General features: G+C 43.3%; 2 protein-coding genes across 4 annotated transcripts; both read right to left on the bottom strand.

The window, feature by feature from the left end:
- Positions 1-66,282: 66,282 nt before the first annotated feature.
- F11 (coagulation factor XI) lies at positions 66,283-89,338 on the bottom strand. Of its 3 annotated transcripts, XR_010601447.1 has the most exons (16): positions 89,207-89,331; positions 88,519-88,577; positions 85,510-85,672; positions 84,524-84,630; positions 82,658-82,817; positions 79,705-79,814; positions 76,552-76,711; positions 75,306-75,415; positions 75,005-75,164; positions 74,785-74,900; positions 74,177-74,351; positions 70,982-71,157; positions 70,421-70,516; positions 69,419-69,487; positions 67,469-67,608; positions 66,283-66,657 (listed from the first exon to the last, which is right to left on the bottom strand). XR_010601447.1 is itself a non-coding variant. In XM_024105400.3 (15 exons), exons 1-15 carry the CDS (start codon positions 89,227-89,229, stop codon positions 66,502-66,504), a joined length of 1,911 nt encoding a protein of 636 aa, XP_023961168.2. In that variant the 5' UTR covers positions 89,230-89,338; the 3' UTR covers positions 66,283-66,501. The 3 variants fall into 3 exon arrangements, 2 of the variants coding, with proteins under 2 accessions (XP_023961168.2, XP_065452866.1); XM_024105400.3 differs by lacking the exon at positions 69,419-69,487 and having other exon boundaries at positions 89,207-89,338; XM_065596794.1 differs by lacking the exons at positions 69,419-69,487; positions 76,552-76,711; positions 79,705-79,814.
- Positions 89,339-92,030: 2,692 nt separating this feature from the next.
- Positions 92,031-134,709, bottom strand: LOC101941514 (cytochrome P450 4V2-like). The gene is made up of 11 exons (XM_065596798.1): positions 134,580-134,709; positions 127,503-127,615; positions 118,375-118,460; positions 110,050-110,240; positions 109,518-109,587; positions 106,079-106,205; positions 103,830-104,021; positions 102,244-102,346; positions 98,811-98,945; positions 98,138-98,317; positions 92,031-94,652 (listed from the first exon to the last, which is right to left on the bottom strand). Exons 2-11 carry the CDS (start codon positions 127,599-127,601, stop codon positions 94,480-94,482), a joined length of 1,356 nt encoding a protein of 451 aa, XP_065452870.1. The 5' UTR covers positions 127,602-127,615; positions 134,580-134,709; the 3' UTR covers positions 92,031-94,479.
- Between the last annotated feature and the right edge of the window lie 9,470 nt (positions 134,710-144,179).

The following is a 144,179-nucleotide window of genomic DNA, read 5'->3' as shown; positions in this document are numbered from 1 at the left end:
TGATCATCACTATTTTTTCTGGGTATCAGTTTCATTAATACTGAAAGTAAAATTATAGTCTCAAAAATTAGAATCAAGACCTTTACCCACCCCTGCCCTGACCAATTAAGCTCATTAACATACATAGGAAGAATCAGCACTAGGCGGCATATAGAGTCACAGCCAGAATGTGCCAACATCTTACAAGAAGGCCAACAGGAAGAGCTAAATCTTTTGTGTTTTATCCAGGATGGTCTCATTCTGATTTCTGATCCTAGTGAGAATGCCCTGTCCCTGACTCAAGCACATTCTAACCCCCTTCTATCAACCTGACTATTTATTTGAATACAACTTGACTGAAGGGTTGAATGGTGAAAGGAGGTAGGCCCAAGCCCATTTAAAGTTTTGAAGGTGAGGACCAGGACCATGTAATGTACCAGTCCAGATACTGGAAAAAAATAGCCAGTGCAGAATACACAGCATTTGACGTGATATGATCCTGATTGTCTTGCTCCCTTAGCAAATGGACCACTGCATATTGAATTTTCTGGAATTAGCTTATACTATTCAGTCAGCCCACTAATCCAGGCTTCAGGTGACCAAAGTATGGATAATATGCCCAGGTGCCAATTTGAGAAGTAGTGGCATGATCTTTTGACTACCTAATGATGTGGGAGGGAAAGCAGCTCTTGCATCAAGGAGTAGTTTTAAAAGGCTCATAAGACAGTACCCCACCGTGGTAATCAAAGAACATAGTCCCTAGATTGAGGGTGAGGCTATGACTTCTTAAACTGTTTCTCACTTTCAGCGTCATGACGATCTCTCCTGAATTGAGTGTGAGCCTGCTGTTTCTCAGGCAGGGCCCTATGTCCCTAAGACACACTAGAGTGAAAGTATCAGAGGGGTAGCCGTGTTAGTCTGAATCTGTAAAAAGCAACAGAGGGTCCTGTGGCACCTTTGAGACTAACAGAAGTACTGGGAGCATAAGCTTTCGTGGGTAAGAACCTCACTTCTTCAGATGCAAGTCAAAGCAAAGTGAAAAGCAAAGTCTACACTAGGCGAGAAGAGGTAAAGTTCAATGTCATTTGCATATTGCTGATATGATATAGTCCATGGCATTTCATGATTTCTCCCACTGACCTCACATAAGTGCTGGACAGGACTGAGCCCTGTCAGACTCCAAAGGACTAAAGACCTGATCCTGCACTACTGAAGTCAGAGGGAGTTTTACCATTGATTTTATTAGGCACAGGATCAAGCCCAGAGTCATCAGCAGCGGCTGCCCACTATAGTCCAGTGGGATTTATTTCAGATCTATTGGGAGGAAATTACATCATTAGTGTCACAGGATACTGTCCTCTGTTCGACCCAACAGGCCCATCAAAGAACCTCATGATATTTGTATGTCTGTCTGCCCTCAGCCCATAGCCCTTATGAGACTGTCCATCAGCATGACCAGCATTGCCTCTGCCAGCTCTTGTTCTGTGGCCAGACTGAAAGATGTTGTAGGAGACAAGATGCATGACAGTTGTTTTAGGTGATAGTTTGATTCCAGTAATTAAAGGGGAAGTTTTGTTATGATGCTAATTTAAGAATAATACCTTTAAAACTATTCAGATGAGGAAGTTATGGCCTTGACCTGGAAAAGGGATAATCTCTGACACCCATGTGGATCTTGAATGTATTTCAGGCCCTTGAATGTATTTTTTTTTTTAATTAAAAACAGATGGATCAAGTCTGCAATTCATGGGTAAATAATAATTGGGAATTAAACAGACACTAACTACAAAATGCTAACTTTTTTTCCATTGGTTTATCCAAGTCAATCAGTTGAGTGAAATAGTTATAGGGATTTTTAACTGATCTCAACAGTTTCTATTGGAATAGGCGCTAACAATGATAAGTGTACATTGGCAGGTCCTAATAAATTAGTTGGCCTAGAGGGCAATACATAATACTAGGAAATATTTTTGTCATTGGGGAACTTGACGGTGTTTGATATTTCTTCCTTTTTGCCATTGTTCTATTTAGTGAACTGTTTTAATACTATTACCTTCTCCCCTAAGGGCAGGTCCACACCTAAAATGCTGCAGTGGCACAGCCATTGTAGCACTTCAGTCAAGATGCTACTACGCTAACAGGAGGGGTTTTCTCCTCAGTGTTGTTAGTCCACCTCCCCGAGAGGTGGGAAGTTCTCCCATTGACTTAGTGCTGTCTACAGCGGGGGTTAGGTTAGTATAACGGCGTCATTCCTGGATGTGGATTTTTCATATTGTAAACTTTGCATCTGTTTGTGTTTCTGGACCCTCTGTGCATGGATCTCATTTTTCCCCTATGTAGACAGGAGGGTCAGCTGCTGATGCTGCTTCTGCAGCATCATACTCCACATTTTCTTCCAGACTTCTTTCTGAGTCCAAGGATATGAGTGGGAAGTAGGGGTTGGGAGCAGATGAGAGGGACAGAGGACTGGGTAAACAGTGTCCCCTCTGTACCCAGTGTGAACACAAGAGAAGAGTCAATACAGAGGCAATAGTATTCACTTTCCTGTGAAGCCCCATCCATGCTGAGTAATCCTGCTAAAGGAAATCTAAAGGGCAGACACTGGTTGGGAAGGTCCTAGCAGCAGAAATATTGGGCAGAGTCATAAGAGGCCCAGAACCAATGGAGAAGAAGAGGGAGCTGCAGGGTTTGTGAACCAAACTCTCAATTTCTTCTGCAGGAGGGGCACAACCCCCACGCTCCCAATAGAGGGATACCAAAATAAATCCAGCAAGTTGCTCTGGTAATTTCTCTAGCTGTTAGACAAGTATTTCCACATAAAGATTATATATATTACTCTATACACTACAGCAGAAGAATGACATCAATGTCTCAATGTAACCTGTTCATCAACCCATCATTCTCTGGGGAGTACCATAAATCCACATAACATCTCTGACTGATTAATTTTATATTTGATTTCTAATTACACTGAAGGGTGTGTTAAAACTTGTGTAACCAGTAGCACTGTCGACATATTTGAAGAGGCTCAACCCTTGCAACAAAGAGTCTGGACTAAATCAGAGTCAATAAATAAGCTCCTGCTATACCTGTTTCAGGAACAGGGTATAAAACACGTGTGCATTTTGTTAAATACTCCTCCTTGTGGATGATCCATGCCTCTTTTGAGAGCTGGGGGGTTTGATTTAATTTGTGTAGATCCAAGAATAAAGCCCTCCACTATATCATCTCAAGAACTATGGTTTCAAAAATAAGAATCTATGAAGAAAATGGTTTTATTTCATATTCAGATTTTTTTTTAGGTAGAAATGGCATTAGAAACCATGATTGCTTACTTCTCGCTTCCCACATGCTCCCTTTGCACAAACAATATTTACATTTAATATACATTTATTAAAAAAACATATTAAATTTAAATTTGAGCTAGAGAGTTTTTTCTTCAACAGCTTTTCCCTGAGTGGAATGAATAGCCAAGAAGAGTAGGAGATGAGTAATGGAATATGGGCTTATCACCTTTAGGTTACTAGGGTGAGTATACCCCAGCTTGTTAGTGACCAAATCACCTTTATGCACTGAAGTCAAATGGGAGTTTGCCTGAGTTTAGACTTTGTAACAAAACCTACAACCAGGAAAGTTTCATGTGGTCATGTGTTTCATTGGAAACATTCCTGAAAGTGAATACTTTTCTCTCAATACAAATTCATTGACTTTACAGAAGTTAAATCACAGTTGGGCATCAGAAGATCTGTCTGTCATTGTCCACCCACCATAAATTGGGGTCCACCTAAATGTCAAGCTACACTACCCCTTACACTGTTGCTAGGCTGCTTAGTATGCTTTACATGGGTCTCCTGTTAGTAATGATATAACATATGTCACAATTTCACTCAGACAGCGTAATGGTCAGGGCCATCCTTAGGCATACACAGCATTGTGGCTGCATAGGGCACCTGAAAATTTGGGGCACCACTGAGTCTAAATGTCCACCCTCCCGGCTCTTCCTACCCTCATTCTGAATCTTCCTACAGGCTCCCACAGCTAGCTGCTGTAGCCTGGTGACTCTTACTCCAGAGGGGATCTAGTAACTTAAAAGTGAAAAAGCCTGCCAGACCTATTAGCACACCTGTTAAAGAGCCATTCAAATGGTAATTAAGCCATTTAACAGGCATTTGCCAATCCCTAGGTATATACTGTCAGTTTCTGAATTTACTGACAAAAACAGTTGTGCATTACTGTAATATTTACTCAGAGCATGTTAGTCTATAGGACCTTAGTTTAAAATTTGCTTTAAAAATATTTCATTAGAAGATTTCTGAAGATTATAAAATCACATCTCTAAAAAATCCTTGCATAGATTTTTAGATGCATGATCTGAGGCTAGGTCTACACTACCCGCCTGAATTGGCGGGTAGAAATCGATCTCCCGGGGATCGAATTATCGCGTCTCGCCGGGACGCAACAATCGATCCCTGAATCGACGCTCTTACTCCACCAGTGGAGGTGGGAGTAAGCACCGTTGACGGGGAGCCACGTTTGTTAGAGAACCCTCTAACAAAATCAGTACCTTAGTAAGATATAAAATCCTTTGTTATGCCTAAAAGCTTTGGAAACATATTTTTTAAAGTTGGTGAAATTTCATAAACATGTTTATTTTTATGGAGATCACACAAAGTAAATTAGTGTTCCCGTTTGTTACGAACACACTAAACCTCTGTGACTGATTAATTTAAAATAATGTCTTTGTTTCAGTGAGTTAAATATGTAGTAATCTGGAATGATTACTTTATGAAGGCTTAAGAGTACATTTAAAATATAAAATCAGTTTAGAAATATTGATTAAAAAAAATGTAAAACAGAAGAGCTGCATCATGTATTCCATAACATTTAATGTTGTGTTCAGCAGGACAGCTGAATTGCCCTTACTACAAAGTTTTTGCGAATAAATCTCTGACAGACTTCAGGGTATATCAAAATACCTGTGACTGACATTTTTTATTCCCAAGTTTAGTGCTTTTAATTAGGTATCTTCTGCATGTCCAGTCTTCACCATCTGGCAAGCAGTGGAAAACATGCTCCATTTTCTTTTTTGGAAAAAAAAAAAAAAAGAACTCTTCTGCAATTTCTTTCTAATGTCATTTGCTTCATTTGGGTTCAGGGATTTGGCTGGAAGGGGATGAGCAGGGAGACAGTGGGGAGAGAGCAGGGCCTGGGCAGAGTGGCGGTAGGACCTGGGGCAGAGCAGGGGTAGAGTATGGGCAGGGCTACAGGTAGAAGAGGTGAGCTGGGAAGCTAGCCTCCCGAAGCAGCAGCTTCACCCCTTGCCCATGACAGCAGGTAAGAGCAGGTCGGCTCCCGCACACCCAGCACGCGCTGCAGTCTCCTTAAGCAGGGGCCGTATTCACAGAGCCGAAAGCGCCGGCACCACGCAATCTGCGTGAGGGAGAGGGTATGGGGGGTATCTGTGGGGAACCGTGACTCTCCACCACCGTGAGACAGGCTGGGCAGCCGCGGCTCGTCCCTTCCCCGCAAGGTTGCGAGCCCAGGCTGTCTTCGGGCATAGGGTTACCAGTTTAATAATACTATGAGGGCCCCATAAATCTTAAGAATGGCCCGGGTAATGGTATAGAGAGAGACAAAGAGTTAGCTCCACTAGTGAATGAAAAAATGGCAGCAGCAGATATAAGCTTTTTAAAACCAAGACAGTTATTTTTAAATACTAAAACAGATCGAGAGGGAATTCAGCCAATGTTCATTTTAGCAAGTTGTTTTGACAATGCACGAGCAAAATCACTCTTTCTCAGCTTAATGGTTTGATCAGTATCCTTTCACTGAATACTTGATGATGCTGTATTTTGCTATCCCAGTATGGATTTTTAGTATGTTTCAGAATATGATAATAGTTTTACAGAAAGAGGTGTGAGACTGGAACAAGATCTTTGAGAAACTGAATAAGTATGTCAGGTACAGTATATGAAAAGTGGCGAGATTACCAAGCAGCTAGTAAATTGGCCTCAGTTTGATCTTGTTTCTAATTCTCACAAGATCACTGTTCAGGTAAACAGAATATGCAAGAAACATTACTGATTTGCTATGTTACCTTTCACACCAAAGACTGGCTCTTTGGAGCAGCAATGCAAAACAACCATCAGAAGAAAATTAAAAGGGTAATTTTCTGGAGCTGTGTTCTCTTTTTATGAAATATGATGAACAATTTGAATGAAACTGCATGGTACATTTAACTTAACAAGCCATGACATTCAAAATAAGTTGCTGTAAGTCGCAGCTGACCTGGTGAAGAAACATGTAACTGAGGAAATGCAGATGATCGGATTTTCTTGTCTCCTTGCTAATGAAGGGTGGTCTTTTAAACAAGGACCTCTCAATCTGTGTTCATTATGTAGGTGCTGATTTAAACATTCATGCATGATTGCTCCTGTTTAATGACTGCTGTAGATCACAAAATGCAGAGGGAATTTACAATAGTCTCAAAGAAGGAATAGAAACAGTTGGAATAAGTGTCATTCCTAGAGTGGCTCAGATTTATGATAGGGAAAGTATTGTATCAGGCAACATTAATAGGGTACAGCAAAAATTAGAAGTGACTACCTCACAGTTATTTACATTGTATGGCTCACAAGCTTAACAGTGTCACTGTAGAGGCTTATAAAATAAAACCATGTAGGGATTTTTCAGCTTTTTGGAATCTCTCTAATGCTCTCTAATTGGCTTTTTTGCAATAGACAGCATGCACTAGGAATCAAGCCCATTGAATTGACTAGTTTGAGTGATACACATAGGGCACACAGGTGGAGAAGTGTCACTGCATGCAAATCCACTTTGAAAGCAATCATCCAATGACTGAATAAGCTCAGCCATCCTGGAAGTAATCAAGGCTTTGTTGGAGCAAGTGGTTCACTGCAAAAGATTGAGACATATAATAAAATCTATTTTTGACCCTCTATTGTCATTAATTTGAGTTGCTCACAAGGCACTGCGAGTCAAAAAGGCCATGCTTTCCTCAGCAGCAACTTCAGAAAATATGAAAAACCATGGAACCATGCCTGGACCAATGTCACGCATTATGCCAAAAATATTGGCATTTTGATTGAGGAAGACAAAAAGTGTTTGTGACCTAGTAAGAACTTAAAAGTGAGCAACTTCATTGTTTATTCCAGCTGTGCGCAAGAGAGGGAGTACATGTTCTAGCTGACCCATAGATTCCTAAGCAAAAGTAGTGCTAACAACTTTTCCCCCAGTTATTAATGAAGAAATTAAAAGAAGATTTTTCTGAGGAAATGTTTGGCATCCTTATGGCATGCACTTTCTGTCTAGCGAGCCTCTTGCATTTGACAAGGTGCTGGAAATCCATGAGAAGATTATAGGAATCAATGCCAATTTAGCAAAATCTGAAATGCAGATTTCTCATACTGACATTGCATATCATGGACATGTCATAACATTAGAAAATCTGAGTTCCATGCTGACAGCCTCAGAATACCCCAATTTCTTTAAACTGGGTTAGTTAGCACTTGTGCTGCCTGCTGGTGCAATGAAGTCTGAAACGTCCTTGTCAGTGATGTGTCAAATTAAAACATACTTGACAACCATGAGCCAGAAAAGGTTTTTGGCTTTGGGTATCCTGAACATTGTATCTGACACCACCAAAGACATTGAGCCTGCAGAAATTGTCAAAATTTATGCTTCCGAGGGAAAAAGACAAACTTCTTCTAGAAGAAGATAAGAGCAAGATTTTCATTATTGTGTTTTCATGCAAACGGAATGCATTTTACTACAGATTTAAGTGGACTAACACAAGCTAAATAGATTCACTGCTAAGATGTGGCCAAATGTTGTATAGAGCAAACAGGAAACATTATTTAGTAATGATCCCTTGGTTTAACGTGCAGCTGTATAGCTCCATGCTTGGGTCTCATAATAGCCTTGTGTCTGGCTGTTCACATTCAGCAGACAAGCTGGTCCTCCTCACCCCTCCATCCTGTCCCAGCCTTTCCCCCGTTGCCTCAGATATTATGCAGTACACAACATGCAGCTATAATGATTGGATCTCAGTGAGGCCAACTGTCAAGGCCAATTCTCCACTCCGGCACTTTGAGTGCAGAAAGTTGGGGCCTGCAAGGATTCTAAAAATTAATACTGGTCACTCCAGGCTTGTATTAAACTCCCAAGGTTACAGCTTTTCTCTGACCTTGAATTGGTAGATGCTGCCACCACCCAAGTGCAGAACCCCTATGAGAGCCCAGGAAGGCGCACTTGGGAATTCCTTCCTTTGGGGTACCCTCAAGCCCTTTCACCACCACCACCACCACCTGCCCCCGGGGAAGAGCTGAGAAAGAAAAAAAGGAAATCAGCTGTTGCCACCAGCTAATTAAACAATATGTGCACAAACCTCTTAGGACACAAAAATCCAATTCTGTTCTTAAAAAAGGTAAATTTTATTTTAAAATAAGAAAATACACCTGGGAACTCAGGCTATTGCTAGATTTTAAGAGAGCAACTACAAGAATTAAGCACCAAGAATAGCTTTCTTGAGGTCCAGCTTAAAGGTTACAGGCAAAACAAAAGCACCTGGGGTTAGCACAGAGGAATCCACAAGCCATAATGAAATAAAAGGGATAAACCTAATTGCACCTTCCTAGACATTTCCTGATCTACTTACATATCTGGGGTTTTAAATTAGTAGTTTCTAGGTACGATACTAATAATTTTTCATACCTGGCCCAAAGCTTCTTATAGGATAGCTGCTGCCCTGTCCGCCTCTCCCCGAGAGAACAGACAGACAAAAGGGGAGTCTTGTTTCAATTTTAAAAAGTTCTAGCCTTCCCATTGGCTCTTTTGGCCAGGTGCCCACTCACTTCCTTTTACCTATGCATAGCAGTGAGATTTTTTAACCCTTTACAGGTAGAGCAATTAGAGAACAGCTACTAAGAGGGATTTTATAGCTACTGGCTAGCTAGGTGTCCATAAAAGGGAGCTATCCCCCTCCCTTCATTTATCTCACCAACATTCCCACCTAGCCAGTAAATATCAGTGACCTTTTAATCTAGCAAAAGCAAATTCAACTGTCATCCTGTACCTGCTCAGCCAGTAGTGAAATCTTTCCTTGTCTCTGTCAAGGTGGACAGTGGATAGCTTAATGAACCAGGGGAGTAATAGGTATACTGGGTCCCCCATAATCTCTATAGGCATTTCAGCATAGAGTCAGAGTCTAGAATGTCTGGAACTGTCCTCTGTTCTTAGAGATGTGAACATCACGCACCTTCCTTTACCAGCTCACACTGATGTCACTGAAGCATCCCTGGTGATCCACCAGCACTTACATAACTATTGAAAAGCAACCGTTTTTGTTTATGTACTTGCTGGCATGGTGAGAGGGTACCCGAATAGGGATGAGTGTCCCACCTATCACTCCACTGCAGTTTGGGAGCCCCATTGCTTCAAATCCATCTACTATTTCCTGCACACTGCCAAAAGTCATAGTCCTGTGTAACAGGATATGCTTAATGGCTTTCCACAGTGGGGGCTATTGTCATCCAAGTGTTCATATTCCAACTGCAAACAGATTGCCCACTGACCAATAGCAATCTGGCATTGCAAGTTTCCAGTGCATGGTCATCACCTGCTTCTCCACTGTTGATGCAGCTCTCATTCTGGTGGGCTGGGGTGAGCTCAGCACATACCTTCAAGTATGTGGCCTTTCACATCCAAAAGTTCTGCAGCTACTTTTTATCACCCCGAACTGCATCACAATATGATACCATCAATCAGTGCTAGTTCTTAGCCCAGAAGAGTCAATCCATCATATGAAGCTGCTCCATGAATGCCAACCAAAACATTTTTATTTTCCATGTCAGTCAGTATCTAGTCATCAAACATCTCTTCTTCTTCCTCCTCACACCACCAGTTGTAGTAGTACTCACGGAAGTGCACAAATGCAGTAGAATCATGTGATCTGCGTTAGCAATGGTCATTAGAACTGCGCTGAGCTCGGCAGGGTCCGCCCTTCTGGCAAGGGATGGTGAAGACTGAAAGGCAGTGTGCATGACTATAGGAATTTTTAAAATGGCTCAAATATTATGGGATGGAATTAGTACTATAGATGGAAAAGTGGCATTTTAGCAACTTGAGCCCCTAGTTCCCAAAAATCACTGGGCGAACTGCTGGTATCCTACAAAGCACTGTGAAAATGTCCCACAAAGCATTGCGTTGGACAGTGGCATGGAACACACTGGGATATCTACCTGTAAAGCACTGCATTTTCCATCAGTGCAACCACTCATGGTGAAGATGCACAGCACCTAAGCAAGCAGGCAATTTTGATATATTGCTTGCAAAGTAAATTACATTAACCAAACTCTGTAGTATAGTCATACCCTAACGGTGCAGGCTCTTGTCAGCCCCTCTAATACATAAATTATTCCAATTTTTGATCTGCGTTTCTGTGTCTGGCTCAGCCAAGATTTTTAGTCTTTCACTTTCATTAGTACTGCATTCACCCCACACTTAAAAAAAAAAAATCACAGAAGGTACACTTGACTAGATATTTTTAGAAAGCAAGGACTGTTAATTTCCTCTTTTTAAAATCTATTGGCAGGTTTATATTTAAATAAGTGAAAGGGAAGCCATTTAAGCTGGTGTAACAAAATGGTAATTTTAATGAACAACTCATGATATCTATGGAAATACTATTTTAGTAACTGTTCATTAAATGACTAGTGTTCCTTTAGATTAATCAGGTAAACTCCATTTCATACAGTACACCATATATTGCATATCAAAGATGAAAGCAAGAACATGTTTTGTATTCAGTTTCCCTATTTGTTTTAAATTTTGATTAAGTAGCAGGTAGAGAAAGATTTCATAATTAGTCATGTATATATTCATCCTTTAGTTAAAATGGGGGATTACCTAGAAGACAGAGCTTCACAAAACTTATGCAGAGTGATGCTCACTGCTCAATATTCAGCATGCTAAAATCTTTACAAAGTGTTTTTGAGATCTATTGATGTAGGTGCTTCACAGCCTTGAAACCCACTTGCTCATTTCCTTCAAAATAAAGCTACTTAAGTAAAAAATAATTGCATGTGTCTCTTAATCCATAACATTCTCCTACGAGTGCTTTCTAAGATATTTTACCATGTCCAAAGAGTGTGTGGAGCTCTGGGAAATCAGTGAGTGAACAGATGTGTAATTGTGAGCTCTCAGAATTTACATCTTCATGTTAGCTATCTGGATAATGGCTGAAGAGAATGGTGATGAATGAGTCCTGTAAGCTTTCACAGCTTTTACTCATTTAAAATAAATGATCCAATAGACCCAGAATCATTCAGGCCAATTCTGTATTATTATAAGTGCTGAACATTCTCAATTCCCATTGACTTCAGTTACAAGCACTCTGTACAGAGCAGGATTAGACCCATAGAAGCTAGAGATGGAAAAGAGCCTTTAGGTCACTAATCCTACTCCTGGGGGAATTCCGTGCCAATTTTCCCCCCTAAATTCTGCATACTTTATTTGTCAAAATAATGCAATATAATCACACCAGTTTCACTTATTTTGGTAATTTATTTAAATTACCATGCGGGGGGGGAAAAATCACAACAACTGGGGGGAAAAAAATCACAACAACTGTTCAGCATTTCCTAAACACATGAACATTAAGTTACAAATACTTGGTAACCAAGACCCTGCATTCCAGTTATAATCCTGGATTTTCATTTAAATTACACTACTTTTATTTTGATGTTCTGTAAAGTAGAATGTCCCTTTAAATTGCTCAGACTTTCACAAATGAAAGTCATACAGTTTTGCTAATCACTGTCCTGCATTTTTTTTAATGGATAAGTAAAATAGCTCCTGAGTTGTAATCTAACCCCATTGTGCCTCTCTGGCACAGGAAAAAAAGCGAGTAAGCACATAGGCCTTCCTAGCTGAGGATTCCGTTACTGTCATTTGCAATAAGGCTCCTTTACACCACTCCTGCAAGGTAAAGGAGCCTTAATTGACTAAGAATGGGAACATTAGCAGCCTGCCTTTTTAAGTTGTTACATTTCTGCTCTGCCTCAGGGCCAGAGCCTGCTTTACACCTCCCTATGCCTCAAAGCCCAGTATGCAGCAACAGGGAGGAGAAGAACAGAGTGAGTCACATGCAGCCAGGTGCCCAGCCCCAGCCTGTTAAGGTCTCTCCACAGGTGCACACGGGCATGCCCAGCCTCCCTCCCACCCACACAGTGATCTACGCTCTGCTGCCAGCTGCTCCCAGCAGATGCGCCCAGGCTGCCACAGAAGGGGCGTGTGTTCCCCACAGATTTCTTTACTCCCCCATTTTTCTGTGGGGGAGCCAAGAAATCATAGAATATCAGGGTTGGAAGGGACCTCAGGAGGTCATCTAATCCAACCCCCTGCTCAAAGCAGAACCAATCCCCAACTAAATCATCCCAGCCAGAAGGTATGAATTCTGTGCCTTCTGCAGGGTACAGAGTTCCCCCAGGAGTATAATCCATTTTCCTGACAATGCAAGATTGTTCCCTATTGTACATTTAATAGTGTTTTGCCACATTTAGTTTGAAATGTGGCAAGTGATGGAGCTTCCAGCACATCCTTTGGGATTCTATTCTGTTCTAAATCCTAATAGATTTCACTCTTGGGGAGATTTTCTTGGAATACATTTTAAATAATCCCTTTCTTTATATCATACCACACTCTTAGCTGATCTTCAGGGCACGCTGATCTTCAGGAAACTCTGCAAGGGGGATCATCTGTTTTGCCCAGATAGCTGAAGAGTTTAGGGCCTGATGGGAGTGATTGCTTATGAGTGGGATGGAGGTTTGGGGCAGGGGCAAGTCCCACCTATTAATATTAGAGATAGAATTGTGCTGGAAACATTCTGGGTGTCTTGATGATTTTGTTTTTTGTGGTATTGTTATTTTAAACATCAGAAAGGTGCAGATTAGCAGATGGGTTCCTCTTAGGGGCCTCAGACTGGCTGTAGTCATGTAAGCAAGCGCTGTACTCAGCCACATTCCTTCAGAGGACCTGAGCTCCATTCTCCTCACAGAGATGCCACTAACTAAGCTGGGTTTCTTCACTATTAAGGCCTTTCCTCTAGACCTGAGATGTCTTACAGGGTGGGTCTACTTAAGTCTATAGCAGGTCCTTAACACAGTCCTGTTTGGTCCAGGCTTTGTACAACCCAGCACATGCCCTCCCACTCAAAATAGGACCCGGAGTATTGTTAGCCAATCTTCCCTCATAACCTTCACAAGAGAAGTTATCAGCATTGTGGTGCACCTTTCCAGCCCAATGTTATACATAGAAGTCATAAAGCTGGAGGGATAGGTACCAGTGCATTATACAGTGGTTCGCATCATTCATGGTCGTCAGCCACCAAAGGGGACATAGATATTACTTATTAAGGAATCCCTTGTTGTAGACTAAGAGCATCCATGGCCCACTTCACTTCCAAGGCTTCCTTTTCAATCACTCAATATATCTTCTCTAGGGAACATTTTCTTGCTAATGTAAACATAGGTGCTGGAACTAGAGCTGCTGCTGCACCCTCAGCTTGAAGCTGTTTCCATTATATACAGTGTTTACAGTTTGATTCAATGGCTCTCAGCACCCCCACTATACAAATTGTTCTAGCACCCCTGAACATAGAGGACTGGATGTTCTTCATCTTTCACTTGGGAAAGGACAGTCCCTAGCCCTACATCTAAGGGATCTGTTTGAAGAATAAATTTCAGTGTGAAGTCCGGATGTAACAGCATGGCACTCACTTCTCAAAAGCACCCCTTCTGGCCAGGTGTGTCTGCAGTCTTTAAGTAGTCCTTACATCTTGCCATACCCCCAGGACTTCCATCCTGCAGGCAATGGTTTCACTCTGTTGGTCTATTCTGGTCCCAGCTCTCTAGCTGGGCCACTATGTAAGTTTAGTTCCCCTTCTGAGGGTGTTGCACTGTCCAATTATAGCCCAGTTCCCCAGTGACCTATAGGGGGACCCAGACCCACCCACTGCTCTAGGTCCCAGCCCAGGGACCCTAAGAATAGTAGCCACATGCCACCATGTCCCTTTAACTATACTGCTTTCAGTTCCCTGGGTCACTTCCCCTTGGTCCCAGCCTTTACCAAAGCTTTGCCCTTACCACAGGGCTTATCTAAGTTCAGGCCCAGCAGCCAGTCAGGGGCTCTTCCTCATGGTCCCGGTCCCAGTCCCTGCCAGCACTAAGTTATCGCTCCATGGTACTGCAGCTCCCTTTAGCCAACGAGGAGCACCCTCTAGTCTCCTCTAACTGCAGCAAGAACCTGACTGTTTAGCACTGCAGCTCCTTTTTATAGGCCCTCCTGGGCCCTGATTGGCTGCTGCCTGCAGCCGCTCTGATTGACTGCAGCCACTCTAGGCTGCTTGGAGGACTCCTCTACTGCTCCTTTCCTGGGATGAGTATGGCAGGACACTGAGGTCTTCAGCAGGGGGCCTCTGTGTCTAGTCCACCCCATCATACCAGGCTAAAAAGGATCAGTTCACAACATAAACAGCCTTATATTGTATTAAAGGCTGTTTCCCAGGCCTCAGACCACTTGACTTTCTTTGGTTCATGAGGTTTGTGACAGTAGCTGTAATGGTAGCAAATGCTGGCACAAACCATCAATAGTACCCCACCAATCCCAGCAAATAGCTCATTTGCCTTTTTCGTGTTGTGAATAGAACAGGCTATTATCCAGACCCTTACCTTGTTGCCAAGTGATTGGAGTTGGCCTCTTCCTCCCATATAGATGAGATATGTGATCTCCCAGTTCCCCACATTACACTTAGTTGGGTGAACTGTTAGACCTGCATCTGCTGGGGACTGAAGAACAGCCATGACCTGTCTCAGATAGGTAAGATATGGCATATTTTCCATCAGGTCAGAGGACTCTGACCCTCAGCTACTGAAAAGTCATACCCACCAAGTAATCACAAGAAGATATTACTGAGCAATAAATCACACACAAGGAACTTGTCAATAGCAAGGTACAGAGAGCGAAGCCAGTGTGCCACCTGAAACAGATCAACAATTAAAGTCCCAATAACACAGAGATATAAAGCAAAAGCTGAACTTGACTAATACAAAATGACCTGTGCTGCAGCATCTTGAGAAAATTTCAATAAAAAATGATTGGGACTATAGAGATAAAATTACTGCATATCATGAGGTTTTGTACAGTGGATATAGGCCCAGATTTTTTTTAAAAAAAGAAGTTATTTAGGTTCTGCTGTGCTCAACATTGCAATGCCAAACTGATTAAAGAGCCCAAATCTCATGTTCAAAAAATATTAGGCACTTAGGAACTGACGGGATTTAGGGTCCTAGGTATCTAAATCACACTTGAAAATGAGATTTGGGCTCCTAAATCTGTTAGGCATTGCAGTGCTGAGCCGAGCACTGCCTGAATACCTTTAAAAATTCTTGGCTTTAGTGTCATAGTTCCACACAGTCTGAGGTAAAAAATATTAAGCATTATTCATGGTGTCTATCTGGATATTAAGAAATGTAAAATCAGAGTCCATGTTGTATTCTGACTAGACAGAAATGCTGTCATGGTGAAATCCCTGATCACCTTTGCAGATCTATTTGAATTAAATTGGAAAATTACCTCTTATTAGTAAGCTGCTACTTACATCTTTCTGAAATTGAATTGTTGCAGAACACATCAAATAACAATTATAGCATATTGCATATCACAACTCACTCATATAATTTTGTTGTTTGGGGGGGGGGGGGGAAATTGGGACAAAAAATGTTTTTTTTCTACATGCCTCCAGCTCTTTAAATCTGGAACGCTGCTCCTAGGTCTTCTCAGCTCCGTGGAATCAGAAGTGCTTGGCTCCTGGGGTCTGAGATCCCTTTACACTTCCTTGACCCAGAAATCAATGGGAAGTCTTCCAACTGACTTCATTTGGCATTGGATCAGGCCCATAAAGAGCCATATCTTCTTGAAGTTGCAGATGTATTAATCAGGTGTATCTTGTCTACACAACACCATGGTATTTGAGTAACAACGTCATGCCAAGATCTGTTTGGACTTTGCAAGGTTTGGTCACAAAGGAGTTCACCTTACTGGATCCACTTGAAGATCTGAATTAAGAGACATGTAAAGTTATGGGTCCAAATGCTACCTCCCACTTTGTGATGCAAAGAGAAGGAAAAGAGTGAGCAAAATGAGCAGAAAGGCTATGTAAACAACTACATGACAATATATAGCTGTGTGTCAAGTGAGTTGGCTGTCCAGCTAGTGAGGCAGTAGCCAAGAAGCAACAGCAGCATGGTCACCTTAGCAATTAGCACTGTGATTGGGTGTCCACCCCACACAAGACTGGAAGGAGTGAAGGTGGCCAAGTAGGTCTATTAACTCCACAAGCAGCATCTGCAGGAAGATCCAGGGAACAGGGAATTGATTGCAAGCAAGTTCAGCTGTGCAGGAACAGGTGGGGCCTATAAAGCCAGGAAGCTGGCAACAGACAGGGGCAGTTGCTGGGGAAGGGTAGTCATTTCCTGGGAAGAGGGAGAAGGGTCTGGAGCTGGTATTCCCAAAGAAGAGGGGAACTAGAAGTGGTGGGAAGGAGCAGTGAGGTCTGGGAGAATAAATCCCAGAACTGTTGGGTTGAGGGTCCCTGGACTGGAACTCAGTGTAGAGGTTGGGCCTGGGTTCCCCTGCCAGCCACTGAGAAAGTGGTACCTGAGGCAGTGGATGGGAAGACTGCGCAGGACTGCTGAAGGAATACTTTGATATACTTCCAGAAGAGGAAAACACTGAGTGACCTGGGATGAGTCATGAAAAGGACTCTTCAGTTCCTGGAGTGAGAGAGGGGCTGCAGATCTGAGAAAGAGATGAGTGAATACATGCAACTATGGGAAGGGGCATCTGACGAGTGGCAAGCTAATCCCTAGAATGGCCAGGAGGAGGCACAGACTAGCAGTCAGTGAACCACCCTGTGACAGGCATATTTCCCAGTATAAATCTTCATGAAAGTTTAAGGCTGCTACAAGCTGCTTAGCTCCCATTCCCTTAGAAAAGAGAATAGTGCCCAGTCTTTGTGCAGGAAAAAAGTAGCAGCATGGCTCTTGAGTGAGCTATGCTGCCAGAGAGAGGTATGGCAAGGAATAATGTGGTGGGATGCTCAAAATAGGCTGCTCTTTTAGGATCTGGAGGGACGCAATTTCCCCTATTGTCCAAAATTGTTTGACTACACTTGCGGTTCATTCTTAAAAATGTTTGAGAGATCAAATAACCAAACTTAGCCACATTCTTTGTCTAAAGACAAAAATAGTAAAATACAAAAGAGACATATGTATTCATCTTCCAAGAAGCAAATTCTTGCTGTGTGTTCACCTTATAGAGAAGGTATGCTCCTAAAATAAGCATTTCAGCGGGTAGTATTTACAGGATGATTTCATAAGTTAAACTCTTTAAACACACTAAAATTCAACCCTCCAGTTTGTTCCTGTTCTCTAACTTGTTCTGTACCTATTTTATCTTTATTTTGGATTCTAGCATTCCAGGAACAGGTCTGTGAAGGTACCTCCCCAGCTTATACCAGGCAGAACAGTAATGTATTTTGCCTTTGACAAGTTTCCTAATTTCTGTTGCAAAAGCTGACTTTAGCTTTGTAAACCTTTGTGAGATACTTGACATGAGTGAACAGAATGATCAGGAAAGCATAATATATTCAGTTTACATATGTGTTGGGAAGTTATGTTATGTATATTAGTATCATGCACATAATACTTAATGAGGTATATTCTATGCCTAACATTTATGTATTGCCTAACATGCCATGGACCTTTAGAGTCCATAGGGTGTCAATGATATGACCTCTTTTCTGTGCATAACCACAATGCTAAAGGGCTTTCCATATTAGAGGAAGCATTTGGCTTGTGATTCCCATTTACCAATTATAGTATGCAAAAGGAGCCAATTTTTAAACAAATGATTTCTAATAGAGTGAAATTCATCAAAACTTTAATTATTAAAATCATTTATTATGTTCAGCTTGTTCAGAGCCCACAGATGATGTGGCCACTATATTTATCACAATTTTTCTGCCAGTGTGACCTGCACTAATAAAAATGTGTGAAATTAAAAAGAATAAGCATTATATGCAAAATGAGATCTTAATTGAAGTGTTCTCTTGCTTTTTAAGAAACTCTGTAAAAGTTGCACACTATGCAAATATTTTTATTATACTAAGATTCAATAGTACTTCAGAAATAGTTCCACTTTTCCTTTGATGAAAACACAAGAGAATTCACTTTTTTAGGTCTTTATGAAGGAAAATAGATTATTTTTTTTTTTTTGCATGCAGATGTTGACTTCCTTTTTATGTCAAACTCTTATGTGTTTCCTTACAGGGCTATCTTTCATCAATTTACATTAGGTGTCCTTCCAACAAGGCAGAATTTTCAGATCTTAGCCTTTGCATCAGAATTTCAGTGCTACACAGTCAAAAAGCAGGTATTAAGAATATTTGTAGTACATATGAATACTTTCCATTTAAAAGGTATTTATTGTAGTTTAATTATTCCCTCAGTTATATTTAATTATGTTTGTGTGCTGCCACTGGAAATAAACAACAAAAAATAAATACGAGCTTGCTTTTCATATCCAGACAAGAAATTTAGTTTCTTCCCTGGCAGATTATCAAATAATTAATAGTTAGCTTTCCCACCTACATGAATGGAAAATGACTGTCGTTGTGGCACTGTGACAGAAGAAAGGCAAAAATGACAGATGAGGTTTCTGTCTTCTAGAGCAGTGATTTTCAACCTATGGTCTGCAGACCTCTCGGGGTCCATAGACTGTCTGAATCCACGAAAGGTAACTATGAAAATAAAGTTTCAGATCCCAGAAAAGGCATTCTGTTTTTCTGATCAATCAAAGGTACGTGAATAACCCCACCTACAGGTCAAAAGTGAGAGGTGTTGTCCTTACCATAGAAGCCCACAATTTAATGCCCTTTCTTATGCTGCACATGCTTGGCCCTGCATTTGATGCAGCATTTATAGTTTAATTCTGTTCAGTTTTTGGTCTAAGACTACTATGGTAGGGGTCTGTAGACCACAAGTTGAATTTCCAAAGGGGTCTGCACCTCCATTTGAAAATGTTTAGGGATCCACAACGAAAAAAGGTTAAACCAGTATTCTAGAGGAGTAAGTAATCACTCTGAGGATTGTTCCCTTATGAGTTAGTTTCTGATTCCTAATTACCAGTCCTATGTACTGTGTAACATAAGGTGACAGACTCAAATGATAGACTGTTCCTGCTGCAGTGAAATGTGGGATAGAAAACTTCACTATGCAGTATAGATGCCAATGTGTAAGTGCTCACTGGCACATCACCACCTCTATTTAAATGATCCATAAAGTAGGACAAGCTTTGCAGTACTGCTGATTGATTTATGCCACTAATTCTTCCAGGAAGCACTTTAATCGGCATTAAGACAGTGTGAAGTGTTTGCTTGTAACTATAAAATGGACATTAAAAATACCATGTCTAGTGTTTAGATTAAGTTAATTGTTTCATAATAGAAAATCATTCATCATAATTAGAATGGTTCCTAATAAGAATTCATCTATGGAACTACTGTATAGCCCTTCCTGGGTTTCTTTTAAATGCAAACTGGAACACAGTCTGTTGAAGAAACACCAGGGAAGCCTCTGCCTGGCAGAGCACTGAAGAAAAACAATCTATCTTCAAATTTCAAAGTCTGAAGGTTTCCCAAGCACTTTCCCCATAGCCCAACCAGATGGTATATTTCAGTTTGTATTTAAAAAAAACAAACAAACAAAAACTCAGTCAAGAACATTAAGCACCTTGATGCAGAACATAATAAAATGTTAATTGTTTCATTTTATATTACAATCAATTCAGGCCATATAAAAAATGCTGAGGAAATGCTCAGCCATGTCTAGAGCAGTAAAGGAGGGGAGGGACTGTGACAGTCTACTGTTATGCTCATCATTTTTACAAGACTATGACACATTTTCTACAAAGTATGCCTTGTGAGATCATTTGAAAACTCAATCTGCTGAATATTGTTCTCCTTGTAAATTATGTGTATCAACATCGTATGAGAAGTTATTAGATTCTACTATGTATCATTGTTATAACATGCTCTAAGGCAGGGGTTCCCAAACTTGGTTCGCAGCTTGTTCAGGGTAAGTCCCTGGTGGGCCACGAGATGCTTTGTTTACCTGAGCGTCCGCAGGTATGGCTGCTCGCAACTCCCAGCGTCACAGCTCCCGCACCACTTCCTGCAGCTCCCATTGGCCGGGAACAGTGAACCGAGTGGGAGCTGCAAGTGGCCATACCTGCGGATGCTCAGGTAAACAAAGCATCTCATGGCCTACCAGGGGCTTACCCTGAACAAGCTGTGAACCAAGTTTGGGAACCCCTGCTCTAAGATTAAGACAAGCAGACACAAACCAGTTTTTTCAGAGACAAAGACACACTAGTACCCCAGCCAGGTGTTAGAGCTATCCCTGACTTAAGCAGCCATTATTCAGCAATGGGAAGGTGTAAATAATAAATTTAGATTTCATCATTGAGACAGTTCAACCCACATGTCCACAAGAGACTACTTGTCCCCTGCACCCCAGTTGGGGGTAATCCTCAAAGAGGCAATGGTAGTATCAGAGGGGGAGAGACAGTGGCCTCCATTTCACCTCTTCTCCTCCCATTGCTCTGCTCCATGACAAGAACTCGCAAAGAACTGAACTAAGGTGGAGTGGTCCTAGGCTGAAAGGAGACCTATCCTGTGAATTTTACAACAGTGTATGGTGAGACAAAATGTTTGCTTTTACATTCACTTAGCTAGTTAAATTAGGTAATAGCTTGTGTATTACTCTATTTTCTTTTTTGTAACCAATACTGACTTTGATGTATCATCACTTAAGTTTATTAACTATAAAAAGGTAGATTTTTATTGTATTCTATCTTAACCAGTGTTTTTGGATTAAGTTGTGTGGGGATAAAGCTGGTGCATATATCATTTTCCCTTGATGAAATGATGGACTTTCTATGAGCTTGCATTGTTCAGTAGTGTGCTGGACAGTACAAGGTGCTCATTTCTGGGGGAACAAGTCTGGGACTTGAATTTGTGGATGTAACCCTGTATGTAATTCATGAGTGATTGGTCAGAGTGCTCATGTATTTAGCTTGGGTGAATTTGCATGCTGAAGGCTGTGAGCAGATCAGGAGTGGCTGTTCTGAGAGCAAAGCAGTGTAAAAGGCACCCCGGGCTAGAGAATTTAGGGCACACAGCTGTTCAACCGACCAGATTGTACCATAGGTAATCTCACAGAGACACGCAGGAGTAAAGCAGAAGTAAGATGCAGGGTGAATAATAGAAAAAGCCTGATCCAAAGCCCACTGAAGTCAATGGAGAAAATCCTATTGGTTTCTTTAGACCATAGATCAGACCCTGGTGAGCCCAGCTATAAACTGCCCAAAAAAATCAGTTCTCACATGCTTAGAATCTGACAGCAAAATTCTGTGGATTCTATCTGCACTGAGAATGCTCCCTCCCTACAGAAGAACTGAGTATGCTCTAGCTCAGGGCTGCAGGAGGTGAGGAGGCCCTCCCCTGCAAGTGCTCCACTCAGCACCTGTGAAATGGGAGAAATAATACCCAGATGTCATAGTGATCAGGGCCAGCTCCAGGTTTTCCGCCACCCCAAGCGGCCAAAAAAAAAAAAAAGCCGCAGCAGCACGATCGCACCACTCCACTCTTCAGCGACAGGTCCTTCGCTGAGGACTGAGGGACCCACCGCCGAAGCAGACATGCCACCCCAGTAGTGGCCGGAGTGCCGCCCCTTGGTATTGGCCTCCTCAAGCACCTGCTTCTCTAGCTGGTGCCTGGAGCCGGCCCTGATAGTGATAAGCACCATAGAAAAGCCCATGAGGTAATTAAGAATTCTGTATTAGAGTAGGGTTTTGATGGTGTACAATAAATAAGGCCCAGGGCTACACGTTGAAAGATAAGGATAAAGCAAAAGATTTAATGAATGCTTGTTCAGTGAGCACTGTCCACCTGTGCACTCAGTAAGGCTGGGATCCTGTGGGAAAAAATAGTATGTGATCATGTAATTAAAGACCGTCACATAATGCAGATGCACAAGTGGAGTATTTGAGATTTCACAGGCAACCTTAATTTTGGCACTTCCTAACTTTTGAGTGCTTGATTTTGGAACCTTAATGTGCTTTTAATGGAGTTGTTAATGTTATATATTTATTACTGATCACAAAAGTCTTACATTTAAAAAATGTTCCTGAGTGCTTCATTATTCCACTTTGAAAGCTAGCAAGTGCCAGAATTAAGGTGGTTCATAGTACCTTAATTTTGCCCCTTTGTTCATACATATTGCTATATATAGTCTTTAGTTATAATTACATTATATCAGTGGTTGTTTAACTATCTAGTGTAAATAATTCTAAATGGTATTCTATGTATGTTTATTCCTGATTATTGTAAGTCAAGTTTTTTTTTTTTTGTGCTATTAGCTTTGATTATGTATCCCTTCTGGGTGCTGTACAGGGAGACTTTGGCAAACCAGTAAAGTGCCTGAAAGCACTCTGGCTTATTGTTAAAGGCAGCCTAGTCAGCAAGCTATAAATTGGCCATTCAGCAATCTCAGCTTGACCAAGGTGGTGGGGGGGGGAATTTTGCGGTGCCACAGAAAGCGCTGCTTGACCCTGCGTCCTTCCTGATAAGAATTGTGTTGAAGTTGCTGATACCTGCATTTTAAAAGAGCAGGATGTGCCCCAGGAATGTCTCAAGACACAGTTGACATAGTTGGACTTGTCTGGGGACTCTTTTGGACTCTCCCTCTTTATACATCTTGTGGTCCCCACCGGCAGACGGAAGATTTGGCCACTGGAAGCCTGCTGCAGTGTCACTCGAGAGCCACACTCAGCTTTGGTAATTATTAAGGGTTGGGGGTGTTTTATTAACCTGTTGTGGACGTGTGTAAGTGCTTGAGATTAAGTAAAGTTTAGCTTTAAGTGAAAGCACTCTTGCATTGTCCTGTTTGTGCCAGCCATCTATCAGTCGGATGGCCATGTCTCCCCTGATTTATTTCCTGACACCACCTCGCACAGAGTAAAAGTTACCAAGAGCTTTGGGTTGAAAGAACCCTGGGTAACAGGTGCCCAGTATAAAAAAAATAAAAGATCAAGTTATCCTGTGCCAGCAATTCCTTGGAACAGGGACTACTTTTTCTGTGGTGCTTAACAAATAACAACCACCTGCTAGGAGCCGAAGAGCTGTATTTACCATGAATTGCACATATTTGTATTAAAAATAAATGTACCCAAACAGAATATTTGAAATGTTTCGCTGCACTTGTACCTCTCAGACTGATTGAATAAAAAATACGTGTGGTTTGAATTGACTAATGCTGAAACCCTGAAGTTGATCAGCTTTGCTCATATTCTAGTTCTATCAAGATGGCTGTCTCAAGACACATTTTAGGAATTGCCTCTGATCCAGAGGGGAGCTTTTTTCAGTCTTCATAGAAGAAGAAATAGTTATTTCAGCTGTGACAAAGTCCTAAGCAGCTGTCATCTTGATTCTCCTATCTTTTGGCAAGGAGATGGAGACAAACATAAATCAGCAATAGTGAGTGAGTAACTTCTGAAACTAGACAGCTTTACTGACAGCTGAACATAAAAGTTAAATACTGTATCTGATGTGAGACTTCAACCCTAGGGGGGAGAGAACTTTCAAACTTGTCATTCTATTTATGGTCAAACTCCAGCTTGTTGTACAAATTTAAGCCAAGAAATCTATGTATCCACATTTTCATTTCACAGAAACAGTAAAACAAATTTAAAACCTAGTCTGGTCACATTTTATATTAAGGCTCCATTTATAAAATGATTTAAAAGTAATTAAAAGATGTTAGAAGTGTGTTACAGACATGAGTAGTATGTGTTTGGATGGTTAACTTTAAACACATTCTATTGATGTGTTCATATGAGACTTAGGCTGATAAGCATCTGAAATTAGACTTAAGTGCCTAAGTCATTTAGGCACAAATCCTCAATGATATTTAGGTGCCTAAATCCCCCTGATTACAATGGGAGTTAGGTACCTTTGAGCATCTGGGTGTTGGGTGCTTTTCAGAAATGTTACCTTGTGTAATAATTTATTTCAAATTCAAGTTAAAATTCAAATGCCAGTATCATATTAAGGATAATGTCTGTCTGAATTAAAATATAGATCTGACAAATTACATTAGTCTAGTCCTCCACTAGCGCTGCCTGCTGTTGCATGTTCTCTGTCTCTGTGTCCACAAATATATTTTGTTCTCAGTCCCCCTGGCCTGATGGGGCTGGAAGGCATATACACTTTCATGACTGCACCAAGTCCTAAAGTATACTTTGCTTCATATATGGGCATCGGCTTGATTTGATTATGCTTGTTCAGGAAAACAAATCATATGCTATCCCACAATGCTATAAGACAATAAGAAAAATATTCTTATCCAAAACACCTTTCCTTGAATGGCAGATTGCCCAGTGGGTAAAAGTTACATTAAACATTTAGGTTTCAGAGTAGCAGCCGTGTTAGTCTGTATCCGCAAAAAGAAGAACAGGAGGACTTGTGGCACCTTAGAGACTAACAAATTTATTAGAGCATAAGCTTTCGTGGACTACAGCCCACTTCTTCGGATGCATATAGAATGGAACATATATTGAGGAGATATATATACACACATACAGAGAGCATAAACAGGTGGGAGTTGTCTTACCACCTCTGAGAGGCCAATTAATTAAGAGAAAAAAAAACTTTTGAAGTGATAATCAAGCTAGCATTTAAGCACACTGTTCTTTGAGAATTTGATGGTATTTAACTGTAATCTAAACCAACTACTTCCCTCAGGGCTAATACCACAAAGTGTTAAACACTCTCACTCCCCCTTGACTTCAGGGCTCAAAACCTGTGGAAAACGGTCTAATAGATTTTAGGTTTGTATGTCCATTGTCCTTGCAGCATAGAAAAGAATAAAGGACAGAAGAGAAAAAAGGAATGAAGTTAAATTTCTGGTACTCCTATTCTCTCCCTCTTTCCAGGAATACAGAGAAAACTCAGGTCTACTTGGGATCACTCATACAATTATGGAACATGCTCAGATACCATAATGATGGGTGCTGTATGTATGAATGGCAAATGGACAGACAGATCAAGAGGGAGATACTTGTAGTTTAAAATAGTTATAATTAGTAATGATCAGTAGGCTATAGGAAAATTATGGAAAGCATGAAAAGTAAATGCATATTGTGCACCACATTTTCAACTTATCATAATCTTTAAGAATTAACTGATAAAGACAAATGAAAGACCCAAAAGCAAGTAAAACAAGCATGTAATAGCTGCTCTTCTGTATGCTTTTTTAAATAAAGAGATACATCCTCTTCCTAAAAATGTTCTTCAATATTTTCTTCACCTTCCATCAAGGAAGAGTTAAACTCCTTGTAAAGGTAACTGTTCACCCAGAGTAAATGATGAGTAACAGATTTTAATTTGAAAAGAGAATATTTTTCACGTGTCCCTAATAATTGCTTTCTGACCAGGCAAGCTGACTTTGACAAATGCATTTTCTGACAGGTGGTGAAACAATGCTTAAGCTTACATTGGAACAAAGTTGTTATTTATCTTACACAAGATAGGGGAAAATAATTCTTTAACACTTTTTTCCTAGTGCATAACCAGAATTCATTTAATGTTTATATATTTATTTAATGGCCCATTATGGGATTTACCTCTGACTACCAGGTGAAAAGTATTTGCTAATATATTCTAAAGGAGTGAGGAGACTGATTCAAATTTCTCCCCTTTGGACCCTGAAGAATACACAATAAGCTTAAAAGCCTTGATACATTTATGGAGTACAAACTAGCCTTATTTTACGGACCATTGTCCCCAAAAAGCTCCCTTCAGTATTGATGTCCTCAGAGACAGGTATTCCCAAGCAAAACAACTGGTCCTACAACTATTCTGGCAACATACAATAGCCAAGATTGGGGTTGTGAGCTAAATAACAACAACAAAAACAACTATTTGTAGAAAAAAAGGGGGAAAGGAGTAGCATAAAAATTTCATCTATTTTAATCTCTCTGAGATCTTAGATTTTTAATACAGCAATATTCAGCTCTTGAGTCCCAAATGAGCCTCTCTACTTACCACAACCTCCCTCCCCCATTTACTGTAAATGTTAATTTCACTTTCCACTATTCTAAAAGGATTTTAATATAACAATGTAGGTTTTCCATTAAACATGAAGGAAATACCATAGTCATTACAGCAGAAACCCACAATGAACAAATGGGATATTTTGTTGTAGAATAAAATATTGAGGCAGAGTATCATTAAAATGTCACAGGTGATTGGTAAGTAAAACTGGGTTTTGCCAACATCTCACACTGCATGAGTGATTTCCACTATAGGACCAGTTCCTTGGCAGGTGTAGAGCATCATATCAAAATGATGTATTTAGGCCCGTATCCAGTCTCTGACAGTGGCCATTACCAGATGTTGAGAGGAAAGAGCAAGAAACCCTCTTGTAGTGAATTATGGAATAAATTGAAAAAGTCAGAGATTGGTTCATGACCTGAAGCATGATGGTTTATATTTCATATAAAAAAAGGGAATAGCCTATCCTAGTGTAACTGAAGATGTTCCCATAACTCTCATACTATGAGTAATCCTTCTCCAGGGTGGCCTCTCCTGCATTCCCAGAATACTGGACATTCCAGTACCTCCAGGAACAGTGTGGACCTGCTCCTGCGAACATGGTGCAAGCAAGGTCATGCCGATGGGGGCGGGGCAGCATGCTCTTCAAAATCACATCCCCATTCAGTACTGGACAAAAGAACATCTGTTTTTGTCTAAATATGAGACAGACGAACCTTAGAAAAGCAGGAATGTCCAGTATAAAACCAGACGAATGGCCTGCCTATATTGTGGCACTGAGTTCTACTGATTAAGTATGTGTAAAATATATTTCATTGCATTATTTTAAATTGTTGCCTTTTGATTTAATTGATTATCCCCTTGTTCTTGCATTGTGATAAAGGGTAAATAGAACCATCTGATTTATCTTGTTTTACTATTAGTTCTTCCATCAATATGTAATTTGTCCTGTATAGACATTTAAAGACCACATGGCACTTTTTGTAAAAATAGGATTTTGCCTTAGTGTCTTGGGTCAAAAATATCCATAGTGTCATACACTGTGTTGTGTACCAGTTTGTTGATACCCTCTACCTCCAATGAGCCAAATTTCAATGGCTCTGGATGAACCAGACGTCTGGACCCTGCAGTCCTTTCTGAATGTCAATGAATATTTTTATTTTTAAAATCACAGAAAATATATATGCTGCATATTTGAAAGTTACATTGGTACAGTACATTCAAAATTGTATATGATACAAATACACTGCTGTCCATGATATGCAATTTGTCATCTAACAGCATTGAAAGACAAAGCATTTATTAGTAAACTCTGGCGTGCATGGATGTATTGGGACAAAATTTGCTGCATAACAGTTTCCCACAAGATACATGTATCAGCTATTTAAAGTTCAATACTGTACTGGAGCTTTCCAGTTCAAAATGTGGGGGGCTCTACTGAGAGCTTGGGTGATGGCTCAGGAGGCCACATTTGGGTGTTGAGTTTGTAATACTTGTTCCAGGCAGGTTTTGCAAAACCAAAACCCAAGAACAGGTCAGAATCAAGGTTCGGCTTTATCTGAAATGAAGTGATTAAAAGCTTTTGGTTTCTTCACTCACACAGCAACAATACAATCTTTTGTCCCCTGGACAAAAAGTGTCAACTATAGGAATCACAACATTAATCATCATTTTGTATTGCACTGGCACCTACAGGCCCCAATCAGAGATCAGAGAGACCAGGCACTTTAGCCACATGTAATTAAAATACAGTCCCTGCCTTTTTATTCTCTTTGTGTGACCACTGATAACAGGAAGAATCCTGCTGAACTTTTCTCCATTAAAGATAATGGAGACTCATTCAGTATCCCTTGTATCAGCTAAAACAACCTCATTTGGAAAAGTTCATGAATCAAAAGGTGGAACTCTCTACATCAGATCAGAGACAGGATGGGCCTGTTGTTGGCCAATCCTCACCTTGCAAGACATTGGTACAGCTGGTTAAATGCAGTCTACATCACTCTTCTTGTTGCTCATCAGGATTTAAAAAGGCCATTGAATTTAATGTCATTCTTTCTGTCTCATTGACTTTACCATCTCATGCAAAATAAGACCTTCACCAAACATTGGCAAGCTGCAAGTCTTTACTCAGACAAACTAGCTCATTTTGCTGATTATTGTGTAGGCACCATATTCCAGCCATGCTCACTTATTGTCTTACCTTGGAATTAAGTGTCTTCTTTTTGGGGGAAGAGCTATGCAATCTTTTTTTCTTGGCCCTAAAGTGTCCTGTATCATACTTGTTCCTAACCATCCAGAAAGCAACATTGATCTGTCACTTCTTCAAAAAAAAAGAAAAAAAAAACACCCCTTGTAGAATCCAAAGTCTCTTGGTAGCACTGAATCTGAGACGGAGCTAACTGCTGTCCTCGTCACTTAGCAAATCAGTGGCCAAAAACAGCTTGGACCAATTTTATTTCACCTGAGATATTTTACAAGATTTTATAGCTGCTTGGCGCTCTATTTTTATGTCTTTTCTCTCCCTTTTCCTTTACCTTCTTTTATTCTAACTTTTGGGATATATTCTATTGGCCAGAGTCTGCTGTGACTTAAATCTTGTGAGACCCCACTGATTTTAATGATACAGACCTGGAATATTAAAATCCCAGTAGTCATGCATGGAATAGCCTGCCCTGCAAACTGAATCACATGGTTTCTGACAGAAAGAAGATAGTTTCATTTTTAGGCTCCACAGCTGTAAACTAGGGCAAAATTTGCCCCAGGTCTTGAATCAGAAAAAACATTTAACTACATGCTTAACCTTAAGAATATGCTTAAATCCATCCCTATTCAGCATGTACTTAAGGTGCTGAATTGGGGCCCTACCAGTAATCTTACATATAGACACTTAGATAGAGCTGAGTTACATGTGTGTACTGTTTGGAGCTGGGTGGGAATTCCACATAGTTTAGCTGTTATACAAAGTTATTTTTTAATCAAAATTCATTCCATCAAAAATTAGGAAATGATGTGCTAAATAAAGCCACTGTGTAAGGCTGTCTATGAATGATTAAACTTTAATTAAAGTTGCCTTAAATTATTTTAAATCATTAAAATACCTATCTGGAAAAACACATAGCTGGAATTGAAAACTCTGCATATATTGGAGAGATTTTCTACTTCCCAGAGTATGCTATGGCAAAAACACAGTGCTTCAAAGCTAAAGATTAAGTAATGGAAGCAACATTTATGTCTGGTATCTCTCTGCTGACTTTTAAGCAGTTACACCAAAAATGAATTTGACATGAAGAACCCTATTTTGCCCTATGCTAAATCCTCTTACCACCACTCCTGCAGCACAAAAAGGCTTGAAAGCCCACCTTAAAGGGGCAGCTTAGGACTTTGCTTGTGTAGGGGAATCTCCAGGTGGAGTAGAGCTGGCATAGGAGTACAGGTTATACCAGGGGAGGAGAAGGCGTAGCTGGAATGTGCTGCACTGACAATCCTTGCTGACATGACAGTGTGTGCTGAACCAGCGCCTGTCTGCTCCAGAGATAGAGAGGCAGAAAAGTGGCAAAATAATACCCTTGCTTCCCTCCTCAGATGCATCAAACAGCTCTGGTTACCTGAGAATTAAGTCCAGAATTCTTCAGTTCACTAGCATTTGATAACCTTTTAACAAATGAGGCCTCATCCTTTCCCAACAAAGTCAATGGAAGGCGAATTTGGACCATAATAGGCTTACCAAAAAAAAGAAATCATACTTTAATATTAGTTAGAAAGATGCATCAAGAGGCTGACATAACCCTACTACCATCTGTGCAATAAAATGCTCATGCTGAATCCACCATAACACACTACTTTTTTCCCCCCGGAAGAGAAATGCTGCTGTATCATTTCTATAACAGTTTTGTCATTTAACATAATGATTCCACTGTAGAGAAAATATTTTGTTTTTTGATATTTATGACTACATTTAAAACACAATTTTAATCTAGTCTGAATGTTGCACCTTCAGTTAGGACAACATTTAGCTATCACTTTATTTGTTAAATTTCTCAATGTTAATATTCATTATTTTGTAAACCCGGCTTGGTCCCCCAGTTCTTCTTCCATTAACCTTTCTAGGAGCAGAAACAGTCCTCTGCGTATTATATAGATTGTCTGCCACTTAAACACTAGGTGAAATCCTTCCCCGCAGAAGTCAATGGGTTTTTTGCCATGGACTTCAAAGGGTGCTAAGATTTCACCTTCTATCAAATTCATCCTTTAATTCTTTTAAAGTCACACTGAGGAAGAATTTGTCTCTGTATTTCATCTATAATCTGAGAAATCGTGTTATATGCCACAGCAAAAAGAAAGTCTTTTACATTTATACAGCATTTTGAATTCCAGAATTTCTTTTTTCCTAATAAGATATTGTAATGATTCAAAATAATTTAAATCTATTTTTATTTCATTAAAGTTCTATCACTTATATGCAGCTTTATCAAGGCATTGCATTTTCTAGTTTTGGATTGAGTGGATTTTGAAAAAGAAACTGTTTATAAGCAGATGAAGTTCCCACCCTGCACCAAGTACTTGGTGTACATTGCATAAGTTCCACATTTACCAGTTTCCCAGGCTTTGCCTTTATTGTTAAATAACAAAGGGTAAACATAGGGAGGCAATGCAGCCTCTGATAGGGCACTAGAATGGGATTGAGGATACCAAGGTTCACTTCCCAGCTCTTCCATTGGCCTCCTGGGTGACCTTGGGCAAGTCACTTCTCTCCCTCTGCCTCAGTTTTCCAATATGTAAGACAGGGATAATGATACTAACTTCCTTGGTAAAGTGCTTTGAGATCCATGGATAAGAGTGAGGCATTATAACAAACATCAGCCCAAGCTTCCTTCTGAGCTTGGCTGTACCTAGAGTTTGTCTGCAGGACACTTTCTCTCTCTATCCTTACCCTTAATTCCCTATGTCTCAGAGCAATACTCCAACCCCGCTCATATTTCTGGATTGGAGTTAATAGGACCCACCTGACCTGATAGGCATGAACAACTACAACACCATCACCAGCACAAAATTCCAGGGTGAAATACCTGGCCCCAGGTATTGAAGTCAATTCGCCTCTAGAACCTACCATCCTCTTCATAGGAACTCCTGAAATGTAATATATTCTCACTCTAGTGCAATAACTGATAATGGGAAAAGATTAAAACAGCTAATTAAATTAAAATTTCTGAATTAGTAATGCTTACATGTTAATAATTCAGTGGCCTCAAATTAGCATGATCTCCATCACAATTTAATTTCTTTACAATAGTTAAATTCATATTCTTTGCTGAATTTCACTATTTTTAAATAGTAAATAATTAGTAATTTAACCATATCAAGTATGCTATTCTTGCAGTACTTAAAACTCAGTGTGTTATAACTAGCATATAGTAGCACAGATCAACAAAAAGGAGTAAAAAGGAAAAGAAAGGCTCCTGGACCAGGTCTGGACCCACAACATGGGGGATCAGTGCAACATAGAATATCTGGTACTCTTGGTTATTGGTGGAGGATATGTCACTATCAAAGGTATATAGTATGCTACCCTCACAACCAGACTGTGCAGTTAATACTGTTCCTGAAACCACGAGACTGACGGGGTCTTTATGAAAGACACAAGGTGGATGAGGTAATATCTTTTACTGCACTAACTTCTGTTAGTGAAACAAAAGGTGTTTTTATCCACAGTGAGCCAGAGTGATTGAGAGTGAGAATGTCTCTGTAGCCTGGTATCTAGGACCCCTGGGAGGTGGGAGACCCAGGGTCCAGTCCTCCTGCTGTAATCACTCTTTCATTGTTTATCCACAGTAGAACAGCTTCAGCAGGAGAGACTTAGGTAGCCCCACATCAGACTATCCCATAGTTAGTGGTTAAAGCACTCTCCTAAAAGGCAACAGACCCCTATCCAAATCCCTGCTACCCATTGGGGGAGGGGGGGAATTGAACTTTGGTCTCCCACATTTCAGAGCAGTGCACTAGCCATAGAGGTAAAGGTTGTAAGGTGAGCACTGCTAGCAGTGACAGTCAGCTTTTGAATGGGACTCTATCCAGTAGGTGACCTCTAACCACACATACTGGAACTGGCTTTCCTGTGATTTATGCAGAAATGTCTGTTTCCCAGGTTCATGGATCACTCTGAGACTTAGGTGGGAGTTAGTTATCCAGACACCTAGAATAAGACAGCAACATGCATGCCTAGAGGCAGAAACTTAGGTGTCAAGTGACATCCACAGTTTTTGGTAGGAGTATTCTGGATCCCAGTGGAGCCTAGACCTGGAGCTTAGGTACCTGCGTACCTTTGAGGATCAGGGCCCTTATTTTTAAGAAGTCCATCTTTGTCTTGAACAGAATTATATGCAAATAATTTTGTTCAAATTGCAGCAAACAGTTTTGGTTTTAGTACATCCCTATTCCAAGAGCACATAGTTTATAGTACATTGACTTATAATCTATACCTGAGCTTCGATTTCTTCTTTCAAGGTTCAGCATATTTCTCAGACGAGAGAGAAAAAAAAACAATTAAAAATATTATGGGGTTTGGATTTGTTAAGTGGTTACTGAAAAAAAAATGATGAATAAATTTAAGTTTGTTACTGAGAAATACTAGGAATCTGTTTACTACAATTTACTGTAAAGATATTACTGTTTATAGATTTTAAAGTTGGCATGTATTGAATTCCCTTCTTTCAGTAGCTATAGCTGCAATGCTTTAACACAGCACAGAAAAGTACTGAGACGAATACTTCCCTAATATGATAGGCCGTTAGTCCTTCATTTGACTTTGAAGTTTCTACACAGTTCAACTGCATTTGTTTGTATAAATTTTTCTACCTTAATTAAAAATTCTGTTATACAGCACAGAAATCAGATTCTGTTTAATGTTAAGCATAGGCAATTCTGTTTATTTGGGATGCATAATGGTATGATTCTTCTCTTTTGAAACATTAATTGTTGACTTTAGTGGAATGATCCCTATTTGCACAATTGTAAATGAGATGAGAATGAAAATCTATGACCATGCCTTCACAGATACATAGTAGAGCCCTCAGAGAGCCTGGTGGCCTAGTGATTAGCACACCCAGTTTTCAGTCTTCTTGCCTTCAGAAAGGCCCTTCAGTCAAGTTCCTCACCATTGTATGCAGAAGTCACCTCCTACAAGACAGGCCCAACAAAGAAAATAACAGAACACCACTAGCTGTCACCTTCAGCCCCCAACTAAAACCTCTCCAGCGCATCATCAGAGATCTACAACCTATCCTGAAAGATGATCCTTTACTCTCACAGATCTTGGGAGACAGACCTGTCCTCGCTTACAGACAACCCCCCAACCTAAAGCAAATACTCACCAGCAACCACACATCACTGAACAAAAACACTGACCCAGGAACCTATCCTTGTAACAAAGCCCGATGCCAACTCTGTCCACATATCTATTCAAGTGACATCATCACAGGACCTAATCACATACCATCAGGGGCTCATTCACCTGCACATCTACCAATGTGATATATGCCATCATATGCCAGCAATGCCCCTCTGCCATGTACATTGGCCAAACCAGACAGTCTCTACGCAAAAGAATTAATGGACACAAATCTGACATCAGGAATCATAATACTCAAAAACCAGTGGGAGAACACTTTAACCTGCCTGGCCATTCAATGACAGACCTGTGGGTGGCTATCTTACAACAGAAAAACTTCAAAAACAGACTCCAATGAGAGACTGCTGAGCTGGAATTGATATGCAAACTAGATACAATCAACTCAGGATTGAATAAGGACTGGGAATGGCTGAGCCATTACAAACATTGAATCTATCTCCCCTTGTAAGTATTCTCACACTTCTTATCAAACTGTCTGTACTGGGCTATCTTGATTATCACTTCAAAAGTTTTTTTCTCTTACTTAATTAGCCTCTCAGAGTTGGTAAGACAACTCCCACCTGTTCATGCTCTCTGTATGTGTGTATATATATCTCCTCAATATATGTTCCACTCTATATGCACCCGAAGAAGTGGGCTGTAGTCCACGAAAGCTTATGCTCTAATAAATTTGTTAGTCTCTAAGGTGCCACAAGTACTCCTGTTCTTTTTGCGGATACAGACTAACACGGCTGCTACTCTGAAACCTGTCACCATTGTATGTAGCTTATCCTCACTTCAAGGTTTTTCAGTGCATTACCCATTCCTTACTAGCAGGGAAGGTGGGGCAAAAATAAGGTTTATGCCCCTTCTGCAACAAGGGAAGTTGGTAAGGGAGCCCTGGCCCTTCCACTCCACCAGGCCCTGACCTAGGGCCCTGTGAGGGACAACAATGTCCAGCACTCTGGAGTACCCCAGAGCTGCCTCTTTGGGTCACTTCCTACCATGCATCTTCCCCAAAATCTCCAAGTCCAATATAAAATAGTCAAATAAAAGGGGGAGGGGAGACAACTAATCCTTCAGCCCCTACTGGTCTCAGCAGGTGGTCTTCTTCCTCACAGTGAGGCTTCCTCAGCATCCTTGTTCAGGGGCCCTTATAGCAGTGGTGCCTTCCTCCCTGGCTTTCCCTCTTCTGGGCAGAGTTGCTTTTAAGCTTTTTCCTCAGCTGGAGCATGTTCTGCAGGCCCGGCTGGGCGGGGCTACCTGGGCCCAATGTGGGGTTTGTACACCCCATCACAAGGGTTTGTTTATCGGCTATGTTAGTTCAGTCAAACACCTAAAAACCCTATTGAAATGTAGGCTAACATCTTTGAAGCAAAAACCAACGAGTAGTCCTTGTGGCACCTTAGAGACTAACAAATTTATTTGGGCATAAGCTTTTGTGGGCTAGAACCCACTTCATCAGATGCATGAAGTGGAAAATACTGGGGCCCTGCAGGCATCTGATGAAGTGGGTTCTAGCCAACAAAAGCTTATGCCCAAATAAATTTGTTAGTCTAAGGTGCCACAAGGACTCCTTGTTGTTTTTGCTAATACAGACTAACACGGCTACCACTCAGATCTTTGAAGCAGTGTTAACTGATCACGTCTTATCCATGACTAGAAGCTGGCATACCAAGAACTTCAGTACGGATAAAACTGAAACTGTACATTGCAATACTATCTATCAAGTGCTGTGGCTAGTGAAAGTGTTCTCCATAATTTAAAATATTAATGTATATTGACAGAAAAAACACTATAAACAAGATGTGTTGGGAGGCACTAAGGAAAAAGGTTGAGTGTCCTAACAATATCACATATGCATGAAGTGGAAAATACTGGGGCCCTGCAGGCATCTGATGAAGTGGGTTCTAGCCAACAAAAGCTTATGCCCAAATAAATTTGTTAGTCTAAGGTGCCACAAGGACTCCTTGTTGTTTTTGCTAATACAGACTAACACGGCTACCACTCAGATCTTTGAAGCAGTGTTAACTGATCACGTCTTATCCATGACTAGAAGCTGGCATACCAAGAACTTCAGTACGGATAAAACTGAAACTGTACATTGCAATACTATCTATCAAGTGCTGTGGCTAGTGAAAGTGTTCTCCATAATTTAAAATATTAATGTATATTGACAGAAAAAACACTATAAACAAGATGTGTTGGGAGGCACTAAGGAAAAAGGTTGAGTGTCCTAACAATATCACATATGCAGCTATGTCTTGCTACTCCAATAACAAAATGATCATCCTGACTTTTTGCAATGATTCTACTCATTAGCCAACACCTCTAGCAAGACAGTAAATAGGTGAAGAAGAAGTGTGTATGTTTTATTGCTAGAGATTTCCCACATACCAAACAAATGATGGGTCCCAAATTATGATAGTGCTGGAAATGCCAGCCCATTTTCAAGGAAGCACTTTAAGAAAGTCTATCGTCTCTTTGTCACTATATGTTCCTTAACATCTCAGTTTAAAAGGATGGAACTCTAGAAACCATCTTCTGCTAATAGTTCTTCTAACTTTAAAGTTCAGCAACTGTGAACTATCAGGAATGAGGATCTTGTTTCTCTGCCCAATCCATTGATTGAGCTTTTCCAACATATGTAGAGTACATCTGAAAAGGGTGGTGTAAAGAAAACTTAATTTTTGTACATTTCCAAAAAGAATAGTCTGCTTTCCTGCTCCAACCTTTGGTGCAGTAAAGCCATAGGTGAAATTCATTCTTAAAATGAAAAATATTGATTTTTACCCTCCATTCTTTAGATATGTTTTCCATTACATGCCTGAAGGCTTCATCTACCCCTATTGGTAATACCTTGGATAATGTTCAGACAATGAGCACACCTGCAAAGACATGAAGTCATGGTTCCTTTTAAGTATGCATAAAAAACCTAGCTGGGATTCTAACTTAGATGCATAAAGTATATTTTCTGAACTTTGAATTAATACTGGCAGTGTATTTAATATGTTTTCTTAGCACCCACTTCTAAAGCCTACTCTATTTTTATACAAAACAGTTTTGTGAATCCACCATTTGTGAAATAAAAGCTGCTGGCTGATTGTAACTAAGTACCCTGCTACTAATGTAAGCTTTCTATTTTCAAAAGACAAATTAGGCTGTGAAAATGCAGAAATTTTTTTAAAAACTTGCATCTGGGGAGACCCGCAGTTTCATAAGTGGGAACAGATTTAATTCACAACTTTTTTAAGTCTTTGAAATATTGCTTGCATTTAAATGTACTGTACCATCTCACAAATACTTATTCAGCTAAAGGAGCATCCTTTAAATCCCAGCCAACACATACAAGGTCAAAGGAAAAGCAGAAGCTCTGCTAACTAATTAAACACTGAAAGTTCATGAGAAGAGAAAGACAATTGGTAAAATCATGGACAAATAAAAATGGTCATGTATATAGGGCCTCCTATACATATGCATCTCCAAACACTTAAAAGACAAGGGATATGATTCTGTGCCATACTCTTTAGTCCCTGGCAGTATAAAGGAGCCTTAGTGTGAATGTCACTTCTACATTGCTGGAGCAATATAAAAGAGACAATGTACAAGTGAATCAGGTCCCGTGTGTCAAATCTTGCCACATTTGAAGTTAATGGGACTGGGATTTGTCCCTAAGTGTGCATGGACCACTTCACCTGCATCTGAAATGCAGCTAACGGTTGGGTGGAAAGCCACCAGCAACCATTCTCTAATAATGCTTCACAGCCACCTTTAAGATGGAAAGGCGAGAAAAGCTTCTCTAAATGAAACTGCTAGAAAAATGTAGATGGGGATAATGTGTAATCAGAGCCCAACGTTGAAATGAAACCAGGATACTAGCATTAAACACCCCTACTCTGGCAAAAAGCAAGACAGTAGTTGTAAGTAGTCAGGTCCTGGATCTTGCCTCATCTGAAGTTGTCACACAGTGCCCACTAGCACCATTATCTGTTCATTTCCCTCAATTACAGACCAATTCTGTGCAGTGTTCAGGACCTGATGGAACTGGGCCCTTGGTATCCTCTCTCTTCTCCTGATTGTATTTATGGAACAAATTAACTCCAGATGCTAGCATGTCATTTTCCTTTCTTCCCTGCCTTATTTGATTCCTGCACTCTTACTGTTAGAATATGTTTAGTCCTTTCAGTTTCCTCCCTTTCTTATCAATATTTTGTCTGTGTAGGTAAGCTCTTTCATCAATCTTCCTTTCAGCCACATATTTTCATCTTGTGTGTATATTTAAAGTTCATTGGAATGACTAGTCTTTCTATTTGCAGTAGTGAGACTTTTCATTTCCACTATACAGTCTCTATCTTCTTTCCTTTTGGGTCAAATTAAACTCTGATCTTCCCAGGTACTCATAAAAGTAGCAGAACCCTTATTCAGTCCTCCCTCACCAGTACCTCTGTGCTGCTGTACTTTGCTTGTAAATTCATCTAGTAGATAAAGTGGCTTAGCCTGTGTTTATAAAGCACCTTGTAAATTTATGGCACTATGAAAATGATCTCTGAAGTTAGAGGGCAACTATCCAGAAATCAAGGGAAACTTTTATATATAGGACAAGCCAAAAGACTGAAAGGTTTTTAGTTTAAGCATCAAAATTTGGGTATTCATATTCTTGTAACTGTTTACAATACACAGTGGGAAAGTGTGTGCTCTCTGTGGAATTTCAACCCAGGAATGTAATTGTCCTAGGACAAGAGTTCAACATTTAGCACCTGACTGTCAGATGTGCTGAGCACCTGCACCTTCCGCTGAACTGTTTTGGTGGTTTTTTTGCTAACACACACATGCCAATAGCAACTCTATCTGCACTTTGTGCCTTGTCTACACTCAGGCTACGTGCCCTCACTAGAGAGGGCCCCCTATGACAGGTGGTGAGTGGTTCCAGTATTTAGTCAGCCTACAATTTATACTCCATTCTGGAACTGTGACTTCAGTAACACTTTACTCCTCAGCACAGTGATGCTCATAGTACTGGAAGCTTTCAACTTCATCCATTTGTTAAACAAACCGTAGTCACCAGATGCCTGATCCTCCACTCTCCAGCTATACTAGTATAGCTCTATTGACCTTGGTGGAGTTATTCCTGATTTAAACTAAAGATCAAACATCAGGATCTATGACTTTTAAAGGAACCTAGTCATATCTCTGAAAAGTGAGAAGCTATTTCATTAGTCACATATTGCTCCATGTCTTGAGACGTTGGGTATGTCTCACCAAAGACAATGGCTTTAGAGGCCCTTATGCACAGTACCAATAGTGCTTAGCATGCCTCCTTGGGTGGCAGCAGGAAAGGTATATTCCAGAATCATTTCTACCAAACAGCACCAGAACTAGAAACACGTAGAGCAGATGTTACAGACAAATACTTTTGGTTTGAGCTTCCAGGAAAAGCTTCCTGCCCTTCATAGTTTGGTCTGATAGAAATCATCAGTCAGCTAATAACTTTTTAAAGCCCTTCTCATCTTCAGCCTTTTCCTGAATCCTTGACTGGTAAACAGGTCAACTACTTAAACTGATACTTCTGCCCATTTTACACTTCCTTCTATTTTTCTCGTTTTAGAAAAATTTCTGCTCATCTTCTACAAGGGAGAAAGACTATTCCCATCTAGTCTTAGGTTTCTGGTCTATATTCCCCATATAGCATTTTGTACAAAAGACCAATTTTATTTTAAGGGGCTGAATTTCACTTCCTACATTGATACATGTAGGCTTTCTTTAGCCAACAATCTAAAATTAATTCAGGAAATCTATATTAATTATTCATTCAAATCCCACAAGGAAAGCATTTTTTGCTAAGCTAATGGGCTAACTAGAACTGGATTCAACTGCTGAGTAACAATCCAACCCTTTAAAGCAAGAAACAGGCTTTTCTGGAGGAAAAACAGAAAATATAGACTTTGGGACCAATTCATCCCAGATCTAACTCCATTGGCTACAAAGCTGTTACACCAAGTATGAATTTGGCTACCTTTTTCAGCCTTCCCATCCTGCTTAATCTTTTCTACTTGGCTTCATCTGGTATCCTCAGAAATATCATACTCTCCTCAATTCTTGTCCACCTTTATCTGTGGGTACTGTGTTTCTACTTAGATACTGTTAATAAGTACAGCATAAGCTAAAATTCACTGAACCCCTAACTGCAAATGAGACTAAGAGAGTGCTTGCATAGTACATATTAGTCAGGTTCCTGCAGACTTGTGGATCTGTGGAAATAGAGAATAGTCAGAATTCAAAATTTTTGGCACTTATCAGAACCATAAAAGGTTTTGTAGATAACTATAGAGGATACATTTGCAGTTCATGGTTCTTGTCACCTTATTTAAGAATGTATGTATATGCCAAGGCAGCTCACTTGGCTGCAGAAAAAAAAAGTATTCATAAATGTTCATACAAATAAAAGCTGTAGGTCTGCTAAGGCAGTATACAAAAGCCCTCTGTTCACTTTCCATAAACATTGGTATGAGTGAATGTATTGACAAATAATGTTTGTGAAAAGCAAGTGCACCACAAATACCTGTGTGAATTCACCCGAGTATTCTTGCTGAAAGTATCCATACAGACCTCTTGAAAGCTTTTTGTGGAGAGTGTTTTGTTATTTCTATTTTTAAACCATTGTAATGTGGATGCAATCTATGTTAATCAGAGAAAACAGCTTTTTAAAACCATAGGCCAAAACTTTCAAACTTGCATGCTTAAAGCTAAGCAATTTAAGTCCACATTTAGGTACATAAATAAGTTGCTGCATTTTCAGAAGTGCTGAGATCCTGTACTTCTCATGGAAGTCCCTGGTACTGTAATGGAGGGTGCTTCGCACTTCTGAAACTCTGAGCATGTATTTAGGTGCCTAACTTTAAAAACTCAAGTTTGCCAACATTATCACAACAATATTTTAACAAATATACAAAGCCTACTAAGGCAGTCTCAAGCATGCCTTATGGTTTCTGAATGATCAAAGAATCACTTAGTTTTCAAAATATGGCTTATCCGTTGTGCAAACAGGTTTAGATTGTTAAAGCACATTAACTCAGACAACAAAACTAAATGAATGAATTTTTTCCTGAATATTCGTTTAACAAGAGACTGAAGCAATTGAAACATGCCAAATTTAAAAAACAAAAACAAAAAAAAAACGTTTAAACATTCATAAATAATGCAGTGTACAAATGCTAAGCACACCAACTTCATCATAAATGATGAAAAACTTGAATATTTTAAAAATATTCCCTGATTTTGTTAGATATGTTTACAACGTATTTTTAAAGGGGGGGAAAAACCTCCATTTTCTTTCATGTCCTCTAACTTCCTCTAGCAGGCTGTCAAGTACACTAATATGACTAACATCTATCTGGGTGTTTATGCATTAGATACAGAATTTATATATTTTTTCATTTGTATTTAGTAATATCCAGGTGAACTTAACTATTCTTTTGAAGTAAAACTACAAGTAAACCTTCAGAACTGTGCATTCATTCTACAAATTGCTTTAGTACATCTGTTTACTTGGCTTGATTAGCGTTTGATTCCTTTTAAACATTTCATACTCTAAATGTAGGGCTTCTGTTTTTCAGGGCTTATTTTATTTTTAGCCATTTGAGTTCTATATAAATGTCAAAAAATGTTTTCAGGACTCTGATACTGTAATGAGAAGACTTTCTGGTACTTCCCAAATTATATATAGGATCTATTTTTATTATAGATCACCTAACCTCATTTATTGTAAGCTCCATTTAGTTAGTAAACCCCTGGTTTAGTGTTTGTTTCCTAGTGCACTTCAACATAGTACTGTTTCAAACACCACTACATGAAAGTGCCCTAGGGAACCTTAGTGCACAGCATCAGGGTCTATAGGGCCAGTTAATGTGCAACACATTAGTGCACTTTAGAAGTCACACCCCTATAATCTGCATTACTGCTCTGTGTAGACAAGCCCTTAGATACAAGGAGGGAGCAAGGACATTGCCTGACTAGACAACCTGCACTAGGAAAAGAGTGAAGTTATCATGAATTGAATAACCATTTCTGGTGCTTATTGGGTAAACACATTTTTATGTATTTAATTATTTTAATTTTTAATCTGGGGTGTTTTATCAGTGTTTATTGGTTAAAACCTAAAATCAGAAGTCCTAATTACATGCCAACAAAATATAAAAATTGAATGATCCCAACAACTCAGAAATTGTTGTTGGCCACACCTGAAGAAGAGTGTGCAACAACATGTAACAAATAAAGCCATTACTTAGCAATGGATTTCATCTTTTCACTGAAGTCCAGAATTCAAGGATTTTGCTCTTGTACTTCAACAAAGTTGAAATTGTGAATGTTAACGTGGTTGTATCCTTGAAGACTGTCATTCTATTTTCTGAAAAATAAAGTTGCAATGAACCCGTGATATTAGTGTATAAAATCTATTTCAGCCTGTTTAGCATTTGTCCATTATTTCCATTTCATATGTTGTAACAAATTAATCTATAAATATCTGTACAAGAAAGATTGTAGTTGCCAAAGAAATACTTTACAGAATATAACTACATCACTACCTAGAACACCCTGATTCTAATTTACATTAAGGCCTATTTATACTACTCTGAGAGTATAGAGGTGCTTTAGTAAATGGAGCTCTAAGCCAGAAAATTAGTATCTGGATTTCAAAAACCCCAGTGCAATGGAGGAATAAATTTCCAGAGCACACCCTTAATTGAAGAGATTGTGTTACACCCTCTCTTGTCTACCATTCTGGTTCTGCAGCAACCTGCAGCTTCCATGGCCCAGTCCTCTAGCCAGGTCACCTTTCAGCTTCAGTCCCCTTCCAGCATAATCCAAATATAAAAACACAAGGTCTCATGGCCTTTATGCCAAACCTTAAGTCCCCATCTGGGTCTCAGTCTTTACCTCTTTTAGTCTTCTTCCCCTCTTCCTTCCTCAAAATTTATAGTATGTGATCTGGGATATTGGTTGGAGCCAACTGTAATGGTACATGGTAGGCGTGTTATGAATCTACCTTTTTGACTTCATCAGATACTGTACCAAATAAGCTGATTGGATGTCAAGTGCACCTCCAGGTAATAAGACTCTGGAAACAATTGGTTGAAAATTAAAAAAAATCTCATTTACAAAGCATTTGAGACCCACCCTGGGATGTGTATCCTTTGCATTCACATGGGGCATTTAATGGGCCTAGTTTTCTGTCTGGAACCTTGTCTGCAATAGATCATATCACATGGCCAGAACCATTACAACCACATAGCATAAGACACCACAATCTAGAGACTGTCAGAAGCCATTTGTCCATCAATACCAGTGGCATAGACATCAGCAGTGAAGCTTTGCCATACTTTACTAATTATTGATTTTTATGTTATAGTAGCATATGGAGGCCCATGCAAACTCATAGTAAGAGATAGTCCTTGAAGCACTGAAAGATTGTTTCTTGCATGAGGAAAACCAGGAAGTCTGTAACAGCTGGGAATTGAACCCAGATCCCCTGGATCCCATTCTAAGATCAGCCTGCCTCTCACATCTTCCAGTAAGTTTCTACCCTGTCCTATTTAATCTATTTATCTAGGTATTTCTAATGTTGAACTGGAAGGACTGCTTCATTCTGGAATGAAAGTATAATTATATCTCACTGCCCTTTCACCTATTGCCTCTGCTGGGACTGCCAAAGGCTCCCAATGGTGGTGGTAAGTTTTGTGATGCGAACATTTGTCTATGGAGAATTGGACAAACCACTAACTGAAGTCTGTTTTGGTAGGGGGAAGAACTTTTTCAAACTTGCAAAGGGTTCAGGTTAGATTTGGTTTAGGTTTAGTTTCGGTGGAATGTCTAGTTTGTATTTTATCTAAACTGACTTCCTCTCCCTCTGGTCATCAGGTATACAAAGTATTACCAACCCCAAGCATGCAAAAATCATGAGTCAGGCCTCAAAAATTATGATTTATTATTTAAATAATAAATTTGGGGCTCCTTTCTCAGCCTTTATGCTGCACTTGAGTAACATTTTCTCCACAAACATGAGGGCTGCAAACTTACTTTAAAAATTCATGAATAACCTGAAAGCTGAAATTCTCACCTAATCCCATGAATCCAGGAGCTTGGGGTTTAAGCAAAAAATCAAAATACTATGATTTTATCATGAGACTTGCTATGAGAGTTACCATCATGGTATACATACACTGTAAAACGCAATATAAAACATTTGTTACATTACCTACTTGCTAAGATATGTCATTGCAGCACACAGCTGTGTATAAAACATAACAGGATATAGATTTATAGGTTAATTATCCTATAGTTTATTATTTGTATTATAGTAGTTCTTGGTTAGCCTCTTGGCACAAGGTCCCATTGTGCTAGGCACTCTACAAGTAGAATAGTAGACGGTACCTGCCCTGAAGAGCTTACAGTCTAAACAGACAAAACACAAATGCCAGGGGAAGAGAATATTTAGAGAAAAATAAACGATATAGAAAATTTGAAGCGTTAGTTATTGGTCATTGGGGGTAACATACAGAGTATAGGGGTATGTTGGTGTTTTGGGGCTGGGCAGCACACATAGTATATACAGACTGCAATGTCCCCAATGAGGGGTGGGTAATCGGTGGGCGGGATCAGGAAACAGTCGATAAGCGGTGAGGGTCTAGCACCCATACGGGAAGTAGAGACAGTCATGAGTATAAGTAAGCGGACTAGGTAATGGGGATGGGGTGACCCTCACGTGGCGGGATTCAGCTAGGTTTGGTGGGTTTAGGGCTCAGGGGATAGGGTCCAGCAGGGGGTGTGTGTGGGTGCACGAGGTCTCCCCGGCTCACTCCCGGTATTGGCGGTCTCCGGTGATGTGCTCGATGTAGATGTCCCGGGACCAACGGATAGTGTCCGAAACCATTAGGCGTCTCATGAGCCGTGCGTAATGACGGCCCACCCCACAGGTCCTCAGCACGCGTTCGTTACACGGGTCCCAGGCACCCAGGGCCCCAACGAGCAGAGCGTCGACGTGCACCTCGTAGCCCTTAGTCCGCAGGGTGTCAGCCAGGGGGCGTATTTTTCGAGCTTGCGGGCTCGAGCTTCGCAGAAGGCCGGGGTCCTGTTCTCGAACGGAATCGTTACGTCGACCAGGATGATCTTCTTCCCCACCTCGTCCATGACGATGATGTCCGGGCGCAGCGGGCTGTCGGTGCCGGGGACGGCGCGGTTGACAGTGATCTCTCCCAGACGCGGGTTGATGGCCTTCACTAGACGGTCCTGGACGGCGTTGTGGCGTAGCTGCCAGGCTCTGGCATGGGGCTTGCAGCAGCATAGGACGTGGGGCAGGGTTTCGTTGACGTACCCGCACTTCCTGCAGCATTTGTCCCGGTTCCCGTGGCGGATGGCACCGTTGAGCGGGACGCAATTCAGCCGGGCGCGGTGAATGAACCGCCAGTCGGCGAACCGGGTGAAGCTGCCTGCGGGGAGGAAGTGGTTGCTGGAGTCCCACTTGCTGGTTACTTCGAAGACTTTACCCTGGTCCGGCTTTTTCTTCAGGGTGTCCACGTAGAGCGTGTGGACGGCGGCCTTCAGTGATCTCTCCAGCACGCCTCTGGCTCCGGGGGTGACGAAGATGTTGTCCTCCGTTCCGATCCGCGGTATCAGGACTCCCAGCTCCTGCCGTTCCTCGTTCCATTCCCAGCGGCAGTCCAGGCGCTTTCCCAGCCGGCGCGTGGCATTGCGGGCGCGGGTCCACAGCGAGGCGAAGTCGCCCCTGTCCCGGGCGAAGTCGCCATCCATCATGAAGGTGGCTACATCTCGGTCGGAGGGAGGTCTGCCGATTCGTTTCTCGGTGGCGGCGTGGAGGGCGGTCGTTGCAACGTTCTTCACTTTGGCGTCCGGGCACGTCAGGAGGCGGAAGGCGTGCGTGAGGACCGCGATGTCACAGAGGTCTCCCATGCGGGGGACGCCGGCACCACCGTGCCTGTGCTTGATGTATACGAGTTCGTTGCTGGCTTCCCGGGGCAGGGACAGCCAGTTTTTGACCAGCTTCCGGATGGCGTTGTCCGCCTTGTTGAGGGGCACCTTTGCCACGGCAGATCCCCTCAGGACGAAGGCGATGCGGGGGATCAGGAAGGTGTTGAGGGCGTTGATCTTCTGCCACGGCGCCAGCAGGGATGTGTCGATTTTGGCGGCGTCTTGCAGGATCTCCCCGATGGTGTCCTCGGGGGTCTGCCGGACGCGGAAGCCTGTCGGCGTGCCGAGGTGCTGGTACGCCTGCCCCTCCGCCAGGGGAACGACGGACTCGCCCTGGATGAGGAACTCCATCATCAGTACCGAGTCCCTCTTGCTCCCGTCAACGTGGAGGGACGCACACTTCTTGGCATTGAAGCGGAGTCCCGTCCAGTCCGTGGCTCTCCCGATGGTGTCGAGCATGCCCTGGAGCCTCTCGGGGTCGTCCGCGATCAGGACCAGGTCATCCGCGTAGGCCAAGACGCTCACCCTCTCGCCGTGCAGGTCGAAGCTGTCGATGCCGTCGGAGATCGCCCGCAGGAGCGGCTCCATGGCGAGGTTAAAGACGATGGGGCTGAGGGGGCAACCTTGCTTCACGCCGCTGTGGATCGGTATCTCTGCGGTCTCCCTTTCTACCGATCGGATGGTGGTGCTGCAGTCCTCGTATAGCTCCCGGATCAGGTGGAGAAAGGTCTCTGGCATCCCAAACTCCTGTAGGGTGTCGAAGATGTGATGGTGGGGGATGGACCCGAAGGCATTGGCCAGGTCGAGCCACGCTATTGAGCACTGCCTCCGCGTTCTCCTGGTCGTCTGGATGACGGTCTGGAGAAGGAAGTTGTGCTCGTAGCACCCCTCCGACGGCATGAAGCCCTTCTGGGCAGGGCTGATGGCTCCCCGGGTCGTCGCCCATTCCGTGATCCTGGCTGCCAGGCAGCTGGCGTACAGTTTGTACATGGTGGAGCAGAGGGAGATGGGTCTCCAGTTGCTGGGGTCATCCCGCTCGCCCTTCTTGTGAATCAAGACGGTCATGGCCTTCTTCCAGGAGGTGGGGGATCGGCCGAATCGCTTGCACAAGTTAAAGATGTTGGAGAGCAGGAGGCAGCCGGGGTCCCGCTTCTTGAGGAGGCTGTAGGGGATGCTGTCTTTTCCGGGTGCAGTGTTCTTGGTTCTGGAGAGCCTGGCCGTCACCTCTTTAGGGGTGAAGTCGGCCTCCAGACCATCCGCATCGGGAATGCGGGGCAGGGGGCGGAGGCACTCCGGGCGCTGCGCGTCGTTCCTGGGCACGCCGCCGAACACTCCGAGGAAGTAGTTGTAGAGGCGCTTGGGCGGGATCGTGCAGTACGACGGGGGCCCGTCGAGGATCTCTCTTACGGCCTTGAGGCGGTTCGTACAGTACAGCTTCTGGATCCTTGACGCCGCTGCCTGGTCGAAACGGCGGCCGGTGTTCCTCCTTCCAGCTCCCCTGGTGTTGTTGTCACGGTGTGGGGCGGGCCGTCTGGGGGCAGGCCAGGTGGTCTCCTGGTTCGGTGTCCTCCTGAAGGCAATCTCCGCAGACAGCTCGCGGGTGAGCCTGTCGACGAGCGAGTCGAATTCCGCGAAGGAAGCTGCCGCTTGGAGCTCCTCGATCCAGGCGGCCTGCCAAGGCGTGGCTGGCCTAGTCTTTGGCCGCTGGTCCTCGGGCTCCTCGGTCGGCGTGGGCCGCGAGTTTGTCGTGTGGTCGATGGGTTGTCTCACTTGTGGGTCGGGGGACTCCTCGGTTGGGTCCCGGGGCGTAGTCGCTGGTGGGGTAGGATCGCCACTGGTTGTTGGCGGAATCTGGACCGGGTCAAGGGGGGCGGGGGTGACGCCAGGTCTTCCGTGTGCGGCCGCTGTCTGAGGGGTTGTCGCAGAAGCGTGCGACCTTCTGGCAGCAGGGACCGGCCTGGTGGCCTCTGGGGCCATGCCGGTCCGCCGGACGATGGGGGTCTGGTGCTGCGGCCCGGTTGTGGCGTTGACTCCCCTGGCAGCAGTAGTGTGAGGAGCGGGCTGGGGGGTGGACCCCGTTCCCTCGGCAGGCGGGGTTCGCGGTGCAGGTTGAGGGGTCGCATTGGCTCTTCCTGCGGTTGGCGCCCGTAGGGTGGCCTGGGGACCGGGGTCGGTTCCGCGGGGGGCAGGATTTCGGGCGGCCACGCGTGGCGGTGCGCTGACCCTTCTTGGGATGGGGTTGCGCTGGTTGGGCGTTGGAAGGGCACTGAGACGCCTCAGCTCAGAGAGCTTACGGGCTACCTGGGTGGATGTGAAAGGTGTCCAGCTGGCAGGGGCTCGGTTGACGTTGCCTACTGTGGGAGGTGCCGTCTCGATGGTGGGGCCCTGGTCCAACGGCTCGGGGGTTGGAGTGGGTTTTAAGGTGGCGGTTGGCGGGGGTGCCCCGTTTCCACGCGGCGCGGGAGCAGCGGGCCGGGGCACAGGAGGGCGAGAGGCCGGGACCAGAGTTGTCGCTGAGCGGGCTCTCTTGCAGCTGGCCTGGTGTGCCTTGCATCTCTTCTGAGTTTCGAAGGGCAGGTTGCAGAGGGCGCAGCTGAAGGTGGTGGATTTGCCATGGCACCTCTTCAAGTGCCTGGTGACTCCTCCGAGGAGGCGGAAACGTCGGGGCGGCGAGCAGATGGGGCAGGTGAGCGCATCAGCGGCAAGGGGGTATGTGAGGTAGATGGTGCCATCGTCAGCGCCCTGTGGAGCGGGGGTCTCAGTGGTAGTAGAGGTTTCTCCAGGGAGGGTGTCCCGCTGGGGGTCGGGCGGGGACTGCTGGGGACCAGGGGGTGTGACTGGTGCCCGCCGGAGGACAGGGGAGCCGTCTCGTGGTGGCTGGAGCTGCTGGGGAGTGGGGGGCGTGTCCGGGTACCGCAGGAGAACCGGGGAGGCATCTCATGGTGGCTGGGGCGTGTGGCAGAGTTCCCTTGACAGCCGGGGGACGTGGGGTGGAGTGTTCAGTAGTTGCGGCTGCTGTGGGGCGGTGTGGGGGTCTCCCGTTGGCTGGAGCAGCAGGAGCGTGGAGGGGGTCCCCAGCGGTTGGGGCGGTAGGGGAGTGGTTGGGGGGGTCCCCCGGTGGCTGGAGCAGCTGGTGGACAGCGGGGGAGTCATTCTGCAGCTGGAGTGCCAGGTGATGGGGGGGCAGGTCTCCCAGGTTCTGCGGCAGTCAGCGGGTCGGGGTCCTGTCTGCCGGGGCGCGTCAGTGGGCTCCTCGGGCACTGTGAGCGGTGGCGGCTGGAGCGCAGGGTGGGAGGCCCCCTGTGGCTCGGGCAGTGGCGGCTGGGGCAGGTGGTGGGGATCTCCTGGCTGCATAGGCGGCAGCTGCGCGGGGCAGGAGACCCCCGGGGGCTCAGACAGCGGCAGCCGGGGCGGGTGGTGGGGATCCCCTGGCTGCATAGGCGGCAGCAGCGCGGAGCAGGAGATCCCCGGTGGCCAAGGCAGCGGTGACTGGGCCACGTGGTGGGGCTCCCCGTGTTGCCCGAGCAGTTGCAGCTGGGGAGCGGAGCAGGAGTCCCCTGGCGGTGGGACCAGCGGCGGCTGCGGGGTGCCGCGGGGCTCCCCGGGCTGCCTAGGCAGCGGCAGCCGGGGAGCGGGGCAGGAGTCTCCGGGCGGCAGCCAGGGCACGTGGCGGGAGTCCCCTAGCGGCGACGGCGAGGGTGCGCCGCGGGTCTCCCCGGGCCGCTCGGGCAGCGGCAGCCGGGGAGCGGGATAGGAGTCCCCCGGCAGCCCCGGCCGCGGCACGCCGCGGGGCTCCATGGACCGCGGCAGCCGGGGCGCGGGGCGCGAGTCCCCCGAGCGGCGGTGAGAGTGCGCCGCGGGGCTCCCCGGGCCGCCCAGGCAGCAGCAGCCGGGGAGCGGGGCAGGAGCCCCCCAGCGGCGGCGGCGGAGGCGCGCCCAGGCAAGTAGAGTGAACGGAGTGATGACTGGCAAACTTCATGTTAGTGCCATGATTATTTTGTTTTTAAACCCTTAAGGTAGGGGTTTAGTTCAGGATTAGCTAAATAAAAAGCCAAAGGGGGGCAAGGGCAGGAGGGAAGGGAGAACTGGAGGCACTTGGGGCAGGTGAAATGAAGTTGAGGTGAAGAGACTTTGAGAAAGGAGGCAAAAGGAAGTTGGCGCAAACAGCCAATCAACAGCATGGGGAGAACATCCAGCCAAAACTGCAACAAGAAGTCTGATGACATCCTTGCTGACTGAAGGAACTCTGGCTGCGTCTGGGGCTGCTCCTTGCAGGTTGAATTTGTCTGGCTCCTCCCTGCCATTTTTCTTCTTCAAGCCCACATGCCTACAGGGAAGGGGAGCCCAACATGGGTCCGAGTGCCCCCAGAGATGATGGGTTATCTCCCCAGCACCGTTCTGGGTCTGGGAGGTTTGTGGGGGGGGGGGGAGGGAAATGATCCTGGCTGAACACATATTAAACTGTGTGTTTGCACCAAGATATAAAGTTATTTTTTCCTCTGACTGTTATGTTTATGGTGAAGGGTACTCAAAACTCAGCTTTGTATCCTAGCCCTTGGGTTGGCTTTCTGCTTGGATGCCTCTGTTCCCACAGGTGAATCTTCAACTAGACTGCTAGCCCACGCCTGCATATTTGTCACATTTAAGCCTGGATCCTTTCTTCCTACCTTTCATTTCCTCCCCCTCCCTTCCTTTTCATTTGTTCTTGGTTACTTTCCTTTTCTAGTGTTTAAAAATTAATTGAATGTTTTTAAATAAACAAAGACAGAAATTAAAGTGGCCTAAAGGTAAAACACTGTTATTTAAAGTAAAATGAACTGAGTGACTAGGCAAAAAATGTCTAAAATTAAAACTGATGTTCTTTTCTACTGATGATAATTCAAGTTTGAAAAGTTTGCGTATATTGAAAGAAAAAGACCCATATCTTATTAATTTTGATTGTCTTGTTTGTTTACATGATAGAAAATTTATCCGCCTCATCCCACCAACACCTACTAAAACTCTTCTCCATTTGCAGTAAATGATGCCATCCTCACTAGGACCAGTAACTTTCTGAAACACTGAACTAACAATAAAATTGCAACATATTTACCTTCTCTTCCTGAGGAGGGAAATACTGTAAAGAACATCTTTCTTGAGGTATTTGAATTTTAAAAATTTCAAACGTAAATTGTTCTGACATTCAGATTTGTTTTTAATCTCTAAATTATGTAGAAACAGATTTTAAGACAGGTAAGTGTAAAAAATGTTACTAGCTAAAGAAGCTCTTGTTTTTGGTGTTGAGAACAAGAAATATATTACTTATGAATCTTCTAGATTAGATTTAAACATGATATACATTGTATTTGTTGTGCCTGCTGGCTTAGGAAATGTGTCTAATGTGCCCAATGTCCTCACCATCTAGCCAACCTGTCTTTCTAATCAGAAACACATACTCTAAGGGGACACTGGCACCCACTTGATGGAAGGTTTCAGTCACTCACTTCCATGGTACCTTCCCCACCTCCTCTATCAAACTTTCATCTGCATCCTACATTGGTGAAAGTTGGTGCAGATATAGACTGTAAAGTGAATTTGCTATGTTAACTTCTTTGCAAAAACAACTATAACTAATTCATAGTACTTAGTCTTAAGTCTACAGGTACATTGCAGCACAAGTGACCTTCACCCTTGTAATGTACAGCTAATAAAAAAGTGAAATATCATTCAGGCTAGTAGAAAGGCAGCTAAATTGGGTAGAGCACAGGATGGCCTGGATTCCAACAATGTCCTGACTCTCTATGTGACATTGAGCAAGTCTCTAAACTATTCTGTACCTCACTTGCACCATATGGAAAATGATGGCTAATGACACTGTAGCGAGGCAATGATTCACTGGCACAGAACCTCCTGCTGGCTGTCCTGGGAATTAGCTCTCCAGCTCCAGAGTGCCCTCTGCTGGCCAGTGGTTCACCAGTCACTGGCCCACGTGTCCCTCCAAGACCCCAGTGCCCTTTACCCAGGGGTTCTGCCCACTGCAGAAACCCCCAATCTGGGTCTCCCCACTCAGGGGAACCCTCAACCTCCTATCCCCACCTCACCTCAGCAGCTACTGCCAGTCACCATCTAGCCCCCACTCACTGGGGCAGACTGCAGTCTGTAATGGCCACTCATCATTGGCAAGGACAGTTTGGACCTGCTGCCTCTGCCTATGCCCGAGCTATACCCCTGTAGCCCCAGTACCTTTCGTAGCCCTTTAGCTAGGCCCACAGTCTCGGGGTTTTCTAGGCTGGAGCTCCCCAACTCCTCTAGCCTTCCCCCAGCCCTGCTCCACTCTCAGTACCTTGCTTAGCAACCAGACAGCCAGATCCTTCTCTCTCTGTCTAGCTCTTGCCTAGCAGTTCCTTTATAGGGCCAGCTGTGGCCTGATTGGGGCGTGGCCCCAGCTGAGGCTGCTTCCCCAATCAGCCTAGCAATTGGCTGCCCAGGGCAGTCTTTTTCCCTGGGCTGCTTTAAGCTCTTTCAGGGCTGGAGCAGGTAACCACCCCGCTACAAACACTAACCATACGACTGGCAGCTCCTTTATCTCGATCTGAGAGGTCTTCCGCGAGACCTCTCCAGGCTGCCAGTCTTCTACCAGGACCTCCTCTGGACCTGGAAATTGTTCTCAGTGACCAGGTCCATGGCGGCCACCAAGGGGGCAGATCTCCTTGCGGAGCCCCTGCTACACAACCCCCAGCTCTGTGTGCAGGTGGCGGAGTCCCCCTCGGTGCGCCAGAGGTTGGTCCTGGCAGAAGTCACCAGAGTCGGAGACCTACTGGATTACGACCGGGGAGACTGGCTGGATCCCCTGATGCTCACTCGGCGTATGGGGCTCTCCAGGCCTTGTACTCCCCTGTGCGTACTTCAGGAGGTGAGGGCTGCTTTGCCGCCCGCTGCTCGGGCCTACCTCGACCTGCACGAGGGCAAGCTCCGCCCACCCTCCACCCAGGGCCCTCCGGACCTTTTCATCGGGCCCCTGCCCTGTGGCCCCAACCAGCCCCCCCGCCCCTTCTCCGTGAGCCGGCTGCACGATCTGCAGCCGGTCCGTTTCCAAACCGCACGAAGGAAACACCTATACACGTTCGTGCTCAACACCTTTCATTTCCTCACCCTCCTGTCCCACCCCGACACAAAGTGGCGGGACCTCCTGCCACCTCTAGAGGGTGAGAAGCCCCGGTGGGCCAGCCTATACTCCACCCTGGTCCCAAGGCCCACCGGGGATATCAGCTGGCGGCTCCTTCATGGGGCCATGAGCATGGGCATGTATTTGGTGTGGTTTACCCATCCTAGACACCTGCCCTTTCTGCGGTGTAAGGGAGACCCTGGCACATGTTTACTTGGAGTGTGCCAGGTTGCAGCCTCTATTCCGGCTCCTCACGAATATTCTGTTACGTTTTTGGCTGCACTTTTCCCCTCACCTCCTTCTCTATGCACTCCCTATCTGTGGCCCCACAAAGTCACGGGACCTCCTGGTCAACCTCCTCCTGGCCCTGGCTAAAACGGCAATCTATAAAACCAGGGAGAGGAGGTTGGCTGTGGGGCCTGTTTCCGTTCACGTATCCGGGTAGAGTTCCTCTGGGCAGTGTCCAGTGGCTCCCTTGACGCCTTCGAGGAGCAGTGGGCGCTGTCCGGGGTTCTCTGTTCAGTGTCCCCGTCAGGTTCCCTTCTTTTGACCCTCTGACCGCACTCCTGTCCCTGTTCTTTCATTAGTTGTCCCCCGAAATCAGTTGGGTTTCAGGTCCTGTTGATCCTCCCCTTAGGCTGGTGGGGGATCCTTTAGCAGTGGGCAGGCTTCCAATAGGTACAAACACCAACCATCTTAGAGCCCTGTGAGCACTACAAATAAAAATGCTACATATTAACTGTCATTTCTCTATGGTAGATATAGGCAGGAAAATATCATCTTCTCAGATCTATGCCACTTTTACCAACTGCTATAACAAAGCTCTATAAAAATGTGAAAATAATGTACCTCTTTTCTCACCATTTGTTAAATGCAAGACAAATTAGAGCAAAAGTGCCACCTAGTGACGTATGGCCACAATGATTTCAAGTTATTTAGGAATATATGAAAAGCAATCTCCCTTTTCCTATAATTTAATTGAGCATCTAGTGGACGATGACAAAGAAACTAGACATTTTCAGATATCTATGGTAACCTGGACAAGGGCTCCTTTCTAGGGAAGAAATTCATGCCGCCTCTTCTCCTACCATTAAAGTGGTGTTTATAATTTTTAAATGCCTCCATCAGCCCATTCTGCATATGCTGACAAGTTCATTCTTCATTCTCTGACCACTTACTGGTGAACAGAATCAAAACTTTGTTAATCAAACTCAAGGTATTATTTCTAGAAATATAAATACAATGCAGTGAAAGGGATGCATGGATTAGGAGGGGCTGAGCATCATCAATGGAGCAGACCTTTCCTACCTTAAGGCTACTTTTACTGCTACAGAGGCACAAAGCAAACTTAAAACTGGCCTGAGCGGCCTACTGAAAAATCCACTAATGTGGAATAGCAGGCAATGACAGCTAGCTCCTGCCACCACCCCAGCTCCTGATGTCGGGCTATGTGGGATAGTTGCTGTGCTCCAGTGATTCCCTAGGGGTTGCTGCTGCAAGGCATCAGTTAGATCTGTTATTTAGCCTAGTCTAAGGAAACCATGAAGATCAGGGAAGTATAAAGGTGGCATATCTTTGCAACTCACCATGTGGCATGCAGCCACATTCACTCCCTCCTTACCCAATCACCTTGAGCCAATGGCTGGATCCCAGGTCTGGAGTCATCATGTTGATTGAGGCTTCAAAAGAACATTGTTTCAATTGGGTAGCAAGCCAGGTACCAAGCAGAAGCTTCTGTTTTCTCCTTTTCCCTACTGGTTTACAATATATCTTCATACTGCACATACACAAATGAGTCTGAAGTGGTGTGGCTGGCTGGTTTCACTCTCTTTTTAATGGGGTTCCCCCCAAACCCAGCTCAGCTCACAAAACAAATTTAATTTTATACTCATTACTTCTGACAAACAGTAATAGCTTTTTCAAGGAAACTACAACTTCATTCACAATAGGGTTACCATATTTCAGCAAGCAAAAAAGAGGACGGGAGGAGCCCCGCCCCCATACTGCCCTAGCCCCGCCCCCGCCCCTCCCACTTCCCGCCCCCCTCAGAACCCCCAACCCTCCCCCGTTCCTTGTCCCCTGACTGCCCCTCCTGGGACCCCTGCCCCTAACTGCCCCCCAGGACTCCACCCCCTACCTAAGCCTCCCTGCCTCTTGTCCCCTGACTGCCCCCTCCTGAGACCCTCCCCACATCCTAACTGGCCCCCTAGGAGCCTACTCCTACCTGTACCCTGATTGCCCCAACCCTTATCCACACCCCCACCCCCAGACAGACCCCTGGGACTTCCACGTCCCATCCAACCACTCCCCACCCCCTGACAGCCCCCCCCAGAACTCCCAACCCTCTCCCCCGCTCCTTGTCCCCTGACAGCCCCCCCCAGAACTACTGACCCATCTAAACCCCTCTGCTCCCTGTCCCCTGACTGCTCCGATCCCTCTCCCCACCCCTGCCCCCTGACAGCCCCCCCAGAACTCCCAAACACCCCCCCCCGCTCCTTGTCCCCTGACTGCCCCCTCATAGAATCATAGAATCATAGAATCATAGAATATCAGAGTTGGAAGGGACCTCAAGAGGTCATCTAGTCCAACCCCCTGCTCAAAGCAGGACCAATTCCCAGCTAAATCATCCCAGCCAGGGCTTTGTCAAGCCGGGCCTTAAAAACCTCCAAGGAAGGAGACTCCACCACCTCCCTAGGTAACGCATTCCAGTGTTTCACCACCCTCCTAGTGAAATAGTTTTTCCTGATATCCAACCTGGACCTCCCCCACCGCAACTTGAGACCATTGCTCCTTGTTCTGTCATCTGCCACCACTGAGAACAGCCGAGCTCCATCCTCTTTGGAACCCCCCTTCAGGTAGTTGAAGGCTGCTATCAAATCCCCCCTCATTCTTCTCTTCTGGAGACTAAACAATCCCAGTTCTCTCAGCCTCTCCTCATAAGTCATGTGCTCCAGACCCCTAATCATTTTTGTTGCCCTCTGCTGGACTCTTTCCAATTTTTCCACATCCTTCTTGTAGTGTGGGGCCCAAAACTGGACACAGTATTCCAGATGAGGCCTCACCAATGTCGAATAAAGGGGAACGATCACGTTCCTCGATCTGCTGGCAATGCCCCTACTTATACAGCCCAAAATGCCGTTAGCCTTCTTGGCAACAAGAGCACACTGTTGACTCATATCCAGCTTCTCGTCCACTGTGACCCCTAGGTCCTTTTCAGCAGAACTGCTACCTAGCCATTCGGTCCCTAGTCTGTAGCAGTGCATGGGATTCTTCCGTCCTAAGTGCAGGACTCTGCACTTGTCCTTGTTGAACCTCATCAGGTTTTTTTCTGCCCAATCCTCTAATTTGTCTAGGTCCCTCTGTATCCGATCCCTACCCTCTAGTGTATCTACCACGCCTCCTAGTTTAGTGTCATCTGCAAACTTGCTGAGAGTGCAGTCCACACCATCCTCCAGATCATTAATAAAGATATTAAACAAAACCGGCCCCAGGACCGACCCTTGGGGCACTCCACTTGAAACCGGCTGCCAACTAGACATGGAGCCATTGATCACTACCCGTTGAGCCCGACGATCTAGCCAGCTTTCTATCCACCTTACAGTCCATTCATCCAGCCCATACTTCTTTAACTTGGTGGCAAGAATACTGTGGGAGACAGTATCAAAAGCTTTGCTAAAGTCAAGAAATAACACATCCACTGCTTTCCCCTCCTGGGACCCCTGCTCCTAACTGCCCTCCAGAACCCCACCTCCTACCTAAGCCTCCCTGTTCCTTGTCCCCTGACTGCCCCCTCCTAAGACCCCCCCCCTAACTGCCCCCCAGGACCCTACCCCCTACCTGTATCCTGACTGCCCAAAACCTTCTCCTTCCCCCCCAAAAAGCCCCCCCGTCTCTTGACTGCCCCCTCCAAAATCTCCCTACCCCTTCTCCTGCCCCCTGGCCCCCTTACCCTGCCGCTCAGAACAGGGTGTTGGGCTCTGTGTGGAGCCGGACACGTGGCTGCGCTCCCCAGCGCAACACACAACCCGGTCCCTGACCCTGCACAGTGCTGCCGGAGCAGGGCGCTGGGCTGCAGGGGAGGAGGAGCTGCCGAGGCCGATGCAAATGGCCCGGTCGGCTCAGAATGCAGGGGGGTTGGAGGAGGAGCTCTACAGTTGCTCCGGAGTCCAGCCCAGCAAGCTGCAGGGGGAAGGGCTCTGGCTGCCAGAGCCCCATGTGAGCGTCTGACTTTCCTGCAGCCCTCCCAGCCGCTCGCTCTGCTCTGCCTTGGGGGGGAAATCCCGGACATTTTGAGTGATTTACAAATTCCCCCCCGGACGCTATTTTTAACACAAAAAGGAGGACATGTCCGGGTAAATCCCGACGAATGGTAACCCTAATTCACAACATCAAAATCACAGGAAAAATCTATCCGCTTATTATTCAAGTAGATGCTGGAGCATGAATATTTAATATCCTGTTTCTAGTATGTTATTATCCAAGAGAGCCAAACTCACATAGCCCTCCATTGGAAGGGAAGTGAACTTGAAATAGTGTATAATAAAGATTTTTTACAAATTAAATCAGCTAATGGATTCTCCCTACAGAGTGGAAACTAGGCAAGGATTGAGAATCCACATTTCAATTTAATTGGGCAAATCCTTCCACTGTAAAGAACTGCCTCACAAATAATTTTTGTTCTACCCAGTCCCGTGCTTTCAAACATTTGATGCACAGCATTCATCTCAACAGAATAGTCATTTTCTATTGTAAATCACAAACAGCATCTCAAAAAGATTTCCTTTAAAAACATTAAACCTTTAGCTTGTAAAATGAGAAAATCCTGATTATAATAATTTTAAACCACATTAAATCCCAAAGCATCATTCTTATTTCATTTCCACTTTTTAATATCTCCCTCTGTGTTCTCTCTGGGCAGAGGCAGTTGTTTAAGGCAAACTCAGCTATTAAACTGATGGAGGGCTATATATGAACCTAGCTAGCCAAAAGAACAAAAGAATTAAAAGAAAGCTGTAACTACAGCTTTCTATAGAAGCTGTTAGTTTCTGAACAAAAGAAAGCTATAGCTCACCAGCATATGAACTCACCATTCTTGAATAATGGCCAGATTTTTCAGCTGAATAAATAAGCAACCTTATCATTCCCTCCCCTCAATGAACTTCTGCAAAAGGAGAGAGAGAGAGAGAGTCAGGCAGTAAATTTCTTTTGATCTTTACTATAGATCATTTTCTTATAATGTCTCCAGGCATCAAAGCTCTGAGGGTGCACCTGTTTCCCTCCCCAATGTGGGTCAGCCTTCAGCAAGCTATAATAGAGCCCTGAATTAGATAAGGTACCAACAATGGTAGGGAAAGGCATTTAATATAACTGTGAAGGGAAGTAGGTTGTTTCTGTATGGTTCATATCTCTTGCTAAAATAATGTATCATTTACATTATTATGAAGGGTGGCCTGCAAGTAGAATAGGCTAGTGGAGGGTTAGCTAAAAGGAGTGCATTTTAGAAAGACCTTGGAGGATAATTAATTTGCTGGATGCACCAGAAGGGGAGAGTGGCAAAGAAAAATTGAGGCCCATCCCTGTCTGGAGGCACTAGGACTCATCACAATACAAATAGTAAGTAGTGATGATGGTAGTGCAACATAACTGGTGCTAAAGCAATTCTTTCACCTGGTTAAAATTGCTGGATCTTTACCAGTTGCACCCACTGAATTGCTTGTGTTTTCAGCATGACTAGAGGCCATTATGGATGTTCCTTTTTGAGAGCAATGTTATTTTAGAAGTGTCCACTACATAACATTGTTTACTGCCAGAAAGACATTTTTGTCATAACAAGGGTGCAGATCTACTGTAGTCAGAAAAATGTTAACTCTGGGAGATTTAGGAGGTGACACAAGTATCAATTTAATCACAGAACCTTAGTTTGGGAGTGGGGGTATTCTCCGATTAACGTACATAACTCCCACAAATGTAACTTGAGGTTGCGCTCATAAATCCTTCGCACATTAATAGAAGAATAAATTAGTCTCTTTGACTGTAACTTCTATTTTTCAGGTTTCATTTGGAAACCACTCAGCTCAGTCAATCCTCCACAAAGGTTCACCTGGGTTTTGATTTACAAAGAGTCTTTGCTAACATTCATCTTATTCACTCTGCTGTCTATATGAACTCTGCAACTGTGGCTAGGCACTCAGCAAGTTCTTCATTTTAAAAAGAAATTAGCATAGAAATCTCTGCATCTCTACAGCAAGAGCTTGCTGAGATATCTCAAATTGCTGATCTAAATTTGTCTGAGGCTTTTCATTTTCTGACAGAAGTTGTTGGAATTCTTGTTCCTTTAGTGTATTGACTTTTCTGTATTTCTGCCTCTTCCTCTGCCTGTACCACTACTAGTTATCTGCATGGAGAATTATTGTCTGAAAGCAGAGTTTCCAAAGATCCTCCTTTTGATTGAAGAGTTGTCTCCAATTCTGGCTCTTTCACACAAATGCCCCCAGAGAATGGAATTTGCTTCTTTTATGTGCTCATTTGAATGTTCAGCAAATTTTAGCCATAAATTAATTTTATTCCTAGTTTCTCAAGCTGAAAAAGCAAATGTTTTGTTATAGCTGGAGCAAAAACTGAGTGAAAATAAGCAGCAGCAGCAACAAGCAGCTTGCATTTCATGCTGTCTTAGGCCTCTATCTTCTGAAACTCCAAAGTGACAAGGCTAATCCTACCTTTGGTTATTTTATAAAGTAAGGTCGTTAAGCATGCTTAATTCCTATGGACTTGAACAAGATTCAGATCTGATTCCCAGTCAATGCTCTATACACTGGACCAAACTTCCACTCACAGGAGTATATTGTCACAGCCCTTCCATCCCAATTCAGGAAACCTTTCCTTTTTAGCACTTAAGCATATGCTTAAATACTGTTGAAGTCAACAGGCCACATTAAAAGTGCATGCTTAAGTGTTTTTCTGAATTTTTGCTGTAGTCAGCTGCACAGGGAAGTAAGGGGGAGTAGAGCCTTATTCCTCTCTTTGGCCCTGCTCAGATTGTGATTGGCTGTGGGGAAGAGACGAGGAGAGTAGAGGCTGCTCCCCACTGCAAGCAAATGGGCAGGACAGGAGGAGAAAGGATAAAGACAGGGAGTGGAAGCTATAGAGTGGAAGCAGCCGAATAGGAGGGTTGTGGATTGCAATAGTGCCTAGATCTGGGGTTTAGACGCCTACTGGTATGTCTGCACAGTGCTTTAAAGTTGTGGCTTGGGCTGGAGGTTGGTCTCTGAAGTCCACCCCAATCAGTGGGCTTCAGAACCCAAGTCACAATGTCTCCACAGCTATCTTTAGCATGGTAGCACGAGCCCTGTGAACCTGCCAGGGGGTGCATGCACATCCCTGTGCCCCTTTGTGGATCTGGTCATTACTTCTTCCCCTGCCTGCACCCTGAGAAAGGGGGAAGCAGAGGAGGAATTGTGACTTTTTATTGCTATATCAACAGCAGTTATGAAACTCCCCCCCACCACCATGTGGTTTCATACCACATTTGGATGATGTTTGCAGCAGGAGGGCAGATGCTGCCCCTCCTCCCACCACTGTACTGCCCCAGTGCCGTCTGAAGGCACAGCGCTGCCCCCACGCCACAATAGAGCTTGGGACCAGGAGCCTGCCTCCTGATTTGCTGTGCAGACTTAGGCAGGGGCTGATGTCGGGGTGTCCCTCTCCCCCTGCCCATGTCCTTCGCCCCCTGCCCATGCTGAGCTGGGGTCAGGGGACAGGGATCCTGTCTGTGCTGGTGACTCTGGCTCAGGAGTGGGAGCTGCCAGCTGCTGTACTGAGCAAGCATTCAGGCTCCTGAGTGCTCAGCTTCAAGAGACAGCGCGCTGACACACACACAAACAGTCTCCCGCACACACTCCCCCCAACACATACACAGTCCCCCAGTACACTGTCTCTCCCCCACACTGTCTCTCTCTCACACACATACACATGCACAGAGACAGCCCCGCCCCCCCCCCAAAAAAAACACACACACTTTCTCTTACACCCGTATTTTTATTTTTGTTGGTGGTGGTGTTGCTTCTTGGTACTTCCTGTCAAAATGCACATATATTCTCTGTAATTTTATTCTTTCAAAGTTTGTTAAGGATTGCAGTACAGTTATATTAGTTTTTTGACTGGTCTGTGTCTTTCCAAATTTTATTTCTCTCTTATGCTTAAATTTAATTCTTTGTGTAGTGAGTTCTAAAATGCCTAACCTGTCCTGGCTGCAGTAATTATCATTATTACTTTTATTACCATATTGTGCTTTGTCATTCATTAGTTAAAATGGTACAATCAAATAATAGTACACTTCTAGAGTGTAAATTTAGCTTGTACTCACCTTAGCAGTGCCAGTTTAAAAACAAAAACAAAAACATTGGCTAAACACACAACTTTAGTCACTGTGCAGATGAAGATCGCCCATTAACACAGAGAAAGTAGTGCTCCTGTCAGCTAATTTCTACGTTATCTGCACACAAAAAAAACTACCCTAGAGTTTTCTAAGTAGCACCTGAAATCACAGTTAAAGATGTGTCGTCCCTCTCACTACCAAAATCTGAAATGGTCCCCCTGCCATGCTGCCCAGCAAGTGGGGGATTAGCGCCACAGCTGTGGTCTTTCCTCAGTTCTGGCAAGGGAATAAGCATGCACATAGCCATGTCATTCAACGGTGTAAGGGAGGTTCTCACTTCCTCTTACTTCCTGCAACGGGGGTGTAGCCTAAGACACAATTTAACCCAAGACTTTGATTTTAAATTCATGGGTAAACTTGGATAGTCTAGCCCACACAGCTAAGCAAACTGTGGGCCAGACTATGACGGACTACGAGCATACCGAGCATGCACAGGAGAGTCCAAGGGAGTAAGAACCCGCCTTTGCACGGTTGTGCACTCTACGTCACAATCTACCACAAAGCTGAGGTAAAGCACTTAAACTGAGGATCTCAAGACACTATAAAGCATGAATTGAGAGCCAGATTTTGATACCTTTACTGGCTTTGATTAGCACCCTACTTCATGAGTAGTCTCATTGATTTCAGTAAGACTACTCTAAGAGTAAAGAAGATACCAAACATGAAAAAGGATACCAATCTCTTTACACGTAGGCAAATCAAGGACCAGAGAAGTTAAGTAACTTTAGGCCTGGTTTACATTACACAGTTAGTCGATGTAAGCTGCCTTTTATTGACCTAGTTGTGCATTTAAATTTGTCTCCTGCTGCTGTATGTGCCCTCTTATGGTGACACAGGAACACCACCTCCCCAAACACTGTTGAATAGTGATTGACGTATTGAGGTAATTTCATTACCTATGTCGGTTTTAACAGTCCTCCAGCAGCTGTCCCACAATGCCTGTCACTGTTCTTGTCACAGTTATGAATTCCACTACCCAGGGTTCAGGGAGACCAGAAGCCAACTCCCCACCTTAATAACTCTGCACATTTTAAATGCTTTTTTTCTGATTGCCCAGCTTGGCAAGTATACCTAGCAGTTCTCTCTTGTTGTGTGCAACTGCCCACTTCACCTCCACTTCCACCCCAGCAGCAGCTTTTCTCCCATTGGCTCACAGATTTTATGCAGGACACAGCAGGCAGCTATAACAATTGGGATTTTTTTTCTCACAGAGATCCAATCTTGTGAGTAAACAATGCCAGTATCCCTTACATCTTCCAAAAAGCACATTCAGTTGTCATTCTGCAACTATTAAGCCAGTAGTTTGAATCTTTCCATGGTGCTGTCAAGATGCTCTGTGTATGGCTTCATGAGCTAGCGACCAAGGAGTAGGCTGAGTCCCCCCAGGATCACTACTTGCATTTCAATATTGCCAGTAGTAATCTGCCAGTTGGGAAAGAATGACCCTGCTTGCAGTTTTCTGAACAGTCCTGTGTTCTTAAAGATACAAGCATCATGCATCTTCCCTGACCAGCCAACACTGATGTCAATGAAGCATCCCTAGTGATCCACCAATACTTGGATAACTATAGAAAAGTAGCCCTTTCTTTTGATGTACTCTGTGGTAAAGTGGGTTGGTGCTAAAATACAGGTATGCATGCAATCTATCACCCCACTGCAGTACAGGAACCTCATTACTGCAAATCCATCCAGTATGTCCTGCACATTGCCGAAAGTCACAATCCTGCATAGTAGAAAACAATTAATGACCCCACACACATGACAACAGCCCCAACTGTGGATTTTCCAACTCCAAAAGGATTTCCAGTAGCAATTCGGCGTTGCAAGCTTCCACAGTGGAATCACTTCTCAACTGTCAGTGCATCTCTCAGTCTGGTATCTCTGTGCTGGAGGGCTGGGGCAAGCTTGGCACACAGATCCAGAAAAGTGGCCTTTCGTATCTGAAAGTTCCACCACTACTGCTTGTTGTCTCAAACCTGCATTATGATGCAGTACCTACCAGTCAATGCTAATTTTTTGGGACCAGAAGCAGCTTTCCACCATCTGCAGCTGCTCCATAAACACCTCCTACAGCCTTGAATTGGTTTTTGCTATGTCTCACAGCAATCTGTCCTCCACAAAATCTTCATATTCCTCACTGCTGCAGTTCTTCTTGCAGCTCTACATGTACTGTAGGATCATACATCCTATGTTTGCAACACTCATTACAACAGGGAAGAGCTGTGCAGCCTCCATGCTTCTGTCAGACAGTGAAAAGTGCCATAAGGGTTTGTGGGATTATTTTAAAAGGTGCAAAAATTATGGGATGGAGAAAGTTACACAATGGGAACTTGACCCTTCACTCCCAGTCACCCCTGCACAATTTGTTTCTACCCTACCATGCATTGCCCAAATTTCCCAAAAGAGAGTGTGCTGGACAATGGCAAGTTGCACACTGGGATACCTACCCACGGTGCACCTCACTGTGCATGGACACAAGCACTCCTGGTGAGTACATGCAGTGCCAGTACAAGGAGCCAAGTATGCATGCGCACAAGTGATATACTAACTGCAGCAGCTTTATGCCAACATAACTTGCCTCAACCAAAGTTTGTAGAGTAGACATGGCCAAGACAAGTTATTTGCAGAATCTGTGAGAGAACCCAATAGCCTTGACTCCCAGTTCCCTATTCTAATTACTAAATGGTAGGATCAGTATAATAGCAGTGATTGTAATTTACAAGTGTTATCCAAAGAGCACTTTTCATGGTGTAATGATAATTTGTACAGCAATTTCCCTCTCATTAAGTGAGGGATATTTCACCTTACAACATTTAAAAATAATATTTTCTTGCTGCCTAGTCTCCTCACAGTAGTTTGCTGTGATACTGGCAGTGAAATACATCTGTTATCTGTCACACAAAATATATTTGTGAAAAGGAGAAAAGCAATCTCGATGTTTTAAAGATAAAGCAACCAGGATTCAAGCGATGATAAGCTAGAGATCTGCACAGTACAATATATTGTGCTAAGGATATAATAACGTAGGATGTCTCTGAATGGAGTGATACTTGACTCCTCCCTCAGACAGATCACCTATTTCCATCCCTTGCTACTCACACACCCTCCAAATCACAGACCATGATGGCCTTACCTCATGTAAATAGTACCATGTCAGCACTTGGTCATGTAAATTTAATTGCTATTGACTGAGCTTTAGCAGGTCTCCACAAACCATCCAGAAGTCCAATGGCATGAAGATAAATCACCAGGTCACCAGGTCCAGATGGTATTCAACCAAGAGTTCTGAAGGAATTCATAAATGAAATTGCAGAACTACTAACTATGGTATGTAACCGGTCACTTAAATCAGACTCTGTACCAGATAACTAGAAGATAACTAATGTGATACAGAATTTTTAAAAAGTCTCCAGAGACTATCCATGCAATTTCAGGCTGGTAAGCCTAACCAGTACCAGGCAAATTGGCTGAAACTATAGTAAAGAACAGAATTATCAGTCACATCGATGAATATGATTTGTTGAAGAAGAATCAACACAGCTTTTGTAACAGAAATAATGCCTCACCAATCTATTAGAATTCTTTGAGGGTGTCAGCAAGTATGTGGACAAGGGTGATCTGGTGGATATAGTGTACTTGGACTTTCAGAAAGCCTTTGACAAGGTCCCTCACCAAAAGCTGTTAAGCAAAGAAAGCTGTCATGGGATAAGAGGGAAGATCCTCTAATGGATCAGTAACTAGATTAAAAAACAGAAAACAAAGGGTAGGAAAAAACGGTCACTTTTCAGAATGGAGAGCAGCAAATAGTAAATAGTGAAAGTGAATAAGGAAGTGTTATTCACCCCTTCACATAACATAAGAACCAGGGGTCACCCAATTAAATTGATAGGTAGCTGTTTAAAACAAACAAAAGTCAGTACTTCTTCACAGCTTGTGGAACTCACTGTCAGGAGATGTTGTGAAGACCAAAAATATAACTGGGTTCAAAAAAGAATTAGATGAGTTAATGGAGGATAGGTCCATCAATGGCTACTAGCCAGGATGGTCAGGGATGCAATCCCATGCTCTGTGTCTCCCTAAGCCTCTGACTGCCGGATGCTGGGATTGGATCAATCAATAATTGTCCTGTTCTGTTCATTCCCTCTGAAGCATCTGGCACTAGTCACTGTCAGAAGACAGGATACTGAGCTAGATGGACCATTGGTCTGACCCAGTATGGTGGTTCTTATAAGTTCTGCTCCAACCAGCAATTAGTCTATAAGTGTGGAGGAGAATAAACCATGGTCAGCACCAATTCAAGAAAAGTGAAAGCTGTTGTTGTGTTTACCACCCCATTAAAAACCTGAAATCCTATTTCAGATTTCATTCTTGGAAGTAGCCATCGAGGCAACTTTCAGGCAAAGTTACAGAACATTAAAAAATAGAGGTACTAATGTTAAGATGCATAAATACCCCATTCCCTGAAGGAGCAACAAGAGATCTGACTAGATTCCCTTCTCGTCCATCATAAAAAAAAAAAACAAAAAAGTTGAAGAAATAAGTCTAAAGTAAATATAAAAAACACAATGTAAAAATTTGCTTGTGCAGCGTTTAGCTGCTACAGGGATGGGCAGTATAGAAAAACCTTTGTATGAAGTTTACTAAACAATTATTGAAATTGTGTGCCCTCCTTCCTCGTAATAATCTAAATGTTACTTCAGGAGAATACATATTCCACTAATAATGATCCCCTATCCTATTAACCTTCCCACATCACCAATGGTAAATAACCATCTTGTCACCAAACAGAGCCCATGAAAATCCCAAGAAAGGAGCTGAAAAATGTTTTGATATTGAATCCCAGCCTGAGGCTAATGACTATTGAACTTTGTAGAGGCAGCATCAGCCAAGACTGTCCTGAATTGTTTATGCTTTTTTCTAAACCCAGAATGTATCTGTGTCCATTCACCTCTTTCTTATGCTACAGGCTGAGATCCTTCTCTCACTGATGAGAAAGGCAAATCTTCTCACTGACTTCAGTGGGAGAGGGACCAGATCCAGTGGAATGATTATTGGTATGCATGTGGAAATCAACAGTTTAGAACATAGTCTTTATTATTCCAGATCAGTGACTATAAAACAGAATTTTATTTTTATTACTCTTCTTATTACATACAATTGTAAATCAGTTCATTCTTGCATTTCTGCCTTACTAAACCTATCTGCTGTGCTTTAGATTAAAGAAGACCACAATTTACTGTATTTCAACATGTGTCACAAAATTGATTTCAGGATTATGTTTTATGCCATGATTTAGGTATCCAAATATTTTCAAGAATTTTCTTATGCTACATGGTTTTTTCTAGAATCCAGTCTGCATATTCCGCCACTTTTGTAAAAACACCTGGTTGTTCTGGACGAGCGCATCCTTCACCCCAGCTGGTAATGCCCACCACATACCAGATTTCCTCATGTTTGCATGATAATGGCCCACCTGAGTCTCCCTGTATCACAGAAGAAAAAGACAGGATGTGCAAAAGATGGTTTTGGTTAGTATTTCTTTTACAAAGAAGGGCCGGATTCACCACAACATTACTCCCATTTCAGACCATTCTAAATCCATCTGTTTCCATGGAATTGCACTGCATAACACAGGCCCAGATCCGCAAAGTTATTAGGTGCTTAATTCCAACTCATTTCAATGGGAGGTAGGCACCTAAATGCCTTTGAAGATCTGGGCTACAGGAGTTTGTATCAGGCTCATGTGTTTCAGGAAAGTTAACTTCTACATATTTTTCATTCAGTTAGACAAATTTCTACTTAACACTATCCAGCAGAGTTCCAACCAACATCTACATCTTCTTGTTTAAAGCCTAATGAAAATACACATTTGTATTTCTAATTAGGGTTTCCTCTCCTTTATATGCTAGTGAGAGGAAAAAAGATGCCAATTTGCAGGCTTTTATCTTGTGATCTTGATCTTAACATCTCTTTGTCCTCAGCCTTTTGACTAAGATCAAATGTAACATAAGCTTTCTATCTGGTTTGTCCTCTGTTAGGGAGACCATCTCCTCCCCACCGCTACTGTGCCAAAAAAGCAGGTGCATTATTGTCCCTGCGTGTTAGCTGAAAAGGGTTCCATCTTTGTCTCACTTATCTATGCTTTTGGCAGATACAAGTGAGAATTTATGTTATAGCCATGTATATATCCATGCACCCATCTATTTCTTAATAGCTGATGCTATTTTTAAAGTGTTACTACAAGATTGTAGCCAGTGATTAGAATGCATGATTGTGCACTTATCGTCCCATTACCTTACAAGCATCCTTTCCACCTTCTCTATAACCAGCACATATCATCTTGTCGGTTATTCTGTCCTGCTGGTATCTTGTCTGGCATTCTTCATTTGATATTAGAGGAATAGTAGCCTTCTGAAGAATATCTTGCACTTGATCTATAAGCAACACAACACATGGCTAAGATCACAGAAGTGTCAGTTGTATCAAAACAAGGAAAATAAAACTTTAGGAATCCCAACATAAAGTTATTACAAAGAGGGCACACTGAACAAGAACCAACTCAACATGAACTTGCAAGTGGGCCAGATTCTGCTCAGACAACACAGTGTAAATCCAGAGTAATGCCATGGATTGTTGCAGAGCCGGCACGGGATGGCAAGTTAAGGTACATCATCAGCCCCCATGGGAGAAGGGATAAAGGTGAAGTATAGGTGTTACATGTCACCATTTATAGGTGCCTCTGGTTGCCTGTCTAGCCACATACTAGGCTGCCCCTGGTCACTATTAGTGTGGCCTCTAAGTGTGATGCAACAGGCTATGGTGTGTGGCATGGCTATATCTTGAATTTACCATGCTGCTTGCTCTGGTACTGCTTAATGTCCTTTACACACAGCATATTGTCTGTCCCCACTGAGTACGTGTGGGTTCCTCCTCACCTCGCCAATATTGCAGCTAAGATGCTGGATTGAGGCACCTGTTATCACCGGCTACTCACTGTGGATGCTGCACTCAGTGACACCCATGCCGACAATGCAGTTATGCACCATATTAATATCTACCCTGTTTTCCATATTTGCATCAATGCACCATGTGGGCAACTGGTTAATGTGCAATCCTCAGAACTCCCTATGTAGCTAACTGTGAATCCACTGTTCCCTGAGGATTTCAGGAGAGGGTCACTTGCAGACTGTAGTCCTGTTTTTGCAAGTAGCTGTGAACACTGCATATTATTAATAATTATGTATTTGTATTTCAGTAGCATCTAGATTCCCCAGCTGCAACAACTGTGGTGCTCAGACCCCAGCTATTTAAACACATGCAGATATGTGCATGCATTAAAACTGACAACAGTGATAGAGGCACTTATACGTTAGATTCCTTCTAATCTAATGACTATTTTATTTATGTAAATTCATCAAATTTCACATTAAACATTAGTTCTCAAATCAGAGGAGGAAGGTGGGTGAAGGAGCGATCCCTATGTAATATTAGAACATATAAGATTTTAATATGTTATTGTTCAAAAGCAAGGTACAGGGCTATACAAACAAAACAAAGCTCAATCTTTTTGTTTCTGGGCTTGCTCTTTAGACAGACTGAGAGGGAAATATCTATTCTAGATACATATTGTTGTCTAGATTAACGAACAGCTAGAAACTAAAAAATTATACTGGATTTCTGTACTTAACATACTAAAATCATGCATTTCAGATCAAGGTTGTATTCTCAAGCATTTTCATTTCTTAAATCACAGAATTAGGGTCTTTGTGAGTAACTTCTTGTGATTTTAGTCAATAAACTTAGAATTGTTTAATAAGTCTTTGATACTCACTTTTTATAATGGAGATTAAAAGAATTGGGGGCAATGCTGGGGTTATATTATAGTGGTTGCCTGATTGCAATAACTGTAACAAAGATCATGACAGAATTTTCTTTAAAAATACTCTAGCCCTGAATCTGATCATATATACGCCAATGTATAAGAATTGAAAGAAGAATGTGCAGCTAATAAAAATCAAAAGAGTTACAATATGTAAAATTTGAATAAGTGATATCAGAATCACACATTCATATCATATGCCTATAACTTTTTGGAAACTTCTACTTTGATACCAACACCTTCTTCTTTGGCAATTTCAACCCAAAGTGAATATTTTTTTAGCAAAAAATTTACTCCGTTTTTTTTAGCTGTAGCTCAGTGAATTAAAAAAAAGGACCTGATTTTCAGTGAGGTCTCAGACATACCTATATAATTCTGGCAATGTGCAGCAGCAAGGTTGTCCAATAAGTAGCAAGACCCAGTTCAGAAGGGTTCTTTAAAAAAAAAAAAAAAAGCTCAAATTTTTTAAATAATTTTTTAAAGGAATATATTCTGTAACATAACTCCAGCGGGCCCAGGTTCCTCCAGCTGACCCTTCCTTATGCAACTCCCAGTCTCAACTGGAAGCTGGGGAGTTTTACAAAGGGCTCCCTTATCCAGAATCATTTGATAGGAAGAGAAGATCCTCCCCATCTCTCTGGGTGACTGACAGCTCAGCCAGCCAATCAGCTCTTTTTCCCTCACTCTGGGTTCTACAAGAGTTTCACACCCATCATAATTATGTTCTGAGAGCCACTTATTTAAGATATCATCCCTCACCCTATTTCCTGCCATGATATGGAGGTTTGCTAAAGTGCCTTGACTCAATAGGCTAGACTGTGAACCATCTCCTCACAATGATATGGGGAAATATTCATGTGAATAACTGCTCACTAGGATGAGTAAGGGGTTCGCAATCTAGCCCCATGTAAGAAAAATTATTAAAATGTGTAAACATTTGAAGGACCAGGCCCTAAATGTAGAACAGGTATATGGATGCACTATGGAATGGATGGATATCCTATGGACCAACAAATTGGCATCATTTACCTCATTATCACATTTCCATCAGTGTATGTGACGTATATTTGTGACTTGTTGGGAATTCACTGAGAATACAATGTGAAGTGACACAACACAAGGAGTAAATTGCACTCCCAGTTGTAACATCAGTAAGGCTTCTAGAAGATGTATATGTATAAATCTAAAGGGTCCTTGTTTAGGAATAGTCTTATTCATGCACACTCATTCTGGGAGCTCATATAAGTAAAATAGTGAGCAAATGACTGCCTTACATGTAAAGTGAAACCTCAGTTCTTGTTCACAGGTATCAGCATGACATGGTCCTTGAAAATATAGGTATTCATGGGTTAAATATTTGTCTGTACCTTGTTCTTTTGTGTAACCCCATCCGATCACCTGGCAGTTGGTATAAATTGTGTTTGTTTCTTCTTTTGATGGCAAGCATATGGGACTTTGTAAATCTAAAATTTAATTAAAAATATTAGTTTAGTTTGAAGAAAGATTTAACTTTAAGGTTCTTTGTGTCCCCATTGAAGCCCTGATGCTATTCTTCTCCATAGGCTTCTCCCTCCAGACTGTACAGTGCCACCATGTTCCTGTCCAGCGTGGACAGGATGAGTCTCATAAGAACATAAGAACGGCCATACTGGGTCAGACCAAAGGTCCATCTAGCCCACTATCCTGTCTTCTGACAGTGGCCAATGCCAGGTGCCCCAGAGGGAAGGAGCAGAACAGGTAATCATCAAGTGATCCATCCCCTGTCGCCCATTCCCAGCTTCTTACTCCCCTGAGAACCCACAAGCTGTATATTTGAGTAAAGGAACCCTAGCTTCATGCACAGCAGTGCTGAGACCTGCCATTAGGTCACCCTACGAAGCTTCCAAATTTAGAGAAATAATTTTATTATAATATAATATTCTATGTACTAGTAAAATTCATAGGCTTATCAAGTTTCATTAAGGCGATGTCATATCCAGTTTCTGCGGTCACATATTGAGGGTGAATAATAATCTCTTGAACTTTGAAGACAGGTGTATCCTCATTTATTTCTGATAGTTTTAAAATGCCAGCATAAACACGCCAAATGTTGGGATTCTCGAGACTAAAGGAAAAAGACAAACAAGCAATCTCAGGTTCAGAGAATTTCACTATTTTATATTGTTTGCAGGTGCCAATGTTTTCAGTTACCCTTGGGTGAACAGAAGCAAGCACTGATGCCTTTCTTTCCATTGCTGCATTTTCATAGTGTCAAACTAAAAAGAGATTCGGCTTTTCCCTCTCCTCTGCTTTGCATGTCTCCTGTTCCACTTCTCATTTATATTCCCATCTTAACATCAGCTTTCTCTCTCCTTTATATTCCCATTCTTTCTGATCCTTTTTCATCTTCTTTCTATCTCTCCCTTCTGGTCTCTTTTTAGTCTCTTCTCTCCTTATTTTCCTTTCTAAGGGCCTGATCCAAGCCACACTGAAGTCAATGTGAGTCTTTTCATTGACTTCAGTGTGCCATTTTTTATTAGCCAAAATAGAATTGGAAATGTAAATTCCAGTAAAGTATATTCAAGGACTTATCTAATATAAAGATGACTCTTACCACAAAAAATTTTGCTGTAAATGTAGAGGAGAAAATGTAATTACATAAAGCTATATGAAAAATTCCAGTTCATTTCTCTAGATTCAAATTTCATAGGAGTGCATGTACTAGTGACTTTGTATGAGATTATTTGATTTCAGTATTATACTATTAAGTCATTGTTAAAAGTTCAGTAAGTGCATAAATTAAGTAATATAAATTATCTTAAATTGATTTGCTACAGAAAGTTTATATGTGAACTGACAAATATCAGTTAACTAATTTTCCATCAACAGAATAAAGCTATTTTTCTTTTAATAGGGTGCCCTTTTCTCTTCTAAAATATTGGTAAGATTCTACTCCTATAAATAAACTTTTGATAACATGCATGTAAAGATAATCTTTACACTATTGGACTTGTCACTCTGGGCCAGAGTTTGACACCCTTAGGTAAGACTACTGGCAGAGTAAGGTGCCTGATTCTGAGGTCCATGTGACTACAGGTAGCCATGTGACTGGATCAATGCTCTCCTTCTTTTGGGCCTGTCACCTGTCATCTCCTTCATGTTCAGCATGGTTCCCACAGCACTGGGGGCAGCATCCAGAGACAGCACTTTCATCAGTAACTGACAGGATGAGCTGCTTTTTTAAAATGTAGACAACACAATGAGGAGAAAGGAGCAGCTGAATGTCAGTTATGTATATCTGGTCTCCAAAATATTAATGGCTTCATGTGTACTCACAAACTTGTCAACCATTAAAGGTATGTATTGTATGTGTCTATGCACTCTAGCATTCAGTACTTGCTGGCCACACTAAATTCCATGGTAGTTTTATAAATCACTAATAATTAGAACATAAAAATAACTGATTCATACAAAGAAGTTTTAGTCACTTAAATTGAAGCATTTCAAATGTAACATCCTAGTAATTATACTCTAGAGATTAGTTCCAGTGTAAGTCCCTGTTTCCAGGCAGGGCCGGCTCTAGTTTTTTTGCCGTCCCAAGCAAAAAAATTTTTGGCCGCCCCTGCCCCCCCCGCCCCTGGACTCGCCCCCACACCTCCTGCCGCCCCAGCGTTGGGCTCCCCCCCCACCAGTGCTGACTCGGCCCGCTCCCCCCTCACCTCCAGCCAGTCCAGCGCTGGCAGGGTCGGGGTAAGCAGCAGGGCTCCTGGGCCACGCCTCAGCCCAGCCGGGACTCGGGAGGGCAGAGCTGGGGGACTGCCCCGGCAGGGGGCTGAGGAGCCGGGGCAGGGTAGCCCTAGAGGGAGTGGAGCGGAACCCCGGAGAGTGGGATGTGGGCCCCGCACGGCAGCGTCCCGCCCTCTATGGCCCCGCTGCTGCTTCTGGCCGCCCTGCCGCAGTCCCTGGGTGGCTCGGGTCACTTCGCCCAGCGCCGGCTGCAGTGCTGGGGGGGCAGCCGCTCTGTGTGCCCTGAGGGGCAGCCCCCAGCCCGAGTGTCCCCCACTAAGAGCCTGCCCGGCCCAGCCACAAGGTGCAGGCACTGCTCCCCTGCAGCGCGAATCACAGTGGCCCCAGGGCGACGTGCTGCTGCTGCCAGGGCCGGCTCTAGCTTTTGCTTGCCCGAAACAAAAAAAGAGACGGCCAGAATGCCACCCTTGAAAATGTGCCGCCCCAAGCACATGCTTGGTTTGCTGATGCCTAGAGCCGGCCCTGTTTCCAGGACCTTTTAAACAGAGTACGGCAGAATCTCTGAGGTGCTCCAAACCCTTGACACTACTCCAGGAAAACAGAATTGAAATTGACCAGATCTTGCCAGCTGAGAGTTCCCCTAGCATGGCAGAGTCCTCAATTAGCAAAGAGCTAGTTCCTATGTCTCACTGTCAGCGTTGGGAGATGTTCTGTGGGAGAGAGTGCATGGATACAGTGCTGCTGTATTCTAGCTATTTTCAACTGGCAACAAGATGCCAGGGGCTATAACCAGCTGTCATAGATTAGAACAGATTAGAGCAATCCCAGAGATTAGCATACAACTCATGTTCAACACTGTATGCAATTATTCAACACTTTATCTGTAGGCAAACTTTCTTAAACATGTCAAAGACACTAATCTCCATTCATGTCCAAGTCTTTGACAGATTTTGTCTTCAACAAAAGCCCTCAGAACACAACATCCTTTGGGGGAGGGGGGAATAACTTGGTGAAAAATACATTTTTTTTCACACTCACTGTACAGTGGCCACACAAAACTTGACAACATTTTCCAGTGAAATTCACCTTTGAGCTGAAAACAAGCCTGAGAAATTTCAGTCTGTGGGGTTTTAAAAGACATTATAAATGTCTGCAAATATTGGTACAGGAAGTGTCTTCTCATACGGGACAATAGTGCTGAGCTCCAGTTGTTGTGGAAACCAGAATTTTCTGCTTTAAAAATCTCATCTTTAGGTTTCATTAAAATAGTTGCTTCCTCCCTACTCCTCATTTTTACTATTTATATTTATTTTTTGTGAAAGACAGGTGTTACCTGAGACCTCACATGGTGTCAGAAAAATCTTACCCTATTTCATTCCTTTATGAGTAGTACTCACTTATCAATGCAATGCGCAGCTGTTAGAATCCACTGATTGCTGATAATTGACCCTCCACAGAGATGTCTCTGAGTAGATAACTTGACTTGCAAGCTCACTTGCCATGGCCATTCACCAGGGAAAGAATCTGTCCCTCCGACAACTCTGTCATCTGGTTTAGGTGGTTGCATACACACTATGGAAAGAATTAAAAGCCTTTACAGCTTTATTTAGCAGTTTGCATCCCAAAAGATCTGAAAGTGTTCTGCAAATGATACATGAACTATATGTCGGAAACATTTCACCCACCAGTGGAATTTCAGCCAAGTCTGGAGCATCAGCTAAGTACTAAGAGGAAGAGTGACACCTACTGAATTCTGATCCCTTTATGAGTATGATCTCAGTGTAAATCTATTGTTTTAAGACCATGCACATTATTTACCACTAAATTCTGCCACTCTTACTCTTGTGGAGTAACACCTTGTGGGACTATTCATGGAAAAAGATACCATTTATGTGAGTAATGGTTGTAATTAGGTTTACTCATATTGATGTCAATGGAGCTATACACCATTGTGGAATTTTGCCCATTAACTTTGCACAGCTTTATTAAGTGAAATTTTGCTTACCAGTGCTGGCTTTTCTTTTACATAACCTTAATGTGTAGCCAGAGATCCTTCCTTTCTCATACACTATTCCAGTTGGGGATCCATTTGAGGACATTCTCAAGTAGCATTTGCATTTACTGTAGATCAAATGAATATACAGATTAAATTATAATTTTTTACCTAATATACTTGCTGTATGACTTCTTCAGCAAACTTTAAAACATACAAAAAATTATCTTACCCTTCCTTGTTGCATGATTCTTGGAGTGGAAAATAAGTAAAAAACTGGCAGCGGATTGTGTCTGTGCAAACTTGCTGACAAGCTTTGTGTCCTTTAACATAGGTAACATTCAATTCATCTCCCAAAAAGTTTGTGTCCGTGTAAGTGCGGGAATGGCAAGCTGTAAGGCATTAACATTGCATATGTCAATAAATCAACATGTTCCCTGCACTGGTGTTCCATTCTCAGACTAATTTTCTATTGCTTATTAAAATTAATCATTTTAAATTGATGTGGGTTTTTATTGTAATGCATGCTTTACCAGGAAAAGATCTTTTGCAGTTTAGAAGACTAAAACCGGACATAGCATTTTCCCTTTCTACAGGTGCATCTGGTACCCCAGTTCTTGAGGTCTTAAGGAAACAAAGATTTCTAAAAGAAAAATTAAAAATAGTATTAAGTCACTGAACATGTCCTAACACAGATCTCCCAAACTAAATGCCCTGCAGTGTAGCTCAAACTGTAAATTGCACAATCTGGCTCTAGGGAAATTAGACATTGTGTAAATTGGCATACATCGCGCTGTACCAGCTGAGGATCTGGCCTGTTATTACCAAGGTTTTGAAAAGCAGCAGCGCTTCCAAGTCCTAGCAAGTGAAGCTCCTTATCTGTATTGTTTTACATTTCTGCAAAAATAATTCCATATAAAAAGACATTAAGAGAATGCTAAGGTTTCATGATTCGACATCTAAGGTGCTAGATATAAAAGTGGCCCCGCCGATCAGTGCTGCCCTCTCTTCCCCCCTCCAGCGCCTCCTGCCCACTGGCGGCCCCGCTGATCAGCTCTTCCCTCTTCCTTCCAGTGCCTTCCGCACACCATGGTCAGCTGATCAGTGTCAGGGGCAGGAAGAGGCAGGCATGGGGGAAGGCTTGGAAGAAGGGGTGTAGTGCAGGCAGGGGCTCAGGCAAAGCTAGGGTCAAGCACCCCCCAGGAACTGAGGAAGTTGTCACCTATGACCTCAACATTCTTTCCACATAAGACTTTATGGGTATGTCTACACAGCCCACAGCAGAAATTTGCCCAGCCTGGACTCAGACTAGTGGGGCTTGTACTAGTGCTCTATAAATAGCTGTGTAGACAGTGCTTTGAAGTTGTGGCTTAGGATGGAGCTTGGGCTCTGAAGCCAAGAGAGAGGGGTTCAGAGCCTGAGCTTCAGATACCTGTTTTAAAAGTTTAATAAGGATTCATCTTTTGATTATTTAGGAGAATTGAAAGTTTATTCCCTCTTTGATATGTATTTTCTGATTAACTTTTATGGTATGTGCCTCTAGATATGCAATTTCAATAACAGACCCCTGTGCACATCGGAGGAAAGAATTCGGCCCTTTGAGAGATTAAATGTCCCCTTTGATACCATACACATATGAAGAAAACATTTGTAAAGCTGTACTTTAGTGAGCATTCTCACAGCTATATTAGTAGAACTTTTATTGTTTGTTATTAAAAATGGACATAAGAATTTTTAATGCTTCTAATTAGAATTTTAAAAATTAACTGTCATATTCACCTTTGTGTTTCTACTTTCCATTCCCTGGTAAAAAATGTAAAGAATAAGCAGTTTGGATAATAAGTACAAATCGTTCGACATACAAAGCTATCGGGAGTGAAAACACTTGTAAGATCAATTCCTGAAAATGTTATTTGTTGAAAAATGTCCATACGACAATCTGTATAAAAGAAGAAAAAAAATATCTAAACTCTAGTAATTTTTGATATCAGAATACTGAGATGCATTTATATACAAGCCTTATTAGTTTTCCTCTGTGTTTGAAGGATATCATAAGATTTTAATAAGAAATCATATTTTTATGAAAATCTTAAAAAAAGATCTCTCTTTGTGCTCCTTCATTCCTTCTTTCTTTTCTCATTTATTTCAAGAAGCAAAAGAAAAAAGACAAATATTTTAGGGCTGCTCACTTTATATTATTATATTTTATTACAAATATATGCACTGTAAAAATGATAAACAAAAGAAATAGTCTTTTTCAATTCACCTCATACAAGTACTGAAGTGCAATCTCTTTATTGTGAAAGTGTAACTTACAAATGCAGATTTTTTTTTGTTACATAACTGCACTTAAAAACAAAACAGTGTAAAACTTTAGAGCCTCCGAGTCCACTAAGTCCTACTTCTTATTCTGCCAATCGCTAAGACAAATAAGTTTGTTTACATTGACAGGAGATACTGCTGCCTGCTTCTTACTTACAATGTCACCTGAAAGTGAAAACAGGCGTTCGCATGGCACTTTTGTAACTAGCGTTGCAAGGTATTTACATGCCAGATATGCTAAACATTTGTATGCCCCTTCATGCTTCGGCCCCCAGTCCAGATGACATGCTTCCATGCTGATGATGCTCGTTAAAAAAATAATGCATCAATTAAATTTGTAACTGTACTCCTTGGGGGGAGAATTGTATGTCTTCTGCTCTGTTTTACCTGCATACATTTCATGTTCTAGCAGACTTGGACAATGACCCAGCATGTTAGTTTTAAGAACATTTTCACAGCAGATTTGACAAAATGCAAAGAAGGTACCAATGTGAGATTTCTAAAAATAGCTACAGCACTCGACCCAAGGTTTAAGAATCTGAAGTGCCTTCCAAAATCTGAGAGGGATGTGGTGTGGAACATGCTTTTAGAAGTCTTAAAAGAGCAACCCTCTGATACGGAAACTACAGAACCCAAACCACCCAAAAAGAAAATCAACCTTCTTCTGGTGGCATCTAACTCAGATGATGAAAATGAACATGCGTCAGTCCACACTGCTTTGGATCGTTATCAAGCAGAACCCATCATCGGCATGGAAGCATATCCTCTGGAGTGGTGGTTGAAGCATAAATATCTTGGAATGCCAGCTACAATAGTGCCGTGTGAATGCCTGTTCTCACTTTCAGGTAACATTGTAAACAAGAAGCAGACAGCATTATTTCCTGTGTTGTAATTGAAATTAATATATTTGAAAATGTAGTAAACATCCAAAAATATTTAAAATAAATGGTATGCTATTGTTGTTTAACAGCACGATTAATCACGTGATTAATAACGATTCATGTTTTTAATCGCTTGACAGCCCTAATATTTTTCAAATGTATTTAGTAGTTTGATTTCAGCTTGTGATATCACAACTACTGTAACTCATGCAATTCTTTTGATAAGATTTCAAATTGATCTAAATTTTTTCTCATACTTAAAAACACATTATATTGCCATATATTTTAGCCTCCCATCTATGATGGCCAAAACCAGTCAGTGTGATTCACTAAATGTCAATGGAATTTCTTCCATATCCATGTGTGTGTCTATCTAATATAAACTAAAACTGGACAATGTGAAAAGCCATTCCTTAGTTTCTTCTGCTTTATGGCTGGTATGGGCACTGATACCTCTTAACATCTTTTCCCTTATTCACACCCCTATCCCACTTCCTCTTCATTATCTACTGCACTTAGTGAGCAGGTGTCATCATTGCTCATATTAATATTGTAAAGAGTTGGATTACACTATTTTTGAGATCATTTCCTGAGAATATTTCTATAATGGGACTAGCAGAGTCTGATAAGACACTCTAATGCAGAAAAGGACAAATAAAAGAAAGATCAAGAAATACAAAATGGCGTTACAATTATTGGAAGAGATTTCTAGTGAAGGAAGTTCTATGGCCTGTGTTATATAGGAGAGATGATCACAGAGATCTCTTCCGGCCTTGGAGTCTATGAATCTGTGAACTAAGATAATGCATGAAGAAGAAAAATGTCACAACTAAGATAGGAGAATGCCAGACAATATAAGGAGGATGAGAAAGATAAGAAAAGGATGAAGCAGGATGTTACAATTAAGTACAGGAGGGAATAATACCCAGAATCTGAGCCTACAGTCCTGAGAATTTTGCCTGGATAGTAAGAACAGGCTCAAATCATACATTAGGCTTAGCAACAGGATTCCCACATTTTACAGAAAACTTATTCTCTGGTCAGTTTTATGCTTGCTTTAAAGATCTTCAAGAGCTAGTCTACACTTCCGCGCTACATCGGCGCAGCTGCACCTCTGTAGCGCATCTGGTGAAGATGCACTATGCCAACGGGAGAGTCCTCTCCCATCGGCATATTTACCCTACCTCAATGAGAGGCAGAAGCTATGTCGAGAGAGAGCAGCTCCTGCCTACATAGCGTGGTGTGGACACCGCTTTAAATCAATACCCCATACGTCGCTCAGGGGGTAGCTTTTTCACACCATTGAGTGACGTAAGTTACATTGACTTAAGCAGTAGTGTAGCCAAGCCCCAAGTGTATACACTGCACATAATTTGAAGCAGCACACTTTAGTCTTTTCCTGATCTTCTGACTTTTTTGGAATTTTATCTTACAATTTTTGTATGTATGATACAAAAGTAAAACACAAAAACAAAATTTTGAGATCTTCATCTCCAAAGGCATTTCCCACAGCGATGATAAGAGAGGAAAGTTAAAAGAGTCAGAACCTGTAATTTGAAGTTTACTGACATAGGCTACTAGCTACAGGTTCCAAAAATGGAATGAGTTGATACTACTGTCTTTTTTACATTGTACATATAACACTTGTACACATGAGGTCTATACAGAATATCTTGTTATTCCATTTCCTTTCAATCTAAGTTAAATCAATAGAGATGTAAATAGTTACCTGTTTGAGAAAGTTGGCAGGGTTTTAATGAAAATCCAGATACAACATTATTAAGCAGTCTTATACTGGTTGGTGTTCCCATTCTGCTATTTTTCAAGAAGCATTTGTTACTGAATGTGGGGGGGAAAACATATTTAGTAGGACAACAAACCAGATTCTTCAATCCAGGAAATCAACTTTGTGCTGCTTGAGTGGACTTAAACTTGGCAGAAATGGCCCTTGGAGAAGTCTCCCTGCGCAAAGTAGCTCTCTGCTCTTGCACCAGCACAGTACACAACAGGCAGTAAGGGGTTTGGCAGAGCCTCCCATACAACAACTGATTAGCTAAACCCTGTTTAGCTTGTAAGATCTGACAGGATCACAGCACAAATGGAGATATCCTATCTCTTAGAACTTGAAAGGTCATCAAGTCCAGCCCCCTGCCTTCACCAGCAGGACCAAGTACTGATTTTACCCCAGATCCCTAAGTGGCCCCCTCAAGGGCTGAACTCACAACCCTGGGTTTAGCAGGCCAATGCTCAAACCACTGAGCTATCCCTCCCTCCACAAACACAGTACAACTACTAATCATGTAACTTCTCAGGTCCCAGTTCATGGTACCCTGTTTTATAATCACTTTATAGAGCACTAACCAGAGCTTTCCAGTCCTCAGCAATAAGTGACCCCATTCACCCTGATTCACCACTATGCACTGAGCCTTCCCTGGGATTTTGAGGAAGATTAATAAGAGGATTCTTTATGGTGCATTTTAAATGAAATGTATGGGAAGGAGAGGAAGAATAGTCAGCCAAATACTGGGGAAGAAGCGGAGCCCAGATACCTGGTCAAAATTGTCACGATTTTAAAAGTTTGCAAGGGACTTTGAGCATAATAAATGGGGACATTGAGAGCTACAGACCCACAGCTACTGCAGGATATGGTGTCCATTGGGGAACCTTAGCACTTTATATAGTAGCATTTTACAAGCATGAACTAATTAAACAGCACAATATCTCTTGCGTCTGATGAAGTGGGCATTCACCCACGAAAGCTTATGCTCCCAATACTTCTGTTAGTCTTAAAGGTGCCACAGGACCCTCTGTTGCTTTTACAGATTCAGAATAACACGGCTACCCCTCTGATACTTGACACAATATTCCTGTTAGCAGAAAATTATTATTATCTCTATTAAGTATCTGGTATAATATTGCCTTAAAAATGTAAGTTGGCAAATTAACACACTGACATATTGTGTTGGGAAATGAAAGCAATAAAACATTATATTTAAAAGGTCCAACTTTCATGTAAATTTCTCAAAATATGCGATGGGGCAGAAAAATACAGAAGATATTTGCTAATAATGCAATTTGATTATTAGTAATTATTTTTATTATGTTAGTGTCTGTGACAAACATGGCAATTTCCTGAGATATCCTTGAAAAACCTTATTGTATTAAATGCAAAGTTTATGTATTTTTGTGGGCCAGGATTGTATGTAACCTTTCTAGGAGAGAGATGTGATATGAGGCTTGGGAGTTCAGAGGATTATATTGAAATTGTGCCAGATAAAAATGAATTTTTGGATAAATAACCTGAGTTTAAACTGACTTGGGGCCTTCCTTCTGATCCAGAAAATGGATAGGACCTTTTGTCCAACGGGGGACCCCAACCCTTGCATCAAGGTTGGAAGGACTTGGTCTTCTAGATCCCCATAAAACTAATGGGTGACCGCTGGCAAGCTTTTTAGCACGTGTATAAGTTCTTTTATTATGTTTTTTCTGTAATGCTTTTACCTTACAAATAAATGTGCTAGCTTAGAAAAAAGCTGTGTGATAACTTGTAACTGCTTGCAATTACTCTGTTCATAGCCTCTGGAGAGGAAGCAAAGTACGGACACTGGTCTGCTTAAGCAGTCTGGCTTGCTGGGAATATCACAGTGTAGGCATGGAACTGTGCATCCTTGAAAAACCCCAGTGAGGAGTGTGAGAGGTGCAGGTTGCTACTCAAGAGGACAGTGGAGGAGAAGGCACCTAGAGTGGGTGACCTTGGTGGACCACAGGGAGGAATATAGGTGCAGTTGCCCTGACCTGTAACAATGCCTAAGGGACAACCAAGAACAGGAACTTATTGTGCTGTTCAAATATAGAGTAATAGGATAGGAATAGAATATTTGTCAAAGTTTTCTGTAGAGCATCAGAAGTTGTATTATTATCATTGAAACTTAACTTACATTTTTAAATATACCAGCAAAGAAACAATAGCATAAACTTTAATCATAGTAACAATAATGGAAATAATATAGTAGTAATCAATAATAATTTTAAAATTCATCATAGGTTCCTGATCTTGCACTGAGCTGAATGCATGTGGATCCCTTTAACCACTGAGGTCAGTGGGACAATGTTCAGGTGCTGTGCAGATGGAGCTTAGTGAAGGATCAGGGACACAGCTTCCTCAATTGCTTTTTCTATTAAATAAAACAAAATACTCTAGTAATAAGATTAGAATTTAACAATTTTAACAACAACAACACCTCTCTCTTATCTAGCACTTGTCATCCAGAGATCTCAGAATACTTTACAAGAGAATGAAGTATCATTATCCCCATTTCACAGATGGGAACACTGAAAAAGAGGGGTGGCAATAATTTGTAATTAACTAGAGAATGATAGCCAATATCACTTGAAATCTTTACATCTGCCCTGCATTTTAGACTCTCCAGTACTGTAATACCAAACTTTCCTTTGCATCCAGGAACAAATCCAAGTTAAACCACTACAGACCTTTTCCTACCAATAAGTCTAGACCTGATTTGAATAGGAAAAGGATATATTTGTGATTAATTTCTACATTTCAAAGAGAACAATGCAATGTAAATGCTATTTCCTTAGCTTCCCTTTTCTTAAATTTTGTCTTTGAATTACAGTGCTAAGCCATACTGCTGTTCAGTTAGAAGAGTCAAAATGTTATTTACCGAAAGTCTGCACTGTGAAATGCTCCTGAAGCATACGTAAAAAATTGACAGTTGTAGTCATTGGTGCATCTCTTTTGACACTGTTGATAGCTGTCAGCAGTAGTTATATTATAATTCGTACCTTGCATATCCAATCCTGTATGGACATCCATGCTGCAAGCTGGGGAATACAAACAAACTACTATTCTGAAGACATTCGGTATTGGAAGTGCCAAAGATACAGCAGTTCACATGAAGCAACCTTACTCACTTGATTCTGCTGCTCTTATACACTTGAGTAGCACCTTACTTTGTACATAGCCCCATTCATAACACTGGGATTGCAGACAGAGTCAGGTGCTACTTGATACAAGTAAGAGTGGCAGAATCTGGTCTTAAAGATGCATCTGTGTCTTTGCAAGAGGAGAGAGCTGAGGACAGTCAGATCACTGAGTCACCATGATGGGATTTCAGCCATGTGGCAGCTCACATTGATACATCAGAGTTTGTCTTTCTACTTTCAAAATTCACAAAGCATAAACCAGCACTTTTAACAGGCAAATTCTGTCCTCAGACACAATAGCCAACTCCCGTTGGAGTCCATAGGAGTTGTTCACATGCATCCAAAGGGAGAATTTGGACCAAAGAAATTGAAATAAATCTTCCCCCAGTAGATGGAGGTTTTACTTTTTACATTTTGGGGCACTGGGTTGTATTCACCCAACACATTTGTCAGCTAGCCAGAGCTGTTTCCTTATCATGAATAGAAAAGGCCAGATTTAGATTTGAACTACACTAGCCTGATTCCAGAATAACTCCAGAGGCATTAATTAGAAGGAACAGCAGGAAAAATGTCCTTATAGCAAGATCTATTAGACTTGGCAAAAGCAATTTAGAACTATGAATATGAGTTAAATAACTCTGGCATCAGTACATAATTCAACAAAAAAGGACTTCAAGATAGTAGTGAATGCTCTATCAGATGAGTGCCTGTAAGAGGTGAGATGCTGAATTTTGAATAAGCTGCAGCCTAGTGGTATATAATAGGCCCCATTTAACCTTGATGTAAGCAGGCATCTCTCCAATGAAGAAAACAGAGTTGTGCCCTGTTTGGCCAGACTCTGCTTGGCCCAATATCAGCAAGGGGTTCTTAAAAGAAATAATTGCAAAAAATATAATCTCGCATGTGCCGCGAAAGCATTTATCAATCATGCCAAATCTGTTCTGCTGAGCACTGGTCTCAGCTTGGTGACATCTTGATGATGGTATGAAGAAGTTTTAATAATGGATTTAAAACACACATCCATTGATATGTCTTAGATATGGCACGCTGACTCCCAGACTGAGTTAAATATTTAAAGATTAACTCAGTAATGAATTATCAAGGGCATCATCAAGGTGAGAGCATCACATAGCAACAACAGAGAGCCAATACTGTGTGCTTCTGTTTTGACTGACATATTCTCCATAGAGCTATAGGGCATGCATTGCCAAATATCTCATAAGCAACTGGATGGAGTAAAAATGCCAGTAGAGCACTCAGATGGAGAAGCAAGATATATTTGAGAATAATCTGGAGAGCTACAGCACAGAAGTGCAGAATGCTCCACCTTGTGATTAAATCAAGTGGAAGAATAAGGTTGTACTAATAGGATTTCCTTGCTACCTTGTTGTTGGGAATCTAGAAGTCAGGGAGATGGGATTCAAAAAGAAGCTAGGAAAGGAATTGTCAGTTGTTATTGAAAAGAGTTCCCATGAAGTGATTATCCACCATGGTTATTTTTCTGGTTCCTCTTTTAGTCCATTCTAGCTCTTTGCAATATTTGATGTGTATCGCACGGTGTAAAATAGATTCAGTTGCACAGTAGATGAATAACCATATCTTACCCCTGATTTGTGTGTTACATTGTTTTAAGGAATGTCCAGAGATTGCACCTGCCATGCCCACCTTTGGCAATATTTCAGTATCACTGTCTTTCAAGAAGCAGGTAAACCTGTATTTAAAAAGCAGTGTTAGGTAAAATTAACCACCAAAGCCCAAACGCAAGGGAAATAGCTTGTGTTCAGTGTTATGTTTCTATTCTCAAAGAGCAAAATGTGCTTTCAGGGCCAGCTCCTCAGCCCCATTTTAGCCCCTTCTGGTACAAGAAGAATTAAAACTGCCTTAAGGCAGCAGTTATGGAGTCCCCTAACCTAGCCCTTCCTGACCCCTTCCAGCATAAAGGGTGTTCTGGGGTAAGGGAATCTAGGCATTCCCAAATTCCCCAGCATCATTATATCTAGGCACCAAATGCTTCCAGATTTGAAATCTTAGGGCTGGATCATGCTGTGTAGTCAATGCTCCATTTTTGGCAGCAATTACTATTCATGTGGGGACTCCAGGAGGCCATGTGGCTCATGGAGGCAAAATACCTCTAGAATAACTCATTCTGTGTGGTGGGATCTAACCATAATCCTTTTTGCTATATCCCTGAGTGTGAGACACACCCCACTGGGCAGGGACACATGATGGGTTAGATATGGGAAGGGAGTATCTAAAGAAGATGTATACAGTAAGATGAGTATGCCTTTAACAACACACAGCAGATCTGAAGGAGTGCACGAGTGGTTTCCTTTCCTGAAGGGAAAGTTCAGCTTCCAAAGGTTTGGGAAATGCTGCTTTAGATGATCATGTCTAAAGAAATGTGAGTGTGTTACCCAGAGCAACCTGTTCTTCTACTGTGAGAGCCACCATTGTGTTCTTCCTTTAAGCACATTTCAGCATTTCCTATGTAATAATATTACATCGATGGAGTGGTGCTGAATGCCTAAAATACATTACACATCTGTAGCACAGACAAATCTGCTTCTGTTACAGAGACATGGTATGTTACCTTTTGGCAGGATCTTTAGTCCACGTTGCTGGAAGATAGGTGAACAACAGACACCTAGGATGGTAAGTACACACTATTCGACAGTAATCAAGGTTTGGTGTGAAAACTGTAGACACATCTCCTCCTTGGAAGTATGTATTTTCATAGATCTGAGTTATACATTCTGATATAGAATAGTGAAATGCATTAGTTTGTGTTACTGCAGGTGGTAAATCTCACACTATGTTGACCAGATGAGGACTAAGGCAGGGTCCCGGAGCCAGATTCTCAGGTAGTGGAAATCTGCATAACTCCAGTGGGCTCCAACTTTTGATGGACCCTCTATTTCCTCTTAATCCATCCAGAATCTAGCTTTACCTGCTTTATACCAAGGAACAAAACACTCTCTAAACACAAAATTAAATACTGAACTTGAAGCGAAGTGAAAAAGTAAAAGTTTAGGAACTGTAGAGAACCTAAAGAGCGATAATATAATCTCAAATTTATAGGCACACATCATCAAGCATGTATTAATGCTCCTACGGCAAAACACATCCACATAGCTTGTATATGTGAATGATACAATAATGGCTGTAGTGAACTGTTCATATGTTTCAAAGAAGGGGTAGGTGCTAAATCTGAGGGCAGGTCTACACTACCGCTTAAGTCTATCTAACTTACGTTACTGGGGGTGTGAAAAAACATACCCCTGTGCGATGCAAGTTAGATCGACCTAAGCATTGTCTACACTGGCGCTAGGTTGGCAGGAAACACTTTCCCACTGACATAGCTTCTGCCTCTCATGGAGGTGGAGTAATTATGCTGACAGGAAAGCGCTCTCCCTGTCAGCATACAGCATCTTCACCAGAAGCACTACAGCAGTGCAGCGGCGCCAATGTAGTGCTTCTACCATAGACCTGCCCTCAGTTTTAAAACACACACGATGCAGGTTTAGAGATGCATACACTATGCTGCTAGTTGTTTTGCCCTCTGGAGTGTTAAGAAGTGTTGCTATGTATATCCATGTGTATATATAAGAGAGTTTTGCTCAGGATGCAGTTCTACTATTAAAAGAAAAAATGGATAAAGGGAAATTATTCTATTCTATATGGACTGGGAGGAAATTCCAGTGAAATATATTTACTAAATTGATTACTGTTATTGATTACTCTGTTATTTGACAGCCTTCGCACTGAATTGAAAACCATGTCCAAAACACTTAAACAAAATAAAAAAATTAAATAAATTTAAGTTTAACCCTTTTAAAAATGCTCATCGCAGTTAAACTCTTTAAATCTTAACCCTTTCCAGGACTTTAAAACCATTTTTATCCCGTAACATATTAAATGTAGGACCCATTAATACAAATTATTATAAAATATATTTTAGGCATATCAGTGAAAATACATATTTTAAAGGAATTCAATGGGTTAGGATCCAAGCTATTTTGGTTATTTGCAAGGTTTTCACAATTTGTCAAAAAATAAGTGTAGCTCTTTGTTTATGCAAAAAAGCATTTTATAAATGCAGAATGTGACTATGATGTGTGTGTGTGTGTGTGTGTATTTACTAGTTTTCTCAAAATATCAAAATGCATTATTATCACTAGAACTTATTTACATAAGCTTTAATCGTGACAACAAAAGGAATGCCATTTGCTACAATTTGAAACATTTAACATAGTAAATACATTTTTAAAATAGTACAAATTATCTGATGATTCAGATGCTCAGTAACTTATTTACCTTTTTGTAAGACTACAGAAGAAGTTAAGAATTTAGTATTCTGATTTTGGGGTGCTCTAATATAGTAGGGGGCATTGCTTCCAGAACCTTTTGACAAAGTGCAAAGTCTTTAGTCTTCTAGAGCTTCCACTCCAAATCATACATTTATTTAAAAATGTTAGATGAATCTGTCAGTCTGTTCTTGTTAAATACTCTATTAGCTAACTCCATCCTGTGTGAAAATAGATAATTCATTAGGAAGCATAAAACTGTAGTTGATATTTCTCCGAACTTATTGGCCTAGTGCTCATTGTGGAAACATGATGGAATGTTTGCCAATCAAATGAAGTAAATCATTAACATATGCTGACATTGAAAAATGTACACAAGAGTTTTACTTTCCTCTGATTGCTACCTTTCAGCTATTTCAACAGAACCATAATGCACAGTAAGATAAATGGTTTTAGAGTTATTCAGACTTCTTACAATAGACTTTTCCATTTAATAATAAGCAGATGTTATAAGGATGCTACTGAACTGTTTCCTCAGCTATTTTTTTAAAAAAGCATAATAGTGTCACAGAAAAGAAATGTGTAAGACTGAAGCTTTTTAAAAGTATGTTGCTGATTTTTAGGCCAAGTTTCTCTCTTCAATATGGCTGCTTGGCTGAACCGTTCTTAAACTGTACCCTTCCCCCTACCTGCTAGCACTGGGGGGTGGCCAGGGGAAAGGAGACTTGTCTGTAGCTTCCTCACACCCTGGAAAGCCACAGCAATCTCCTGCTCCTGCTATGCAGACCCCTTGACAGCCAGCACAAGTTACAGCAGCTTTACATTGCTCTAACTTACACTGGGTGACTGGCCAGGAGGAAAGTCAGCCCATGATCATGGGAGCAAAAGAGGTGGCTTAGAGCCCCTACCCACAGGAATTGTGCTATGCATTCTTCAGTTGCAGCAAAGAATCTTGGCCCTAATGTTCTGGGCTAGATATACTTGGTTTGATTCTAATCTCACTTGCACGGTTCATAATAGAGTTATACTGGAGTTACTCCTAATTTACATCAGTGTAACAGAGTAGAATCAGGCCAGGCTGTACAATCTTTATTAACATGATTTCAAGTGGTATTCAAGGGGATTGCTCATTGAATAGGGTACTACTCAATGTGGGGTAAGAGTATCAGAATCTAGGACCCTCCGTTTGCATGCAAGTATTTAAACTGTCATACATATTATTCCCCTTACTCTTACTTTTTAAAAAGAATTATATTACTCTGTGTGCACATTTTAGAAAGTATGCATAAACTTACCACTGGAAACCGAAGTGAATAAGAAAATGAAATTAAAGGTCTGATAAATCCAAGCCATCCTAAAAAATAAGTACATCAAAATGTTTCTTTAGGATATAATTAACATGTGATGCAATTAATCTTGAAGAGTGGTAGAGCTACACATTATTGGGTGATTTATGTGCTGTCAGACAGTCATTTAAATAACATGCAAAGTCATAGGATACAATTGGAATGACCGTGCTGGTATATACAATAGCATGTATTAGCAGCAGAAGTTTCATACGATGTTTATGACTGCAAGAATGAATTACATTTACAAACTCTGCTCAGCTCTCCAATGGAGTTACCCTGGATTTTCACTTGATTAAACTGAGAGCCAAACTGGCTTGCTAATTATACATTTCAGTATTACCAATATGACCATCTCCTGCTAGTCATTTATTTCCAAATGGTTTTTAATCTAAACAGCTGCTAGCAACCATGTAGGCATTGCATTCATCCTTAGTATTTTAGCAAAATATGAAATCTTACAAAATGAATCTTAAATTCTTCACTTCTAAAAATTTTATGCTGCAAATTTTAGGAGCAGCAAATGAATGTTTATGTCAGCAATATAACACAACCCATAACCAGATCAACATGCATTGTGTAGTGGATACTGCCAGTCTTTTATTTGATAGCAATTAAAATAATGGAAGTTATTTACCTGAAAGCACAATAGCTGCACATGTGTGAGTAGTTCTGGCTGGTTGGATAATGCCCGTGCTCTGCTAGGGTAAAAACCAGCACTTCCAGTTGTGTTAAATATTTTGCATGCAATGTTTGCCTGACTTGAATATTTACTTTTAATGGGTACTCACAATGTCAACATTGTTTCTGTCTTTGGGCCAGATCCTTAGCTAGTGTAAAGTGGTAGCACTCCAGTGAAGTCAATGTAGCTACAGCAGTTTACACCTGCTGAGGATCTGACCCTTTGTTTTTAATAAATGTCTAATCCCTGTTTTACAATAGTCAAATCTTCTTCTACTTAATGTGGAGCCCTGCACAAACTAGTGAAGATTTATGTTTAAGGAAATCTTCAGGGCATAGGCAAAAAAGAATCCCCCTTCCTCTGTCCTATTCTTCCCTCCTTGCCCATGCCCCAGGAAATAGGCCTGATCTCTCCTCACTTATATAAGTATGAATCTTACAATTATATCATTTGTGTGTTAGTGAAATGGTGACTCAAGCCCAAGTGAGTTACACTGGTGTAAATCTGGTGTAATTGAGAAGAGACTCAAGTCTGATGTTTCTTTCCTTTTATCACAAATTCCTGAAGTGCTGCATTTAGCAAGTGGAAACCAATACTCTTTTCAGTTAGGGGGACTGCAGTCTGCTGTCTCTAACATATATTCAAATTCCTAATTTTCAAAAGGCTCTCCATCAGCTACCCCACCTGTGTCTCCAAACTCAATTTTCCCTACAGTTTTTCTCACTTGTTATGCCTCCCAACATCCTCTTTCTTAACCACTTCCTTACTATTGGCTTCTTCTGCATTGGGACCTTTTCATTTCTTCCTGTGGTTGATACTGATTCTACTATCTCTGTGCCCAGTGCCTTTCCTTTCCTTCGCTAATCTACCCCTGTAACGAGACACGTGACATTTTACGAACAGACCACAGCTGTGCAGCACTATTCTGTTTCACCCAAAACAATGGCATTCTGGAGGCTGTACATCCCAGAGGGACCATTGGATTGTAGGCTATGGGAAGAAATAGCCTATTAACAGTAGCCTACTCTGCCACAGTCTCCCTGTTTGGTCTTGGCTGCCCTAACCTTTGGTTTATAGAATGATTATTGCTCTTACCCTCTGGCCTAATGAATCAGGCAGAGGAGGGATTTGACCAACAGCCTCCCACACGCTGGGTCAGTGGTACCACTTCTTCTGGTTGTGCTTTGTGTAGAGCCCAATCCGGTTGGCATGCTCTGAGACACCTACCAAACTGGGGGCCCCCAGACAAGATAGGTGTGGGAATGCAGAGTTTCAGAATTCTGCTAGGGCTTGGGCATGAGCTATATGCTGGGCATCAGGACTGAGGCAGCACTCTGAATGCTCACCTGCAGAAAGTTAAGTGTCTAGGGAGTTTAGGCACCTACAGGGTTAGCAGAACCCTAGCAGGGGTTTTGAGGAGCTCACTTTTGGATTTAAGTGCCTTACATGGAAGTTAGGCACCTAAATCCCTTTGTGGATCTAGCCGTTAGCCTCTCTCTGTGCATCAGTCCCCATCCATAAAATGAGAATAACAGTACTTTCCTGCTTCCCAGAGGTATGTGAGGATAAATAGATTAAAAGATTGTAAGGCATTCAGATACTATTGTAATGGGAGTTATACAAGTACCATAGATAAAAATGCTGGGAAATGGGGCCAGAATACAAATAAGCTCCTTTTTCATCAGAACAAGGAGATATGTGGAAGGAGCAGGAGCTCTGCCTTGCTCCACTCCCAGACAAAAGGATAAAGAACCCAAGAGAGGCACTGGGTGGCCCTGTGCAAGCCTAGGAAGAGAACTGTTGGATTTATTTATCAGTGGAAATATTGTTGACTGAGAATTTTGTATTGGAAGCCCAGTACGGGAGAAAGTTTCAACAAGGTGAAGGAACGGCGTTGGGCAAAGAGGCAGAGTGGGCTTGAGGCCCGGAATGGGCATCTGCATATTTAGCTGCCCAAGTTTCTTCCCATCATGTCCAGTTCCACCATGAGGAGAAAAAAGCCTGCACCCTAGGTAAAGACTGAGAAAAAATTATTTTTTTACCTTGTTAACATGGAAGGGGTGGAGTTTTTGGTTTGGCTGGATGGTTAAACTACCCAACCAGCAAGAGGGAAGCTGAGGCAATGGCTGCAAGCACTAAGCCACTGCAACACCTTTTTCTAGTTTACAAACCTTTGAATTGACTAAATGGAATTCTGTGTCACAGGTATTCAGTGAATAATTTCTGTGTACAAATTTCATCCCAAGCATTGTGCAGTTTAGCTATTTACTGGTCTCTGTTTTTGCTGTGTGATTGGTCATATAAGCCATGCAGTATTGTTTCCTGTTCCTGACCGGGTGACTAAAACTTTTAAACATAAAATAATAAACAGTGTGAATAAAGTATTTCTGGCACAAATTTTTGAAAGAATGAGGATTTGTGCTAAAAACATTAAAATTTCAACTATTCAGATATTAACATTTTCACAAAACCTCAGCACCTGTCTGCATACAACAGCAAGCTGAACTTGCTATTTTTGTTCATGAAATTTACAAGCCACTTTTTGAATTATTCGACCAGCTCTAGGATGTGACCCCTGAATTTCATATTAGAAACAATTAATCTTCTCTGAGTCTTTCATGGACATTTTTCAATTCCTGGCTTGCGCACCCATACACACAGTATGTATTTGCATTTCTCAAAGACATTTGTAATTAGAAAAATATTAAAAATCATTGCATTAACTGTCACAGTACAAACAGATTATTTAAGAATATATTGTTTTATTGATCTAGGGAGCAATGTTCAACATTTTATAAACAAATAGCAAATTTAACATTTTATAAACAAATTCACAACACTGTAGGGCAACAACGTATTAAGTGTCCCTCTTTTGCATTTTTAATCTCTCCATTTTGTAACATCACCACTATGTTTTCACATGGAAACGTACACTGTGTAATATTTCTTCAGTTTAAAAATATCTTTAATAAAAACGTTATTGAAAAATAATGTATATTGTGCAGATAGCTACAAATAGACCAAGGTTAGGTACATTAAATACATTACCAATATTTCCTATATGAAAGTATTGTAAGGTGGGGGATTCCAACAATTGGGAGAGGGGTCCCAGGTCCCAGCCACACACCTCTGCACAAACACCAACCCTCTCTCCTACAGGGATCAGAGTTAACCCCTGGAATATGAACTACACTTAACAATAGAACAACACTTATCTAACACAAGTAAACCAGGAGTAGACCTAGGTCAGGATCTCTAGCAGGGGTTATACAGACTTTCTTGCCCTGATAGAGCCACAACTCCTCCCCCACTGGCTGGCTAGACACACACAGACTCTCAGCCCCATGCCAATGCACTCCCACCCCCTCCCCTTTGGGCCAGTCCAACCTGTGAGCTCAGAATAGTGGTCTCAGCTGTCCTGTGAACTCCAGGCTGTGCATTTATGAGAGTCCCCTTTTGCAAGCAATTGGCTCCCCTTCAAGCAGCTCCAGGTTCAGTCTCTCTCTCTCTCTCTCTCTCTCTCTCTCTCTCTCTCTGCCCCAGCTCAGGGATACTGCTTGCTGGCCAGCTTCTTCTTTATTCTTTCTCTAAATCTTCCCAGTCTGATGAACCATCCCACCTCCTGTCTGCTCATTGCTCAAACCCTTTCAGAGTTAATTTGGTGTCCTTGTTTCAGAGTTAATTCGGTGTCCTTGTTTTTGAGGAGCACTCCCCCCACAGCCAATCAGGTTTGTGCTGCATGGAGTTGGGGAGAGAAAGAAGAGCTTTCTGCCCAGCCCCACAGTACACAATCATCATAAACTGCCATGATATTTCACTTCTGTGTCAGCTCTTTATCCACCCTGTGAGAATAGCAGCAATTTATGGCTGTGGGTCAAATTCTATTCTCAATTACTAGATGTAGCACCAACTGACTCAAGTAGGATTTGGACCAGGAGTTGGATCGCATAGTAGACTTTGACCCTGAATGTCATATTGTTACAATTATTTGTGCTGGGAACCAAAATTCTCATTTTGTGCACAGGCCAGGCAAACACAGATTCACCTTGTGCTGGTGTAACTGCTCTATTAATGGAGGTAGCTCAGCATCCACTTCTTCTCCTAAGGAAAGAAGCCCATCTACTGATTGCTTTTGTGAGCCAAGTGCCAGAAACTGAACAAAAAATCCATTCTAATAATTTATAACCATTTGTAAAGGACATCAGTATTATTTAAAGTACAGAGGTTTACATAAATCTCAACCAGATTTGACTGTTAGCTGAATGTATTATATCATACTGTATAAGTTATGTTACAAATTAATCCAACAATCAAGGCCGCAATAACATTCAAAGATAACTGTGAAAAACGCATACATTTTGGGAAATATATTTCTCTCCCTTCAATAGACACACTGGAAGTCATTTGTGAAATTCTCCCCTCATTCACACAGAGATAACTCTATTGAAGCCAGTAAAACTGCTCTGCTTTAAGTGAGAGGAGAGTTTGGGACATGCCATAAATTGCAGAATGAACTCAATAACAACAAAAAACAATGTTGGATGAATAATCACTAAATATACTGAAACAGATCCTGAGCTGGTGAAAACTCACACAGCAACAATGTAGACCATAGAGCTAAGTTGATTCACACCAGCTGAGGATCTGGCTCATTCTTTTCAGGTAGCTCCAAATTCACATAAAGTTTTCTACATTTAGCCTGTCAAGGCAACAGTTCCATGCAAGAACTATAGTTGTCTGATTTCTCTCACATAAGCTATGGAGTTGTCCACCTAAAATATTCTAATGAAGACTGTAACAGTACCTTGGTGTTGGAAATTAAGAGACTATAGATGGAAGACCACCTTCATACTCTCACCCTTGGGAGAGTGGAAGCTGGACATGTCCTGCAACTTTTCCTCAAGGTGAGAAGTCAGTCAGCTGACCATTTCATGGCGCAACATGAATGGCGGTCTCAGAGAAAGTGATGTAAAGTGCCAAGACAATGGTTAGTATGGATATAAGATGTTCGAATGTCAACGCTACTTTCTGAGACATCCTGCCATCTGAATGGGAGCGAAAGATCATATCCTGAGATAAATATTTATAGTGCAAAAGGCCTAGAGATTCTGAAATATTTTGATATATTTACAGTTCTGTTAAATCTTTTTGTGTTATCAAAGACCAGTGAACTACAGGATACTGCTGAGCACATGTTTTAGGATCTAAAATCATTGTGAGCTTTCTTCTTATGACACACACTCTCTTCTCCTCTTCAGCTGGATCCATATGCCCTTATTTGGGCGAAGAATTAGTTCTGAGACCAAACCAAGTTCTTCTCTCTTTTGACTTGTCTCCACCCAAAAGCGCCGTAGGATGATGGCTAGAACAGCTTTCTCTTCCATCTGTGCAAAGCGCTGGCCTTCAGGTTATATTGGAACATAAACAATAGTAGTTTAGTACTAACAGCTGTCATAATTACACTTAAACATTTCCCACAAAATGCAGCAGGGAATAACTGTGTATCTGTAGTCAAAGATTATAAGCCAATATGGGCCAAATTCAGGATAGTACAAATGTTACCAAGAATGGGATTTGTGATAGATATGTTTCCTTCCATATCTACAGCAGGAAAGAATCAGCTTTAAAATATTCATGGCCTCAGAGCAAGAGGAGCTTAAAGTTGGCCCTGTATCATGGAGGAAAAACTAATACAAAATGTGACCCTGTTATGTCACATATAGGTCTAAATGAGGAAGAGGAGGAGGAGAAGGGCTTAGCTCCAGGATCACAGCACATGGATGGCAGGAAGAGGAAGAGCACAGATAGAAGGAAAAAGACAGAGCTTTGTTGATTTCGATTTTATCCTAAAAGTAGAGTGTGCTCGTGAAATAGAGAGGGGATAAATTAAACAAATATTCAAAGGTTTAAGAGAAAAGTGGAGGGGGGGGGAAATAGAAATAAAAAGGAAAAGGAACTAAGCAAATTGACTAGGGTCACAGACCAGACAGTTAGCCAAAGATTATATGGAAAGAGGCAGAGGATTTTAAAAGTTGTGTTGTGCTGTCTGTGAGAGATATGGCAGTTTCCTGCAATATCTTTAGGAGATGTTACTGTATTAAGTGTATGTATCATTCTGGGCCAGGGATTGTATGTAATTCCACAGGAGAGGTAACCACAGCCACTCCAGGAACTAAGAACAGTTGCAAGGTGATAAGGCAAATTCACTCAGATAGTAAAGCCTCCAGTGAGTTACCACCACCTGGAGAGGTCCGCATATACTAGTTCAGACTGGGTTCTCCAGAGGCCAACAGACAAAGAAAGGACTTTTGGATAAATAGTCTGAATTTAAACTGACTCAGGGCCTTCTTTCTGATCCAGCAAACAGACAGGACCTGCTGTCCACGGAAAGGGCCCCAATCCTTAGGGAAGGGTTGGAAGGACTGTCATCAACCAGAGCCCTTGAGGAGATGGGGATAATCTTCGATAAGTTTTTTAGCACTTGTGTAGGTTCTTTTTTTGTTTTTAATATGTTTTGTCTGTAATGCTTTTACCTTAAGAAAAAGTGTGCTTGCTTAGAAATAGCTGTGTGATAACTTATAACGTTGGGTCATTTTGCTGTTTATAGTCTCTGAGGAGAAAATCAAAGCAGCTCTGCTTAGGTAGTCCAAGTTGCTGGGAAATTCACAGTAGGCAGGGAACTCTGCAACCTGGAAAAACCCTGGTCAGGAGGGAGAGAGTCATGAGTCTCCACCCCAGAGATGTGATGGCTGAGGAGCTGGCAGCCTAGAATAGGTCATAAGGGGAAAAAACGTGTGCAGTTGCCCTGAACTCGGACAATGTCTCTCTCCCTTCCCTCAACCCCTTCTCTGTACATTGTCTGTTCAGACTGCAAGCTGCCTAGGCAGGAATCTTTATGCCTGGAAAACACCTAAAACAATTTGGATGCACTACAAACAGTAATTAGCCTGATTATTATAAGTTAGTTCCCTCTTTCAATGCACAACGATCTGATCAAGAATAAAGAATAATCTTTGGCTTTGTTAGTTTGTTTTGGGTTTGTTTTTTTAAAATTAACTTCATTTGTATTTGGACCCCCAAGAATGTCGACTATAATTCTGTCTGCATTGCTGACAGAAGAGTCGCAACAGCTGTTGCTGAGAGCTCTGCCTACAATGGTGCTTCTGGCATTGAGACCAACCCATTCAAAATGGAATGAAATCCTGAAAATGAAATGAGATCAGAACAACAGAAATTTGCCGCCTTCTCAATACTCTGCACCATTCATAATTAATGTGGTAGAACAGTGCCTCCGGACTAAGGATCCATAAAGGGACAGCTCCTTTGATGTCACACCAACTATATAACACATACAATTCTCCAAAAGTTGTTTATTTTTGCATATACACAACTTTGTTAGATGCTTCAGAAAAACAAGTGCAGACACAGTCCCTTCCCTGAACAGCTTACAAGTTTTAGGAGCTCAGTGACCGCCCCAGCAGTTACTGCAGAAGACTGAAGGTGGGGGGGTCTTAAATTTTCCCCTCCAGCCTGCAGTCCACCGATGGTTGGGATCATAGTATCGCCAGCAAATGTATCCCATGGGGAGGGAGAGAAAGAGTGGCTCATGCTGTTCCCTAGTGAGCTGTTGGGGTGTCTCTCAGTGACTCTGAAGTCTGAAGGGAACCATGTCCAGCCCTTTTGAGCCAGAACTAGCATGACACTGAGTTACATGCGGACCAAGTCCCAGTAAGGAGGAAACAAAGTGTACTCTGAAGAACCCCATGGGAAGAAAGAAAATGTAAATATGACATCAGTCTGAAGAATGAGGTACCAGTAAGAATTGCTCTGACTCAGTTATTAAGCACACAGGATTGACATTGACATTTAAATGCATAAGCTCTGCTGTGGGTACTGCAGCAAAGGTAACTTCATCTAACCAGACTTAGTGGTAAGTTCAATAACCAAGTATGAAGGCTATCAAGGGGCAACCCTGCCTGGGGCACGCTACACAGCACCCTCCAGCAGCAGGCTACAGCATGACAGGTACCACTGCCTCTGTTTCCCCTTTTTGTTTACCCAGGAAACAGTCTTTCAGTGTCCAATACAAAGCCCGCCTCTCAGAGTAATTTATACTAGTGCATTCATTCCCCCAAAAGCCTTGTAGAAAAACCATTCTTGACAAACCCACAGTAAACGTAAAAAGGTGCAACTATTTTTCCATTCCCCTCTTCATGGACAACACCTCCAGGTTACTCACCTGGGAGTCAACAGCAGCACTATCTTCCCAGACCCTTTGGCCCCTGATCTAGGGCCCGCTCTCCAGGCAATGCACCAGAGAGTGACCAGTCTCATGATTCTTCCCATGGCTCCCCCAAGTCAGGTGTCCCACAAGAGAGCTCCCCGCAGCATTCTATTCCCCAGGTCTCCCTGTCTGTGACCCCCACCCCTGCTCAGGGAACATCCCTCCAGAGTCCACCCTCTTGCTTCCAGGCTTAGCTTCTCCTGATCCAAGGAGAAGCTGGATCTTTCCTTTTTGCCTAGGGGCCAATGCCCAAGCCTTCTGCTTATCAGGATCCCAACTTCAGTCAGTTCTCACCAGCAGTTCTGTTCCAGCTGTCCTCAGAACTCAGCTGTATCTATCAGGTCTTCTGTAGCTCTCCCAAGCAACGCCTGACAGCTCTTTCCTGTTGCTTCCTGTCTCTGACTCCTCTCAAGCTCTGATACTCCATGTCTCTGGCTCACCAGGTCTCCTTCCCTCTAGGGCCCAAGTACTCTCTTTTAAGTCTAATGGGGAGGGGAGGTCAACTAACCAGTCTTAAGTGCACTAATCTCTTCCTTCGTTAAGGGTCAGTGTCACCCTCCCGACAGAGGCCTATTACGCTTCGGCTTTTATCAACTACGTACCAATGCAGTTTCTGGATCCAGCAGAGAAGGGCACATATGCATATGGATGCCTTCCACTAGAATTCTCAGGGAAGAATCGCTCAGGCCTGAATTCCTCAGGGTCTGGGAAAACCTCTGGATCTCTGTGCAGTGCATAAGTAACAATGACTACCTGTGTACCTTTTGGTATCTTAAATCCTTCTGCAAAAAAAGAACCAACATGCCAGTGAAATAAATGGCTTCCTATAAATGGATACAAAGCACAAAAACAGTTCTTTACTTGTACAACACCTTGACAGCAGATACTTCTCATAGTTAAAAATGATGAATACAGACAAGGCTGAGATCTACTACCCGTAAACATCCACAAAACTAACTCATCGTCCTCCTTCAAAACTCTCTTTTGCAACGAGCCCTTCAAAAACTTGACAATGTCTAGACTGCTGTTGTGCTGACATAAGAGCCTAACCTGCTAACCAATAGGGTCTTATTGCTTTCTTGTACTCCACATTGGTCTGTCTGTATCCATCTGTTCTCCCTTGTCTAATATGTAGATTGTAAGTCCTTTGGGACAAAGAACATCTTTTTGTACTTTCTTTGTACAGTACCTAGCCTAAATGGGTCCTGGTACATAGCAGGGGCTCCTACACACTGTGAAAATAAAAAATAATAATAAATAAATACTACTACTTACTAATATGGCAATCTTCACTTGTGGTCCGGGCAAAGGATGGAACAGAAGGGAAGAGACGAAAGGCTTCTTTAACAACACACTCAAGATATCGGAGCTTCTTCAAGTCATCCATTGTGACAGGCTGGTCAGAGTTCCCTGATTAGAATCACAACAGGGGTGTGAGAAACAACTGTCCTAATCAGACTAAAGACACAAGCTTTGAGCAGTGGCCTGCTAAATCCAGGGTTGTGAGTTCAATCCTTGAGGGGGCCATTTAGAGATTTAGTTGGGGATTGGTCCTGCTTTGAGCAGGGGGCTGGACTAGATGACCTCCTGAAGTCCCTTCCAACCCTGATATCTTAAGGGGCTCCCAACTCTCTTAAATGCTGACAAAACTACAACTCCACCACTGGGCTTATGTAACCTTTGAATGGGCTAGAGTTTACATCATTGCCCTTCTCCAGTGCCTAAAATAACCCAACTCCCATAGAAAGGCACCTGGAGACCTAGAATTCAGTCACTGAGGATTTTCAGCAAGGATTGCACAAGATCAACCTCCCCACATTCAAGTCCAAAAAGAATAAAAGGACTTAAGAATTAAGTTAAGTACCAACTTTATAAAGACAAAAACATAATAATAATAGTCATAATAACAACTTAATTTCTATAACATAACATGGCTCCTTTATAATCCATATACATGATCTTCGCAGTTATACATAAACAAAAATAAAGAAAACAAATTAAATCTAAACAGGTCAGTCCCCACAGAAAGACAGTGATAAGAAATTCAAGAGTTCCAAAAGCTAAGGTTGAGTTCACCTGAGTCTCAGTTACAGGCTACTGATTTCGAAGCACTGCAGCAATAACTTCTTTCCTCTTGCTTGCAGAAACCTCCAACCGGAATCCATGCAGACTGTTCCTCTACTGCAATCACTCAGTTAGCTAGCATGGGCGTGGGTATAATAGGCCGGGGAGGCTAAGACTCCCCTAAGCCAAGTCCTGGCCCTGCCCATGCTCTGCCCTTCCCCAAGCTGGTGTTGGGGGTGGCTGGGGCCCCTTCAGCTGTGGAGGTGGGGGAGCTCAGTGCTGTGGCGGATGGGAGGGGTGATAGGGGCGGGACCTCATGTAGAAGGGGCAGGGCTGCATGGCTAGCATCCCCAGAGGGGGGGGGCTCATACGCCGGCCATGTTAGCTAGTCAGCTAACTAATTAACTGAGCACTCACTTTAAGTATACAGATTAAAAAAACCTGCTGCAAAATACTTCAGAATTAATGAACATAGCCTGCTTTCAGCTCCTGTGGCTCAGCTTCTGCCAACCCACACAAGGCACGGGGCCTTTTGTAAAGCAGCTGCCGTGACTACTAGCCCTCATGGAGTTTGAGTCTAGTAACAGGGAACCTATTGAGCATACCCAAAATTACCACCCACAATTCCAGAAACTTCTGAGTGTGGAGAGTTAATTGTGCATCTGCCTAGCACCAATGACCCAGACACAATTCATTCCTCCCCTCTACAGATCTCTTAAAGAGATATCTCCCTTTTAGGGCTGTGGGTTACACTTATGGGTTTGAATCATTTGTCTAAATATTTATTCTTGTGATTTTCTTCAACTACCATTATTATTTATTATTAAGGCTACAATTTAATCCTGGGTATTTTTAGCAAAAGTCACGGACGGGTCACATGCAATAAACACAAATTCACGGTGTAATGCTTTGTACCTTGGGGAAACACCCAGGACCCCCATGTTCATCCTTGTAAAATGATTGTGTGGTATCCAATGCAAAGTTTGTCATGTCGGGTGTCTTCGGAAGGCTCATGATGCACTGAGCATAGTTGTTATAGTGACGTTATAGTAATTGTTATTATAGTAATGTTATAGGTTGTAATTTCATGTATATAGTTATGAGGCTGAAAATGTGTCTTCATGGCTTAAAATAAGCCCAGGCAAAAAGTTCATACCTCATAAGGGCATGTATGGGACCAGCCCAGCCTCACAGGAACAAAGGACACTGGCTTAGGCAACAACAAAGGATCTGTTGGACTCTCGAGTGAGTCACCCCCCCTTCCCAATTTGGTCAGTTTGGGACTGTGATGAGGTAATGCTCACCTGACTCTGAAGGGGGGGGGAGGGCGCAAAGCCAAGAGGGAAGAAAGAACATGATAAAAGGGAGAGACGTTTGTCTTCCTCTCTCTTCCACCTACATCTACAGATACCACACCAAGCGACTGAAGTGCTGATCAAAGGGGAGAGCCTGGCTGAAGAGCAATCAGCCAGCCTGTGGTGAGAAGCATCTAAGTTTGTAAGGACACTGAAAGTGTTAAGATCAGCTTAGAATGCATTTTGCTTTTATTTCATTTGACCAGATCTGACTTGTTATGCTTTGACTTATAATCACTTAAAGTCTACCTTTGTAGTTAATAAATCTGTTTGTTTATTCTACCTGAAGCAGTGTGTTTGGTTTGAAGTATGTCAGAGACTCCCCTTGGGATAACAAGCCGGGTGCATATCAATTTCTTTGTTAAATTGACAAACTCATATAAGTTTGCAGCGTCCAACGGGCATAACTGGACACTGCAAGATGGAGGTTCCTAGGGTTGTGTCTGGGACCGGAGATATGGGCTAGTGTCATTCGATTGCACAATCCAAGGAGTAGCTTACATGCCAGAGGCTGTGCGTGAACAGCCCAGGAGTGGGGGTTCTGACAGCAGAGCAGGGTAAGGCTGGCTCCCACAGTCAAGGACTGGAGTGACCTAGCAAATCACCAGTCCAGATAACACCAGAGGGGAACATCACACATGGCCCATGACCTGTCTGTGACTTTTACTATATACCCCTGACTAAATCTTAGCTGGGAGGATGGGACGCTGCTCTGGGGGGAGACTGGGGGGGGAGACTGCTCAGGGAGAGCAGGGGCCAGCAGCACCAGCTGTCGGGGGCTACCAAGCTCCGGCTGCCCCGGGGCCACCCACCCACCTCATCTCCCGCCACCTGCAGGACCACTGCTCAGGCAGTCCCCGGAGCCAGCTGCCTGGGCAGCCCTGGGAGTCAGCCACACCAGCCGCTGCAGAAGTCATGGAGGTCGTGGAAAATCATGGAATCCGTGACTTCTGGGACAGACATGGAGCCCTACTGATTATTTGTATTGCAGTAGCACCTAGGAGCCCAAGTCATGGACCAGGATTCCATTGTGATAGGCACTGTACAAAGATACAACAAAGAGATGGTCCCTGCCCAAAAGACTTTGCAATCTAAGCGATCTGTCATAATTCCCTTAGCATCAAACCAACTACCACTGATATATCTTTATACACAGAAGAGTTACAGCATGTACAGTGGCAGGGCAGGTGTTTATTTTCCTTTATAAATCTCTAGATAGAAATGACTATCAAACCATACACTGTCAGTGCAAACTTACACCAACAAAGAAGCAAAGGATAGAAACTAACCAAACACTTCATCCAATTCTCTGTGAACTTTCTTTTGGGCTTCCGGATGACATCCAAGTAAGTAGATGGCCCAGTTCATAGCAGCAGCTGTTGTATCATGCCCCTAGAGGTACAGATTTCAGATCTGCATTATCCTCATGCATATGAAATTAAATATATTCAAGGAATTAGGGACATTTTAGTGATGTAGCCTAACTGTACAGATACAGAAGAAAAGCTAAGAATATATGAATTCATGTAAAAATCCGATACCTAAGATTGAACAGTAAATAACCAGTTGTGTAATATGATGGATGGAGACTAAAATGAGGGGGAGAATCATAATGTTAACAAGCAGAAGTCTCTTTGCCATTCCTCTTCTATTACTTAGCTAGTCTATGTTGACCGGGTGAAGGGTCTTCCTCTGCATTCAGACTCTGAAGAAGAGGTTTGCTATTGCTTCCTTTTAGACATTAGCTGGTTGATCCATTAAATCTCTCTGGACAGTCACAATAATTTAAACACTATATAGTAATCTTAAAATCATTATTTTTCCCCACAGTCCATTGTTGGAGGGGCATTTACCTTTCTTCCCTGCTTTACAATGAAATATAATTATACAAAGTTACTCACTATCTTTTTCATCATGGGATTGTAAATACAGTATTACCATCAATTACCACAAGAGGGCATAGGAATATAATTTTCCTACAATTATATGTTATAAACATAAAACTGATCCAGTCAGGTACTGTAGGCTAACAAAATCAAGGGAATGTTCACTAGCAACAGATTTTGTCAATATCTTAATTTTAATCAAATTTGCTGTAATTGAGCCCCAGATTAATAGCGACCATGGTACAATTAATTCCACTGCCTCTGGGAGTAAAGAGTTACACCAGCAGAAAACGAGCAATACAGCAGTGAATCAGGCCCAGTGTGATCATTTCCAGTAATCCTGTGTCACAATGGATATAACAGTAATGGAAAGGGACTAAAGACAGCTAACAACGTGATTAGTAGCATGGAGAGATTTCAATGTGAGAAGAGATTAGGATCATTCATATCAGGTGCAGCAATTGCTATATTTCTAGGTTTATATCTATCTAGTCTAGGTAGGTATTATACAGCTTCCTCACTAAGAGCCTGATCCAAAGTCCATTCAAGTCAATGGAAAGACTCCCTTTGACTTGGATAGGCTTTGAATGAGGACCTACAGGTCCAGGCCTGCAAACCCTGGCCCCTGGCAGTAGCTCCACAGTAGTCATTGGACTATTGGTGTGCGTGGGGACTGCTCAAATGTGCCATGGTTTGCAGGACTGGGCACATAGTTCTGCCAATGGACTTCAGTCTTGATTTGGAAATGTGCAACTTTCCACCACAACATTGCAACTCACAATATTGAAGATTTCTTGCTCTGGATATACTTTTTGTTCTGAAGAATGAGATTCTATACTGCTATGTGTGCATCAAGCTCTTCTTACATTGCTCCGACACTATTACAGTTATGACTGAATCATAAAAGTAAAGCTTCTGTTCCAGTAAGAGGAAAACTTCAGTTCTGTAACAGATCTCAAGCTCTGAAAGTCTACAGCTCCTTGGGGTACCTTAAACATGAAAGTATCCACTTCCTCTTGAATATCCATGTAGCTCAGTCTGTTTCCTTTGTCATCAGTTGCATTCAGAAGCATATCAAGAAAAGCTCTTCTCTTTTTGGACCCAGTTTGTTCACATTTGCCTTCAAAGTCAATTTTATGTTGTTCATGTATCTTTATTTCATAGGATTTTTCTGCAATAACCTTTAATATAAAAATGTATATATAGTTTATGGCTTAAATTCCACAATCTAACGATGTGTGGCCCCTGTTTGTATGCACTTTAAAATAATTTTTATCCCACATATTTAAAAATTCACTGTATCCCTGGCTCTATACCAGGGGTAGGCAAACTATGGCCCGTGGGCCGGATCTGGCCCCTCAGAGCTTTGGATCCGGCCCGCGGGCTTGCCTCCCGTGGCACCGTAGGGCCCCACACCGCTCTCAGAAGCAGCCAGCACCATGTCCCTGAGGCCCCGAGGTGGGGGGGCAGAGGGCTCCGTGCATTGCCCTTGCCTCCAGGCACCCCCCCCCGCAGCTCCCGTTGGCCGGGAATGGGGAACTGCGGCCAATGGGAGCTTCGGGGGAGGTACCTGAAGGCGCAGCAAGGGAAGCACATGCGGAGCCCTCCGCCTCCCCTCCCCCAGGGCCGCAGCGCTTCCTGGAGTGGCGCGGCATGGGGCTAGGGCAGGCATGCAGAGAACCTGCCCTGGCCCTGGTGCATGCCGCTGCCACCCCGGAGCCACTTTAGGTAAGCGGCGCCGGGCCGGAGCCCAAACCCCTCCTGCACCCCATCCCCCAACTCCCTGCCCTAAGCCCCCTGCCTGCACCTTGCACCCCTCCTACACCCCAACTCCCTGCCCTGAGTCCCCTGCTGCACCCCACACCCGTCCTGAACCCTAACCCCTGACCTGAGCCCCCTCCCACAGTCCGCACCCCTCCTGCACCCCTGCCCTGAGCCCCCTCCTGCACTCCGCACCCCTCCTGCACCCCAACCCCCTTCCCTGAGCCCCCTCATGCACTCCGCACCCCTCCTCTGCCCCAATCCCTTGCCCTGAGCCCCTTCCTGCACACTGCATCCCTGCCCCGGCCCTGCATACAATTTCCCCACCCAGATGTGGCCCTTGGCCCAAAAAGTTTGCCCAACCCTGCTCTATACTATGCATTGGTTGGTGGTAGAAAGGGACTTATCCCATCCCCTTAGTACTTGTTTCCCTATTGCATGCTGAGTTTGCACTCATCCATGCAGTGAATCATATATATTCTGAGGTTTTATGTCCTGCTTTTTCACAAACAGGCTACTTATGAGTATGCACCTAGTGCTACAGACAGGAACACTTTGTTGACTCCTTGCTTTGATTGTTCTTCATTTCTGAGCCTCAGCACAGTGCTGCTGCCTTAGCAGGCAACATCACAATACTGTATAGTAATGTGGCATTGCACAGAATGCAAATCAGCACCAAACGGATGAAGAATCTCATTCAGATGTGGTACCTAATTCTCCTGATCTTTTCACTGGTGTATCTCCATTGACTGCCATGGAGCTACAGTGATTTAAGGGTTGATTCCTGCACCACTGGAGACAATGTGCATAGGGACTGGCTCTAAGTGAGAGGAAAATCAGGCCCTGTGACTGAACTTTCTTCTTTAAAGGGCAAATTCTGGTCTCAGATATGGGTGCACAGTTTCCATTAACTCAATTTCCTGTCACTACAGAATCTGGTCTTTAGGTATTTATCAGTTTGTATTGCTTGATTAAAACAGATTTAAAAATAAAGGTAGGGCAGTTTTTAAACTCTTTATTTAAAGCATGGAATAATAAAGAGTGAGTCTTGGCATTTGCAACAGCTGTGATTTTTACAGCTGTTACAAGACTAATGGTGAAGTGCTAGATTATTTTAAGATGTTCATTAAGGGAATTAAGCTGTATGTTAAGGGAATTAAGATAATTTTCTATGGCTTCCCTTCCTCCCCCAACTAAAGTATACTAATATAAATGGTTATACTATTCCCATGTAAGGGTTACCCATTAGCTGAAAACAATAGATTCTAAGTTATTGCATCTTTCCCTTCAGGGCATTCCTTTATGGCCTGAATATCATAAACATCCTGTTTTCCTATCCCAGACACATCTCTCAGATAAGGTGATGTTTCCAATGGTTGAATGCTCAGCCACCAAATGCACAATCTGAAATCTCTATATTTACTACAGTATTTCTCTCCATTGACTGGGACACAATAAAAAAGGAATAACAGATTACATTGTCAGTAAAACTGTGAAGAATCTTGAGACTTCTATTATGTTCCCTTCCTTCTTGGAACATATAGTACATAAAGTCAGGCCAAAGCCAAGGACACCTCTGTCTCTGATGAAGGACATCACTCATCCTAGGGTAACAAAAATAACATTAAATTATAGTTATTTCTGAAAAATATCCCCAACACATCCACAGGAGCCTAAGAGTGTCTAAATTTCCTGGTTCTGAACACGATGATGTAAGTACCATCTGATGTTGCAGACACAATCATTTTGTCTAGTCCTTAGGGATGCCATCAATCCACTTTTTATTATTAATTACAATGCTCAGTATCATCTATCTTATTTTTCATGTGTCTATGGACAGAAATGCTTCTATCAGGTTGTGACAGGAGTGGTTTGTCCCCTTAAGGGTAGTAAGGCCTAACGATCATCCCACCCCGTTCCATGGTGGGGCCCTTTTAAGGTTTGGTACCCAAGGAAAGTGACATAAGGCAGATATAGGGAGAGAGGAAGTGGTTCAAGGAGAATAGTCTGTATGTGAGAAAAACCTGTGCTTCTATTCCTTCAAGGGGCCAGAACCAGGAGCCTTGCAGAGAAGGTGGGGTAAGGCTCCTCTCTCCCAACCATCCAGAACCAGCTCAGGGAAAGAGAGCTGTATCTATGCTGCTGCCTCCTCCCTCAGAAGAGGGAGACACCAGCAGGACAAGGTGACCTGCTGAACCCTTGGAGACTAGGGACTAACTGGAGAAAGGGACTAGGTGAAGGAGAAGCTGGTTGAAAGCAACAGCTGGGCTGTGCATATTTCTTCAGACCAATAAGGGCACTGTGGGCCTCATGTGCTCCAAAGGGAGCAGCTTGATAGAAAACCTCAGCCGCAAGGGAGAGAGCTGTTAAGACCCCATAGCTTTTGGGGAAGCTATATAAACTAAATAAATCTGAGCCCAGGTGAAGAGGAAATGTTTAAAGACGCCAGAGGCAAGTGAGTTTCTTCTGAACTCCTGTAAATGGAACTGAGAGAAGTGTGCCTGCAGGACCTCACTGTGCCAAAAGGGGAAGCACTGGCGTTGCCCTCTGCCGCACAAATGAAATCTATTCCCATCTAAAATCAGTATTAATCAAAGAAGTTTGTCACTATGCAAAAGGAATGTGTGCCCCCATTTTCTCTCACCCAGGTATAATTCTGCAGTAACTCTGATGTCAGTGGGTATGCTGAGAACAAAAGGTTGAGGAGGTTTTTAATTAAAACTAACAATTTACATGACCTTTCCTCTGATTTCAACCTCTCCACAATTCAGAAGCATAAGCAATGCCATCTGATAAACAAACTATGGAAAGAAATTCTGCCAGGACAATTTTTCAGTGAGACATTCACACAATTGTGACTAAATAGAAATTATGGAACAGAACTATTAGCCTTGACCTATGATGGGTTTGGGCCATGCATTTGCAACATAGCTTCAAATATTTTAGAAAACCTAAGAGTCAGTCACAAAAAAAATCATTGTCATAGAATTTAAGGACAGAAGGGACCACCATATCATTCAGATTGACCTTCTGTATATCACAGGCCACCTCCACCATTCACACACTAAACTCAGCAATGGAAATGAGACCAAAGTATTACAGCCCAGAGGAGACTAGACTATTATGCGCCACAGAGAATAGTAGGTATTGAGGTGTACCAGTGCCAAAGGCCCATGCAATAGCAGGGAAATGAATAAATGAGGAATACCCAGATAATCCTGGCATGTGACCTGCCCCCACACACTGCAGAGGAAGGCAAAAACCATCCAAGGTCACTGCCAATCTGACTTGGGGAAAATTCCTTGCTGACCCCATATATGGTGATCAGTTAGACCCTGAGCATGTGAGCAAAAACCATTCAGCCAAGCACCTGCGAGACAGAATGCTGAGTGCCGCCTCAGAGCACTCCCTGGCCCTCCCTAGAACTAGGGGTCATCAAATAAAATTAATAGGCAGCAGGTTTAAAACAAATAAAAGGAAGTTCTTCTTCACGCAGCGCACAGTCAACTTGTGGAACTCCTTACCTGAGAAGGTTGTGAAGGCTAGGACTATAACAGAGTTTAAAAGAGAACTGGATAAATTCATGGTGGTTAAGTCCATTAATGGCTATTAGCCAGGACGGATAAGGAATGGTGTCCCTAGCCTCTGTCTGTCAGAGGATGGAGATGGATGGCAGGAGAGAGATCACTTGATCATTGCCTGTTAGGTTCACTCCCTCTGGGGCACCTGGCATTGGCCACTGTCGGTAGACAGGATACTGGGCTAGATGGACCTTTGGTCTGACCCGGTATGGCCTTTCTTATGTTCTTATGTTCCCTGTCCAATATCCCATTTCTAGCTGTGGCCATCTCTGATGCTTCAGAGTAAGAAGACCAATCATATCCTCTCCAAGCCTTCTTTTTGCTAAGCTAAACAAGACAAACTCTTCCTGTCTCCTCTCATAAAAGATAGACTTTCCATTCCCCTGATCATCCTATTAGCTCTTCTCTGCACCTGTTCCAGTCTGAAATAATCTTTCTTGAATATAGATTAACAGAACTGTACACACTATCCCAAATGAGATCTTACCAGTGCCTTGTCAATAGCATTAACACCTCTTTATCTCTAGTAGAAATGCCTTGCCCAATATATCCTAGTATTTGATTTGCCTTTTTCCACAGACACATCACATCACAGATGGCTCATAGCTATCATGTAACTGAGGGTTGTTCAAATATAATCTTATATAACCTCTTAGGATCTGATACTCATTTATCTCTGGCAGCATAAAGGAGCCTGGAAGCAAGAGTAAATTAAAGATGCACCCACTTTATGCTACTAGAGTAGTATAAAGGGACTTTAGTGCAAATGAGAATAAGGTACTTTAACTCCACATTAGGCCATATTTTATGTTGACATATGCAACATGCAACTCCACTGAAGTCATGCACTGTAGCACTGCACCTTGTGTAGGTTTTTTGGTTTTGTTTTTGTTTTTTGGTCTGGTTGATTTTTGTTTGTTTGTTTGTTTTTTAACAGTAATTCATCCTGGGTACAAAACGTTACCATTCTAATCAGATAGCATTTCACTCCCACTTTGCCCAGTGGGAATTATTGTACAAGGTGCAAACCAACAGTGAATTGGGCCCAATGTGGGATTCAGTGTCCCACCCCCCAGAGAAGGCTCAAAAGAGCCATGGTGACTATTCCAGCCAACATTAGCCATGGAGAGGCTGAACTGCAACTGAAACCTGTTCACAGGTTGGAGCAGCTGGCCTTGTGCAGCCATTATAGAGGTCTCATCTGTGCATGGACAGCTTACACAGGTTCTACCATCGACCTGACACTCTACCTCCATATACAGCCTCCCTCATCCCCACAAATAAGCAAGGGAGGACTTAGGTGGCACAGAAGGCCTTGTGCAGGTCTACACTCACTTATAAACAGCACGGACATATTCAGAATCCCCATTTTTCTGTGCACCCACATTCTTGCCCATCGCAGTTTCTAGAAAAAAAGAAAAGAAAAATTTCATAAAGTTAACTGGGTGAAAAGTTAAATTCATTGACAATATACTGCCACGTGTTGCATGAAAGCATTGAAGCCATTTACATCCTCATCTTATGGCATTTCTCTTTTTTTAGAATGTGTACTCTCTTTGTGAGTCTAGCCCTATTACCCCTATTCCTTTAATTCTCCCTCAGTTTACATTCCATATCCCTGTTTTACCCCATGGATAAAGGATTCTCATAACACAATATTTGATTGTTAAGACAGATACAAAAATAATTAAAATAGAAAAGATGCATTCAGGGTAGATAATACAGAAGTATTGTTACAAGACAGGCAGGGCCTTTTTGTCAGTTATCTCAACTAATTAAATTGCAGCATTATAACTTCTCTACTTTTAAGTCTCCTTATCATTTACATCATGTTTATAGCAACTGCTGAATCATCACCAGGATTTACCACAGATTATATCCAGGGCACAGAGAGTGATGTCTAAAAAGCAATCAAAGGGCTCTTTGTCAACGTGCTTTTCAAGTTTATCAACCAAAATATTGGCTTGTTCATTTATAACTTCTAGAAAATCAGCTAAGATTGTGAAATGGAATGTGGGAGTTATCATTTTCCTTCTGGAACGCCACTTATCTCCAGTGCTACAAAATAAAGCATTGAAAATTAAGTATAAACAACTCATCAAAAAGGAAATAATGAAACTCTTGAGTAGTTACAACTTGTAGATAGATTCTTAAAGCTAAAATTTTAGAAGGTTGCCAATAGCCAATCATAGAATATCAGGGTTAGAAGGGATCCTTAGGAGGTCAACTAGTCCAAACCCCTTCTCAAAGCAGGATTAATCCCCAATTATTGTTTTTGCTCTAGATCCCTAAATGGCCCTCTCAAGGATTGAACTCACAACCCTGAGTTTAGCAGGCCAATGCTAAAACCACTAAGCTATCCCTCCCCCTTGCTTGGCCAGCCCATCTTCATTAATGACATTGATGACTAGCTCTAATGATTTGTAACATTTTTCATACATAAATTAATGTCAGTAGTTGCAGCCAGCACCACTCAACATAACGGGCAAAGTGGAAGTACGTTTTGCTACAAAACTCTTCTAATCATATAGTACTACTGACAGCTTGCTGCTAACTGTAGCTGCTGCAAGACAAATACTGTGAACAAAGTTACATTAAGGCAAGGGCTGACTGAGAAGGCACTTGGGGTGGAAGTGGGTGAGGTGAAGGGTAAATAAAAAGCCCTTTATTAAATATTTGGTATCCCAGCCTGGCTAAGTCCATCTTCATTGATAATCATAAATGGTGGCTGCTCTCATTTTTCCACTGTGTAGAAAAGTGAGGGTTAGGGATAGTTATAGCCTAATATGGGTCTAGTTTTTGGCATCAGTATCATCTTCCAGCTATTACTCAGAGAAGAGGATTCATCTCCCACAGAGCTGTTAAGGTGGTGGGACAAATACTGGGCAAGTATATGTTTCTGTGGTCCCTCCCCCCTGCAGGGAATCAGCACACAAGTAGCTGTTTCCATTGCAGTGAGTCCAAATAGTTTCTCCTCTTCCCACGGAGCTCTTTTGGGATACTTGATCCCAGCCTCCCAAGCCATCCAGTTCAATGTGGAGTGGATCAGGTCTACTCCACTGCCCTGTTTGCTAGAGTGTCTAATGAGGCTTCTCCAGTCCCCTTTTGCTGGAGTTTGAGGTATGGATGTGCTTGATCTTGTCTGATCATAACAATAGGCTGGCCAAATGAGCCAGTGGGACTTCTCCATTTAGCTACTCAGCAGCCTGTCTGCTCATTTTGCAATCTTAAGAGTAGACCTAGGCTGTGTCTCAGATAGCATCAGTACAGCACATGCTTGTTTTTAGTAGAACTCCCAGAACCCCCTAAACTTCCTTCCAATTTTTAAGTGATCCCAAACAGAGTATTTCCTTGAACCTGACCCTCCCTTTTCTATAGTGGAAATCCGGAACACAGCATTGCTATGAAATCATTCTCATGCTATGTGATATAGCCGCAGTGTTAGTTCAGTCCAAGATTCTAAAACAGCAAAAAATATGAACAAAATCATCAAAATAATTAGAAAATATCTGAAATGGCAGATACATGTTAGACAGGTGCTTGCAAAAGCAGTGTAAGCAAGTACTGTCACAAAAGAAGCAAGTGTCATTCTGGGATTTATTAACAAGTGTCATATGTAAGACATGGGAAATAATTGTTCTGCTCTACTTGGCATTGGTGACGCCTCAGCTGGAGCACTGTGTCCAGTTTGGGGCACTACACATGTGGACAAATTGTAGAGAGCCCAGAGAAGAGCAACAAAACTGATAAAATGTTTAGAAGCATGATCTATGCAGAAAGGTTGAAAGAACTGGCCATGTTTAGACTAGAAAAGAGAAGGCTGAGGGAGGACTTAATAACACTCTTCAAATATGTAATAGGTTGTTATAATAAGGACAGTGATCAAGTTTCCTCCATATCCACCAAGGGTCGGACAAGAAGTAATCAGCTTAGTTTGCAGAAAAGGAGATTTAGACTGGATATTAGCAAAAAGCTTTCTAGCTATAAGGATAGTTAAGTAGGGAATAGGTTACCTAGGGAGGTTGTTGAATCCCCATCACTGGAGGTTTTTAAGAATACAGTAGATGAACGCCTGTCACAGACAGTCCCTAGATATACTTAATCCTTCCTCAGTGTAGGAGGAAGGGCTAGATGACCTCTTGAGGTCACTTAGAGCCCTACATTTCTCTGATTCTATGCACAGTAGGATAGAGAGGGGGGAAATGGGGCCCATCCAGGCTCCTCCCTCACCCAGTCACCCAAGAACTCGCCAGATGTAGAATTGTGTAAGAGAGACACCTCCCTAATTTTGGGGTCACCAGGACTAATGGTGTCTCCCCTCCCTCCAGCCATGTGTCCTCTGAGAAAGAAACTGCAAGTCAGAACCAGCCAGAGAATGAATCTGGCAGAGCACCTGCAAAAGCAGTTTAACAGGGATCCATAAAACTGATAATATTTTCCACTGCTTTGACTGGACTTTCTCTGACCTGTGCTGTCTGGCTGTTTGCTCCAATCATCTCCTCCTCCTCTCACGTTCTCTTCACTTCAACCTCATGCCACATCTGCCCCTCATGTTACTTCTTTCCCTCTTCCCCTCACCTTTCTCCCTTCTCTTATCTTCCCATTTAGCACATATATCATTCACCACCACCACCATCCCATACACACTCACCCCAAAATAGGAAACTAACATGATAGAGTGTGTGATATCCCTTTCGCTGTGTCTGTCTTGTCCATGTAGGGTATGCTACACTTTGAGCTGGAGGTGTGAATTCCAGCTCAAGGAGATATCCCCACACTAGCTCTGATCGAGCTACCACAATAAAAATAGCATAGCCATGGCAGTGCAAGTGGTTAGTGTTGCCTGATTCTTTAGTGATTATCAATTATTATTGATTTCCAATTAATTCTGATTTAAAGAGCTGGGGGACTGTAGGGTTCTAGTCCCAGAATCAGGCACAATAGAATCAAGGTTATTAAGTTCAGTACCTGGTTAGGAATCCCAGTATGCACAATGGAGACACTCACACTAAGGGCAGAGCAAAACTTTAACCACTTTTATTAACACAATTAGTAAAGACAGAAAAGCTCCAAACCACATAAAAAGATATCAAAAATTCAGACTTAAGGTGATATCTTGCACCCATTCTTCACCTATATGTTCATATAGTCACAACCTTCCTTGGGAATTTGGTAGTAAGTGACAAAGGTCCAGCCCTGTCCCTGGCATGCCAAACTTGTCCGATGGTCCAGATCTCCCTCTTACATGGTGGTCTGGCCTCTTATAGAGCCTAGGGGCGGTCACAAATATTCATTCAAATGCCCAGCCTTCCTTGTCCATATTTAACTTCCTCACCCTAATAATGTTGGGGTATCTTTATCCTGTAGGTTAGTATATTAATGATTTCAACTAATTATCATATACATCAGTTCATTGCCAAGGCAAGTTCGTAGTTAAACATGTGCCAACATTTTATCCTAAAATATCAAAACCTAGTATCAATTCAATGTTCTTGTGGTTACCTGGTATAAACGTCCCCTTTAAACATACCTTTCCCAGTTCCCCAAAACTCCGGGTGATCTGTGCCAGAGTTCACAGGCCTCAAAGCCTTATGCTAAAAGTTTAAGCTCATGTCTTACAGGATACGGGCCTTTAGATTCCTTTGTGTAACTTCTGAGTAAAATAAAATGCTAAAGCTAGCTCCACTGGCTACACTAGCCACCCCAGGTATGTACCTAGCATCTTGGATGGATACATACTTAGTGCAGCTAACCCCTCCCATCATTCAGAAACACCGTGGCTACACTTGAAATAGCTTGGGTATGTCTCCTCAAGCTAGAATTTACACCTACAGTTTGAAGTGTAGACACTGCAAGCTCTTCAGGGCAGGGCACCAGCGTCTGACTGAATTCAGACATCTTCTTCAGAAGGTAAGTCTAGTTGGCTGTGAAGTACATAGGGCCTTATTAATAATTAATGTAATGCTACCATATTAGCTAAGGAGCTGCTCTGCAGCTCCAAAGACTTGGGGAGGATTCCTACTACTCCACTCCCATACAGCAGAGTGCGCAACATGTGCACTGTTGTCCTGGATTTGGGCATCAGAGGTTGAGAATGAGCTGCCCGTTTGGTGCTACCTGCTCTGAATCTAAGCCACTCTGCAAACCTGAAGGTAGGCAGTGTTATTCAGCACTTTGGGCAAGGAGACAGGAGCAATGGATTCTGTTCCAGGGTTGGCCACGGGCCTGCTCAAGTGTGACTTGGGAAAGCCACATCATCTCTCTATATCTCAGTTTCCTAGTCTGTAAAATGAGGATAATAAAATGTATCCTCCTTTATAAAGGCACTTGAAAATTGACATATAAGAGACAAGTGATTATTATTATGTATATGAATTGAAGCTATATATTTGTTGAGGAATATATAGTGTCTTAAGTGTTTGTATGCTCACCTGATACAATCAAAAGAAATGGACCCTCTGACATAGGCGTGGGAACTAGAGGTGCAGGGGGTGCTGCAGCACCCCCAGGTTTTACACAGAGCTCCGCTCCCAGCCCCACATGCGAGGTTCTGGCCCCATGCCCAGGGCTCTGCTTCTGGACCCCCATGCGGGATCCGGCTGCTGGCCCCGCTCCTGGGGTGCTGCTCCCAGACCCACATGCAGGCTCCCAGCTCCGTGCCCAGGGCTCCTCTGCTGCTGGCCCCGCATCCACCCCCAGCTGTGGTCCCAACCTTGCCCCCTTACCCCTGTCTGGATCCCCCCTCTAAGAGACACGGCTCTGCTCCTGGCCCCAGCTCAGGGGTAAAGGAGCTGGCTTTCAGCACCCCCACTATTAAAAAAGTGTTCCAGCACCACTGCCCTGTGACTATTATTATTACTAGCAATATTATCATAATGCCAAGGAGCCCTAGTCATAGACCATTGTTCTAGATACTGTACAAAGGCAGAACAAAAATATGGTCCCTGCCCCAAGAATCTTACAATCTACATATAAGACATGAGAGAACCGATGGAGACAGATAGATGGGGGAACACAAAGAAACAATGAGGCAAATGAGTATGAGTTCTCAGAAACATCAGCCTTAAACGCTTTCACCTTATTGTGTTCCCTTTGACAGACTGTTTCATGTCCCAGCAACGTTTTGAGCAAGCCACATTCTTCCTAATCTAAGCCCTATGGACAGAAACTCCAGAGAGCAAAGAGCTATTCACTCTCTCTACTGGTGAAAGGTGGGGGCCGGGGGGGGAGAAGAGTGCTCTCATAGAAGAGCTTCATTTGCACCCAAAATCCCTCTAGTGACACTTGGGAAGTGTGAAGGGGTATGTATCCCACACAGACCCAGAAAGGATTAACCTGGGCCTGAGAGGCCAGCCATCCTATCTGGCTATACCTAGAGATTGGGCCAGGTTTAACTGATGAAGAAGCCCAGATAGGGAGGGATGAGTGCTTAATATAAAGGAAGAAGTTTAAAGCAGAAGAGGACTGCTGGGAGGAAGTCTAGTCACTCTCTGGGAATACACAGCTTGTGAGGGGGAAACCAGGGGGTGGGAAAGTTAGCCTTGAGACCTTTGCATCAAGGGAGAAGGCTGGCAAGCAGCCAAGAGAGATGAAGCAACCACTAGGAGTGGAGCAGGCTCCAGTGGTAAAAAAGGGAGAAAGGTTGGCTAAGAGAAGGCCTAAGAACAGTCATGGTAACAAGAAGCCTAAGGAAGCAGAAGCAAGTAGTCTGAAGGAGCAGATCTTGGTGACTGGTTATATGATCCCTGTGAGGGAACCCTAGTGTACTGGGAGGGCCTGGGTTCCCCTACCAGCCACTGTAGAAGGCGGCACTGCGATGTCCTGTTCCTTTAAATATTTGGGTGCTCTGCACTTGTCCTTCCCAGTGCTGAGCCTCACTTCAGTTTTGATTTCTTGTTTGCTGCCAGAACAATGAAGCCATCACAGCAGGCATGTGTTTAAATCAGCTCCCCCTGTGTCTATGTCCTCTGCTGGGGCCAAAGATAATGGACATGAGTCCAGAGAAGGGGACAAGGATTACAGAGCCCTGAGAGAAAGGTATGAGGATAACAGGGTCCAAAGGTGGGGCTGAAGGCCTTGTTATAAGGGTATTGGGTTTATCTGGGTAGCGTTGGCAGCGCAGCTGGCTCTGGCCGGGTGTCGCAGCTGCGAGCTCCTGCTGCTGGTAAGGGGGCAGGGAGCGGGGGGGTTGGGTAAGGGAGCGGGGGATTCTGGGGGGCAGTCAGGGAGGAGGGGGCGGTTGGATGGGGCGGAGGTTCTGGGGGGGCAGTCAGGGGATGAGGAACAGGGAGGGTTGGGAGTGAGAGTCCCGGGGGGCCAGTCAGGGGGTGGGGATGTGGATAGGGGTCAGGAGTGCAGGCAGGGAGCAGGGAGGGTTGGATAAAGGGGTGGGATCTCGGGGGACAGTTGGACAGGGGATCATGGGAGGGGGTGGTCAGGAGACGAGGAGCAGAGGGCGGATGGATAGGGGGTGGGAGTCCCGGGGGGGCTGTCAGGGGGTGGGGGGGTGATTAGGGGTCTGGGCAGTCAGGGGACAGGGAGCAGGGGGTTTGGATAGGGGGCGGGGGCCCAGGGAGGGGGCGGTTAGGGAACAAGGAGCAGGGGGGTTTGGATGGGTCGGGAGTTCTGAGGGGGGCAGTCAGGGGGCAGGAAGTGGGAGGGGGCGGATAGGGGGCAAGGGCCAGGCTGTTTAGGGAGGCACAGCCTTCCCTACCCAGCCCTCCATACAGTTGCGCAACCCCGATGTGGCCCTCGGGCCAAAAAGTTTGCCCACTCCGGTGCTAAAGGGTCCTAAATCAAGATGTTTTGACAGAACCATATTCTGTCAGAATCTGCAGTTTGTCAAAATTGAAACAATTTGCAAAATTGGGTGGATTTCACCAGAATTTTGTTTCAAAATAAAACCGGGGGGGAAAGTTCTGACCTACCTGAAATGTTCCATTTTGACACTCTCCGAATGAAATACTTTGATTTTTTTTTTGTTTTGAAATGACAAGTGATCTCTACCAAAATACAGTTAACAATGCCACTTATAAACATTTACTTTCAAATACCGTGGGAGTTTTTTATGATTAATATTGTTCATGTATGTAGCCATATTGAGAAATTACACCACATATAGCGTTGACTTGGACCTCACTGATTTCAATGGAAATAAGGGAATTTGGCTCATGACCATAAAAAGATAAACGAATTTATGAAAGAGCACTTTCCAGGAGGTAGTATGTATTACCCCTTATACTGCACATGTAGATAGGACAATCTCTTCTGATCAATTAGCAGTAAACAAGGGGTATAGTCCACACTCATTCTGGGCATGAATTACCTCTGTTAAAATATAAAAAAAAATTGTTTAGAGTCTTTCTAGGGGTTTTCAGTATCATAGATCTTGAGGGTTAGAGCTAGGATGGGTTAGTTCAGCTGCGTCAGTTTTAAATATGAATCCTTTAATCTAAGGCAGTAACCAGCAGGGGTGTCCCAAGAAGTTCTTTGCATGGTATGCACAACTGAATTACTGTCACTTTAACTTAGCATGGTGTCTACACATACACTTTTTTAGGTTACATTTAGCAGCAAAACAGGCAACTAATACAAACAAAATTTCAATGAGTGGCAGTGCAACCCAATCATGGGAGTGCAGCACGGCTTAGGTTTGGCCCGGCAGCCCCTTCTTGAGGGGTGCAAACAGCGGGCACATGGCTCCCATTGAAGTTCATGAAGGTGAGTCTGAGCACAGCTGGGAGCTGGATCACTAAGAGTACTTGTATCATTTGTGTGGGGATACTAACTGATTTTGCTGGATTATAATTGGCTGATATTCTTTTGTTGAAGAATTGAAAGTTGTTTCTATCAATTATGAAAACTCGAGCTCTGTACATGGTCTTGCTACATCATTTGCTCTAAAGTCCCATTCACATTCTTCACATCACATGACCTTTTCAAGAACTGCTGTTTTTTCTGGGCTCCTGATTGTGGCAGAGAGACCCCGTTTTAGAATACTACAGGATACACATGGCTCTTTGCGCATCTGTTCTTTTTATTCCAATATTTATACCATAACTAAGTTATTATTCTGCCTTTTTGCAAATAAAATGTAACATTATAGTCTTAAGGCACTCCATATACATTATAACTTAAAATTAAACTTTGCATAACTTTAAAGGTACATGACTCTATTTGTATATTACTATACCTTGTTAGAAGTCCTGTGCCAAGCCATGGATGCAGAAATTTGTATAGATAGGATTTTTCTATGTGTTTCAAACTGCTTAGAATAACCTACCAAAAGAAGAAAAGAGGGAGGGGAAATCTCTCTTTAGAAGAAGTTAGTAAAATTGCTCACTCATTCTATTTTGTAAGAGGACACTTGCAAGGTATGGCCAAAACTATGACACACATGGCTCAGTCAATAAAGCTAGTCTGAAAACTTTGATGGAACCATTTTCTGTTCAAAAATGCAGTTCCAGTACAACTGAAATGCTTCCGAAAATCATGTTGATTTCACTGAAATATTATTCTGGAGGGGAAAATGTATTAAACAACTTCTGACAATGTCAAAACGTCCTGTTTTGACATTTTTGGAGTGTAATATTTCAGATTTTCATTTTGAAATGATTATTGTAGTACAAAATAAAGAAAATTGGACATGAACATATATTGTAATAGCAGTTAAAAGGTCAGAGGAATGAAATGGTAGCCCCATTTTTTGGCTGGATTGTCATTAATGTAACTGCAAAAGTGCAAGAGTGGCTCTAGAGGCAGTTTTACTCCTGTCCATGGCACAGGGCAGAATGGGATCCTATGGGTAGCATTGTATTAGCTTGAAATTTTGGTATGTATGCTTGGAGACTGAATTGCATACATACCTAGAGGCTGATGGTAGTGGGTACATTTTATACACTGAAATACATAAACAAGTGTCCTGATAGTGACAGAAGAGATACCTGAACAACAGAGATCCCTTAAGGCTGGTTTAATTACACACCCTCCTTTACAAAATAATGCCTGTTGTTTTAATTAAACACATTTTTTTCAGTTTTAATTTAATTGATGTGTAAATTACATTATTTCCATGAGATAGACCAAGGGTTCTCAACCTTTTTCTTTCTGAGGCCCCCCCCATAACATGCTATAAAAACTCCAGGGTCCAGCGGGGAAGTGGGGGACGTGGGGCTCTGGGCCGGGGTGGGTGGGTCAGGCATAAGAGTAGTTTGACTTCTATTTTGGGTGGGCAGGGGCCAGCAGGGTTTGAGCCAGCTCTGCACGGCGGGGTCTATGGAGGGAGCGCCACGTCCACCTCGACTCACCTCAGCAGGCCACCTAGCCTGTCTGGGTTGTGCGGAAATGGGGGTGTGACGATGCCCCCTCATAAGGCTTTATGGAAATATGCTTGTGAATATATATATATGACATAATTGGAATATGTTTTATGCTACATATGCCATGTAACATATCTATGTAAAGGTTATGATCTACTGAATATATTCACCCTATTTGTATGTGTAACCCTTCTGCCCATCTAAGTTGGCAGCAACAAGGGCCGGGTTCTGTATCTAGGGGTTCCGTTTCAATAACGCAATGCAAAACCGGCTCGAGCCCCCACCCAGTGACCTGGGACAATTACATATCACCCCCTCTGGGGTGCCTCTAAGAGGCAATACTTCCCCTCTTGCAAGCACGGAGTCTGAGTGTAACAGAAAATGTTTAATAACATGAGGTAAATGACATCAGCATTAAATTGGAAAAAACACCACAAACAGGATTCATAACACAAACCATGAGCAAAAAACCCACCCCAGCAAGTTGGGCTGTGTCCTTTCCCTTGGGTTCTTGAAACCAGCAACCCAAGGATCACCAAAGTCCCAAAAGTCCAACAACCCCCCAAAGTCTCTGTCCCTGGTCAGCGCAGCCCCAGAGTTCGGGGGAGGGGGGGGTGCACACAGGGCGTTAAGGGGCACCTTACGTGATCCGAGGCCGACGGGGTTCTACCGCAGCCTTCACCACGAGCCGCTCCACTCCACCAGCTGTCCCGTGAGCTGCTCTGGCAGCTGCTCCACTCTGCTCACCGACCTGTGAGCCGCTCAGCTCTGCTCCACTTCAGCCGTCCCTTGGGCCGCTCCCACAAGGCTCCGCTCTGCTCTGCTCTGCTAGCTGCTCCTCCAGCCGCTCCGCTCCACTCCACTCCACTCCACTCACCAACCTGTGAGTCGCTCAGCTCCACTCCAACCATCCCGCAAGGCTCCACTCTGCTAGCTGCTCTGCCAGCCGCTTAGCAATATAGCTTCAGGCTTCCCCACTAGTTAACACAGCCTCAGTGATCTCAGCTCTTTTGTGATTTCAGCTCTTAGTGATTTCAGCTCATAGTAGGGGAGCCCCAGTGCTAGTGCACCATTGGCCCAAAGTGAATGCAGCTCAGCAGTCTGTAACTAGACTTCTAATGGAATCAAAGTTAGCTCTGATATTCAACAGTGGAGAGAGGAGGTAGTGCAATTGGTGTTTCAACCCCTCAGAGAGGGCCCATACCATCAGGTACAAATACCTGTCCCCATCCTCTCTCCCTTCACTGGGTTTTGTAACCCATGCCCCTTGTCAAGCAAGTGCTACTTAGGTAATGGTGAAGGACTCACTCAGTCCTTCTGTCATACAACAGGTTCACTGCCCTTGATTCACAGAATCAGGGTAACAAAACTTTATTCTTCCTGCCCCAATAACAGAGAACTTGGGGATCCCACACCAGCCAAAGTAACCACTTTGAGTTGCTGTTGTTTCCTGCCAGGCGAGTGGGTGTGCCTATGCAAACAAGATCAGCCCCTGGAGTTCTTTTCCACACTCGCCATAATTCACCACCAGATGTCAGCGTAGAGCTCATCCTGACTCTGCTTACATATGCATGTATCATTTTTGTATTCAAAGTTATGAATATTGGCTGTGTACTTGCTTGATTTTTAAGTAGCCTTAGTAAAGCATTTGGTCAGCTTCTTGAGAAAGGGATATGCAAGTTAAGTGCCCAATCAAGAAGCAATTAATGGACAATGGATCTTGGAAGGCTCCAATCCACATAAGAAGTCTACATGAGGACGTTCAAGCTAGCATGTGAGCCATGGCTGCTACCTGTAAGTTCTGAAGTATCAGAGGGGTAGCCATGTTAGTCTGGATATGTAAAAAGCACATGTAAGTTCTGTGACTGGCCCATGTGACTCCAAAACTCCATCTTGTAGCTGGAGTTTGCATAGGAGAGAGGAGGGGGTCTCCACCCACAAGAGAAAGTCTATTTAAACCCGTGGGAGACCCCTCCATTTTGTCTTCAGCTGGCTAAAAAGATAGCCTCTCCACCCCCAAGGATACCTGAAAGAAACTGGAATAAAGGACAGTAACTACAGGGGGCGTGAGTGATTGCTGGACCCAGACTAGAAGGAGGCTACTCTGTAAAAGGAAGCTTACTGGAATTCCTCTAAGGGTGAGGTTAACCACTTAAATCCTACTTTCTGTATTTAATAAAATCATTTTTTACTTATTAATTAACCCAGAGTATGTATTACTACCTGGGGAGGGGGGCAAACAGCTGTGCATACCTCTCTATCAGTGTTATAGAGGGCAAACAATTTATGAGTTTACCCTGTACAAGCTTTATACAGGGTAAAACGGATTTATTTGGGGGTTTGGACCTCATTGGGAGTTGGACATCTGAGCGTTAAAGACAGGAACACTTCTTAATTGGCTTTCAATTAAATCTGCAGCTTTGGAGCATGTGGTTCAGACCCTGGGTCTGTGTTGGAGCAGACTGGTGTGTCTGGCTCAACAAGACAGGGTGCTGGAGTCCCAAGCTGGCAGGGAAAGCAGGGGCAGAAGTAGTCTTGGCACATCAGTTGGCAGTTCCCAAAGGGGTTTCTGTGATCCAACCCATCACAGGGGGGGTGCAACCAAAAATTACACTGTTCTACAGCCAAAATGCTTCTGAAATAAATGTAGTCAAACTATACTAATTCTGGGTCACTGAGAACGAAAATGATGCTTAAAATTGTTGATTGGCTCTAGTTTTCAAGATATGCTATTGAGTCAGTATATACGACCCTTGACTTGGGAATAGCAGAGGATAAGTGAGTTATAAAGGGAAGGGATCTCAATTTAAACCAGAAATGACTAAAATACATCTTTGACTGGATCTATGAATAAATCTATGACTGGGTTTGGACAGTACTTGCTTTTTAGGCAAAACAATGAATGATGCAATCTGAAGCTGGTATTGCGTCATACATGATATAAATTGCATCATGTTATTCCTAGAAGTCATGGATGATGCAATCATAACGAAGCTTACATCACTCTGCTGAACAAATTGCCCTATATCAGCTCTAGAAATCATACAGTGTCATGCTCTCTTATTTGTCAGTGTTTGATTTTGCAAAGGGACACATTTCTGTTTAGCCAAAGTGAGCAGAGATGCCTCGTACTTGTGTGAACAGTGCAGATAGCAGAAGTTATGTTTGTGGTGAAGTGACTATTGCATCAGAAAAGCGCAGTATAACCACTATGGTTAAGAAAGCCTATCATCTTTATTTTGGCTGCAAAATTGGAAATCAGGACAAGAGGTGGGCCCCACACATATGCCACAACACTTGTGCAACAAATCTTTGCTAGTGCTTGAACAGGAAAAGGAAATCTATGCCTTTTGCAGTGCCAATGATTTGGAGAGAGCCAACAGATCATACCAGCAATTGTTACTTCTGCATGGTGCCTCCAGTTGGGAAAGGTGTGTCAAAGAAGAAAAAGTGGACTGTGCATTATCCAAACATTCCATCAGCTATACGCCCAGTACCCCACGGAGAAGGATTGCCGGTTCCTGATGCACCAGAATCATTCTCACTTGAGTCAGACGAGGAAGAGGAAGAGGATGAAACTTCTGGTCCTGAACCATCACTGTCACAGGACCCACATTTTCTCCCCTCCTCCTCCTCTGAACCACACCTCATAACACAAGGTGAACTGAATGACCTTGTCAGGGATTTGGAACTACCCAAGAGTAAGGCAGAGCTGTTGGGCTCCAGACTACAGCAGTGGAATCTCCTGGCAGGTGATGTTAGGGTTTCCATGTTCCGTGACTGTCAAAAGGATCTTGTCCCATTCTTCTTCATGGAAGGTGATCTTGTAGCCTGCAACAACATCGATGGTGTGATGGCAGCCCTCAACATCGTTCACGATCCAGATGAGTGGAGACTGTTCATTGATTCATTGAAGATGAGTCTTAAAGCTGTTTTACTGCATAATGGCAATGTTTTGCCATCAATTCCAGTTGGTCATGCAGTCCATATGAAGGAAACCTATGACAACATGAAACAACTTTTGAGGTGCATAAACTATGACCAACATCAGTGGCAGCTTTGTGGCGATTCGAAGGTTGTTGCTCTCTTGCTTGGTCTGCAGACTGGATACACATAGTACTGCTGTTTTCTCTGCGAATGGGATAGTCGTGCAAGAGATTCCCACTACATCAAGAAAGATTGGCCACTCCAACAGTCATTGGAGCCTGGGAGGAAAAGTGTTCAGCATCCACCACTTGTTGAATCAAGGAAGATTTTGTTACCACCCTTACACATCAAGCTGGGTCTGATGAAGAACTTTGTCAAGGCCATTGACAAAACACAAGCAGTTTTCAAGTACCTCCGTGGAAAATTTCCAAGCTTAAGTGAAGCTAAGATAAAGGAAGGTGTCTTTGTTGGTCCTCAGATTCATGAACTTCTTCGAGATGATGCATTTGACCATGCACTGCGTGGCAAGGAAAAGACGGCATGGAAAGCCTTCCAGTTAGTGGCAATCAATTTTCTCGGAAACAACAAGGCAGACAACTACAGGTTGTTGGTGGAAAACCTCCTCAAGGCATACAAAAGCCTTGGTTGCAACATGTCACTAAAGATACATTTTTTGCACTCTCATCTAGATTTTTTTCCACCGAACTGCGGAACAGTGAGTGACGAGCACGGCGAGCGATTTCACCAGGACATTGCAACAATGGAGAAACACTATCAGGGCAAATGGAGCCCATCAATGCTTGCAGACTATTGCTGGACAGTGAGAAGAGATGCTCCATTTAATGAATACAAGAGACAAGCCAAGAAGCGCCGAGTAGACACTGAATAGGACTAAACTATGTACATAATAGTTTTTTGCCTTTTGTTTCATAATAAATTTTATTTATATAACCCTTTTGCTGATTTTTAAAGTGTTCCATAAACAGGACAGGTGAAATATTATCATGTAAAGCAACCATAAACACATGAAAATACCTAGGTTTACAATTTATGATTAAAACTCTACTATCTACACAATATACATAGACATAAAATGTAAAAACTTAAATGTCTTAGAAACAGTAGCCAATCAGTTGTTTTAATTGTCATATTTGAATTCAGCACATCAAAATACATAATAAATAGCACATTTTATCTTTGAAGCAGATGACTTCTCAAAAATTGTAGACCAGTGTTATAACTCAAAGGTGGGAGACTCAGCTCAAAAAGTTTGAAAACAGTTCAGGGTGCAGGGAAAGGGATACCTAAGGGCTGTGTGCAGGCAGAGGAGTAGCTCAGGGTGCAGGCAGGGGGGTAGCTAGGGGTTGTGTGCTGGGAGGGCTCCCCTGGAGCCTCTCTGTTCTCCGAGGGCTCTGCCAGCCATGGAGCTGGGTCCCCCAACCTGGGTGACTCTTACTGACTGCGTGAGCAAAGCGGGCTGGGAGCAGAGGAGCAGCTTCAACCCGCTGCACCAGCAGGAGACGAGGGAATGCCATGGCTGCCTGCTCCATGGCACCAGCCAGAGCAGCAGGTGTCCCGCACTGCCCAGTTCTGTCTTCCCACCTCTGACCTGGCCAGGGGATGAGGAGAGAAGGAGGTGGAAGGGGTGTGTGAAGCTGCTCCGTGACTGCGCTGCTCTTGCAGTGTAGTTTGGGGGGCAGGGGCAACACCCCTGTGCCTCCCAACTCTGCCCAGGGGCTCAGGGCTTCTGCTGCATGGGGAGCACTGTGGGGCAGGGCTCTGGGATTTAGCCCCACTGATCCTGGCTTCAGCCCCGTGGAGGGCACCAGTGATTGGGGCTTCAACCCTGTGGGTCCTGGCTTCAGCCCTGTGGGACGTGCTGGGGCTTGGACTCTCGGTTTTAGTCGCAGGGCCTCACAGCCCCCTTGAAAGGGTTTGCGGACTCTCTGTTGAGAACCGCTGAGATAGACTGTCCATACTCAAGTCCTGTACAGAGATTTCTTTGTATTTATTTTATTTATTTAATAAAGTGCAATGTATCTCACCCATATATCACTTGCTAATAAGAACAACTGTACATCAAAGATGATAGCACAACACTGACATTTGAAAACTAGTGGATCCTTAACACAGTTCTGCATTCAGAACCTATTATGTTGATAATGCAAAGTGAAGTTCAAGGTTTTCCACAGTCCAAAACCTGGATAAATATTTCCTCTCACTTAGTCAAGAATAATAGAATATCAGGGTTGGAAGGGACCTCAGTCCAACCCCCTGCTCAAAGCAGGATCAATCCCCAACTAAATCACAGAATCACAGAAGTATTTTTAATCAATGTAAAGACATACAAGAAGAAATTTTGCATTTATCTCCAAGCAAACTACAAACCATTCAGGGCTAGACTGCACTATTTGCATGCTGCCATAGTAAAGGGGATGGTACTCACACCCCTGCAGTGAGAACACCAGGAGTATTGTGTCTCAGTTGCATTGACATGGAGTGATTTGTGTCATCCCTTTAGCTCACGCAACATACTCCTAGGAGGAGCATCTGGCATGCAGTCCCTGTGCTCCACTACCTGCCTACGTAACACAGACAGACCCCGGTCATTGGTGGGCGGGATCGTATCTGGGACCTCTGGAGTTTAGTGCATGAGCCTCTACTACATGAGCTAAAAGCCATATGGCTCTTAGCTAAGTCTATAGAGCAGACTTATTAATATCTTTCTCTAAGTGGTCTCAGTGCCACTAAATGGGACAGAACACCACACCCAAGAGGTGTGTGGGTTACACCTAGAGTTATAATGCCCCTGTGTAAAGGGAAACTGGGGGCGGACCAGCATGAAGCCTAGACTCTAGACCCATCAAGAAGTTTTAAGACTGGTGTCAGTGCTGCATGGCCAGCTATTTGCAATCTTTTCTGTAAATTCTGGAGATAAAGCAACTTAAAATTTTAAATTAGGGAATAACTATAATGATTAGTTAAATCCCTGAATGTGCTCAGATTTGCTCACTCAAGCAAAGAGGAAACAAAACAAAAAAAAGTGAAACAAGATTATCTCAGTATTGCAGTTTACATTTTATATTCATAGATTCATAGATTCTAGGACTGGAAGGGACCTCGAGAGGTCATCGAGTCCAGTCCCCTGCCCGCATGGCAGGACCAAATACTGTCTAGACCATCCCTGATAGACATTTATCTAACCTACTCTTAAATATCTCCAGAGATGGAGATTCCACAACCTCCCCAGGCAATTTGTTCCAGTGTTTAACCACCCTGACAGTTAGGAACTTTTTCCTAATGTCCAACCTAGACCTCCCTTGCTGCAGTTTAAACCCATTGTTTCTGGTTCTATCCTTAGAGGCTAAGGTGAACAAGTTCTCTCCCTCCTCCTTATGACACCCTTTTAGATACCTGAAAACTGCTATGTCCCCTCTCAGTCTTCTCTTTTCCAAACTAAACAAACCCAATTCTTTCAGCCTTCCTTCATAGGTCATGTTCTCAAGACCTTTAATCATTCTTGTTGCTCTTCTTTGGACCCTTTCCAATTTCTCCACATCTTTTTTAAAATGCGGCGCCCAGAACTGGACACAATACTCCAGCTGAGGCCTAACCAGAGCAGAGTAGAGCGGAAGAATGACTTCTCGTGTCTTGCTCACAACACACCTGTTAATACATCCCAGAATCATGTTTGCTTTTTTTGCAACAGCATCACACTGTTGACTCATATTTAGCTTGGGGTCCTGTCTTCCACTGACATGTACATAAGCTTCAGTCAGCGGCACATACAGTACACATAGAAATAAAGGGGAAAGAGACCCATTCATGGCAAAAACATTAAATACATTTCTTAAATTTTTATACTGGAATTTTCCTTGGCAATTTGCTCTTTATATTGAAAATGTATTAGCACCGGTTCACAAATTGTTGCCTTTGAACCTTGAAATTACATCAGTTCAAATATTTTGACACTCCTGATTGATAAATTACACTAAGGGAATTTCTGACATGTTTTGTGCTACAATTGCATGACTTGTACAAACAGATTTATTAAAAATGAGACAGGAACACTCACCTCAACAGTATCTGGGTGATATAAAAACAGAAAAGGCAATGGTCCTAACCAAAGTTTTAACAGTGGTTGATTCCTGAAATCTTCATAGTATTGCATCATTTGCTTAAAGAAATCTGGAAGAGAAAATCTGTTTGAATGGGCCAAAACCAGAACTTCTGTGATTAACTGATTATAAATTCACTGTAGTATTACATTTGCTACTTTAACAAAGCTGGTTTGTTTGCACTTATTTATTATTTTGATTACAGTAGCATTTAGGAGTCCCAACAGAAATCATGGCCTTAATCTGAAAAGCACTCTACAGACACAAAGGAAGAGCCACTCCCCTGCTTGCAATCTAAACAGAAAGGATATATCCTTTTCAGTATCCAGAAAGATAATGGAGCAAATAATTAAGCAATCATAGAATATCAGGGTTGGAAGTGACCTCAGGAGGTCATCTAGTCCAACCCCCTGCTCAAAGGGGGACCAATCCCCAGACAGATTTTCGCCCCAGATCCCTAAATGGCCCCCTCAAGAATTTAACTCATAATGCTGGGTTTAGCAGGCCAATGCTCAAACCACTGAGCTATCCCTCCCCCAATTTGCAGACACCTAAAAGATAAGAAGGTTATAAGTTTCAGAGTGGTAGCTGTGTTAGTCTGGGTACGTCCAGACTACCCGCCGTATCAGCGGGTAGCGATCGATTTATCAGGAATCGATATATCGCGTCTCATTAAGACGCGATATATCAATCCCCGAGCGCGCTCCCCGTCAACTCTGGAACTCCACCGGAGTGAGCGGCGGTAGCGGAGTCGACGGGGGAGCCGCGGCTGTCGATCCCGTGCCGTGAGGACGGGAGGTAAGTCAGAATAAGATATGTCGACTTCAGCTACGGTATTTCCGTAGCTGAAGTTACGTATCTTACATCGACACCCCCACCCCCGCAGTGTAGACCAGCCCTCTGTATCAGCAAAAACAACAAGGAGTCCATGGGGCACCTTAGAGACTAACAAATTTATTTGGGCATAAGCTTTCGTGGGATAAAAAAATTATTCAGATGCATGGAGTGAAACATACAGTAAGCAGTATATATATTACAGCACATGAAAAGATGTGAGTTGTCTTACGAAGTTGAGGGTCAGTGCTAACGAGGCCAATTAAATTAAGGTGGAAGTGGCCTATTCTCAACAGTTGACAAGAAGGGGTGAATATCAAGAGAGGGGAAATTACTTTTGTAGTGCTAACGGGGCCAATGCAATCAAGGTGGACGTCGCCCATTTCCAAGAGTTGACAAGAAGATGTGAGTATCAGCAGAAGAAAATTACTTTTTGTAGTGACCCATCTACTCCTAGTCTTTATTCAGGCCTAATGTGATGGTTTCCAGTTTGCAAATTAATTCCAGTTCTGCAGTTTCTCATTGAAGTCTGTTTTTGAACTTTTTTTATTGAAGAATTGCCACTTTTAAGTCTGTTATTGAGTGTCCAGGGAGAGTGAAGTGTTCTCCGACTGGTTTTTGAATGTTACAATTCTTGATGTCTGATTTGTATCCATTTATTCTTTTGCGTAGAGACTGTCCGGTTTGACCAATGTACATGGCAGCGCTTGGGAAGGAACAATCAATTCACACATACAAAATGGGAAAGGAATGCCTAGGAAGGAGTACTGCGGAAAGGGATGTAGGGGTCATAGTAGATCACAAGCTAAATATGAGTCAACACTGTAACACTGTTGCAAAAAAAAAAAAAAAAGCGCAATCATTCTGGGCTGCACTAGCAAGAGTGCTATAAGCAAGACAAAATAATTATTCTGCTCTACTCCACGCTGATTAGGCCTTAACTGGAGTACTGTGTACAGTTCTGGGCACCACATTTCAGGGAAGATGTGGACAAATTGGAGCTAATGGACACCACCCAGAGGAACTCTGCCCAGAGACGTAAACAAATAAGTGATCAGAAATGGGCACCACAGTCACAATCACAAAGAACATTCCCATTTCAACCTCCTCCTCAACTGATAAATGGCCATTTTGGTCAGGACTAGGAGGAGACCCCAGAATATTGTGGGGGCCAAAAATAGGATGTGAATAAATAAAAAAAATGAGTGGAAAAGTCGAGCCAGAACCTCAACAGGAGAAGGAGGCAGAAAAGGGGCTTCAACTTGCAGATATGCATGCGCCAGGGTCTCCTTCTGTCACTGTGAGGCTAACGAACATTGATTTATTAGAAGGAGGGTTGTCCAGCACCAGTTTGTCATGGCAGGACTGCATTGTTTTATTTGAGGAATGGGGACCAGCATTAATAGATTGGGCATGGGGCCCAATATTAATAGATTGCCCCCCCCCCTTTGTGGTCCATTTCAGGCATGACCAGTCAGGTCTCAGATCCTCTGCTGTCACCTGTCTCTGGGTAGGAACCTGTGGCCCACTCCATTCTGACCAGGGGCTTTAAGGTTGCACAGTTCCCTGCCTCACACTGTGGATGTTCAAAGAAATCCAGCCTGCCTAACAGTCAGCGCCTTTTTCTCCAAGGGCTATGAACAATGTATTCCCAGCAGCTAGAAGTTACCACACAGCTTTGTATAAGCAAGCACCTTTATTCCTAATGTAAAAGCATTATAGAGAACACATAAAAAACAATGAAGTCCCTATACACATGCCAGAAGCTTACCAGAGGTCACCCATCAGTCTTATGGGGTCCTAGTAGGCCAAAGTCTTTCCAACCCTTCTGCAAGGGTTGGTGGCCCTCCTTGGAAAGAAGGTCCAGTCTGTTTGCTCCATCAGAAAAAAGGTCCTGTGTCAGTTCAAATTCATCCTTTTATACCAAAAGACTTTTCTTTGTACCCTAGTCTCTGGAAAACCCAACTGGAACCAGTACATAAAAAACACTCCAGTGGGTGGCACCTCTTTAGAGTTATTTAGTCTTAGTCACCTTAATCACCTCCTTCTGTTCTAGTTCCTGAAGGAGCAATGGTAAACCTCCCCTGTGGAGTAGAATACAATCATACATACAATTCCTGGCCCACAGTGATACATCACTTAACACAATTCATCCTCCCAAATATACTACACATGGTTACATTATCTATCATGTCTCCCCTAGAAATAAATGGGTGTCCCTAGGGTTTCCAACCAACATCCTAGGAGCACTCATGGGGAATTTTCTTCCATTACCTTGCATAATTTCACATTTTAACTATTCATATAATAAACATTCTTACAATCAAGCACACATCATTCAAAAATCTATACAGAGTAATTTGACAACCCTCCTGTGTAATTTCTCTCTTTAGGCCTGTAAGGGGATCTCAATCACCCGCTCTTACCCTTGTCACACCAAAGTTTTTGGATGTGAACTTGATACCTGGTGCTCCCACACCCACCTCCCATCCGACTTCTAGGGAATGTGTGTGGCGCCCTTTTGTACCTCAAGATACTGGCTGCCCTGAAGATGGGTGAAGTTTCTTCACCCCCCTTTGGAATATTCCAGGAAGTAAGTCTTTGGACAAAAGCGAGAAAGAAGGCAGGGTTGGCTCCCTGGAAAGCAAATCTTAACCATTCTTTTAACAGCGGGGGGTGGGGAGGTGGGCAAGAGAAATTCCTCAGACCTCCCCCATAGCCAAATTCTTTTCTCTGCTCCACCTCCTCAGAGATTGAGGCATGAGGACCTAAAATTTGACCTTATCTCAGCGAGGGGAATGAGTATTGATCCCCATACACTGAGTCAAGGTGAGCAACTGTTCTTCCCCAACCAGATTCAAGGTCCTTTACATTTTCACAGAGCACCAGGCAGCTCCCTACCTTACACTGTTGATAGCCCTTGGAGAGAAAGCAAAGCACAGGTACTGGCCTTCATGCACATTGGCTGGCTGAGGATATCAGTGTAAGACAGGGAGCTTTATAGCCTTAAAACCACCAGTCAGAAAGGAATGGGACAAGGGACCCTACCCAGAGCCAGGTGATGGCTGGAGACCTGAGACCTAACTGGGAACTCCTGAAGTGGACCAGACCATAGTGGGTGACCAAGTGGGGAGGAGGGAAATAAAGGTGCAGTTACCCTCAAACTGACACAGAGTATTTGTGACAATCAGGGTAAATAATTCCAATAATGGCCAATGCCAAGTGCTTCAGAGAGAATGAACAGAGCAGGTATTCATCAAGGGCTAGTCTACACTGGCAATGCTAAAGCGCTGCCGCGGCAACGCTTTAACATGCCTTGTGTGGTCGCAGCGCTGTGCTGGGAGAGAACTCTCCCAGTGCTCTTAAAAAACCACGTCAATGAGGGGCACGGCTCCCAGGACTGGGGCACTGTTTACACTGGCGCTTTACAACGCTGCAACTTGCTACACTCAGGGGCCAGCAAATTGCCAGTGTAGACAAGCCCCAAGTGTTCCATCCCATTGCCAATTCCCAGCATCTGTTTGTTTCCAAACTTTTATCCCTATGAGGAAGCAACTAAATTGGTAATTATCCAACAATTTTAGTATGACTCCTTTGTTTTTGCAAGAGATTCTAAGACATGTATCCTGGCAGTTGTTTTTAAGCATATAAACCAAGAAAGTAGACGTTTCAGGTCTATCTCATTTTAATTAGATGCATGGTTCCATGCATCTGAAGAAGTGGGGTTTTTTACCCACAAAAGCTTATGCCCAAATAAATCTGTTAGTCTTTAAGGTGCCACCAGACTCCTTGTGTTTTTGTGGATACAGCCTAACATGGCTACCCCTCTGATACTCATTTTGACAAAGCCCTGGCTGGGATGATTTAGTTGGGAATTGGTCCTGCTTTGAGCAGGGGGTTGGACTAGATGACCTCCTGAGGTCCCTTCCAACCCTGATATTCTATGATTCTATAATTGTGTTACTGACCTGACTGCTCATTTGACAAACCATCTCTCCTATATGTCTTAATTTGTACTGATGATATGGGCCATTATATATATTTAAACTATAAATGTGTGAAAAGGTGGCCTCTGAAAAAGGCTAACTTCTATGTCTTCTTGAACACCCAAAACAAAAAATAACAAATAAATTAGGGAAAACTAGGCAAAGATCAAAACAAATAATTTGTCCACAGTTAAGAGCTTGTTTACATATTCTAACAATAAACTCCTTAGAAATAGGGATAAACTGCCACCACACACTGAACCCTAAAGACATGTCAGCGGTTTCTGGGGGAGGTTTTCGTTGGTTGAAGTAGAGTCTCGGTAATACTGCCTGGCTGTTTTGCCTGGATCTAGAAATGCAGCAGGATGCCGAGTATTGAACTGTTTTGTTTTTGTTTTCAGCTTGGAAAAAAACTCTTTCACATAAAAACAACTCATTCCTACTCTATTATTCTATAACAACAATTAGTGATGGTGCCAGTCCAGCTCCACTGCTGCAAATAAGCTCCTACTTATACAGCCCCCGGAAAACCCCAGCCTCTTCCCGAGCACGTTACAAATGTCTATACCGCTGTACACCCTACTGCTGGGACTCATGCCCAGGGCATTGCGGTCACCCTGGAGAGAGGGTGCTTCAGCCAGCAGCTCCAAGAGGAAGAGGGGTTTGCAGGCAGTTACCGCTACGTCTCTGAGCGGCACTTCCCCTTTGCGCTCGAAGAGCAGAGCATTTCCCAGCAGAGGGTAACAGGGGCTGACCCCTGGAATCGGCTTCAGCGCCTTCCACTTCCCCAGGTAATCCAGCAGCAGGCGGAACGTGAAGGCTGCCAGCAGCGTGAAGAGCAGAGTGATGACTCCGGCCCCCCAGTAGAGCAGCCGGTCCCCGTCCTGAGCCAGCTGCAGAGCCCCCATCGCTGCCCCGAGCCCGGCCGCTGGGCGTGCACTGAGCCGCAGTCCCGAGGTGCTGCACCGAGCGTAGAACCCGGGCTCTGGCTCGGCTGCAACCGAGGGAAGCGGAGCCCGGGGGTGGGGCGCGCGGGGGTGGGGGAGAGGCCCGGGAACAAAGGAGTGGGAGGGAAGGAGGGATCCCCAGAGGCTGCATGAGGAGGGAGCAGAGCAGCAGAAGGCGTAGGTGCTGCGGGAGATGCTGCACCCCCTGGCGTGAAGTGGTTTCCTTCATATAGAGTTAACAGTTTGGTTCAATGGCTCTCAGCACCGCCACTGTACAAATTGCTCCAGCACCCCTGGGGAAGGAAACGCTGCTATGATCTGTGGCTGCCCTTTCTCTTTTTTTGTCTTTTGCAGGTAGTTAAAAAAGCCCCCCGCAAAAGACAAAAGTTTTGCCGAAGCAAGTGGCAGTGTGAATACGGCTTTGGCCTGGTCCCCACTAAGCCCCCACTTCGGACTAAGGTACGCAAATTCAGCTACATTAATAACGTAGCTGAATTCGAAGTACCTTAGTCCGAACTTACCGCGGGTCCAGACACGGCAGGGAGGCTCCCCCGTCGATGCCGCGTACTCCTCTCGGCGAGCTGGAGTACCGGCGTCGACGGCGAGCACCGGGATCGATCCCAGAACATCGATTGCCTGCCGCCGGACCCTCCGGTAAGTGTAGACGTACCCTTTGTCAACAGGAGCACTTTCCTGCTGACAGAGCTTATGCCACTCACAGGGCTGGAAGTATTTTGTTGGCAAAAGTGCCGACAAAATACTGCAAAAGAGCGGTCACACTTGTCGCTAAAAGCTCCATAGTGTAGACAAGCCCTCATTGTGTAACCTGGGATCTGCAGGAGAGTTTGACTAAGCAGCCTAGGATCTGAACTTGGAGGGTGAGGTGAGGTCTCCCTGTAGTTGTCAGTGACCCTAACTACCGCTGCTCATAGTTAGAGGGGTCAAACCATCTTTCACTCAGCTACAGCAGGGCCCACGGTACAACTCCCAGCCTTGTGGGCAACAGTGAGAATTAGGGTGACCAGACAGCAAGAGGGAAAAATCAGGATAGGGGGTGGAGGGTAATAGGAGCCTATATAATAAAAAGACCCAAAAATCTGGACCGTACCTATAAAATCAGGACATCTGGTCACCCTACTGAGAATACCTTCAGGACACAGGCAATATTACAGAGGGGAACAGGGACAAACCACAACCACCAACAAGAATCAGGCCAAGTATGAAAAGCTGGGATACACATTCTAGAAGGAACAACACACAACCATACCGAATTGGATCCATGGGCATGGAGGAGACTACCCCTAGCCATCTGTGTAGCGGGGTAAACACCTGCTCCTACCCTGAAGGGCTTGAAACCACCCCTGAAAGAGGGCTGCAGAGGTTAAAGGCAGCCCTGTAGAGAGCTGCAGCTCTAAAAGCTGGGCTGATTGGGGAAGCGGCTGCAGCTGGGCCACGCCCCATCAGGCCACAGCTGGGCTGTCTATAAAGGCTGGGAGCCAGGAGCTCAGAAGTCTCTCTGTGTGTTCAGAAAGAGAAGGGCCTGGCTGAGGAGCTCCAGCTGGGAAAGCCCCAGGCTGTGGCCTAGTAGAAGGCCAAGGGGTACTAGGGGTTGTAAAGGGCAGCCCGGGGTAGGCCAAGGCAGCAGGTCCAAACCCAACCTTGCCTGTGATGAGTGGCTGATACTGCAGTCTGCCCCAGGGCGTGGGGCTAGACGATGACTGGCAGTAGCCTTATACTGTGGCGAGGTGGGGGTTCCCCAGGGAGGAGAGATCCTAAGACTGAAGGGTTACTGCTAGGGGACAGCACCCCAGGTACAAGGGCACCGGGGTCCAGGGAGGGACAAGGGGGTCAGAGGACAGGCGGTTCACTGGCCTGCAGAGGGCGCTCCGGAGCTGGAATGAGCTAATTTCCAGAAGTCACCAGCAGGAGGCTCAGCAGGGGAGAGTCCGCTCCTCTACAATCTGTCACACAGAGCCACCAACATGGCCAACAAACACTGGCTGTAAACAAAAAAATGCATCACCTGTAGAATCCACTGAATACTCCACATAGCCCAGACATACACATGTAAAGAGCTGTACATATTAAGTGCTACTGTTACCAATAAGCTCAGTCCCACAACTGTGAATGCCCAGGGCCTTGTTACAGAAATGGCTGAATCAAGAGGACTGTAGTGGTGGAGCACAGGGAGAGAGAGTGTGCAGGTTGCCACCATTATTGACCAAATTCTCTCATAGTGAAATGTGATGCTGTGACACTTTACACCAATAAGGACTTTGGCCAGATACCTGTACCAAATGTGTCACTGACCCCAGCTTGGTTTCTCTGGATCCAGCATCCGTTGTTCAATGTCTAGTCGTGACTCATGGATCCACACAGCCAAAGGAGCCACCACAGGAAGAATAGACGAGCATAGGTACACGAGCCAAACAGGACAGTGGGCAGCCATGCATTGCCTGAGCACCTCAAAGTACACCAGCACACATCTGTGTGTATGAGTATTAACTGTATTACAGCAGTGCCTACACACCCCAGGTGAGAGTGGGCCCAGTGTGCTAGACTCTGTGCAAACATACCTAGTAGCACAACCCTATATAAGAGGCAGAGTGCCTGTCTGGAACAGCTGGGACTGGGGAAGAAGGCTCTGGTGACTGAAGGCAGCTCATGTGACAAAGGAGCAGTCAGTCAGTTGGGAGCTGTTGGATCAGACTGGGAAGAGCAGGTGTGAACTGCTGCCACATAACTCACTTGTGCTGTTGCCTTTGCTGCCTGAGGAGGTTTCAGAGCTGTCCTCCACTGCACCATCTGGGAGGGCTGGTGAGTGTTGCTCCTGATTCCCCATAGAGTTTGCCAAGTCAGACTCGTGTGAGACACCAGTGTAAAGTCAGACAACTCAGACAGAAAGAGGAAAGAAATCTTCCTGAATGAAATAATGCTGCCATATCCTTTAGGTGTGTAGCAACTATTGCTTATTTACAAGAAGATGGGGAAAGCTAGGCAGCTTGCTGCCAGCTCAGCAAACTCAACTGTTCCAACATTTCATCTTCCAGTCACCACATGTACTTCCCCTGTACGTCCCCTTGAACCATGTTATGCCAAAATCATCCCTTGTGTAACTCCACTGACACTTATGGAGTTAAACCTATGAATTTGGCCCATTAACTTTTGTTGTTGTCGCTTGGTACCTGTAGACATTCCTCTGAGTTGTGGGGCTAGATTCACAAGAGGGACTTAGGTGCCTAAATGCTCATTGAGGGTATTTCTACACTGCAATGACAAACCCACGATTGGCCCAGGCCATCTGACTTGGGGGACTCGGGATAATCCAGCGGTGATGGATTCTTCCTAAAAGTGGGGGGGCCACAAGGCCCCACCACCTCCATGTCCCCATCCCTGCCCCTCCGCTTCCCCCGGATATCCGACCCAAGCCAGAAGCTGGAGCCAGGCCGTGGAACCCGGGCTCCTCCACCTGACTGGGGTGGGGGTACGCGAGAACAGCCCCCGACCTGTGTCCCTGCCCCCCCCCCAGCCCAGGGCAGGTGGAGGGTGCCCATGTGGCTCTTACACCAACACAGTTCCGGCTTCCTGGGGGTGTTGCTTTGGGGACCAAGGCAGCGGACCAGGACTGTGACACAAAGTGGGAGGGCCATTGCCCCCGCCCCATTCCAGTGCCCCTGCTCTGGGACCCTCTCACCTCAGAGAGTCCTAGAGCCCAGGCTCCAGCCCAACCCTGAATATCTACATGGCAATTAAATAAACCCTTAGCCTGTCAGAGGGCACAGGCCAGCCTCAGGTTTTTAATTGCAGTATAGATATAGCCTGAGGTGCCTGAGTCTAACATCTAGGCACCACTGGCATTCATGAAACCACTGCCTGGCTGCTGCTTGACCCTGTAGGTGCCTGAAGCCCCTAGGTACCTAAGTTTCTGCTGGTAAAGTCCCCTACATTTCTGTCAGTGGGCATGCGCAAATCTAAGCCCTGACACCACCAAGCTGCTCAGCAACTAATTCACACCTAAGCCCTAGTAGGATTTACACACTGATTTCCTCAGCTTGGCCTGATCCAGTAAGTGTGCTCTGTGCACACTCAACCACACAAAAAGGGGGATAGGGTGTGCTACTTCCCTCACAGTCAGTGTCCTGCCTAAATTTGCTGGAAGGCATAGAAATTATGAAAATGCTCCCAAACTGATTTTTCTTTGTTTTTTTTCCCCTTCTCCTTTAAGAAAAATGGCTACATAGTCTTTAATACAATAATTATTTTAGCTAGTTAATTTTAAGGATGGAATGACTTTTACAAATAACTAGTCAAAATTGACTAAGGTTACTGTGATGTTATTGATATAATCTGGGACCATATAGATCATTGTTGCAACCAAGGTCCTGTAGTGGCATGCAAATCTTGTATAAAGGGGGTCAAATGGGGTGTCTAAGACAAGGTTATGGTTTACTGGTTATGATTATGCTGTCTATATGTGTGTATCAATTTTGTAGTTGAAAATGCATCCGAAGAAGTGGGCTGTAGTCCACGAAAGCTTATGCTCTAATAAATTTGTTAGTCTCTAAGGTGCCACAAGTACTCCTGTTCTTCTTTTTGTAGTTGAAGTTATAAATATTGGCTCTATACTGTCTGTATTTCAAACTTATGCTATGCTGCTGGGTGACATCCCAGACAAACTGGTGTTAGCTCTGCCTAGCCTGCTTGATGGCCCATTAAGGACCATCAGATATACAATGGACCCATTGAGAGAAGGCAAATATGCCTTGAGACTCAGCAAAGTATGCAGGAACTTGCCCATGTGACTCCAGACTCCATTTTGCTGTAATTTTCCACAGTAAGAACAAAGAGGTGTTCTTACACCTGGAAAAGACTATATAAGGCTAATGCCTCATCTCCATCTTGTCTTCAATCCTGCTTCATACCTCTGGAGGAACTTTGCTACAAGCTGAAGCTTTGAACAAAGGACTGAGGACCCATCCCAGCGGGGGATGTATTCCAGAGACTTGATTTGAACCTGCAGTTTATTCCATCGCTGCTGCAAGCCTGAACCAAGAACTTTGCCATTACTGTATGTAATTGATTCCATTTAACCAATTCTAACTCTCATCTCTATCTTTTTCCTTTTATGAATAAACCTTTAGATTTTAGATTCTAAAGGATTGGCAACAGCGTGATTTGTGGGTAAGATCTGATTTGTATATTGACCTGGGTCTGGGGCTTGGTCCTTTGGGATCAGGAGAACCTTTTTCTTTTACTGGGGTATTGGTTTTCATAACCATTTGTCCCCATAACGAGTGGCACTGGTGGTAATACTGGGAAACTGGAGTGTCTAAGGAGATTGCTTGTGAGACTTGCGGTTAGCCAGTGGGGTGAGACCGAAGTCCTCCTAGTCTGGCTGGTTTGGTTTGCCTTAGAGGTGGAAAAAACCCCAGCCTTGGGCTGTAACAGCCCTATTTGAGCAATTTGTCCTGAGTTGGCACTCTCAGTTGGGTTCCGCCAGAACCGCATTGTCACAGTTACTTCTAAATTTAATTCCGTCCTAGAAATTCAGTAGCATTACTTGTCAAATTAATTCCATGCAAAATCTGTGAAATTCAATACTTTATCATTTACACTGTCATGAATTTTCTAAAAAAAAATTATGAAAAACATGATGTATACAAGGTCCTACTAATACTGAATAACGAATAGTTTGAATACTTGGCTGGGATGTGGAAGACACAAGTTCAAATCCCCACTCTGCCTGATTTGGGGCAGGAATTGGAAGCCAGGTCTCCTACTTCCCTGGTGAGTGACCTAACAAGTGGGCTAAAGGTTCAGCAGGCCTCCTGTTGGCATAAGTACTACAGCACAATAATTGAAGACAAACCCTGGGAAGCTGCCAGGAGCAGAAGTGCCAGGCCCAGAGATGCTTGGGAGGGGCAGCCTGAAGCCAAAGATTGAGTTAAGATGGTTTTTCTGATTGTCTGTTCACTAACTTCTCTTTAGAAAAATAAACAGCCTTGCAAAAGATTGGGTGTGGCAGTGCATGCTTTGGACATGGGACAAAGCCTGGCCCAATGACAGGGATTGACAAAGACGACAAACTACACGGATCACATGGTAAATTAGGTGTCAGCAAACAATGTTTGTGTTAATACAGCTAAATATGAAATCACATCTAGGAACAAAGAATGCAGGTCAGATGTACAAAATGCGGTGGGGGAGACTTTATCCTGGGAAGCAGTAATTCTGAAAAAGACTGAGGTCATAGTGGATAACCAGCTGAACACAAGCCCTCAGTGCGATGCTGCAGCCAAAAAGGCTAATGCCATCCTTAAATGCATAAACAGGGGAAGATGGAGTAGGAGTGAAAAAGTTCTAGTACCTTGGTATTTGGAACTGGTTCAATGGCTACTGTGTCCAATTCTGGTGTCACTGTTCAGGAAAGATGCTGATAAATTGGAGAGGGTTCAGAGAAGGGCCACAAGATTGCTTAACAGATCAAAAAATCTGCCTTATAGTGAAAAATTCAAGAAGTTCAATCTATTTAGATTATCAAAGAGAAGGTTAAAGGTTGGGTTGCTGGAACAATTTGTGTAGAGGTGATATAGATATGCTCTCGTTCAAACAGGAATTAATTCAAAGAACTCTTATAGCCTGTATTGTGCAGGAGGTTAAAACTAAATGATCAAAATGGCCCTGTAACAAGGTGGCTTGCCTATGCCCAGGAGAGCCTGGGCCTAAGCCAGCCCTCATTAAGAGATGAGCCCCACCTGAGATGAATCAGGTGCTTCCAATATAAAAGACAGCAGGGAGCTGCAGCTGGGGTGTGATTGAGAGAATAGTTATGTGTGTCAAAGGTAGACAGTCTTGTAAGCTGGGGCAGATGGCAGGGGCAGCTATAAGGAGCAAGTGTGGCTCCTGCAGGGCCCCAGCTAGCTAAAGCCTCTGAATAGGAGGGAAGATGAGCTGAAAACTTTGTGGTTTTTTGTACTTTTGAGTTCTATTTTTGATAAACTCTGTTACCAGCCTGAGGCGAACTGGTGAAGAGTGAATTAAATGGATTGAGTTTGGAAGATCAGTGGGGACAATGAGTTCTTATGGGGGTCTGAACGAAGGGGAAATAGAGGTTTGATGGCCACTGAGGCAACTCCACCCACAAAGGGGTGCATGGGAGACAGAAAAAGGCCACTGTGCTACAGGTCCCCTCTGGCGTTACAATCTGTTAAATCAATGTACTACTTCTTAAGGGGCCGTAAAGACCATAAAGTGGGCATATTATGCTCACAGTTGCTCAAAACGGTGAACAAACAAACTTTTAGAATGCAGTAGTAACAGGGATCCAATGTCACAAGCCCTGCTAAGAGAGAATGACAATGATGGAACCTGGGCATGGTCATGACACCATGTGTTGCTAATGCAAGGTCCTAGTCTGCACCCATTCTGCCACTGAAAGTACAGAGATAAAGGGATGCCAGGATCCTTAACCTAACTCTACCTGCATTTCGGTACCTTCAGTAAGGATGATAATAAGGGAAGAGTTTGTCTGATTTTTCTGAGAAGGCTATAACAGTAATACATGTAATGGTGACAGCACAGAGCTAATAATATTCACTAAGTATTTCTCTAGCACAGACAGTGAATTTGCAGGCTCCACAGGTAAGAGATGTGTAATTATATACGATTAGTATCTTTGTGCTATTTCTGATCACATTTCTAAACAACTGTAAGCAACGTGTACTTCTGTAATAGGCAGTCAACCATACTGCAAAGTTATGAACAATATCTGAGTGACAGTGTATAAATTGTATCTTGTGGCAGACCTGTCAGTTTTTCTCAGCAGCTGCTGGTCCAGAGAAACACATTTCATTGGAAACACCACCTGGCAGTGTTTCTGAAACACATTTTTTTTTCTTATTGAAGTGAGAACCTGAAAAGCTGCAGTTTCACCCAACCTTAATTTATTGTTCTAAGCTTTTCCGTTTGGTCCCTGAACATAAGAACATCACATTAATCATGAAACACCCAAAAATTCCCAACCTATCAACAAAAAGAAGAACAGGAGTACTTGTGGCACCTTAGAGACTAACAAATTTATTAGAGCATAAGCTTTCGTGGACTACAGCCCACTTCTTCGGATGCATACAGAAGTGGGCTGTAGTCCACGAAAGCTTATGCTCTAATAAATTTGTTAGTCTCTAAGGTGCCACAAGTACTCCTGTTCTTCTTTTTGCGGATACAGACTAACACGGCTGCTACTCTGCAACCTATCAACATTTCCCACCGGACAGATGACCGTGGAGCATTGATTAAACACAGTATCACTCTCTGACATAAGAGCAACTTTTAGTGCCTCCTGTAAGACACAGTTCTGATATCACTATATAATAAGAATGGTTTGATCATACTACAACTCAGGTACATAATTTAGTGCTGTTCCGAAGGTTATTCAGTCATCCATAAAAGGCACCAACACACAGCAACAAAGGATAAGCAAGGCAAATTGCTTCTCCTGGTTACTTTATCCCAGTATGGTAAGGCATTAACACACTGCAGTCTAGTTGTCTGCATTCCACAGCCATGCGATCTGCTAATGCATAGTAGTGAATACATGGGACATATTCCAAGTCAACCTGTCATTCGTGTTATGACATGCTAACTTCACAGTTCCCTACATGGGACAACCTGTAGCATTCTATAGGTAAAGCTGGTGCAACAGACCGTCAAAGCTGGTGACTCAGTTACACAATATTTTCCTTTTTGTATAATCTTGCCTGCTTCAGCATAATACTCCTTTTATGGGTGTACATAGGCCCAGCATTACCCAAGGGATTATGGCTACATATATTTTTCTTTTCCACCTTCTGTGAGGTGTGGTATCGATTGCTTTTGCGTATGACAGACAGCCAAGATTTCTAAGAGACTAATGATTGTAGGTACCTCTATAAAGTATGCAGATCACTATAGAGTATCTGTACTCAAAAGTGCATCAGTTTTTGTCTCATTACTATTGCACACTCCTTACCATTGGATAAAGAAACCACTGCACGTTAGCGAGCTCAATAAAAGATAAGTGACAAAAAAGGCATTTTAAACTGCTATGGATGTTCTCTTTTTTGTGGACCAAATCCTGCAACTGGCATTAAGCAGAAATCAGTGAAAGCTACGGGTACTCAGCACTTAAGGCCTGATCCTGCACCATTAAAGTCAGTGAAAGGTTTGCCATTGACTTCAATCTGCACAGGATCAAGCCCTTATAGAACTAGGTGCCTAACTCTAGGCCACCCAGTTTGAAAAGTTTTGTCTAGGTAACTTGATCAGGGTCGCAGGGGGAGGTGGTGTCAAAAATGGAATGAGCCCCTTGCACAGGGAACTTGCTTCCTCTCAATGGACATTAACAATTAAACCTACTGAAACATTGTATTGTAAAACAGCATGTTATAATATATACCTGAATAGTCATCAGAATTTTGGACCGTATTGTGAGAACTGAAGGGCTCAAACCTGGCTACAGTTTTCCAACCTTGTTGGAACCTATTATTATGTTAACCAAAAAATTTAAACTTTTTGCATGTCAAGGCCATTCAAAATCCCTTCAAATTTGTTGACACACACTTTTGACCTTTTGGCGGCAGCCACTTGCTCCAGGAGTTCAGTACATCTGAAAATCTGATCTAAGCTCTTCTCTGCATTCCACTTCTGTAAATAAACTATGTGCATGGTGACACTGGCCTGAAAAACTACATGAGTAATTAGCACTTACCCTTACCAGAGTCATTTTGGTGGGGTTCCTTTCAACGATATACTTTGATGTACCACATGTACTACCAACAGGCAGAGAAGAGACTAGGGTGTTTAGGTGATGCTAATGATTAAGTTAGTGGCTTGGTTTCACTGCACAGCTGAGCCCAGAAGCAGGGCCGGCTCTGGCTTTTTGGCCGCCCCAAGCGAAAAAAAAAAACCGGGGCGGCCAGAACGGCAAAGCAAAAAAAAAAAAAAAAACACCTGTAGCGCGGGTGCAGGGGGACCGGCTGGGGATGGAGCGGGCGGGAGAGAGAGAGAAGGGGGCGTCCAGGGCTACACCATGGGCGCTGCCACGCCTCCTGCCGCCCGCCGGGAGGGCTCCGCTCCGGTGCGGGGGAGGGAAGGAAGAGGATTGCCCTGCAGGGCGCTCTGGTTCTCTACGCCGCCGCCCCTTACAGGGCGGCAGGAGCGGAACAAGAACAAAAAAACGAAAAACAACAAAACAAAAAAAAGGGGCCTTCCGCCCTAGGATTGGGCAGAATGCCGCCTCCAACAATCTGCCGCCCCAAGCATCAGCTTGCTCAGCTGGTGCCTGGAGCCGGCCCTGCCCAGAAGATACAAGATGCTTATTGGGATCCTCATCAAAGCATACTTCTTATAGTTCTCCATAGGAGGAAATTGTTAATGCAAGCCAAAGGTAAATGCATACACACAAAGGTAAGGAGACCAGATTAGTAACTTAAAAAAAATCAGGTGTCTAAATGCAAAAAGAATGGGGCAACGAGAGCTGGGGGAAGAGAAAGTCCTAAATATGGGGCTGAAAAGTTCAGAATCATAAGAAAAGCACCTTTCCAAATAAGCTTGCCTTCTTAATATTTATTATAAAGCGGGAAGGGATGGGCTGAGACCCATGCCAAGGAGAGCAAGTTTCATTCCCTAAAACCCACTGAAGCAAAGTAATGATTGCCTCAACATTTTGGTGCTCAGTGGGAGACACTTTAAATGGGGTTTGACTCTCATCGATTGCTGAGCACTCTGAAAATCATGCCCCAAAAACTGAGGCAACCAAAATCATAAGTTGCTTTGGAAAATCGTGGCCAATCTAGAGTTTAAGGCCAGAAGGGACTACCAGATCATCTAG

This window comes from Chrysemys picta, chromosome 5 (assembly GCF_011386835.1).
Source record: "Chrysemys picta bellii isolate R12L10 chromosome 5, ASM1138683v2, whole genome shotgun sequence".
Taxonomy (NCBI): Eukaryota; Metazoa; Chordata; order Testudines; family Emydidae; genus Chrysemys; species Chrysemys picta.
Note: the sequence above shows the minus strand (reverse complement) of the source record. Positions and strands in the feature narration are given on the sequence as shown.

What these genes read in the sequence shown, in the direction of transcription:
- F11 (XM_024105400.3), bottom strand. Translation starts at nt 89,229, where the DNA reads ATGTGCAGCTATTGTGCTTTCAG. An exon ending in ATGTAACACACAAATCAGGG is followed by an intron (nt 82,818 to 84,523) that starts GTAAGATATGGT and finishes TGTATTCCCCAG; the next exon opens with CTTGCAGCATGGATGTCCAT. An exon ending in GGGTTACACAAAAGAACAAG is followed by an intron (nt 67,609 to 70,420) that starts GTACAGACAAAT and finishes TGTTGCTTATAG; the next exon opens with ATCAAGTGCAAGATATTCTT.
- LOC101941514 (XM_065596798.1), bottom strand. Translation starts at nt 127,601, where the DNA reads ATGATGCAATACTATGAAGATTTCAGGAATCAACCACTGTTAAAACTT. An exon ending in ATCACCCAGATACTGTTGAG is followed by an intron (nt 118,461 to 127,502) that starts GTGAGTGTTCCT and finishes TTCTTTTGGTAG; the next exon opens with GTTATTCTAAGCAGTTTGAA. An exon ending in AGAATTGGATGAAGTGTTTG is followed by an intron (nt 98,946 to 102,243) that starts GTTAGTTTCTAT and finishes GATTCTAATCAG; the next exon opens with GGAACTCTGACCAGCCTGTC.